This window comes from Phyllobates terribilis, unplaced genomic scaffold, assembly GCF_046119375.1.
Source record: "Phyllobates terribilis strain yellow unplaced genomic scaffold, ASM4611937v1 Scaffold_304__1_contigs__length_2301189, whole genome shotgun sequence".
NCBI lineage: Eukaryota > Metazoa > Chordata > Amphibia > Anura > Dendrobatidae > Phyllobates > Phyllobates terribilis.
In genome coordinates this window covers 1100372-1244550 of record NW_027363064.1, presented here as the reverse complement: position 1 = coordinate 1244550, position 144179 = coordinate 1100372, and the positions used below count along the sequence as shown (strand labels likewise).

Sequence of the window (144179 nt, the reverse complement as noted above, 5' to 3'; positions counted from 1 at the left end):
AGGAATTTTTACCGAAATAGCCGAAGATGGGGGGGCCTCCGGTCAGGTAGATCCGTTTGCCACAAAACTAAATCGGAAGACAAAGATCTTGTGTTCCCTAAATCCTCTAGCTGTGGACGCTTTCCTGATACGTTGGTATTTTAGCCTGGCGTATGACTCCTCCCCCCCTGGTTGGCTGTTCTTCTCATGGTAATAAGAAAGATCAGGGAGGAGAAGGCCAGGGTTCTGCTGATCGCACCCTTTTGGCCCAGGAGGCCATGGTTCTCATGCCTGAGGAACATGTCCATCTCTGATCCTTGGGTTCTTCCAGAGATTCCATATCTCCTTCTCCGGGGTCCGATATTCCATCCTCAAGCAACTGGCCTCCACTTGACGGTGTGGAACTTGAAAGGACACTGCCAAATCAGAAAGGTTTTTCCAAAGGTCTAGTAACCATCCTGCACAGCAGAAAACCTGTTACAACCCAGATTTATGCCACAAGTTGGAGAAAGTTTTTGTCTTTCTCTGGTTCTGGGGTTGATGGGGAAGGGGTGCCAATAGGACAAATCTTTGGAGTTTTTACAAAAAGGTCTTGAACTAGGGTTATCCACCAGCACCCTTAAAGTACAGATTTCTGCCTTGGGTGCCCTATATAGCTGTGATGTAGCTTGTAGCTACTGCGTTTCTCGGTTCATTAAGGCAGCTTTTAGATCTAGACTCATTATTAAAAGCAGCTTGGTTCCCTGGGATTTAAATTTGGTTCTAAATGCCTTGACTAGCTCGCCGTTTGAGCTAATAGTCAGCAACCCTTAAATCCCTCTCTCTTAAGACCGCTTTAATATCTTTAACCTCGGCCAGGAGCATTAGTGACATCCAGACCCTGTCTATGGCCTCGCCGTTTACTCAAATTCTGGATGATAGGCAGGATCTGGTCTAAAAATCACTCTCTCTCCCTAAGGTAGCTACTCGTTTCCACAGACTTCAGGAAGTCCTCCTACCCTCCTTTTGTCCACATCCTAGTAACCAGAAAGAGGTGGAGTTACATACGTTAGAAGTGAGGAGATGTGTGGTTAGGTACCATTCAGTTACCAAAAGCTTTAGGAAAGATAACTCGTTGTTTATATCCTACCAAGGGGCTAGGAACGGTCTAAGGTCACGAAGTCCACCATAGCTAGATGGAATTAGGAGGCCATTTCTCTATCATATACAGTATAGACCAAAAGTTTGGACACACCTTCGCATTTAAAGATTTTTCTGTATTTTCTTGACTATGGAAATTGTACATTCACACTGAAGGCATCAAAACTATGAATTAACACATGTGGAATTATATATTTAACAAAAAAGTGTGAAACAACTGGGTTCAGGTCTAGTGACTGTGAAGGCCAGGTTATCTGGCGTAGCACCCCATCACTCTCCTTCTTGGTCAAATAGCCCTTACACAGCCTGGAGGTGTGTTTGGGGTCATTGTCCTGTTGAAAAATAAATGATGGTCCAACTAAACGCAAACCAGATGGAATAGCATGCCGCTGCAAGATGCTGTGGTAGCCATGCTGGTTCAGTATGCCTTCAATTTTGAATAAATCCCCAACCGTGTCACCAGCAAAGCACCCCCACACCATCACACCTCCTCCTCCATGCTTCACGGTGGGAACCAGGCATGTAGAGTCCATCCGTTCACCTTTTCTGCGTCGCACAAAGACACGGTGGTTGGAACCAAAGGTCTCAAATTTGGACTCATCAGACCAAAGCACAGATTTCCACTGGTCTAATGTCCATTCATTGTGTTCTTTAGCCCAAACAAGTCTCTTCTGCTTGTTGCCCGTCCTTAGCAGTGGTTTCCTAGCAGCTATTTTACCATGAAGGCCTGCTGCACAAAGTCTCCTCTTAACAGTTGTTGAAGAGATGTGTCTGCTGCTAGAACTCTGTGTGGCATTGAACTGGTCTCTAATCTGAGCTGCTGTTAAACTGCGATTTCTGAAGCTGGTGACTCAGATAAACTTATCCTCAGAAGCAGAGGTGACTCTTGGTCTTCCTTTCCTGGGGCGGTCCTCATGTGAGCCAGTTTCTTTGTAGCGCTTGATGGTTTTTGCAACTGCACTTGGGGACACTTTCAAAGTTTTCCCAATTTTTCGGACTGACTGACCTTCATTTCTTAAAGTAATGATGGCCACTCGTTTTTCTTTACTTAGCTGCTTTTTTCTTGCCATAATACAAATTCTAACAGTCTGTTCAGTAGGACTATCAGCTGTGTATCCACCAGACTTCTGCACAACACAACTGATGGTCCCAACCCCATTTATAAGGCAAGAAATCCCACTTATTAAACCTGACAAGGCATACCTGTGAAGTGAAAACAATTTCCGGTGACTACCTCTTGAAGCTCATCAAGAGAATGCTAAGAGTGTGCAAAGCAGTCATCAAAGCAAAAGGTGGCTACTTTGAAGAACCTAGAATATAAGACATATTTTCAGTTGTTTCACACTTTTTTGTTAAGTATATAATTCCACATGTGTTAATTCATAGTTTTGATGCCTTCAGTGTGAATGTACAATTTTCATAGTCATGAAAATACAGAAGAATCTTTAAATGAGAAGATGTGTCCAAACTTTTGGTCTGTACATCTAGCGGCGAGGAAGTGCCAGAAGGGCTGAAGGCTCATCCCACCCCACCCCTCCTGGGCTGAGAAGACAGGTGTCTCGATAGAAGACATATGTAAGGCTGCTACCTGGTCCTGTCCCTCTACATTCCATAGACACGATAGGTTAGATATGGGTGTATCGGCCTACCTCACCTTTGGGAGAAGAGTGTTCCAGGCTGTGGTCCTTCAATAGATTACTTCATCTCTGTAATTCTCTCGTGGTGCTGTCATGGTCGACCGATAAAATCTTAAATTACATACCGGTAATGGAATTTTTCGGAGACCATGACAGCACCCTTATATTTCCTCCTTTCACGTTTGTGGGAACACTCCCCATTTATTAATTATAATATCACACTCAATAGGTGTCGTCTGGTATGGCAATTTTGTGATTGTTTGCTGTGTTTATTAACCTGGCAGTCCTCTCAATGCTCTGTAATCCCAACTGAGGCGGGAGAGAGGTGGCGCCCTTTTAAGCCTGTAGATTTCCTCTCCTTGGTGGGCGGATCCCCTCTCTCGTGGTGCTGTCTCTGAAAAATCCCGTTACCGGTAAGTAACTTACGACTATACATTTGATGGAGCAATCAAAAAGTTGTACCCCAAAATGGTATTAAAAACGGTCTTAGAAAATTGAAACACAAGCCAAACAATTTGTTTGCAAAGTTTAGAATTTTTTAAAAGCAGTAAAATGTTTTCGTTTTCTTCTGCACCATTTCACTTTATTTGGAATTCATTGCCCTTTTTTTTCTAGATGTTGCACAGTAAAGTGAATAGCGTCTTTCAAAAATGCTGTAATTTTGTCCCACAAAGTACACCTCAACCCTGCTGTATTGAATAGTGTCTGTGTTATTCACTATGTGATATGTGTTTTTTTATTGTATACTAATGTATAGTGACTAGTGATGATTGAGCGTGTTCTATGAACCCATTCAGCGAGCACACTGTCTAACAGCCGTGACACTTGCAGGCACGGCGACCTTAAAAGAAATGCTGAGCATGCCAAAATACTCGGCGAGCACCTGAGCGTGCTCGCCGAAGGGGTTGATAGAACACGCTCGATCATCACTAATAGTGACCAGATGCCTCTAAGGAATCTTTTTTGGCCTCTGTTTTACTGGTGCTTGAAGTGCAAATTTTTGTAGCTCTAATGATTAAGTAATATGCAACTATGTGAACTGCAATTGCCAATTAACAATTTAAGGGTATCCATCAGATATACCCCTCCCTCCAATTCCCATTCATGACCATGCAGGATTTGGAAAGCTAAATCCATAGACACCTCTATATCTTTTATCTGTTGCTGCATTTCTGAGTGCTCTGGGTGTAACGGAGCACTAACCAAGCCTCAGCCTTCCAAGGTTGCTTCCCTGCCCAGCACCAGCCTCTTTATCTTGATTGAAAGCTCACTGTCAGTTTTTTGGGACGTCAGGCACCAAGCAAGGAAAATCAGTGAGCTAGACACTAGCACTGGGAACTTTCCCTCCGTACATAAACAAAACATAAACCAAAAAAAAAGCAATTTGGCACGTTACTTAATTTATGTAGATTTATAGAATGAAATGTTGGATTTTGTACGAGCTCGATCCATGTTTTTCACAGAGCTCATATCTATTATAGTCTAGGGCTGTTCACATATTTCTGTGGACCGCGTATTTTTCACCGAAACACGTTGACCTGTCGGACTTTGATCCAAATCAAAGTTTAGAGCTTCTCGGATGCAAAACAAAGCTGATGAAAGTCTGAATGAGGCCTTACTCTATTATTTATTTTTTAAGCAGCGTTCATTCCAGGCTGCTGTACACATGAAGAGGGTTTACACACCTAAAATACATATATAAAACACAGAAACAAGCTACCATTGACAGACTAGTATGGAGGGAGACACTGCCACTACGATCTAACAGTGTGGATTCTGGTGTCTCGCTCCTTCCCTCAGGTTGTATGCCAAAAGCCTCCTCCAATAAGCAAGTTCTGGACAAGCTGCAGGTGGAGAGGGAGCGCGGGATTACGGTGAAGGCCCTGACTGCGTCTCTGTTTTACACTTACGAGGGAAAGAAGTATCTCCTGAACCTGATCAACACTCCGGTGAGTGTGACGTTTCTTCTTGATTTGTTTCTCTGTGGTCTTGTTGCGGATGTTCAACTGGTCACGGCGGTCGCGTGACCTGTCACATAACTAAATGATGTCATGGAAGGTCCTTTCACACCACCGCGAGCCGTACAAGAGACCGGACGCAGTGGAGAAAAGACCGGGGGCCATCAGAAGGTAAGTATAATGTTATTTTCTCCAATCCCCTCCATGACAGCACACCTGGAGGTAGCCTCCCCATCCTAATTAGGGACAGGAAAACAAGAGGTTAAATAGCCCCTTCCCGCTACAATCCCCAGTGTTTTCCTGTCCCTATGGGATGAAGAGGTTACCTGGGGTGCCTGCAGCCGGCAAGCAGGGCCCTATTAAATTTACCTGCCGGGCTGCAGGGAGCGATCGCCTCCGACCTTCCTTCCTTTGCAGCTCCCGTGCCTCCTTGAGAGCGGGACCCCCCACACACACACTCGCCTGCGTGTAAAGCCGAGTAGGGTTTTGGGGGCTGGGGGCCTCCTGTAGCTCCCCGGTCGGAGTCTCCTCTGTCCTCCATGGCGGCGTGCCGGAAGTCAGGCTTTTGGCCAGCGGGACGTCACTTCTGGTGCGTTCCACCGTGGAACGCATGGGGCCGCGGCGGGAAATTCAAAAGGAGAAGCCGCGGTTTGCCCTGAAAATGAGGATCCTTCACCAGATAGGTGAAAATTTGGCACTGGATCTCGGTCTCCCCTATAAAAGACCCAGATGAGAAGACTCCATTAAGGTAGGACAGAATATTCTGCTACTATGGAGGGTGCTGTTCCAAAGCCTGCGTCTGCAGAGCCCAGCGCTAACCCGGCCCCAGTAAGTACTAGGTCCTAGGTTATTCCCCACTCTCTTTTGAGCAGGATCCTAAATATATTTTAAATCTCCCCTTTTTTTATTTTTAATTTAGGGAGACAAGGATCCGGCACCGACAGTGGGAGAAAGCACTACAGTTCGCAAATGTGCCATCTGTATAAAAAAGCTGGCTTCAGGGCATAAGAAACCCCTATGCTGGAAATGCACTGACAACATTGTGAAGCCTTCCCTTATGGAAGAAGTCAGGGGAATGGTTCGGCAGGAAATACAATCTTCCCTAGCCTCCTTCTCACAAGCCAGAGCTGAAGGTCCATCTCCCCCCAAAAGGAGAAAATATACGGTTAGGGAGACCTCTGATTCAGAATTAGGGTCTATGGAGGAACCGGAAGAAGGGGTCCTAAGTGAAGATCATGAGGAAGATAGGAAATATTACTTTTCGTCTGAGAATATGGAGGAATTGTTGTCGCAGGTGAGAGACACGATGCAGGTGGAAGAGGAGAAGGAAACCCGTACAGTTCAGGATGAAATGTTTGGCGGTCTGAAATCCAAGAAGAAGGTAGTGTTCCCTGTGCATGACAACATTTGGAGTCTTATTTTGGATGAATGGGAGTCACCTGAGAAAAGGCTTAGTATGGCAGGAGAAATGAAGGATAGATTCCCTCTAGATGAAAAGGCGGCTAAGCTATGGATGGAAGTCCCGAAGGTTGATGTACAGGTGGCAAGGGTTGCGAAGAAAACAACTCTTCCCTTTGAAGACTCGTCACAGCTCAAAAATCCTATGGATAGGAAGATGGACAGCCTTCTAAGGAAGGCATGGGAAACATCGGCGGCTTCAGTGAAGACTAATATCGCTTCAACTTGTGTAGCTCGTTCCATGTTCCTCTGGCTCCAACAACTAGAGGAACATCTCTGGAAAGGTACCACTCAAGAGGACCTCCTAGCATCTCTTCCTTTTCTGCAGAAGGCCACTGGATTCCTAGCGGATGCCTTGGCGGAGTCGGTCAAGATTGCGGCAAGATCGGCAGCATTATCAAATTCTATGAGAAGAGCTCTGTGGTTGAAGATGTGGAGTGGGGACAATGCATCAAAATCTAAGCTTTGTTCCATTCCATTTAAAGGAGAGTATATGTTTGGGGCGGTGCTAGACGAGTTGTTGGAGAAAGCATCCGACAAGAAGAAGTCTCTGCCAGAGCCAAAGAATCCAAAAAGTTTCAGAAAGAGACCATTTCTTCTCCCTCAACAACAGCAGCAAGCATTTCAGTACAGAGGCAAGGGTAAAACTGGTCGCTGGAGTTACACAAAAGGGGGAAGAGGTAGGAATATCTTTCAAGGTTCTAGGCAGGACAGACAATGACGCCAAGAAGGTAGGAGGCAGAATTGCGAGCTTCCTTCCTCAATGGCAGCTTATTGATTGGAAAAGGATTTGTCGTGGCAACAGTAGACCAGCCAGAGGCTTACTACCACGTGCCAATTCATCCGGATTACAGAAAATTTCTCAGATTTGCTGTAACTCAGAACCGAGAGGTACTTCATTTTCAATTCAATGTACTCCCCTTCGGCATTTCGTCAGCACCCCGCCTGTTTACAAAGATCATGGCAGAGGTAGTAGGTTTATCTAAGGAAACTGAATATCTGCATCGTCCCATATTTAGACAATTTTTTGGTGATGGTTCCCTCGGTTTCAAGTTTGGAAAGAGACCTCCAGATGACCCTCCAGATCCTGGAATACTTGGGATGGTTGATAAACTACCAAAAGTCAGATCTGATTCCCTCCACCAGGAAGACCTCCTTGGGAATTCTCCTGGATTCTCAGCAACAAGCCTCTTTTCTGCCAAAAGAGAAGCAGATTCAGTTGAGGTCGAAAGTTTATGCACTAAAGAACCAGAGAGGAGTGTCATTAAGATTCGCCATGTCCGTCCTCGGGTCCATGACCTCATTTATTTAGGCGGTACCTTGGGCTCAAGCGCATTCAAGGGTCCTTCAAAACTACATCCTTTCCTGTTGGGACAGATCTCCAAGTTCCCTCTCCAACATAATTCATCTGCCAGAGAAGGTGAAAGCATCTTTAAATTGGTGGCTCTGTCCAGGAAATCTGGAGAAAAGTTCAGCATGGATTCAACTTCCCTTGTTATCCGTCAAAACAGACGCAAGCAAAAGAGGATGGGGAGCATTAGTCTCCCACGTGGCCTTCCAAGGGGTCTGGTCGCAAGAAATAGCAGAGCAGTACTCAAACTTAAGAGAAATGAAAGTGGTGGAAGAAACCCTATGGGCAGCCACTACTGTGCTTCAGGGGTCGAATGTCAGAGTCTACTCGGACAATATGACAACTATAGCCCACTTGAGACATCAGGGAAGTACAAGAAACAGGAGGTTACAGATGATCTCCGAAAGGATCTTCCACTGGGCGGAGCATAATCTACTATCCTTATCGGCTCTGCATCTGAGGGGCTCCGACAACTATCATGCAGATCTTCTGAGCAGAAAATACATTCATCCAGGGGAGTGGAGCATGAACTCAAAGATATTTCAGATGATTGTTCAAAAGTGGGAATACCCAGATGTGGACCTGTTTGCGAACCAGGAAAACGCAAAAGTAAGAGCCTTTTTCTCTTTGAAACCCGAGGATTCAGCAACAGGGATAGATGCATTCGCTCACCCTTGGAAAGTTGGGCTCGCTAATGCTTTTCCCCTGATTCTGTTAATACCAAGGACTTTACAAAAAATCAGGTCGGAAGGGCTCAAGACTATCCTAATAGCTCCAATGTGGCCAAAAAGAGCATGGTTCGGAACATTGAGCAGTCTAAGAATGGATGATCCATTGATGCTTCCTCGAATCCACGATCTGCTGCATTAGGGCCAGATTTTCCATCCGGCCCCTCAGAATTTGGCTCTAGCAGCTTGGCTTCTGAGACCGCCCTCTGAAAAGCCAGAGGCTTCTCAGTACAGGTGATCCAAATGTGGCGCCCTGCTGTGCATTGGTGCCACAGAACCCAGAAGGGTGCATGGATGGATTTCTCCACAAGAGGCCCTCACTAGATACAAACACCTCTACCTTCCAACTCATACCAGCAGAGGGAGTCCAGATAGGGATATATATAGGGAAGGTGGAGCCAGGCAGCTCAGTTGATTAGTGAGTGCTCAGAGTCAGAGCAGAGCAGGCAGGCTGAGAGAGAGCCTGAGAGCGTGCCGACACTCAGCGGTGAAGACGCAGCACGTCAGCTGCCTAGTAGTGAGGGCCCCGAGTGTGGCTGACGGCAAGGAGAAAAAGGGGAGTGAAACCAAGGGGGCAGAGGAGCACAATAAGCTCACCCCATTATATCTACCGGACACCGGATCCGCGCCTACAGGGACCCTTTACACCCAGTGGGGATAACCGGAATCCCAGGAGGACTACAAGTCCCTGACAAACCTGAAGGCTAGACACACACAGGATCAGGAACCACGAAGGCCCCGACGTCCAGGGAAAGTGGTTACCAACCAGAGGTCCTATTTCTGAGCATCTGGTGAAGTAAAAGCAGGACACATAAGCTAGGCCCAGTTGCAGGCTGGCCAGGAGCATACATAGGGACAGACACGGATCAGGAGGCCCTATACCTGCTCCCTGGGGAGAAGTCCAAAAGTGCGCCCTTCATCTGGAGTACCCTGGACCGTACCTAACAGCTGTACCAGTAAAGGAAATGAAGCAAATCCCCTGTCTCTGTCCGTTACTCCTGCTGTGCCATCGCTTTCCCTGCACCACAATGCTCAGCGCAACCTGCATCATTTATACTGCCCTGAGGCCTGCTCCACCTGTGGGGAGCCGTTCCATCTCAAGCTGTCCTGACATCTGCCTCAGAGGACTGTTGCAGCGCTGGTGATCCTCACCAGACACCACAGGTGGCGTCACAACAAATTCCCTACAAATAATTCCTTTTGGCAATGACCGCCCTGGGCCAGCCACCGCGATAATCCCCGCAGGCAGTCTTAGGCCCGGCTGCCGGGTGCCCCGCGACACCCCTGGGGGCGAGTCACATATACTGCAGAAAAGCAGAAAACCAGTCACAATTTCCATCTATGGAAAAATCTAGAAAGCTTTCAAGCTATGGTATGAGCCTCGTCCATTAGATCCCTTTCGGCCTGACGTGGCCAGAATCTTGGATTTCCTACAGAACGGTCTGTCTAAAGGATTAAGACCAAGCACGCTGAAGGTCCAAGTCTCGCCTTTAAGTTCCTATTTTGATGCTGATTTGGCCCAAAACAGATGGATTAAGAGGTTCATGATAGCTGCTTCTTGGATTAATCCAACAAGAGCTAAAATAGTTCCACCTTGGGATCTCAACGTAGTTCTTAGAGGCCTAACTATGCATCCTTTCGAGCCAATAGCCGAGGCACACATAGACAAATTGTCTTGGAAAGCGGCATTGCTTATAGCTCTGACTACAGCCAGAAGAGTGAGTGAAATCCAAGCCCTGTCTATCAGAGAGACTTATTGTCGTATTTTGGAGGACAGGATCATCCTCCAGTTGGATCCTTCTTTTCTACCTAAAGTGTCGTCTAATTTTCATATGTCTCAGCCAATAATTCTTCCGTCATTCTGTCAAAATCCATCAAATAGCAAGGAAGAAGAATTCCACGCGTTGGATGTAAGAAGGACTATAATCCGCTATTTGAGGCAGACTGAAACCTGGAGGAAGGATCAGAACCTATTTGTCCAATATGGAAGCCCCAATAAAGGAAAGAAAATTGCAAAAATATGCTAGCAAATTGGATTAAGAAAGCAATTTGTGAAACATACATAGTTCAAGATTTGCCTCCTCTGAAATCCTTGAAAGCTCTTTCTACTAGAGCTATGTGGGTCTCCTGGGCGGAAAAAGCTAGTGCATCCATTGAGCAGATTTGCAGGGCAGCTACATGGTCGTCTGTCCATACCTTTGCTAAACATTATAGACTAGATGTAATATCTAATAGAGACTTAGCATTTGGAAGGAAAGTCCTTCAGGCTGTTGTCGCTCCCTAAAATTCATTCTTTGGTATTACTCCAGGTGTGCTGTCATGGAGGGGATTGGAGAAAATAGAATTAGACTTACCAGTAATTCGGTTTCTAAGACCCTCCACAACAGCATGGGTAGTTCCCTCCATTTCTTTGATTGGAAAAATCCTTAGTGTTAATAAATATTTAGAGCTTTCATACTGTGTGGTCCTTTGAAAACACTGGGGATTGTAGCAGGGAGGGGCTATTTAACATCTTGTTTTCCTGTCCCTAATTAGGATGGGGAGGCTACCTCCAGGTGTGCTGTCGTGGAGGGTCTTAGAAACAGAATTACCGGTAAGTCTAATTCTATTTTTTTTTTTTTACCATTTTTATTCTTTTTTTCAACTATTAACTTGTTCACACTATATAAATACATGCCGGTTGCAAGGATTTATATAGTGTGACCAAGTTGTCAAGCACTTTCCAAGTGATGCTAAAATCGCTTGGAAAGCGGTTGACAACCCGCATGCGGACATGCATGTGAAAAATGCTTCACTTACGTTTGTCCCTGGCAGGAAAAACGCATGTAAAATCTGCATGCGTTTTTTCTGCCAGGGAGATGCAGAAACACTCAGGAAAAATCCGGAGCATTTCTGCATCGTGGGCATGTGGCGCCCCTGAGGGTTCAGTCGCCACAGAGGTACTGCACCTCACCCAGAGGTGTGGTGTCTCCCTTCACTCAGGTAAGATGGGAGTGCTGCAGAGAACCCCCCAAAACACCTGCATCCAACATTACACTGCTTCAGACCGGCTGGAAGGGCAACATGCAGAGCGCAGCTGCTGAGCCCTTTCCCTGGCTGGAGTGGGGGAAACCCAAAGGTAGGGGGAACCAGTAGTGGGTGTGGGTGTAGGAAGCAGTTAGAAGGAGCACACAGTAGGTATATAATGAGAAGCAATCTTAGGGTGGCAGTTCAGAACAGAATGGTCAGTCAGTACAGTACAGACGGTCAGTGAGGACTGTCTGGGAGCAGAGGCTCAGCAGGAGCTCTGCTCCACAAGAAGGGCCCGGGATAGAGGCCCCGGAGGGGAGAAGGGAGTAGGCTCCATTCTATGAAGGGATCCCAGGGGTACGGCGCGTGCAGGACAGCACCCATACGCCCCGCATCTCTCAGAAGACAGAGGGATCGGTTGCCCCATTCTAATCTCCAGGGGGTCAGGTTGGTCCCGGATCCGACGTACAGGAAGGACTTCAGCATACCCGAGAGGGATTGAGAGTGGGCAGCGCAGGGCAGCAGGGAGAAGGACCTAGTGTGAAGACAGTCAAAGTAGGAACATGAGAAAGTGGGGTTCTGCCAAGCATTCCTAAACTTCCTGAGGAAGGATTGAACCCCTGCCAGGGTGAACACGGCGCAACGTGGGAGGCCTTCACCTGTAACTTGCACTTTTGTGTTTCCTGAAGAACTGTGAATTAAAATCTTGGATGACTGCACTGAGTTGCCTCCGTCTATTCCTTCACTGGTGCCATTTCCCTCCCTGCATTACAACGCCCAGCGCACCCTCCATCTATTTACACTGCCCTGAGGCCCGCTCCACCTGTGGGGAGCCGTTCCATCTCTAGCTGCCCTAACATCTGCCTCAGAGGACTGTTGCAGCGCTGGTGATCCTCACCAGACACCACAGGTGGCTTCACGACAAATCCTATAAATAATCCCTTTTGCACTGACCGCCCCGGGCCAGCCACCGTGATATTCCCCAAAGCAGCCATACGGCCCGGCTGCCGTGTGCCCCGCGGCCCAGGGGGCAGTGAGTCACCACTTGGCGTCACGAACAGGATACGTGACCAGCCTGCCATCTGCGGGTAATGTGCGCCTAAAGAAGTGTTTTCTGCCTTGAATGTGGCGCCCGCCCCAGAAGAACGGGCGCCATTATGTGAACAACAGAATGGAACCTCCCGTCGTGGGCCGGGTCCCAGAATGGCTCCAAAAGCAGGCCCTGCCCCTTGCAACAGTGACTGTCCGCATAGATGTGTCCGTCAAAGCGGGGAGGCCGACACAGGGAGTGACCGACAGCAAAGTGCCATGGGACCGCCCCCGAAAGAGGAGAGGCGGTGGAGAGAAGCTGCGTAAAGACCGGGAGGTGTCAGGCTGAGCTGACGCAGTCGCAGGAGCAGGTCGGAGTGATGTCCCTGTCCCAAATGCGGCTGGCGCTGCTCCATCCCTGGTCCCCCTGCAGCCTGAGGCTGATGACCAGGCTGGGTCAGCCTGCAGAAACCAGGGGTTCCCCTGGAGGGGGCCCCACTGTTAAACTGTTTTAGTTAACTGGACTGTACATAAGTTGCCCGGAAGGGTGCAGTTGACTTCATGTTTGCTACCCAGTTACCCGTCAGGGTACAGAGACTGACAGGCTGAGGACTGTGAGAAGCCGGACGTTGACATTGTACATAGTTTAGCACTTCTTAAAGTGCATCCTATTGGTTTTATAATTACAAATATACCTCAGAACAAAAACCCGTTTGGCGTGGCGGAAGACGAGGTCCAGGATTGGATCGTCTATGCCCTGCAGCCATGCCCAGGGCCTACGTTGAGGGTTTGTGGACGGGTCCCTCATGCTGCTACTGTTGCACCCTGGTGCTGGAACTGTCTTGAAAATTGTTTTATATGACAATACTCTTATGATGTTTTATAATGTAACCAGTAACGTTAAAAGAAATGTGCCTCCCATAAAGGGAAGAAATGTTGTTTTATGGTCAAATATGCTGATGCATCTTAAAAATTTTGCATGTCAGTTATGCCTGGTTTTGCTCTGTTCCAGCCCGCGGACGTGCTGTGTTTTACCGGGGGGGGGGAATGTGGCGCCCCTGAGTGTTCAGTCGCCACAGTGGTACTGCACCTCACCCAGAGGTGTGGTGTCTCCCTTCACTCAGGTAAGATTGGAGTGCTGCACAGAACCCCCCAAAACACCTGCATCCAACATGCAGAGTGCAGCTGCTGAGCCCTGTCCCTGGCTGGAGTGGGGGGAACCCAAAGGTAGGGGGAACCAGTAGTGGGTGTGGGTGGAGGAAGCCGTTAGAGGGAGCACTTATACAGTAGGTATATAATGGGAAGCCATCTTAGGGTGGCAGTTCAGAACAGAATGGTCAGTCAGTCTACCATTGGGCCCTATAAGACGTTCTTCATCTCCCGTTGCAGTGGGGTTTTTATTTGTCAAAAAAAAAGACTGGGGGTTGCGCCCCCGCCTTGATTTTCGCGAGTTTAATCGGATCACGGTCTGGGATGCATATCCTCTCCCTCTCATCCCCGACCTCTTTAGAAAAAAATTTGGCTCCTACGATTTGATTAAACTAGACCTCAGGGGGGCTTATAATCTCATTCACATTGAGGAGATGAGTGGAAGATGGCCTTCAATACTCCTGAGGGGCACTATGAAAAGCTTGTGATGGCATTTGGGTTGACTAATGCTCCCGCTTTCTTTCAACACTGTTAGTGACATTTTTAGTCATCTGGCAGGTAGATCACAACAAACCAATCTTGATGACATATTAATTTACTTACCTCCAGTCACATCAGGTACATATCGGGCAGGTCTTACAGATACTCAAAGATAATAAATTATTTGTCAAACCAGAGAAATGTATGTTCTCCATTCAGGGTTAGTTCTTATCATTCACCGTTTTTGCATGGATCTGGCCAAAGTCCGGACGGTACTGGATTGGTATTATATTCAAGACTTAAAGGCATTACAAAGTTTTTTGGGTTTCGCCAGCTACTACTGTAAGTTCATCAAAAACTTTTCGGTAGTGGCCAAACCTCTGATGGACGATTTTGCCAAATAGAAGAAAAAAAATTAAGATTTTATTATTTTACTTTCCATTCTTGTAGCTAAACACAATCCAGCTAAGTTTAAAATTGAAATGAAGCCCCTGTACCCCCCTCTCTAGGTGCTTCTGTACCAAGTCTTCCCTGGTCCAGGATGGTCTCTATATCACAGGCTCCAGCAATAACCTATTGACACATGATTGTGGCAGCCCTCACGTGCTGATATATCACAGTGCCAATAGAAGTGGGAAGCGGCACAGAAATCACAAAATAAAGGCAGTGTTTGTGGTAATGCAAGAATCCAGCAAGCAGAGTAATCCACACGTCATACAACAGCCCAACATGGATGATGAAAAGCTGCGTCTTCAGGCGTCTGTGTAAGAACATCACATTTTTGTTTTCCTTCCAGAATAAGCACCAAATGGAATAGCTGAATGCCAGGATACAGAGACCGGCGGGGGGCAGGGAAGCGCTGTCCGCTGGATTTTGTCCTGGTTTCACAAGCGGTCACCCTGCAGTTTTCTCCGGATAATGCTGTGGAGACTTTTCACAACACATCTAATAATTGTGAACCTTCCACTCACATGTTTATTATCTTGTCCACTGGTCAGACTGGGGGGGATGAAAGCTGGACAAGGGATGAAGAATGATCCTTATTACATATAATGGGTGCACTGAGCGATTGTGAAAAGTCGCAGAGGACTGAGAGCAGAAGGGCAGAGGGTTTCCTCTTCCTCACAAGGACCAGCACAGAAGCCGGAGCAGAAGGGGAGACAAGGGCTGAGCCACTTACACAGACAGAAAGCTGAGGAGAGGAGGGCATGTTATTACTCCAGGATCCGCTCCATTCATTCCCTATGTGGCATTCAAGCGCTGAGCTCGGCTTTTCCGGAGCCCCATAGAGAATGAATGGAGCTGCAGTTGATCCCTGACTTTCCACTCCTTCCCGATCAGACGATGGCTCGCAGCGGTCAGACCCCACGATCAGTAAGTGATCACCGAGCCTGTGGATAAGTGATAACTTGTTTTCTACAGACATCCCCTTTAAGTAATGGAGCATGCCAGCAGAGAAGGTGGGAGGAGGCGCTGGTTACAGGGGAAACTTTACCTCTGGAGGCCGCATTTAGGGCATGTGAGGGGCGGACACTTCCCATATTCATCATTACTGAACCCCCGCTCTGTGCGGCTCTTATCTGAGCTGCAGGAGACGCAGTAGTTACTAATCAGCCGCTCTCTGTTCACTTGCAGCCGTCCAAGCTCTGCTGTGCCTGTTAGGGGTGAAGTTCGGGTCCTTCGAGGCATCTACTATGCAGCCTGCACAGCAGATCATAGCCCGAGCACAGCGTCTCCGGGTAAATCTCCACCTTGTGAGTTACTTCTTGTGCAGCAGCCCCATGCAAGTTGCTCTGCTCTCCTCGGCCAGCTCCTGCTGAATACTGAGCTCCTCTGCCCAATCTAGGAGCTCAATAGCCCTGATCACGTAAGTGGTAGCCCAGCGCTGCTGGATCAGATTTACAAATGGCAAACTAATCAGCCCTAGGTATTTCTAATATGTGCAGAGCAGGCGACATAAGTCTGACCGGTGTCCTCATAGACCTTTCCTCAGCCGGGGTCTAATAGGAGCAGTAAAATGGCCGTCATGGGGTCCATTGTTAGATCTCAGCTGCCATAGAAACTCATTGGCACCATGATCATGCCTCCCTCTCCTGTCTAAAGTGCCTAAATGCTGTGGAAGCCCCCTACTGTGTCATACAATGGATTAAGCTGCCAGGATCAAGGTTGGCTCCACTGTGGGCAGCTGAGGCAGGAGCAGGACTGTGTTACACAGCCACACTTCTGCCGCAGATCTTGTAAGGACCTGCCTGATGATAATGTGTCCTATAGAGCAGGTCTTGGTACCGGACTGCCCTGTACATATTTACCACTAGCTGGGAACCAGTTACTTACAAGGTCTAGTTTCGAATGTGTTTCCAGGATCTGTAGTTATCAGCATTTTATCCTTAAGGCCGAGTTATAATATCACTGTAACACTCTCGCCCTGTACCTGTATACCTGCCCTGTGTGCTGCACAAAAGTATATAACAAAATGTGTGTACACAGATATCTCCTGAATGGTATTACTGCTAGATCTCCTGTACATAGAAATATGAGGTTCTTAGCGCACATTTTGAGCAAATTGTGCGAGCCCATCTGCCAACGTCAAGGCGACCTCTTCAGATGGGTCCCTACACTAACATTACACTAACTTACTAACTGGGACTATTTTTTTGTATTATTATTATTACCACCATTTTTACTATTTATTATTATTGCATTAATGCAATTAATTGTAACTGTTATAAAACGAATTAAAAAAATGTAATTCTAATTTTTTTTTATTAATCTTGTGATTCTAATAATGGTATTACTAAAATCCCTATGCCTAAAGCTGTTGATCCAGAAGAAGGCAAAAACCCCAGGACACCTTCAGCCAATTTGTGTCACAGGGGAAAAATTCCTTCTTGACCCCGGGAAAAGGCGATCAGTCCTAGGACCCTGGATCAAACCTAATAATGTTATTACAAGTTATATAATATTACACTAGTTATTGTACTACTGGAGTTATTTTAATTTGTTTTTATAAATCTATTTGATATGGTTATTATTACATTGTGCTATCTTATTACAGTATTATTCTTCTTTCCTATCACTACTAATACTGCCCTATACCTACAGTGTTGATCCAGAAGAAGGCTAAAACCCCAGGACACCTTCAGCCAATTTGTGTCACAGGGGAAAAATTCCTTCTTGACCCCGGGAAAAGGCGATCAGTCCTAGGACCCTGGATCAAACCTATTAATGTTATTACAAGTTATATAATATTACACTAATTATTGTACTACTGGAGTTATTTTAATTTGTTTTTATAAATCTATTTGATATGGTTATTATTACATTGTGCTATCTTATTACAGTATTATTCTTCTTTCCTATCACTACTAATACTGCCCTATACCTACAGTGTTGATCCAGAAGAAGGCAAAAACCCCAGGACACCTTCAGCCAATTTGTGTCACAGGGGAAAAATTCCTTCTTGACCCCGAGAAAAGGCGATCAGTCCTAGGACCCTGGATCACACTGCTATTCTACCTACTACTATTACTACTGTTATTTTATTACTTCTTACTATTATCACTAGTATTATTACTCATATTACACTAATACGGATATACTACCACTATATTACTACCATCCCTTTCCCCCTAGGGATCTTAAGGTGCAGTTCTGTCCTCCTCCTCCTATTCTGTCCTCCTCCTCTTCCATCCTCCTCCACTTTCGTCCTCCTCCTCTTCCGTCCTCTTCCTCTTCCGTCCTCCTCCTCTTCTGTCCTCCTCCTCTTCCGTCCTCCTCCTCTTCCGTCCTCCTTCTCTTCCGTCCTCCTCCTCTTCTGTCCTCCGCCTCTTCCGTCCTCCTCCTCTTCTGTCCTCCGCCTCTTCCGTCCTCCGCCTCTTCTGTCCTCCGCCTCTTCCGTCCTCCGCCTTTTCTGTCCTCCGCCTCTTTCGTCCTCTTCCTCTTCCGTCCTCTTCCTCTTACGTCCTCCTCCTCTTCGGTCCTCCTCATCTTCCGTCCTCCTCCTCTTCCGTCCTCCTTCTCTTCCATCCTCCGCCTCTTCCGTCCTCCGCCTCTTCTGTCCTCTGCCTCTTCCATCCTCCGCCTCTTCAGTCCTACGCCTCTTCCGTCCTCCTTCTCTTCCATCCTCCTCCTCTTCCGTCCTCCTCCTTTTCCATCCTCCTCCTCTTCTGTCCTCCTCCTCTTCCGTCCTCCGCCTCTTCCGTCCTCCATCTCTTCCGTCCTCCGCCTCTTCCGTCCTCTTCCTCTTCCGTCCTCCTCCTGAGACGTAATAAATAGCATTAAAGCTGCAGTAATTATTTATATTATATATACACACTGCTCAAAAAAATAAAGGGAACACTCAAATAACACATCCTAGATCTGAATGAATGAAATATTCTCATTGAATACTTTGTTCTGTACAAAGTTGAATGTGTTGACAACAAAATCACACAAAAATCATCAATGGAAATCAAATTTATTAACCAATGGAGGCCTGGATTCGGAGTCACCCCCAAAATTAAAGTGGAAAAACACACTACAGGCTGATCCAACTTTGATGTAATGTCCTTAAAACAAGTTAAAATGAGGCTCAGTATTGTGTGTGGCCTCCACGTGCCTGTATAACCTCCCTACAACGCCTGGACATGCTCCTGATGAGGTTGCGGATGGTCTCCTGTGGGATCTCCTCCCAGACCTGGACTAAAGCATCCACCAACTCCTGGACAGTCTGTGGTGCTACGTGACGTTGGTGGATGGAGTGAGACATGATGTCCCAGATGTGCTCAATGGGATTCAGGTCTGGGGAACGGGCGGGCTAGTCCATAGCTTCAATGCCTTCATCTTGCAGGAACTGCTGACACACTCCAGCCACATGAGGTCTGGCATTGGGCACAACCCCCATCTGTGGACGTCTGGCCCTCATCCCACTCTCATGGAGTCGGTTTCTAACCGTTTATGCAGACACATGCACATTTGTGGCCTGCTGGAGGTCATTTTGCATGGCTCTGGAAGTGCTCCTCCTGTTCCTCCTTGCACAAAGGCAGAGGTAGGGGTCCTGCTGCTGGGTTGTTGCCCTGCTATGGCCCCCTCCACGTCTCCTGGTGTACTGGAATGTCTCCTGGTAGCGCCTCCAGCCTCTGGACACTACGCTGACAGACGCAGCAAACCTTCTTGCCACAGCTCGCAATGATGTGCCATCCTGGATGAGCTGCACTACCTGAGCAACTTCTGTGGGTTGTAGAGTCCGTCTCATGCTACCACGAGTGTGAAAGCACAACCAACATTCAAAAGTGACCAAAACATCAGCCAGAAAGAATTGGTACTGAGATGTGGTCTGTGGTCTCCACCTGCAGAACCACTCCTTTATTGAGTGTGTCTTGATAATTGCCAATAATTTCCATCTATTGTCTTCCATTTGCACAACAGCATGTGAAATTGATTGTCAATCAGTGTTGCTTCCTAAGTGGACAGTTTGATTTCACAGAAGTTTGATTTACTTGGAGTTATATTCTGTTGTTTAAGTGTTCCCTTTATTTTTTTGAGCAGTGTATATTTTCTCATGTCATGTATTTACTACTAAAAGTAATTTTTTACATTTAGGTTTCATTAAGTGTTTTACACCGACTATTACAGACTTATTGTTTCCCTGCACATTCAAGTTTTGTGTTTTCTTTGGGCATAGATCAGCTAATAGGCACTCAGGAAAAAAAAACAGATTAAAGATCTACAAACTCTCCCTTAAGACTAAGGAGCTCACTGATAGATTCTCAGTTAGCTAATTTTGCAGCCAGCAATAGACAGTGCAGCACAGATGCTACAGAAGGCAACATTTTTAATGAAACTCAATTACAGAAATCGATTTTAGCCCCAAATACTTGCATTAAAGTAAAAAAAATGGCCCCAAAGCTGGACAACCGCTTTAACTCCTTACCAACATCTGCCGTACATGTATGGTATAAGTCAGTAGCGGGTGTATGGAGCAGGGTCAGCTCGCCCCGTACATGGCAGATAATGGCTGTAACAAACAACTAGGACCTGCCTCTAACAGCTGCGAGTGGAGCGAAGATCTGCCCACCACTGTTAACCTGTTCAGTGCTGCTGTCAATCTCTAACAGCAGCATTAACAGTGCGCCAGCATTGGGACGCGTCGTTCCATACGCCCACCGGCGCTCCTGTGACGCGATCATAGGGCGCCGATGGACTGCTATGACATCCGGGGGTCTGCTGAAGCCTCCGTGCCTGTCATCATAACGCTTCATTTGGGCTGTAAAGAAGACCGTGGTTTTGCTATATGGAGCATTACTGTGGTATCGCTGTATATAGCACAAGCAATCAGATGATGTATACAAATACAGTGAAAAAAAGTATATATATATTTATTAAAACCCCACACGTTCAACTCACCTCCCACTAAAAATAAAGATAATAAAAATATACACATTTTGTGGTATGGTCTCCTTCAGAGAAATACAATCTATCAAAATATAAAAAAAAAAAACGATCAGTGAACACAGAAAAAAATTCAAAAAGACAAAATTGCATTTTTTCGTTCGCCTCAATACTGCAGAAAATCCTGTAAGAAGCGATGACCATGACATATGTGTCCCAAAATGTTATCAATAAAGTCCTCTTGCCCTTCAAAAAATAAGTCCCCACACAGCTCCATCAACCCGGAAACTGAAAATGTTTCGGGTCTCAGAAAAAATGGTGACAGCATCAAAAAAAAGTTTTTTTCTTTTGCCAAAACTATTGGAGAAGTTTGGTCTTGCTGTAATCACACTGAGGAGTAGGATCCTATTACCAGGTCATTTTTACCACACAATGTGCGCCGTTAAAACCGTTCCCAGAAAAACAATGTCAGGCTTTTTTTTTCGCACTTTTACTGCACTTGAAATGTTTTTCCCGTTTTCTAGCACTATGTGGTAAATGAATGGTGTCATTTATAAGGACAGCTCATCCTACAAAATAACAAGACCTCACACTATGTGGACAGATATCAAAAAGTTAGAAAAGTTGGAAAAAGCGGAGGAAAAAACAGAAAAAAAACATAAATTGGTTATGTCGGGAAGGGGTAAAGCTGAAGAAACGCATGTAAGAGCAGAATATGGAGGAAGGTCAGATATCACAGACTGGTGGATACTACCTGCTCCATCGCTGGCAGAATACTCCACCCCCATGGTGTCCGCTGATATCTTCTCTTGTAGCAACGTCTCCAAACTCTATAAAACATGGGGAACAGTCAGCAGAGGGTTTGATGATTGGCTCATATTGGCGATATACTCAGGGGCATTACTGGGGCCAGGGAAGATTGGGAATGAATAGCGTATTGACTGTTAGAGATGTGATCTCTTCCATTAAAGGGGATGTCTAGTTGGAACAAGTTATCACTGATCTCTGGATAGGTGATGACCTGTCCCAGTGGGAGCACCCCTTTATTATGTGGTATATATGGAGGATGTGATATCATGCAGAGTTCTAGCAGTATTACACTTCGGTCCGTTCTGCGTGCATCTGGGCCATTCCCTATGGAGGAGCGGAGCTGGGGGTAAATATCAGGATCTCGTCGCTGGATCCATCCAGATGGGAGATGTAACGAGTGCGGCGCCCCCCACTGGTGTCTCAGCGTATTATGTGTTGGGGAATAATAACTTATTGTCTGGTAAATGTGCTGATTCCTGTGAGTTGTGGTCGCTGAGTGCGTGTGATGGGATGTGGCTCCGTCCGTTATATTATATCAGGTCTTATACCTATAATCTCTCGCTGATCGCAGGTGTCTGTCTTCACACTCAGATGAGAAGGAACAAACTGACGATATAGGACTTTTTTTTTTTTTTCCAAATTCAAACCGAGCAATCCTATTGGCCGAGTATGAATGCAGTTACCATGGTGACAGAAGTAGCAGCAGATTTAAAGGGACAAAACACTAATATTGTACTAAAGTGTATTTTATTATATATTTCACATAACTGACTGGGTACACCTTGGTGTGGGTGGGATGGCTTTTTTTAAATCAAAAACCATGTTTACTAAGTACCCTATATTATATATATTCACTATTGCTTTTTACTTACTTATAGCAGGGTATATGCTCATATTGTTTCTATCCTAAGTTTATCTATTTTCTAATAGAGACATGACCAGTCCTCTTTAGAATTTTATAGTGACCCCATTGAGGTCATGGACTGATATTGGGGATTGCAGAGTTGGGGCAAGGTGACAGGTGACAGTAAGTGACATCAAATGAAGGCTATGGTGCATACACAGTAAATCAGTCGTGTTATTCCACAGAAATGCTGTTCTATAAGGCTGTGTGCCCACGTAGCATTTTTCAAGCGTTTATGCTGCGGAATTTCCACAGCGGAAACGCTTGTAAAACGCTAGGTAATCCGCACCCCATGGTCCCCAAGGGGATTCCGCATGTTCTATGCACATGCTGCGGATTTTTCCGCAGCGTTTATGCTGCATACAAAAATCCGCAGCATGTCATTTAATTTTGCGGAAGCGCAGCGGAACTCCCGCCATTGACTTGCATTGAGACGCACAGAAACCGCGACTGTACATTTTTACAAGCGGCTTCTATGCGTCTCTATGTGCGGATGGTACCCAGTTCTGGAGGAGAGGAGACTCTGATCCAGACCTGGGTACCATTGTACCTGTAAAAAAAAGAATAAAATAACAAATAAAGTTTATATTCACCTGTCCGGCGTCTTCTCTCTGAATGCCAGCAGCGCTGAAGGACCTTCGGTGACGTCACAGTCATGTGACTGCAGGCCCTTCACCGCTCTGTCTCGCGATATGCCGGCAGCCGGGAACCAGCCAGGAAGCAGCGCTGCAGCCACGCCGGGGCCTCGGGGGTGAGTATAGCTTTATTTGTTTTAATTTTTACGGTTCACACTGTATAAATCCATGCTGTTTCCATGGATTTATACAGTGTGACCTAGTTGTCAAGCACTTTCCAAGTGATGCTAAAATCGCCTGGAAAGTGCTTGTCAATCTGCATGCGGAAATGCATGTGAATCCGCATGTGGATCCGCATGTATTCTGCAGGAAAAACGCATGCACAATCTGCATGTACAATCTGCATGCGTTTTTTTCTGCCAGGGAGATGCAGAAATGCTGCAGAAATTTTCTGCTTCATTTCTGCATCGTGGGCACATAGCCTAAAACACAAAATATCTTCATATGGTGAGGAGTTGTGTTGTGTTTTCATCATTTACATTCTAGCGTGGTGATCACATAAAATGTAAAATTCCTATTAAATAATTACTGAATGACAGTAGCCTGTATCCCTGGAGGACAAGTCATTTACCGCTTCACCAGGTTTGATGTTCTAATGCATTTAGATGTTTCAGTATTTGTATATATGTATATATTTTTTTTTCCCCCCTTAAGGGTATTCAAGCGCAGACGGTGACCAACTTCTTCCTCGCCTTTGAAGCACAGCTTTCAATTATTCCTGTCGTAAACAAGGTAAAAAGCTTAGAGCCGAACACTATCAGAGTCCTTCAGTCCCGCAGCAGGTAAATCTGTGAACATCGCCGACACTCCTGCTGTTCCTAGTACCGATCCCTCTATGAGCGGCTGTGCAGTAATGAAGGCAGCATTCACCCCAAACTTGCTCGTCGTTTTTTTCGATTTCCAGTTCTGGTAATTAGTTATACACATGTATATATCCAGTGGTCAACTCACAACCTGTGTATGGAAAATGAATTGTTTGCTGTATGCATCGCATTTGTAGGATGCACACTGTTCATTTCATTATGGAGCGGAATAGGAGGAGACTTTCATTACTGTTCCCTTTACTTCCTCCCTGCTGATAGGAAATGCCATGCTGTTTGCTTGTGTCCTGTGATTACAGCAGCCTGCAACAGTTTTCAAGCATGCACTTCCCGGCTCAGGCATCAAGCAGTAAATGATAAAATTAAAACGCTGCTATCCCTTTGTTAGTCACTTTTTTATCTTCTTCCCCCTTCTACGAATGCTGTAGTCCGTTATTCTAGAACTGCTCTGAAAATGGTTCTCTCTGGAGTGTTGGGATTTGGGTTTAGGGTGGGTTAGGGAATTGAAGTTCAGATACTTTGTTCATATTTTATACTATGGAATTACTATGTCATGTATGTTATTTGAAAGATGGAAAATTTGTATTTGGAGTTTTTCAATAAAAATTATTTGATTAAAAAAAAATCATGAAATTAAAATTCCTCCCGTTCTTGAGAAAGAATAGGATTTTTACTAAGAGGTAAATTGCACGTTCCTTGTTTTACAGGCACTTTACATTTTTGCTAGTTTTGTGCGATTACACAATTCCTTTTAAAGGCCAGTGCCAGTTGTACATCTCTCCCTAAACGCTTGCTCAGCACTATATTTTATGCCAGTTTTATTATATGGTTTCTAGATTTTGTCCAGCTTTGATAAATAATTAGTATTTATACTTTTGCTTTTAGGCTGCGTGCCCACGTTGCGGATTACAAGCGTTTTTGATGCGGAATTTCCGCAGCGGAAATACTTGTAAAACGCATGGTAATCCGCACCCCATGGTCCCCAAGGGGATTCCGCAAGTTCTATGCACATGCTGCGGATTTTTCCGCAGCTTTTATGCTGCGTTCAAAAATCCGCAGCATGTCAATTAATTTTGCGTTTCCGCAAGCGGAATTGCCTTGTGCAATGCATTAAAAACGCAAGGCAATTCCGCATGTGGAATACGCGAGATAAACGCACGAAAAACACGCGATAAATGCGTGCGGAATTCCGCATGCGTTTTTCCGGGAGAGGACTTGCAGAAATGAAGCAGAAATTTTCTGCTTCATTTCTGCAACGTGAGCACATAGCCTGAGGCTGAGTTCACACGATGCGTTTTTCATGCGTTTCCGCGGCATTTTTGCAGTTGCGTAAACGCATGAAAAACGCATGGTAGAAGGGCAGCAATGTTCCCCAATTGAAATCCGCATGTGCAGGTTTGCCTTGGTTAAAACTGCACAATCCTTTACTGGACTGGTCTACTAATGAGATTAAGTCTTGGAGTCCTAAGTGCTATGATAAATGTTGCAATGGTCGCATTGCGGCTGTGGAAAAAGGGGAATTACCTGTACCTATTCAGGATTTTTGGAAGGTTTTTTCAGAGGAGGAGTCGCAAGTTTTACCTCCTCATAGGGACTATGATTGCACCATTGAGTTTGTTTCTGGAGCTACTCTTCCCAAGAGTCGCTTATTAAATCTGACTATCCCTGAAAGAAAGGCCTTGGAGGAATACATACAGACGAGCTTGGCTGCTGGTCACATTAGACCTTCTAAGTCGCCTGTGGCCGTTGGATTTTTCTTTGTTAAAAAAAAAGACGGTGGTTTACGTCCATGTCTGGACTTTCGTGAAATTAATAAGATTACCGTACGCAATTCCTACCCATTGCCGTTAATTCCAGACTTGTTTAACCAGTTAGTGGGGACCAAGTGGTTCTATAAAATTGATCTCCGGGGGGCATACAATTTGTTACGAATGAAGGAGGGTGATGAATGGAAAACTGCTTTTAACACTCCGGTAGGTCATTTTGTGAATCTGGTGATGCCCTTCGGTCTTACCAATGCACCCGCGTTTTTTCAGAACCTTATTAATGACATCCTGAGACCTTTGATTGGCAAGAATGTGGTTGTGTATTTGGATGACATTCTGATTTATTCACCAGATCTGGATTCCCATTGGCAGAGCGTACGTGAGGTGTTGCAGTTATTGAGTGATAATTCACTTTTTGCTAAGCTGGAGAAATGTGAGTTCGCTGTGCAGAGAATTAGTTTTTTGGGCTACATTATCTCCAGCGAGGGCTTTGAGATGGACCCGGTGAAAGTTCAGGCTGTGCAGGAATGGCCTAGGCCTATTGGTTTGAAATCGATACAGAGATTTTTGGGTTTCGCCAATTATTACAGGAAATTCATTAAGAATTTTTCTATAATTGTTAAGCCACTGACTGATCTCACCAGGAAAGGTGCGAATACGGTCCAGTGGACTACTGAGGCCATTGAAGCTTTTGTGTATCTCAAGGAGAGGTTCAGTTCTGCCCCTATCCTTATGCAGCCTGATGAGACCAAGCCTTTTTTGGTCGAGGTTGATGCTTCTTCGGTGGGGGTCGGTGCAGTTTTGTCTCAGGAGAACAAGGATGGAGTACATCCCTGTGATTTTTTTTCAAAAAAATTTTCAGAAACCGAACTTAATTACGATGTTGGTAATCGGGAATTGTTGGCTATTAAACTTGCGTTTGAACATTGGCATCATTTCTTGGAAAGTGCTAAATTTCCTGTTCAGGTTTTCACAGATCATAAGAATTTGATCTATCTGGATGCTGCCAAACGCTTGAATGCCCGTCAAGCTAGGTGGGCACTTTTTTTTTCTCGGTTTAATTTTTCTGTTACCTATATCCCTGGTACTAGGAATGTTAAAGCCGATGCTTTATCTCGCAGCTTTTCCCCCATGGTTGGTACCGAGGAGGAGGAGAGCATTTTACAGGAAGGAGTTGTGGTAGCAGCATTAGACTCTGTTTTGGAAGAAGGGATTCTGAAAGCCCAAGAGGATGCCCCATCTAACACTCCTCATGGGAGATTGTTTGTGCCTAGAACCTCTAGGAGAGATTTGTTTGTGGGGTATCATGAGTCTCGGTTGGCAGGTCATCCAGGAATTTCTGGGACTAAGAGACTTATCAGTCGCAGTTTTTGGTGGCCCGGGTGGCAGAAGGAAGTCATCAAGTGGGTGCGTCAGTGTACGGTGTGTGCTAGGTCAAAGGCTTCCCATACCCCTGCTGCGGGGTTGCTTTGACCTCTGGAGGTTCCTAGTGCGCCTTGGACGCATTTGGCAATGGATTTTATTACTGACCTTCCTGTGTCCGAGGGTTTCACTGACATCTGGGTGGTCATGGACCGTTTTAGCAAGATGTGTCATTTGGTTCCATTCATTAAGCTACCCTGCGCTAAGACACTCGCTAAGGCGTTTGTTAAGGAAATTGTCAGGCACCATGGCGTTCCCACCGACATTGTTTCTGATAGGAGACCTCAGTTTGTGGCTCGCTTTTGGCGTGTTTTTTATGACAGGTTGGGAGTCCATTTGTCATTTTCGTCTGGTTATCATCCTGAGTCTAATGGACAGACTGAAAGAAAGAACCAGGATGTGGAACAGTTTTTGCGTTGATTTGTGGCAGACAATCAAGAGAGGTGGTCTGAGTTTCTGCCACTCGCAGAATTTGCTCTTAACAACCATACATCCTCCTCTGCTGGGTGTTCTATTTTTGTTGTACTGGGAGACATCCGTCTTTTGGTTCTTTCTCCAAATTGCGGTCGGCGGTGCCGGAGGAGGAGAATTTTTCCGGTGATTTGGAGAGAGTTTGGACTAATGTACGTTGTAACCTTCAAGAGGCTAACAAAAAGTCCAAGAAGTATTTTAACAGGAAATGTAAAGAGGTTTTGTTTACTGTGGGTGACATGGTTTGGTTGTCCTCAAAGAATCTGCGATTGAGGATTTCCTCTAAAAAATTGGGTCCGAAGTTTGTGGGGCCTTTTAAGGTGCTTCAGGTGGTTAACCAGTCTGCTGTTAGGTTGGAGGTTCCCTCCTCCTGGAAGATTAATCCTGTGTTTCATGTTTCCTTGTTGAAAAAGGCTGATGTATCGGATAGGGAGGCCACTGTCACAGTTCCTCCGGTGGTGGAAGACGGCGAATATGAAATTTCTCGTATCCTGAATTCCAGAGAGCATAGAGGGAGATTGCAGTATCTCGTCGCTTGGAAAGGTTTCGGTCCCGAGGAATAACTCCTGGGTTAAGGCGGATGATGTCTCTGCCCCTAGACTTGTCAGAGCTTTCCACAGGAGATTTCCAGATAGGCCTGGGCCTGGAGGATCCGGAGGATCCTCATAAAAGAGGGGGTACTGTTAGAACCCTCCTGTTTGTTTTTGTTTCTATCTTGTGTTTTGCGGTCACGTGACCATCTTCCTATTTATTCCAGCTCCGCCCTTCTGGCCTTGCTAGACTTCAGTGTTGTTTAGGCTATCTTTCTAGCCAGGTGCTTTTGTGCCTATCTATCTCTAGTTTGCTTGGTCCTCTGGACCTCTAGTACTTTTGTCAGTTTTTCTTTTGCTCTGCAACAACTTCTGTTAGGAGGTGTCCCATTTTTGTCCCAGTCCTTAGTTCTTTTAGGGACCCCTTCCTTTCTCTATAGGTCTCCGTTCAGACTAGCCGAGGACGAAGGCGGGTCTGTTCACAAGGAACAGGTTGCCTGCTACAACGTAGGGACTCAGCTTAGTCTTACTGTGGGGACAGCTCTCCCCTTCTTTCCCTAGTTTATGTTGCAGATCATAATAATCTTGGATCTACTCATACTTAACAGACAGAACCTTCAGTGTTTCTCACTCACACACCACCTCCTCATCTCGCATCCTATCTGTCAGTGTTCCCCAAGGTTAAGTCATAGGACCCCTGCTCTTCTCCATCTACACCTTCGGCCTGGGACAGCTCATAGAGTCCCACGGCTTTCAGTATCATCTCTATGCTAACGACACACAGATTTACCTCTCTGGACCTGATATCACCTCCTTACTAACCAGAACCCCAAAATGTCTGTTCGCTATCTCATCCTTCTTCTCTGCTAGATTTCTAAAACTTAACATGGATAAAACAGAATTCATCATCTTTCCCCCATTTCACTCAGCCTCCCCATCTGACCTATCCATCAAAATCAATGGCTGTCCACTTTCCCCAGTCCCACAAGCTCGCTGCATCAGAGTAACCCTGGACTCTAACCTCTCCTTCAAGCCACATATCAAAGCCCTTTCCTCCTCCTGCCGACTCCAACTCAAAAACATGGATCCGCATATTCCTCAACCATGAATCTGCAAAAACACTAGTGCACGCCCTCATCATCTCCCGCCTCGACTACTACAACCTCCTGCTCTGTGGCCTCCCCGCTAACACTCCCGTACCCCTCCAATCTATACTAAACTCTGCTGCCCGACTAATCCAACTGCCTTCCGCCTACTCCCCGGCCTCTCCTCTCTGTCAAATGGTTCACTGACTCCCCATTGCCCAGAGACTCCAGTTCAAAACCCTAACCGTGGCATACCAAGCCATCCACTACCTGTCTCCTCCATACATCTGTGACCTAGTCTCCCGGTACACACCTACACGCAACCTACGATCCTCACAAGATCTCCTTCTCTACTCCCCTCTTATCGTTTCTTCTCACAATTGCATACAAGATTTCTCCCGTGCATCCCCCCTACTCTAGAACTCTCTACCCCAAAACATCAGACTCTCGCCTACCGTGGAAACCTTCTAAAGGAACCTGAAAACCCACCTCTTCCGAAAAGCCTACAACCTGCAGTAATCATTGCTCCACCACACCGCTGCATGACCAGCTCTACCCTCACCTACTGTATCCTCACCCATCCCTTGAAGATTGTGAGACATCGCAGGTAGGGTTCTCTCTCCTCCAGTACCAGTTTGCCATTGCGTTTTTGTTCAAGATTTTTGAAATTGTGTTTGCTATGTATACCCCCTTTTTCACATGTAAAGCACCATGGAATAAATGGAGCTAGAATAATAAATAATAATAATAATAATAATAATAAAGTGCCACACACAGTGTCCTGGTATCTCATCCATGCTCTTTCTATTTTATCTTTCATTTGCAGAGATATTAGCAATGAAAGTATTTGGCGCCTAATGAGTTAAAAAAAATTAAGTCCAAGTAGATGTTATCAGAGTTTTCACTGGGGGTGCGAAATTCTTCTCCCTGCATGATGCTGACCAATTATAAGCAGACGACAACACTGAAAAGAAAGATGATCACATCCCCACCATAGCTTAGAGCAGATTTCTCAGTGTCTAAGATGTAAGGATACAGACCTGGTCTCCTGGGCTAACCTCCTGCATGATTAGAGCACACAACTGACTAATACCTTTCAGTTAAGGTCTCTGTGGGTGAAGGGGCAGCACAAGAGAGTTTAGTTGTGCAACATTACAAACCTTTCTAACAGCTTTCCTCCTCTTATGGCACTCTCACCTCTGCTGTTCTGCGCCTATCCCAAACTGCCTGTCCAGAAATGAGAGCACAGTGTCAGTATCACACTTAGATCTGTTGTGCTCAACTTGTACTCATTCTGAAGTGAGATTAGAGCAGACTGTCATTGCATTTCACCATAGAAGTAACCCAGAACACACTGCTCCTGTGTGAGGTGTAATAACAGCCTAATATCACTGCAGAAAGAATACAAGTTGCTTGAGCACAGAAGACATAAGTGTGATACTGGCACACTCCATAATCAGGAGAGTCAATAAAAGGGTTTGTAATGTGACACAGAGAAACTCAGCTGTGCGGCTCCTTCCTTGTCTAAGAGCTGTTACCTCTGCTTTCTAATCATGCAGAAGGTTAGACCAGGAGATCAGGACTCTCCATCATTACACATCTTAGGCTAGGTTCCCACGATGAGCTTTTGGTGAGTTTTTGATGTTGCAGAATTTCTGCACCCATTAAGATAGGTTACTTGCATTATTTCTAAAATATGCAGCGTAAAAACTCACTAAAAACTCATAGTGAGAACGTAGCTTTATACCCTAAGAAACCCGCTTTGAGCTATGGTGGGGGCGTGTTGTTCTTTTCTTTGAGTGTTGCTGCTTGCTTATGATTGGTCAGCATCATACAGGAGAAATCTGCAGCATATTTAAGGATTTCTCACAAGCCTCATTCGGGTAAGGCTGAGTGCCCACGTAGCGTTTTTCAAGCGTTTATGCTGCGGAATTTCCGCAGCATAAACGCTTGTGAAACGCTAGGTAATCCGCACCCCATGGTCCCCAAGGGGATTCCGCATGTTCTATGCACATGCTGCGGATTTTTCCGCAGCGTTTATGCTGCGTACAAAAATCTGCAGCATGTCATTTAATTTTGCAGAAGCGCAGCGGAAGCCCCGCCATTGACTTGCATTGAGACGCATAGAAACCGCGACTGTACATTTTTACAAGCGGCTTCTATGCGTCTCTATGTGCGGATGGTACCCAGTTCTGGAGGAGAGGAGACTCTCATCCAGACCTGGGTACCATTGTACCTGTAAAAAAAGAATAAAAAAACAAATAAAGTTTATATTCACCTGTCCGGCGGCTTCTCTCTGAATGCCGGCATCGCTTGAGGACCTGCGGTGACGTCACAGTCATGTGACCGCAGGCCCTTCACCGCTCTGTCTCGCGATATGCCGGCATCCAGGAACCAGACAGGAAGCAGCGCTGCAGCCACGTCGGGCATCAGGGGTGAGTATAGCTTTATTTGTTTTCATTTTTACGGTTCACACTATATAAATCCATGCTGTTTCCATGAATTTATACAGTGTGACCTAGTTGTCAAGCACTTTCCAAGTGATGCTAAAATCGCCTGGAAAGCGCTTGTCAATCTGCATGCGTTTTTTCTGCCAGGGAGATGCAGAAATGCTGCAGAAATTTTCTGCTTCATTTCTGCATCGTGGGCACATAGCCTAAATGCAAAAAGGTAAATAAAATGACCAAAATTTCCACAACAAAAGTGTAGCTCTACCTACAGCGTATTCACACCCAGACTATAAGATTATGGCCGGTCTCTGGGTGGTGTTTTTTTACACAGTAGTCAGAACCTACAACATTGTGGTGCCGTGCATTACATGGGCTATACTAAGGGAGCGCCTGTCAGCATAGAGCGAATACGTCCATATACCGACCAGCAGAAAGTGTAAGAGAAGAACTATAGAAGGATGGACCATAGTGGAGCATTCCGGACTGGTGCAACATAAGGAGCCAGAAGGCTTCCCCCGGTATTCCATGCTATGTGCTCCTTATAAAGTGACATCTCTCCATAGACCCCTCTGTGAAGACCACCCCCTTATCCAGATGATACATTCTCACTTCCACCATATATAATGCAGACTGGCCATTTTTTATTTTTTTTTCAGAAAATCACCAATTTTGGGTCGTCAGCTGTAAAAGAAGAAATGCTTTACACCAGTGCTGGGAACCTATGGCAGCGTGCAGAGGGGGCAGCAGAGCCCTCCTGGGGGGCACCATGGCCGCAGCACTAGCGCTACTGGATCGGGCCGGCGGGGGAGAACTCTGAGCCGCCGAGTGCCGGCACCAGCTCCGCTACTGCAGCTAGATGTGCGATCTCTCTCGGACGGAAACACATCGAGCTGAAGTGTATTGCAGCGCACGAACTAGCCAGGCCCGTGCGCTGCAATACACGCTGCCGGCCAATCAGAGGCCAGAGGCTGCCAGCCAATCAAAGGCCAGCATGACGTCAACCGGTCAATCAGAGGCCAGCGTCTGCCGGCCAATCAGAGGCCAGCATGACGTCGACCGGCCAATCAGAGGCCAGCGGCTTCCTTCCAATCAGAGGCCAGCATGAATTCGGCCGGCCAATCAGAGGCCTGCGGCTTCTGGCCAATCAGAGACCAGCATGACGTTGGCCAGCCAATCAGAGGCTAGTGGCTTACGGACAATCAGAAGCGGCTGCCGGCAAATCAGAGGCCAGCATGACGTCGGCTGGCCAATCAGAGGCCAGCGGCCGCTGGCCTCTGATTGGCCGGCAGCGTGTACTGCAGCGCGACCTGGCTAGTACGTGCGCGGCAATACACTTCAGCTAGATGTGCCGACTACAGGAGAGGACGCTGCGCGGGAGTAGAAGAAAGGTGAGGAGGAGGGTTTATTATGTGTTGTTTTTTTTTTTTAATATGGGATGCACAATGGCTGGGGGGGAGAGGGAGCATGTATGCATGGACTGAGGGGGGGGGGTGCATATATACCAGGATTGAAGGGAGGGCCAGCATATATACCAGGATTGAGGGGAGGGCCAGCATATATACCAGGATTGAGGGGAGGGCCAGCATATATACCAGGATTGAGGGGAGGGCCAGCATATATACCAGGATTGAGGAGAGGGCCAGCATATATACCAGGATTGAGGAGAGGGCCAGCATATATACCAGGATTGAAGAGAGGGCCAGCATATATGCCAGGATTGAAGGGAGGGCCAGCATATATGCCAGGATTGAGGGGGGCCAGCATATATACCAGGATTGAGGGGAGGGCCAGCATATATACCAGGATTGAGGGGAGGGCCAGCATATATACCAGGATTGAGGGGAGGCCCACCATATATACCAGGATTGAGGGGAGGGCCAGCATATATACTAGGATTGAGGGGAGGGCCAGCATATATACCAGGATTGAGGGGAGGGGCAGCATATATACCAGGATTGAGGGGAGGGGCAGCATATATACCAGGATTGAGGGGAGGGCCAGCATATATACCAGGATTGAGGGGAGAGGAGCATATATACCAGGATTGAAGGGAGGGCCAGCATATATACCAGGATTGAGGGGAGGGCCAGCATATATACCAGGATTGAGGGGAGGGCCAGCATATATACCAGGATTGAAGAGAGGGCCAGCATATATACCAGGATTGAAGAGAGGGCCAGCATATATACCAGGATTGAAAAGAGGGCCAGCATATATACCAGGATTGAAGAGAGGGCCAGCATATATAACAGGATTGAAGGGAGGGCCAGCATATATGCCAGGATTGAGGGGGGCCAGCATATATACCAGGATTGAGGGGAGGGCCAGCATATATACCAGGATTGAGGGGAGGGCCAGCATATATACCAGGATTGAGGGGAGGGCCAGCATATATACCAGGATTGAGGGGAGGCCCAGCATATATACCAGGATTGAGGGGAGGCCCACCATATATACCAGGATTGAGGGGAGGGCCAGCATATATACCAGGATTGAGGGGGGGCAGCATATATACCAGGATTGAGGGGAGGGGCAGCATATATACCAGGATTGAGGGGAGGGCCAGCATATATACCAGGATTGAGGGGGGGAACATATATACCAGGATTGAGGAGAGGGCCAGCATATATACCAGGATTGAGGGGAGGGCCAGCATATATACCAGGATTGAGGGGAGGGCCAGCATATATACCAGGATTGAGGGGGGGGAGCATATATACCAGGATTGAGGGGAGGGCCAGCATATATACCAGGATTGAGGGGAGGGCCAGCATATATACCAGGATTGAGGGGAGGGCCAGCATATATACCAGGATTGAGGGGAGGGCCAGCATATATACCAGGATGTGGGTGAGCACATTCTTTATTTCTGCAGTCTCTTGCCCCTGCTCCTGTCTGTGGCTGCTCTATGCTGCCCTCGTCTGCTCTTTGTATCAGTTGTTTGTATCAGTAAAACCTCAATATTTAGGATAAATTGCCGTGTTGGCACTTGGCGATAAATAAGTGGGTTTTGGATTGCAGTTTGGGCACTCGGTCTCTAAAAGATTCGCCATCACTGCTTTAAACCAATCAATGTGCAAATATCAACATTTTTGAGAAAATACAATACATTTGATCAGATGTCAAAAAATATTCCAGAAAAAAAAAATTGTGATCAGAAATCATAAAGAAAAATTAACTCTTTAATACCATTTTTACCAAAAATACATTGTAAAAAAAAAGAAGTGTAATTTTCTACAGTACAATATTTATTTCTATTTTTCTCAAAAGAATTGTCATTTTAGGCCCCCAAAAATTGAAAATCAATGTAAAAAGTGTATTTTAATACAATAAAAAAATCAGGGTAATTGTTCAGTTGTATTGCCAGTTTTACAGCACGACCCGTAGCGATTTACGATCCCACAGGCCGATGAGCTACAATCTTCCTGAGAAAGGATTCATCAATGTATCAGATGCTTTCTTGCATGTTTCTACATGGAGCAATACACATATGTTCCATGTCCCTTCCTCTAAGAAACCTTCAATGAACCCTGATAGGATCTACAGAGAATAGACAAGACGTCCTTTACAGTGTTACTCACTTACTCGATACTCCGTCTAATTTCATCATTCATTTTACTTTCTGCTTATAAATGCATTCATTAAAATAATGAATATCTGCATTGAGGACAGTAGAAGAACTAGTTTGTGTTTGTTCATCAAGATGCATTATCTTGGTCTCGTCTTGGCACTGTTAACTGTTGGTAGGTAGGCAGAGTACTGGAGAGGTTGCTCCCGTCATTCAGAGAGTTGCTCCGGTGCGGTGTTCTGTTGGTAGACTGACCGCTTTGTTGGTTTGCTATCAGGTGGTGAATCATATCGGTTATGAGATTGAGTTTATGATCCATTTGAGTTACCTACAAATGTATAAAAAAAAATTCAAACAAAGAGAATAGCATAGATACAGACCACACTCCATACACATTTCACACTACCCGTGAGCGCTGCCTGATATTGTAGCTTATCCCTAACCAAATCAATGGGGCACTGAGTTGCAATACCAGACACACCCCATGGACAAGAGAGGCACAGTTTTGGGCAGAAATAAAGTAGATAGATCCTTTAATGCAATATTGGTTAGCCATTTAGACATTGTTGTTTTAATTGAAAACTATAGTTGGTGCGATTCGTTTCGCAGCACTCGGTCCATCGGCCACGTCAGTAATCTTTGGATGCTGGACAGGAGCCTCAAGACCTGCCTTCTACCTTCCAAGATTCTCTGCTTCTCTTCTGATTAGCTGCATCTTTATGGTTACAGCATGATGCATATGTGACATTGCATCAGGCCGGCTAATCAGTAGAACAGCTGTGGATGCCGGGATGTAGGAGGTGGTTCTCAGGGCTCCGATGCAGCCGTCACAGATTATGGATGTGGCTGATGGACTGGGTCCTGCGAATTGACTCGCACCAACTCTATTGGAAACCTTTGTCAGATTGAACTACTTAATGAACTCAGAAAGAGCTTTCTGTCCACATCCATGAAAGTAGTAGCCAACACTTAAAGGGGTTTTCTACTACTCGGACATCTCCTTCTCCATATATATATTTTTGCCCTCAGTAAAATAATAACACCTATACTCCCTTCCAGTGTTCCAGCCATGTCGGCATTGGCTCTCCTTGGGATCACGTGACATTGTTATGTCAAGTGATCCCTGCTGCCAATCAGCGCTGGCTTCACTCTTCCTGCCTCCAGTTATAGCACATACCTGTACATCCGGAGGAAGTAAGAGCAGCAACATCTCTCACTTCCTCTGGATGTATGCAAGTTGGCCAAAGGCGGGGAGAGTAAAGTCAGCACTGATTGCCCCTAGGAATCATGAGACATAATGTCATGCTGTCACGCAAGGTGTGGGAAAGACTAAGTGCAACACAAAGGTAAAACGGAAAGGGAACCCAGACTAGGGAAAGTGGGGAGTGGAGAACTCCTAGGCTGATCTAGTGTCACCCTGTCTCCACTAATGTCCCTTTATTGGTTCTTCACCAATCGCCGCACGCATACCTCAGCCTGTCTATCCCTGACATTAGGCTCAGGCTAGGGAACAGAAAGGATGAGCACTAGTTGATCCCCACTGAACACTAAAGACAACAAGGGGGGACAAACAAGGGAAAATCGCTTAGCTTTACTCGACTCCAGACAAATGCGCACACGTTCTCTAGCACCAGAGAGATAGAAGTACTGCTCTTGCTCAAGCCTTCACAAGGGGCAATGAATATCGCTGGCACCTCCCTCTGGCTCACAACAGGTATTTATACATCCAGGCCAGGGTGTTAATTAGCCCGAGGAAGCTAGCCCCTGGGTCCTAGAGATACATATTCTAAGAAGTTGTCTGTAAGGCCAAATGAAGAGATCTCCTGCAACCAACTGCAGGATGACTGTCTGTCACTTCTGACACACCCATGACACACGCAATCCCCAGGAGAGCCAGTGCAGACACCGCTGGAATAGTGCTGGCACTGGAGGTGAGTATAGGTGTTATTATTTTACTGGGGGACACACATATGGATTGAGAAGGAGTTGTCTGAGTAATGGAAAACCCCTTTAAGCCCCCATACACAATAGACTAAGCTAATAGTCTAAGGGGACATCCAGACTCTTCCCTGACAGATGAGGTCAGAGGAGGTAAAATTCAAACTGCCTGACCCTTAATGCCCGACCCTTTAGTTATTCAGGTGATAAGCTGCTGCCAGAGCCGTTTGGCAGTGATTTTCACAGTTCTCCACTTTGAAAACACATGAACATTTAACCAAGCCAAACCTTCTCGTGTATGAGAGTTGGGAGAGGTAGTGGACGGCCGAACCAGCAATCAACTTTAGTTATTGTGTGTGGCCTCCTTAACTTGTGTGTGCAAGTCACAGATGACCACAGGTATTTAGACTCTTTGCAGTGTATGAGCAGCGCTGTAGAATTGGTGTCTGGATGCACCATTATGTATTTTACACTTTTTCAGAGAGTGAGGAATATTCTGTATGTAGTATGTGGTAATTGTCTGTATATCCTGTACTCCATGTGTGTATGTGTAAGTAGTAGCTGTGCATAATATAAATATATATGGTTTTATCTTATTTTCTTGCCTTGTCCTCGACACGGTTCAATCTTGACCCAATTGTATTAATGCCTCGATCTTTCACTTTATCTGGAAATGAATAAAAGTAAAAAAAGGTCATTTTTAAATTTACTAATAGAAATTAGCATTTTTTTGGGTCCACTGGCATTCAACCAAATTTGTGCAACTGTTTATGATTTACAGTTCAGAGAATATAACATGAGAAACGATTTACCTATTCTTCCACAAAGCGATGAAATATGGCATCCTTATTCTGGACAACCTCTTAAAAAAAGGCTTTCCCATTGTTACAAATGACGGCGTATTGCTTGGATTTGCCATCATATGGTGTCAGATTATTACCATTACTATTGTTAATTTCTCTAAAACATAGTATTTATTCCATTTCATAGTGGTAGGAAGTGGAATCTATCCTGAAAGAAACAGTGAGGGCTTCCCCAATGACTGGTCCAGTCTGTAAGAAAGGAAAAAAACACTGGTGTAATCAAAAAGTATTTTTATTGAAGAGAAATTCTACCCAAAACTTGAAAACTGCCTCTTCCAGTGCCACCTATTAGAAGTAGCAATCCTGAAAGTCAATATCAACCTTTTAACAAGCCTTGCCACATGATTTAGGATAAATGGCAAACTAGAATCTCAATTTGCAGCCATGGTGTTTCGGGGTGTTGCCCCTCAGCAGTGCAAAGCATGAGATCTGATTTAGCTGTGTGAGAGACTTCAGAAGGAAAAACTTTACCCCTTAGATCCCAATGAGGAGAGTGAAATGCCAGAGTAAGGAGGCTTATAAACCATGCAATGGCTCCCCGGGGAGCTTACAAGCCTCCTTACACTGGCATTTTTTAGACAAATCATCTTACTTTTCCTCTAAGGATTCAATTTTCTTCCTTTTTTTCTATTATTTTATCACTGTTGATGACTCCCACTGATTTGCTATAGCAATGAGATGTGCACATATATACATATATACAGTTGAAACCAGAAGTTTACTTACACTATATAAAAAGACACATATGCATGTTTTTCTCAATATGTGACATGAAATAAGAATAAACCTTTCCCTTTTTAGGTCAATTAGGATTACCATCATTTTTAATATTTGCCAAATGCCAGAATAATGAGAGAGAGATTATTTTAAGGCATTTTTATTACTTACTGCAAAGTCAAAAGTTTACATACACTAAGATTACTATGTATTTAAACAATTCTCGACTGCCCATATGATGATGCCATGTGTTTGGAAGCTTCTAATAGTTTTTTGGGCAACATCTGAGTTAATTAGAGACACACCTGTGGATGTATTTTAATGCACACCTGAAACACACTGCTTCTTTGTATAGCATCATGGGAAAGTGTAAATAAATCAGCCAAGATATCAGGAAGAGAATTGTAGACTTGCACAAGTCTGGCTCATCCTTGGGTACAATTTCAAGATATCTGAAGGTGCCTCGTTCATCTGTACAAACAATTATATGCAAGTACAAACAAGATTGGAATGTCCAGCCATCATACCACTCAGGAAGGAGACGGGTTCTGTGTCCCAGAGATGAACGTGCTTTGGTCCGACATGTGCATATCAACCCCAGGACAAAAGCAAAAGACCTTGTGAAGAGGATGGCAGAAGCTAGTAAGATTGGCAGAGTGACAATTCACAGTGAAACGAGTACTGTATCAACATGGGCTGAAAGACCACTCTGCCAGGAAGAAGCCATTACTCCAAAAGAAACATAAAAAAGCCAGATTCATGTTTGCAAATGCACACAGGAACAAAGACCATAATTTTTGGAGACATGTCCTGTGGTCTGATGAAACTAGAATTGAACTTTTTGTGCATAATGACCATCGTTAAGTTTGGAGGAAAGAAGGGTGAAGCTTAGAAGCCTAAGAACACCATCCCAACTGTGAAACACGGGGTGGCAGCATCATGTTGTGGAGTTGTTTTGCTGCAAGAGGGACTTGGTGCACATCACAAAATAGATGGCTTCATGAGAAAAGAAGATTATGTGGCAATACTGAAGCAACATCTCAAGATATCAGCCAGGAAGTTAAAGCTTGAGCAGAAATAGGTCCTCCAAATGGACAATGACCCGAAGCATACTGCCAAAATGGTAACAAAGTGGCTTAACCCCTTTGTGACCAAACCAATTTTTTTAAATCTGACCAGTGTCACTTTATGTAGTAATAACTCTGGAACAACATATCCCATAGCTTTTGAGACTGTTTTTTGTGATACATGATACTTTATAATAATGGTAAATTTAGGCTGATATGGTTTCCGTTTATTTATAAAAATATCAGAAACTTGACAAAAATGTTTTAAAAATTGCACTTTTCAAACTTTGATTGATTATGCCTTTAATCCCAATAGTCATACCACACAAAAACAGAAATAAATAACATTTCCCTCATGTCTGCTTTACATCAGCACCATTTGTAAAATGTTGTTTTATTTTGTTAGCATTTTAGAAGATTTAAAAATGCAGCTGTTATTTTTCATTTTTTTCAAGGAAATTTACAAAACTTATTTTTATAGGGACCTGTTCAGTTTTGAAGTGACTTTGAGGCTGCGTGCCCACTGTGCGTTTTTCAAACGTTTTTGCTGCGGAATTTTCAAAGCGAAAACGCTTAAACGCTTGGTAATGCGTGCCCCATGGTCCTCAATGATAACCCGCATGTGCTGTGTGTTGGTATATGCAACAGTTGTGGACTTCTTTGTTTCTGTGAAGGAGGACTTAATGCTGATCTGACAGTAGATGGCGATGTTGTGTAAAGTTTCCTTGTTTACTGTATTGTGAAAGAAAAAAAGTCTCTCTTGTATTTTCTATTTTGTTCTTACTTTCTGGTGCAGTACTGTGTGACTGTGCGTTTTTTCCTTTACCTCTTGTTCTGAGAAGTAAAAGCTTGTTATCCCATGTAATCTGCTCTGTGAAGTTTTACAGTTAGGTCCATATATATTTGAACAGAGACAACATTTTTCTAATTTTGGTTCTAGACATTACCACAATGAATTTTAAACAAAACAATTCAGATGCAGTTGAAGTTAAGACTTTCAGCTTTCATTTGAGGGTATCCACATTAAAATTGGATGAAGGGTTTAGGAGTTTCAGCTCCTTAACATGTGCCACCCTGTTTTTAAAGGGACCAAAAGTAATTGGACAAATTAAATAATTATAAATAAAATGATCATTTCTAGTACTTGGTTGAAAACCCTTTGTTGGCAATGACTGCCTGAAGTCTTGAACTCATGGACATTACCAGACGCTGTGTTTCCTCCTTTTTGATGCTCTGCCAGGCCTTCACTGCGGTGGTTTTCAGTTGCTGTTTGTTTGTGGGCCTTTCTGTCTGAAGTTTAGTCTTTAACAAGTGAAATGCATGTTCAATTGGGTTGAGATCAGGTGACTGACTTGGCCATTCAAGAATATTCCACTTCTTTGCTTTAATAAACTACTTGGTTGCTTTGGCTTTATGTTTTGGGTCATTGTCCATCTGTAGTATGAAACGACGACCCCTCAGTTTGGCTGCATTTGGCTGGATCTGAGCACACAGTACGGATCTGAATACATCAGAATTCATTCGGCTGCTTCTGTCCTGTGTCACATCATCAATAAACACTAGTGACCCAGTGCCACTGGCAGCCATGCATGTCCAAGCCATCACACTGCCTCCGCCGTATTTTACAGATGATATGGTATGCTTTGGATCATGAGCTGTACCATGCCTTCGCCATACTTCTCTCTTTCCATCATTCTAGTAGAAGTTGATCTTGGTTTCATCTGTCCAAAGAATGTTCTTCCAGAACTGAGCTGGCTTTTTTAGATGGTTTTTTTTAGCAAAGTCAAGTCTAGCCTTTTTATTCTTGATACTTATGAGTGGCTTGCACCGTGCAGTGAACACTCTGTATTTACTTTCATGCAGTCTTCTCTTTATGGTAGATATGGATATTGATACGCCTACCTCCTGGAGAGTGTTGTTCACTTGGTTGGCTGTTGTGAAGGGGTTTCTCTTCACCATGAAGATTATTCTGCGATCATCCACCACTGTTGTCTTCGGTGGCCACCCAGGTCTTTTTGCATTGATGAGTTCACCAGTGCTTTCTTTCTTTCTCAGGATGTACCAAACTGTAGGTTTTGCCACTCCTAATATTGTAGCAATTTCTCGGATGGGTTTTTTCTGCTTTTGCAGCTTAAGGATGCCTTGTTTCACCTGCGTGGAGAGCTCCTTTGACCGCATGTTTACTTCACAGCAAAACCTTCCAAATGCAAGCACCACACCTCAAATCAACTCCAGGCCTTTTATCTGCTTAATTGAGAATGACATAACGAAGGGATTGCCCACACCTGTCCCATGAAATAGCCTTGGAGTCAATTGTCCAATTACTTTTGGTCCCTTTAAAAACAGGGTGGCACATGTTAAGGAGCTGAAACTCCTAAACCCTTCATCCAATTTTAATGTGGATGCCCTCAAATGAAAGCTGAAAGTCTGAACTTCAACTGCATCTGAAATGTTTTGTTTAAAATTCATTGTGGTAATGTCTAGAACCAAAATTAGAAAAATGTTGTCTCTGTCCAAATATATATGGACCTAACTGTATACTGCAACTGTGGGTATCCAGAAGCTGTGCAACACTGTGCACATGCTGTGGAAATTTACGCTGCGGATTATCATTGCGGAAAAATCTGAAGCATATCCATTAATTTTGGATAAGTTTTGGACTGAAGGCATCAAAACTATGAATTAACACATGTGGAATTATATACTTAACAAAAAAGTGTGAAACAACTGAAAATATGTCTTATATTCTAGGTTCATCAAAGCAGCCACCTTTTGCTTTGATGACTGCTTTGCACACTCTTGGCATTCTCTTGATGAGCTTTAAGAGGTAGTCACCGGAAATGGTTTTCACTTCACAGGTGTGCCCTGTCAGGTTTAATAAGTGGGATTTCTTGCCTTATAAATGGGGTTGGGACCATCAGTTGTGCAGAAGTCAGGTGGATACACAGCTGATATTGCTGCTGAATAGACTGTTAGAATTTGTATTATGGCAAGAAAAAAGCAACTAATTAAAGAAAAACGAGTGGCCATTATTACTTTAAGAAATAAAGGTCAGTCAGTCTGAAAAATTGGGCAAACTTTGAAAGTGCCCCCAAGTGAACTTGCAAAAACCATCAAGCGCTACAAAGAAACTGGCTCACATGAGGACTGTCCCAGGAAAGGAAGACCAAGAGTCACCTCTGCTTCTGAGAATAAGTTTATCCGAGTCACGAGCCTCAGAAATTGCAGGTTAACAGCAGCTCAGATTAGAGACCAGGTCAATGCCATACAGAGTTCTAGCAGCAGACACATCTCTACAACAACTGTTAAGAGGAGACTTTGTGCAGCAGGCCTTCATGGTAAAATAGCGGCTAGGAAACCACTGCTAAGGACAGGCAACAATCAGAAGAGACTTGTTTGGGCTAAAGAACACAAGGAATGGACATTAGATCAGTGGAAATCTGTGCTTTGGTCTGATGAGTCCAAATTTGAGATCTTTGGTTCCAACCACAGTGTCTTTGTGCGATGCAGAAAAGGTGAACGGATGGACTCTACATGCCTGGTTCCCACCATGAAGCATGGAGGAGGAGGGGTGATGGTGTGGGGGTGCTTTGCTGGTGACACTGTTGGGGATTTATTCAAAATTGAAGGCATACTGAACCAGCATGGCTACCACAGCATCTTGCAGCGGCATGCTATTCCATCCGGTTTGCGTTCAGTTTGACCATCATTTATTTTTCAACAGGACAATGACCCCAAACACACCTCCAGGCAGTGTAAGGGCTATTTGACCAAGAAGGAGAGTGATGGGGTGCTACGCCAGATGACCTGGCCTCCACAGTCACCAGACCTGAACCCAATCGAGATGGTTTGGGGTGAGCTGGACCGCAGAGTGAAGGCAAAAGGGCCAACAAGTGCTAAGCATCTCTGGGAACTCCTTCAAGATTGTTGGAAGACCATTTCCGGTGACTACCTCTTGAAGCTCATCAAGAGAATGCCAAGAGTGTGCAAAGCAGTTGTCAAAGAAAAAGGTGGCTACTTTGAAGAACCTAGAATATAAGACATATTTTCAGTTGTTTCACACTTTTTTAAGTATATAATTCCACATGTGTTAATTCATAGTTTTGATGCCTTCAGTGTGAATGTACAATTTTCATAGTCATGAAAATACAGAAAAATCTTTAAATGAGAAGGTGTGTCCAAACTTTTGGTCTGTACTGTATTTAGAATCATTTATTTTTATTTCAGACATGTAGTTCATACACATTCTAAAATATGTAGATCTATATTCTTTCTATTTGAACAAAGGAAATGTTTGATGCCTAAAAGGAGTTTTCATAAGTGATCTCTTGAGCAGCTCAGAGCTGTGCAGTCTCCTTACTTCCCGATTTCTGGCAGGATGGGCTCTTCTCCCTGAGTGATAGCTCTGATGAGCAGCAGAGCTGTAGTATTATTAGGACTATAAAGCTCAGCACAAGTTCTGCTGTAACACATTCAGTCATCAGTGGTTGGTTCTGGAATGTACTCTATCACTATCACTATTTTTACACATAGAGACAACAGGGTATTTGAGCAAGCACACAGCCACAGACAATGAGAGCCTAGATACTGGGTGCAGGAATTGTGATTCTACAGGATGGATAAGAGCATCTCGTCAAGAGCCAAAAGGGAGAAGGCAGGGAGCAGCTAATTGGTGTATAGAAATGAATGGGCTGGACAGAGATAACGGTATGTTAGGAGTTAACTTTTCTCCTGGAATGTGACTACTGCACACTCTCTACCAAGGTCTACTAGTTGCTGAACTCCATGGAAATGAGCTTTACACTATGTAAGATAAAAGCTCTCATTGCAGGAGAATGACAGCAGATAGAAAAAGCAAGTCAGTGGCAAACTTGCGTATTTTCATGCTGTTTAACGAATTAAAGCAACTTAGTAATTTGAGAATACCTGTTTATTGACAAAGGTGTTATGAGACTTAATGAGGTTGTCTGGTTTAGAAACACTTGCACATACTTGGGGCACTATACAGGTTAATAGTGGGGATTCTCTGTTGTAAACCTGAACCCATTTTATGCAGACTAGAGAGCAGTTACATGGAGTCATTCCCACTTTGAAGGTCCCAGTACTTCATTCATTACATAGTCAGCTTATTGATGTCACTGGATACTGTGCAGTACCTCCTCTTTCCTTTGGTGGCAGTGCAAGAGAATTAAATGCTTGTTGCCAGATTTTTCAACAAATGGCTTATCGCTGAGATTGCCAGCAACAGATCATCCTTTAGTCAGCATATTGGGGCCCTTCTAACAAAAAGACATTAACTAATGCAGACATTCCCTTTAAGTACAAAGCATATGCCAGTATACTATCTGCAAAGTAAAAAATAAATACATTCTTAAGTGCTTAAAAGGAACGTGTCCTCTGTTGTTTAACCCCTATCTGCCCTACATGTATAGTGCATGTTGGGTGCGAGTGTGTGGAGTGGACTCTGCAACTCCACCCGCAATATACCTGCAGATTCCAGCTGTGTTATACTGCCGGTATTTGTCTGTAAAAGCCGCTATTAGAGCAGCTCTGGTTGCTGCTGTTAACCCCTTAGATGCTGCAGTAAATCCCTGACCATGGTAGTTAAGGTGCGATGTCCCAGAGGTTCACCATTTTGGATGCCCATGGGATGTTGCCTTCCACCCCCCTTCACTAAGTGAAAGTGCTGCTTATGGATTTCAGTGGCAACCATGAGCCTGCTGACCGTCCCCATGGCTGCCATGTTGGTACATGAAAAAGTGGGATTGAAACATCGTATATAACCCAAAAAATGTTATTAATGAAAACCTCAGCAATTAACAAGCCCTCATAAAGCTATGTCACACGAAAGGGGAGAAAGAAGGAGAGGAACAAAGAAAAAGCACAAAAACTAAAACTGTCCATGGTGAGAAGGGATTACATTAAATTTACTTTAAATGTCATTTTTTTTAGATTTTCACTCTTTAACATCACAATCAAAAAAGCCAATCCTGAAGTCTTACAATTTTCACACTGGCCACTCGTCCTAAGAATAGACTCATTGTGAAGGAAGGGTGAGGAGGTGAGCTGTGACTATCATTTATTGTGAATGGTGGCTACTTTATCTGCTTTATATAGAGGTGTCATCTTTCATTGTCATTTTCACTGATGATAATAAAACTGCTGAAAAATCTTCTGCATACAACAGGAAATATGAAACTAATTTTGGCCAGGGTGATAATTGCAGGATCTGTGGGTGTGTTTTTTTAGTTTAGATGGTTACTATAGTGAAAAAAAAGTAAAAAAAAAATAATAAATTTCATGTAAAAAGGTAATTTAAACAATTGGTTATTGTTTGATAACACATTCTCTTTAACTGCTCTTCTCTAATAAGATGGCAATATTGCACCGCTGCAAAAATAGGAAGAAGTAGTTTGTCAATTTTAAAGCAGCTTCTTGGAAACTAATGACTTAGTCATTGATATAACATCCTGACAAAATGACTGTTCACTGTCTGTTTCTGAGAAATTAATTCAAAGGTCACAACCGATATGGCTGCACTTCCTATTATCACTTTTGGAAAGACAGACAGTGGATAATGATTATTTCTATTATATATGATCTACGGTATATTCTGATTTGCTAAAAGTGAGATAAGTGACAAGTCTATTGGAAGTAGCAATCCTAAAAGTCAATATCGACCCTTTAACGAGCCTTGTCACATGACTTGGGATAAAAGCCAAACCAGAATCTCAATTTGCAGCCACGGTGTTTCAGGGTATTGCTCCTCGTCAGTACAAAGCATGAGATCCGATTTGACTGTATGAGAGGCTTCTCACTGGGATCTAAAGGGTCATTTTTCTCCTTGTGGAGATTGACATGCCTGGCATGCCAGTGTATATATAGATACTCGGCACTCAAATATTCATAATGATAATGCAATTCTTTATTTCATAAAGAAATCCCAAAATTCAATGTAACGTTTCAGCCTTATGCAAAAGGCCTTTTTCAAACACTGAGACATAAATGAAACAGATAAAGAAATCAATATTACAAAATTAACACCACAATAGAATTTTTTATTTTAATTTTTTTATTATAAGAAAATAACATCCTGTTGTATTGTTGAAATCACTTGAGATTTATTTAAATATAAAGACATTATTATATAATGTCAAATTAATGTGGGAATTCACTTACTTCATTCAAAATAAATTACAATATGACCAATTAAATTTCAATATCTCATATACAGTTGAAACCAGAAGTTTCCATACACTATATAAAAAGACATACAGTATCTGCATGTTTCTCTCAATATCTGACATGAAATCAGAATAAACCTTTCCTGTTTTAGGTCAATTAGGATTACCATCATTTGTAATATTTGCCAAATGCCAGAATAATGAGAGAGCGAGAATGCAGTAAGTAATAAAAATGCTTAAAATAAAGTCAAAACTTTCCATCCATTTCATTAGTATTTGGTACCATTGTCCTTAAAGTGAATGACTTGGGTCAAACATTTGGGATTTCCTCCCACAAGCTTCTCACAATATAAGGCTATGTGCCCACGTTGCGGAAATGAAGCAGAAAATTTCTGCTTCATTTCCGCATGTCCTCTCCCGGAAAAACGCATGCGGAATTCCACGCTCGTTTATCCTGCGTTTATCGCGCGTTTTCCACATGCGGAATTCCACGCGCGTTTATCCTGCGTTTATCGCGCGTTTTCCACATGCGGAATTGCCTTGCATTTTTTATTGCAATGCAAAGGCAATTCCGCTTGCGGAAACGCAAAATTAATTGACATGCTGTGGATTATTGCGCGCATCAAAAACGCTGCGGAAAAATCCACAGCATGGGCATAGAACTTGCGGATTCCCCTTGGGGACCATGGGGGGCAGATTACCTAGCGTTTCACAAGCGTTTACCCTGAGGAAAGTCCGCAGCATATACGCTTGTAAAACGCTACGTGGGCACATACTCTTAGGTCGGAATTTGGGCCCATTTCTCCTGACACAACTGCTGTAACTGATCCAGGTTTGTAGGTCGTCTTGCTCGCAGCCTTTTCAGCTTTGCCCATACATTTTCAATAGGACTAAGATCAGGGCTTTGTGATGGCCGCTCCAAAACATTGACTTTGTTATCCTTAACCCCTTATTGACCAATAGACGTCTTTTTACTGATCTGCAATATAAGAGACTAGCGTTCCCCGACAGGTGACTATCCTGTAGCTGTCACCTGTACATTATAGCTGACAACTTGCTGCATCAGCCATGATCAGTGTTGGCACAGACCATGGACGTTTAACCCCTTTGATTCTGTTGTCAATAGTGATTATAGAATCTAAATACTTAACACAGTGTGGGGGCTTCCTTTTAACTTTATCGGCACCTTGATATCTTGATTGTGTGGTCCTGATGTTTGCCTTGGCAGTTCATGGCCAAATAACTACCTTTAAAGTATGCCGGCTATAATTGCCTGTTCAGAAGTTATCAAAATCTAGATGGTAACAATAAACTTTTTCATTCTTGTCATTCCACTTTCCATTACTTCCTGAAAAGAACCAGAAGGGTTAATGAACTATATGAAAGCAATTTTAAATACGTTGAGGGGTGCAGTGTTTAAAATGGTAACACTCTTGGGTGGTTTCCAACATATAAGACTCGCAGGCTAAGTGCCCACGAAGCAAAAATGCTCCGGATTTTTTCTGTATCTCCCTGGCAGGAAAAATGCATGCGGATTTTACATGCGTTTTTCCTGCCAGGTAGAAGCGTTTGTCAAGTGTTTTTGCATGCATTTTTGCATGCGGGTTGTCAAGCGCTTTTCCAAGCGATTTTAGCATCACTTGGAAAAGTGCTTGACAACTTGGTCACACTATATAAATCCATGCAACCGGCATGGATTTATATAGTGTGACCAAGTTAATAGTTAAAAAAAGAATAAAAATGGTAAAAAAAAAAAACATTCTACTCGCCGTCCGATGGCCCCCGGTCTCCTTCTCCGGTGCGTCCGGTGTCTTGGGTGGCTCGCGATGGTGTAAAAGGACTTTCCATGACGTCATTTAGTCTTGTGACAGGTCAAGCGACCGCCGACATCAGCGGTCACGTGACCTGTCACATGACTAAACAACGTCATGGAAGGTCCTTTTACACCACCACGAGCCACCGAAGACACCGGACGCACCATACAGGAGACCGGGGGCCATGAGAAGGTAAGTATAATGTTATTTTTTATTTTATTCTTTTTTAACTACAGGTACTATGGTACCCGGGTCTGGAGGAGAGTCTCCTCTTCTCCAGACCCGGGTACCATCCACACATTGAATCACTTAATATCCACATGTGTCCATGTAGTCATTAAGATATTATGCAATTCAATGGAAGTCAATGGCGGCAATTACGCCGCGTTTCCGCAAAATTAATGGATATGTTTCAGATTTTTCTGCAATGATAATCCGCAGCGTAAATTTCCGCAGCATGTGCGCAGTGTTGCACAGCTTCTGGATACCCACAGTTGCAGTATAAAACTTCACAGAGCAGATTACAGGGGATAACAAGCTTTTACTTCTCAGAACATGAGGTAAAAGGAAAAAACGCACAGTCACACAGTACTGCACCAGGAAGTAAGAACAAAATAGAAAATACAAGAGAGACTTTTTTTCATTTACAATACAGTAAACAAGGAAACTTTACACAACATCGCCATCTACTGTCAGATCAGCATAAAGTCCTCCTTCACACAAACAAAGAAGTCCACAACTGTTGCATATACCAACACACAGCACATGCGGGTTATCATTGAGGACCATGGGGCACGCATTACCAAGCGTTTAAGCGTTTTCGCTCCTAAAATTCCGCAGCAAAAACGCTTGAAAAACGCACAGTGGGCACGCAGCCTCAAAGTCACTTCAAAACTGAACAGGTCCCTATAAAAATAAGTTTTGTAAATTTCCTTGAAAAAAATGAAAAATAACTGCTACATTTTTAAATCTTCTAAAATGCTAATAAAATAAAACAACATTTTACAAATGGTGCTGATGTAAAGCAGACATGAGGGAAATGTTATTTATTACTGTTTTTGTGTGGTTTGACTATTGGGATTAAAGGCATAATCAATCATAGTTTGAAAAGTGCAATTTTTAAGACATTTTTGCCAAGTTTCTGATATTTTTATAAATAAACGCAAACCATATCAGCCTAAATTTACCATTATTATAAAGTATCATGTGTCACAAAAAACAGTCTCAAAAGCTATGGGATATGTTATTCCAGAGTTATTACTACATAAAGTGACACTGGTCAGATTTAAAAAAAAATTGGTTTGGTCACGAAGGGGTTAAGCCACTTTGTTACCATTTTGGCAGTATGCTTCGGGTCATTGTCCATTTGGAGGACCTATTTCTGCTCAAGCTTTAACTTCCTGGCTGATGTCTTGAGATGTTGCTTCAGTATTGCCACATAATCTTCTTTTCTCATGAAGCCATCTACGTATTTTGTGATGTGCACCAAGTCCCTCTTGCAGCAAAGCAACCCCACAACATGATGATGCCACCCCCGTGTTTCCCAGTTGGGATGGTGTTCTTAGGCTTCTAAGCTTCTCCCTTTTTCCTCCAAACTTAACGATGGTCATTATGCACAAAAAGTTCAATTCTAGTTTCATCAGACCACAGGACATGTCTCCAAAAATTAAGGTCTTTGTTCCTGTGTGCATTTGCAAACATTAATCTGGATTTTTTATGTTTCTTTTGGAGTAATGGCTTCTTCCTGGCAGAGTGGTCTTTCATCCCATGTTGATACAGTACTCGTTTCACTGTGAATTGTCACGCTGACAATCTTACTAGCTTCTGCCATCCTCTTCACAAGGTCCTTTGCTTTTGTCCTGGGGTTGATATGCACATGTCGGACCAAAGCACGTTCATCTCTGGGACAAAGAACCCGTCTCCTTCCTGAGCGGTATGATGGCTGGATATTCCAATCTTGTTTGTACTTGCATATAATTGTTTGTACAGATGAACGAGGCACCTTCAGATATCTTGAAATTGTACCCAAGGATGAGCCAGACTTGTGCAAGTCCACAATTCTCTTCCTGATATCTTGGCTGATTTATTTACACTTTCCCATGATGCTACACAAAGAAGCAGTGTGTTTCAGGTGTGCATTAAAATACATCCACAGGTGTGTCTCTAATTAACTCAGATGTTGCCAAAAAACCTATTAGAAGCTTCCAAACACATGACATCATCATATGGGCAGTCGAGAATTGTTTAACCACTTCGCGCCAGAGCCTGTTTTTGCCTTCATGACCGGGCCAATTTTTTCAATTCTGACCACTGTCACTTTATGAAGTAATTACTCTGGAACGCTTCAACGGATTCCCCCGATTCTGAGAATGTCTTTTCGTGACATATTGTACTTCATGATAGTGGTAAAATTTCTTCGATATCACTTGCGTTTATTTGTGAAAAAATCGGAAATTTGGCGAAAATTTTGCAATTTTCAAACTTTGAATTTTCATGCTCTTAAATCAGAGAGATATGTCACACAAAATAGTTAATAAATAACATTTCCCACATGTCTACTTTACATCAGCACAATTTTGGAACCAAAATTTTTTTTTGTTAGGGAGCTATAAGGGTTAAAAGTTGACCAGCGATTTCTCATTTTTCCAACAAAATTTACAAAAACATTTTTTTAGGGACCACATCATATTTGAGGGCTCTTTATGACAGAAAATACCCAAAAGTGACACCATTCTAAAAACTGCACCCCTCAAGGTGCTCAAAACCACATTCAAGAACTTTATTAACCCTTCAGGTGCTTCACAGGAATTTTTGGAATGTGGAAGAAAAAAATTAACATTTAACTTTTTTCACAAAAATATTACTTTAGACCCAATTTTTTTTATTTTTGCAGGGGTAACAGGAAAAAATGAACCCCAAAATTTTTTGTGCAATTTCTCTTGAGCGCGCTGATACCCCATATGTGAGGGAAAACCACTGTTTGGGTGCACTGCAGGGTTCGGAAGGGAAGGAGCGCCATTAGACTTTTTGAATGTAAAATTTGCTTGAATAATTAGCGGACGCCATGTTGCATTTGGGGAGCCCCTGATGTGCCTAAACAGTGGAAACCCCCCACAAGTGACACCATTTTGGAAACTAGACCCCTTAGGGAACTTATCTAGATGCATAGTGAGCACATTGGGAGACATAATAAACAAATCAGTAGCAGGTGAAGAATTGGTTTTATTTATTTTTTACGCAGATCCTCGTGCGGTATAAGTGATGAGATTACTTTATTCTTCGGGTCGGTGCGATTACAGAGATACCAGATTTATATCGGGTTTTTATGACTGACAGCTGTAACACACTAAAAGACTCTTTTTTTTCTAAAATCTAGTTTTTGCGTCGCCATATTTTGAGAGCTATAATTTTCCATATTTCGGCCGACAAAGTCATGTGTCATGCTCCGTTTTTTATTTATTTTTATTACGGTGTGCACAGAAGGAGTTAATTAGTGTGACAGTTTAATAGCTCGGGTTGTTTCGGATGCGGCGATACCAAATGTGTACTTTTTTTGTTTTTGCATAAATATACGGATTTATCGGTTTAATATTTTATTTATTTATTTTGTGATTTTTTTTTAGTAGTTTGAAAACATTTTTTTTACATTTTTACTTAGTACCTGTATGGGACATTAATTTTTATTTTTCTGATCACTGATCTCATGTAATGTAATAGACATATATTACATTACATGAGATCTTTGCTGACTGTTTCACAGTCAGAGTCTCCTGCCAGGCTTCAGCTGCAGGCTGAGCCTGGCAGGACACCATATATGGCAGATCTGGAGGCGGTCATGTGACCTCCAGCTGCCATAGCAACGTCAGGTCCTGGAAGGTATCAGGGGTCGTCGGAGAGGTAAGTAGAAGACCCCCTCTCCTCCTGCTGTCTTCTATATGCCGCGATCACTATAGATCGCGGCATATAGAAGACAGCAAAGGGTTAACATCACTGGGACCTGATCCAATCAGGTCCTGATGATGTTCCCTGTCAGAGCTATCGCTCTGCACCGCACCCGTAGCGCTTGCAGGACCACCCACTGTTTTTAAGCGTCCGCGCTGCACAGAGCCCAGGCAGCGCCGACGTTTATGTACAGTGGGCGGTCGGGAAGCGGTTAAATAAAAAAAAAAAAGTTTTCACAAAGTAAAATAGAGAGTTACCTTTTTATTATCATCTAGGACTGTGTTCATACTTTCTATCCCTAGCGTATCAATAGGTCCATCAAAGATCACCCATTTTCTTTCCGGGGTCTCAGATAATGCAAACTCCTGGAAAGTATTAGCGACTATCCCATCGGTCCACTGCAAATGAAGAGAGGCATCAATAAAATTGCTCTTCCCATAAAATCCAATACAATCCCACAATTGAAAGGATTATTAAAGGGAATACCTGGGATTATGATATTGATGATACACATGTATTGACTACACGTGGCCCCTATTGAAGTGAACGTGCCGGCACCGGGAGAGACTGCAAGTAAGTGATTTGCATATATGCGGTCACATGCCAACTAGAAGTGCGTGACCTCACTCAAAGCAAGTGTATTGAGTGAGGCCAGACACAGTCTAGTCAGAGTGTGTCTGGAAGTATGCAAATTTATGCTAATTTCTGGCATAAATAATACAATTTGTTGCTTCCATGTCTGATGAGGAAAATAAAATTTTTGTGCAAACAGGGAGTAAGTCATAATAAAATGATTGCCCGGCAATGTATGGCTGGGGTCTATGTCTCTGAAGGAACCCCTTCTACCATGTCCATAAGCCATAAAAGGGGAGATTTTCCCATTTTCAGCAAAGATATTAGTATTATAAACAATAATTCCAATCATAGACGAACCTCATGTGACACTGGATCAAACTGCCCGAACAGCTGCCCCATGGTGATGGCTTTAGGGTTCACTGTCCGGTAAATCACTTTTTCTTCTTCGCACCCTCGCTCACTCATAAGAGACAGCGTATCAGCGAGGACGTGGAGGACCTTCGTTTTTCCAGAGAACGGCTCTCCAACCAACATAAAACTGTACGGGATAAACAAAATGCAGCATGGTCCATTGTATAAAATGGAAACAGCGAAGAATAAATCCCCCGTCCCATGGACTTCTGTAGTTCCAGCTTACCCGTGTCTGACAATCATCATCTCATACGTCTGGATCATGTTCTCCAGGAAGACCTTCTCGGGCTGGATGTTGTGTCCAGCACAGCTCTCCTGTGCGCATTCCAGTAAATCCTGAGCAAAAGGAAGGTAAAATATTTCATCAGTCTGTTTACAGTGGATCCAATTAGAGGTGGGAGAATACATTTTCAGGACCCAGATCAGTATTCTGTGGCCGCTGGACGGGACCCCTGATAGCCGCCTCCTAGCTGCCGGCATCCCCGGCTCCTCTTCTGATTATATGGCCTGGTGTACATCATACTGCAACCATAACGTCATGCCAGGCCGGCTAATCTGAAGAAGAGCCAGGGGGCAGAAAGAAATAAGGTGGCTCTCAGGGGTCTCATTCAGTGCCCACCACTGACCTGATGTCCCGCACAGTGTAGGAAAGACAAAGTGCGACACAAAGGGATGAGGGGAAGGGAGCCCAGACACTAGGGAAAGGGGGAAATGGAGACCTCCTAGGCTGATCTGCAATCACCCTGTCTCCCCTACCGACTCTATATTGGTTCCTCACCAATTGCCGCACAGGAACCTATCCCTGTATTTCCTTAGCACTTGGCCCTGGATAGGGAAGGGGGGGTGAGCACTAGTCGATCCCCACTGACAACTAAAGACAGCAAGGGGAGACAGACACAGGGGAAGTAGCTTAGCTTGAGTCGACTTCAGAGAGATGGCACACACATCCTCTTAGCACCAGAGAGGAAGTAAGAACTGCACTTGCTCCAAGCCTTCACAAGGGGTCATGTGAATATCACTGGCACCTCTGTGTAGCAACCAGGAAGTATTTAAACACCCAGGCCTGATTGTCAGTTAGAACAGGAGGGAGGTAGCCGCTGGGTCCTACAGTGAGACCGCTAAGAAGATGTCTGTAATGCCAAACGAAGGGATCTCCTGCAACCAACTGCAGGGCGACTGTCTGTCACATCTGACACACCCATGACACCTGGCCATTGGATTAGTCTCCTGCGAATCGATTCATTCATCTAAAAAAAAATTCTCCATAACCTACAACTAAACTAGCGATAAATCACTCACAGATGTTTTAACCATTTTTTTTTCTACATCAGATCATCCTGCATTGGAGGTATAAGTGAGCCCCCTTACCTCTGGTGCCCCTGTGCAGCTGCCCAGGTTGCACTAATGGGACCGGACGATGAGTGACAAGGTCATGTAACCCAATTCCAAAGCAGTGGATCAGGATCGGGTGAATTCAATGGGATTGGTCTACCATCTACTGTGTATGGGGGCCTCATGACAGATTATGTTGGGGGACATAAAAATCGGGCGGTTGGAATTTAATCACCCGATCCTTACTTTCTGACCCTGAAATTAGCAGCTGCCATAAGATTCTGGCAGCGACTCGGTCATAGAGAAAACAGGAGCGAGCATTCCTGAATATGGGGGAGCCGGGAAAGATAACGGTCATCGAAATGATAGCTGGCCAGCTATATAGGACCTATCACTTGCCATTATTATGCAATTTTATTACCTGGTGTAAATGCCGCTGTTCTCCTGAATCCGGTGTTGTTTTCTTTTGCTCCTGCACCTCTCCATTCCTGAGATATAGCCTCTTTATAGAAATCTAGTTCATAATTTTTAATAGCCAAGTGGGTGTGGTCATCAAGTCCTCTCTGTGGGAGTCTTCAGGAAGGCCTTGCCCAGTTGGCTTAAAGGGCTAGAGGAGAGCAACAGATGTCAGGAACGGAGAGGAGCAGGAGGAAAAGAAAAACAATGCCGGAGTCAGGAGAACAGCGGCATTTACATATTTATGGCGAGGGACAAGTCCTCTTTAAGTCTTGGAAAACCCCTTTAAGACACTATTATATTTTAATACCTTATAGTCGGCTTTCGGAAGTTGAATGCCAGGGAACAGGTCGCTGGTAATCCCATTGAACAGAGGAATATCAGGAGACAAAGATTTGGGTTCGTTTACATCCTTAATTGACCGCAAGAGCTAAATAGAATGAAAAAGGATTAAATGATAAAATAATTCATATACAATATGACATGAAACAATATTAAAAGTGAAGAACCCCATTACAAAGGAGCCGTCAGTTCTTGTGGTATGTCTGTATTAGTAAAGAATAGTATTCTCCAAAAAATAAGGATGAAACCTCTTTTCCTAAAACTCTACATTGTATCGTCCCTCTGTTATACCTCCTGGAAATGTATGTGTAAATGATATATAATGTATATATAATCTATATAGGGGACAACCCTATACAATCTGACTGTGCCCAAACAGTGGTGACATTGTCAGACTGTGTAGGGGACTCGTTATTGACAGATTTCAATTAATTCCTACATTTCCAGGAATGATAAAAGAGGAATGGAACGCTGCTGAGTTGCACTAAAATATGCTGCAGAATTGTTTTTCCATAGGGAATACATGTGACCTCTGTGTTGCACTGTTAATTGCCGGCTGCAGAATGAGTTAAGTGAGATACTGTCAGTGAACTCGTTTTTGCTGGCTGACGGGGAGTTTGTAAATGTTTTATCTGTCTTTTTCTGAGCTCATCTCAGTTTATTTATGACCACAGACCTTATCAAAATTGAATGTGCAGGGAATCAAAAAGCCGGTGAAAGCCAAGCGATGCAACGTTTTTAATAAAACCCAATTGTTAAAATGATTTTTAGCCTAAAATACATGCGATTAAGTTAAAAATCAAAACTGTCCCATAAGATGAACAAGCTACGTGTTTAACAACTATAGTTTTGACATTTTTGCACAGATGAGATCTAACAAGCCAGGAACAGTAATGTGCAGAAATTATTTGCAAGTCTCTGTCTGCTACTATAAAATCATACATCTTTAATTTTTGTGATCCAAATGCTTCTCGGTAAGATGGTAATGCTATCCTATACGAGATGTAAAGCGACCAACAGTTCAGAACTTACAAGAATCTCTTCATTTTCATGAGGGAATTTCAGCTTCAGATTGCCAGCAGCGGTCAGCACAGCCTTTACTGCACGCATCCCATAATCATAATGGAACTGGGACGAGAGCAGCTCCGAGCACAGCCGGTAAGTCATTACCATCTTCACCGAGAGAGGTTTAGCGTGCAGAAAACCGTAAGAATAAAGGCAGATCTCCGCAATCAGAGCATAGTTGGGGACCATCATTGCTACAGTCCGGAAAAGAACCTGAAATGCGCAAACCAGATGGGTCAGTCAACAAATGAAACTAAATTACTGTAAACTAGGCATAGAGCCGGGGAACCCATTATATCCATTTACACTATCCTCCACCCCAGACCTAAAAGTGATGTGTCTATTCCACATCAGAAGAAATCAGTCAAAGTGTAGTTAAAGGGGTATTCCCATGTCCAAGATCCTGTCCCAATATGTAATAGGTATAATAATAATAATGTTTGCAAATATCTCCAATTAGAAATGTAGTATAGTTATTCTGATTAGCTATGTTTCTTACCCCATGTCCAGGACATTGCAGTAGCTTAGGTATCCATGGTTACGACCACTCATAGTAACAGTTAGTTACTTGCTAGTGGTTGTAACCATGGATACCTAAACTACTGCTATGCCCTGCACATGGGTTAAGCGACATAGCTAATCAGAAGAACTATACTATATTTCCAATTGGAGGTATTTGCTATTAATATTATTATTACACCTATTACATATTGGGATAGAATCTTGGAGATGGGAATACTCCTTTAACACTTTCCAAATCTCTCTCCACACCTCTACTGTGTCCATTTTGGAAAATAGGAGAATGGGACATCAATATTAAGGAGCTTGCAGAAATGAGGGCATCAGGTGTTGTGATTATACATAGGAAATGTACAATCTCATATAGATTTCGGGGAGAATAATCCCTTTTATGAAATCTTATGTTTCTTCTGTAAACCTAGTATTTACTTGAAAGTTTGTGAACCCCTCAAAAATTTCTATATTACTGCATAAATTTGACTTCAAGCTACATCAGTCTGTGAGGTCACAAAGGAACTCAAGGTAACCTCTAAGCAACTAAAGGCCTCTCCTCAGATTAGCTAATGTAATTGTTCATGAGTCCACCATCAGAAGGACAATGAACAACAATGGCGAGCATGGCAGGATTGCAAGGAGAAAGGCAATGCGATTTAAAATGCCACTGCTAAAACTCACCTGGGCACATCAATAGGTAACTGGAATAATGCTTTGTGGAAGGATGAGGCCAAGATAGAGATTTTAAGTGAGAAGCTATATGTTTGCAGAAAGAAAATACTGCATTACAGCATAAGAACCTCCTATCATCTATGAAACACAAAGATGGTAATCGTAACATGCTTTGGGCCTGTTTTGCTGCACTTGGCCAAGGACGGCTGCCATCATTGATGGAACAATGAATTCTAAAATCTATCAGCAAATGCTAAAGGAAAATATCAGGATATCAGTTCATGTACTGAATCTCAAGAAAACGTGGGTCATGCAGCAAGACAATGGCCCAAAGACACAAGTCGTTCTACAAAAGAATGGTTGAATAAACAAAGTTTTGGAATGGCCGAGTCATAGTCCTGAGCTGAATCCTATAGAAATGTTGTGGAAGGGCCCGATGCAAGGCACTGGGACTCTTTACCAGCTCAGAACGTCCCACGTAGCCAGGATTCATGGTAATGGCTACGAAGCAATTTGGGTTAAGCTTCAGTTCTGTTCCTTCGAAGATGAACATGTCCATCTTCATCTGGATGGCTCTCTGGATGCGGAGAATCTGTTGGGCCACCACGGACAACACCTCCAGCTCAATACGGTTAAACTCATCAAAACACGCCCATGCTCCCGATGAGGCCAGCCCTTGGAAAAACAAAAAAAAAGTATATACAGTACAGACCAAAAGTTTGGACACACCTCATTTAAAGATTTTCTGTATTTTCATGACTATGAAAATTGTACATTCACACTGAAGCCATCAAACTATGAATTAACACATGTGGAATTATATACTTAACAAAAAAGTGTGAAGCAACTGAAAATATGTCTTATATTCTAGGTTCTTCAAAGTAGCCACCTTTTGCTTTGATGACTGCTTTGCACACTCTTGGCATTCTCTTGATGAGCTTCAAGAGGTAGTCACCGGAAATGGTCTTCCAACAATCTTGAAGGAGTTCCCAGAGATGCTTAGCACTTGTTGGCCCTTTTGCCTTCACTCTGCGGTCCAGCTCACCCCAAACTATCTCGATTTGGTTCAGGTCTGTTGACTGTGGAGGCCAGGTCATCTGGCGTAGCACCCCATCACACTCCCTCTTGGTCAAATAGCCCTTACACAGCACGGAGGTGTGTTTGGGGTCATTGTCCTTTTGAAAAATAAATGATGGTCCAACTAAACGCAAACCGGATGGAATAGCATGCCGCTGCAAGATGCTGTGGTAGCCATGCTGGTTCAGTATGCCTTCAATTTTGAATAAATCCCCAACAGTGTCACCAGCAAAGCACCCCCACACCATCACACCTCCTCCTCCATGCTTCACGGTGGGAACCAGGCATGTAGAGTCCATCCGATCACCTTTTCTGCGTCGCACAAAGACACGGTGGTTGGAACCAAAGATCTCAAATTTGGACTCATCAGACCAAAGCACAGATTTCCACTGGTCTAATGTCCATTCCTTGTGTTCTTTAGCCCAAACAAGTCTCTTCTGCTTGTTGCCTGTCCTTAGCAGTGGTTTCCTAGCAGCTATTTTACCATGAAGGCCTGCTGCACAAAGGCTCCTCTTAACAGTTGTTGTAGAGATGTGTCTGCTGCTAGAACTCTGTGTGGCATTGACCTGGTCTCTAATCTGAGCTGCTGTTAACCTGCGACTTTTAAGAACCAAGAATATAAGACATATTTTCTGTTGTTTCACACTTTTTTGTTAAGTATATAATTCCACATGTGTTAATTCATAGTTTTGATGCCTTCAGTGCGAATGTACAATTTTCATAGTCATGAAAATACAGAAAAAAATTTAAATGAGAAGGTGTGTCCAAACTTTTGGTCTGTACTGTATAATCAAAAGATGTCAGCAGAATATCGGTTGGAGTCAGTTTATTATCTGCAATGGAGCAGCTTAACATTGTATGTACCTTTGACATTGCTATGTAGTCCAAACCATCAGAGCAGTTAAAGACCACACACTGCACGGCCAGCGCCTTGGCCAAATCTTTGGTGGTCTCAGTTTTTCCTGTGCCGGCCGGACCTTCTGGAGCTCCACCAAGATTTAGATAAAAAGCACCGATCTACCAATGAAACATGGAAGAACTGGTATGAAATATCAATAAACTTTCTAATAAGTTTCATGCATCATGCAAAAGTCAAAAAGATTTCTGAGCATAACCCATCACATCATAGCAGAGTCCGCTAGCATCTGTCAGTGAGCGGAGTGATGACCAGGCGTGGGGAGTTTCCCAGGTACTCATAGGCGGACTTCACATTGCAGTTGATGATTCGCACTCTCGCATTCTCATTCTCCCAGTAATAGCGGAGTTGGGCAAGCCACTGGAAGTCTGTTTCATGAGAAACTCCTGAGCAATGTAGGAAAAGATAGTCAACCTCTAAGACACTGCAGAATCACGAGGGAGAGTTTCTAAAGGGAAGGCAAATGCACATACATTATAGGACAAAACTCCTAGTCACCGAATTCTGCTTTTTTCATTTAGTTCCATTGCCCACGGTGTATAACATCCGGACTCTCAGCCCCCAGTTTATAAAATCCGGCCTCTCGCCTCCCCCGGTGTATAACATCCGCCCCTCGCCCCCCCGCCAGTGTATAAAATACATCCCCTCAACCCCACTGTATAACATCCAGCCCTCGGACATGTATAACATCTAGCCCCTCGTACCCCTAGGGTATAACATCTGGCCCCTCGGCCTTGTATAACATTAAGACTCTCGCCCCCACCAGTGTATAACATCAATTCCCACGCCCCCCGGTGTATAACATCCGCCCTCCCATGCTGTGTGCTGTTACTAACATATGACAGAACGGCTGGTGGTGCAGAGCTCTCTGATACCAGCGCGGTCCTGTAATAGGAGCCACCAGGGTAACAAGTCTGGATATTAAATTTCTTCCCTCCTAAATCTTCCCCCATCACATGTGAGTGATATTATTAAGGAGTAGAAGGAACTGCAGCAACTCAGGAGACCCCGGAACATTACAGAGCAGGGTCACTGAGTGCTGAGGAGCAGAGGGCAGAACGCTTTCCTGACTCCATTGGTAACAACATCACCACAAACACTGCGCCCCCGCCAGGAGCTTTATGGCCGAGCAGCTGCATGCAGCCTTACATCACCAAGCACGATGCCGAGCGTCGGATGGAGTGGTGTGAAGCCGCCACCACAGGACTCTGGAGGAGACCTTTTCTGTGCAGTGACGGATCACACTTCTCTATCTGGCATCTGATGGACGAGTCTGGATTTGGTGAATGCCAGGAGAACGTTACCCTATTAACTGCATTGTGCCCGCTGTACAGTTTGCTAGTGGGGGTATGGCCTTGTTTTTAGGGGTTGGTCTAGGCCCCTTAGCTCCAGTGAAAAGATATCTTAATGCTTCAGCACAAGACATTTTAAACAATTGTAGCTTCCAACCCTAAGGGAATAGAAGAGCAGAACTGTTTCACACACGTTCTCAACCTCAACCCCACTAAACACCTTTAGGATGATTAATTAGAACAAATACTGCACAATGGCAGCATAAATATGTCACCGCAACATAGGGAAGAACAATGTCAGTCACACATCAATTACATTGCCATATGTCTGCTCAGGCTTAGAATGGCTGACCATTCAGAGAATTACATAATACCTACAAAGAAACCGAACAAAAGGTCATTAAAGGAATTGACATAAAACCCCTTTATTAGTACATCCATGGTTATGGAAGGACACCGCACAGAGGAGGGCACACACACCATTGATAGAAAATATTACACACCGCACCTAGGCCATCCAAACCACTGACTATAAAGAATATCAATTGTGGCAATGAGTCATATACAGGGGATGCCGACACCTACAGATGCCAAAACATTCCTATATAGTGACCACCATCTCAATATGCAGAAATGACTACTGCCCCATAGACGTCATTGTAAGTACACCCCAAGATTGCTTTACTGTGACAAGATCAATTGTGTCCTATGAAAACTCAAAGAAAAGAGGGGGGGAATATAACATAGATATGGAAAGAAGATAGGAATGGGGTGAAATGTATGAAGGTGCTCTGCATATTGAGCTGTGATATCTGTAGAGGGACGGACTCCATATTAACATCCTGTATATGGATTTAGAATAGGAGGCCATAAAAGCCCCTGTAGGTGTAATGTGGAGGGGGCACAATGCCTTTCTCCATGTAGTGTATGATAAATAGAACATGGTATTGGAAAGTTTGGTGCCAGCCATGATGTTTGCACAAACCTGTTTGGATCATTTCCATGCCCACGTCACGAGCGTGCCCCTCTATGGTGACGAGAGCCCCCAATGTGCTGCGAGTCTGCTGGGACAATTTGCCTCCTCGCACAAGCTCCACAATATCATTTAGCTGGAGCTGCAGATTATCATAGGAGTTTTTCAGGCCCTACAAGAAGGATGTAACGGTGAAATCATCTGCAGAAACATTCATAGAACATACATATTGCAAGGGGGCTGAAATCTATACAGATTATAAGCTGCAGACTAGATGGAGAACTCCACAATATGCAGGCACTTTATAATGTACACAACAATTTTACAACATATCTTTATAGAAGTTGGAGAACTGGATTGAACCCAGAGCTCCAAATACCCAGATGTACCTCTATAAAACCCTGCCACAAACAGCATGGAAAACTCAATGCAGATGGATTCATTTTATGCTGGTATTATGGGAAATCCCATACAATGTCTTCCCTTATTGGTAGATATGACGCGAGTAGAGATGAGCGAATGGATTTGCAGGACTCTGGTCCAACAGTCGGGTCAGTATTCCACGGCCGCAGGACCGGAGCTCCATGAAACAGCATCTCCGGCTCCTCTTTTGATGTCGATGTCATAGTTGTGGTGTGAGGCACAAATGACATCACGCCTGGCCGGCTAATCAAAAGAGGAGCCAGGGATGCCGGCATGTAAGAGGCGGTTAGCAAGGCTCCCATCCAACAGCCGCAGACTACTAACCTGCTCTCTTAGACCAAGGTCCTGCAAATTTAGTTGCTCATCTCTAGACAAGATGCATGAATCAATGCAAAATCCCAACTATCAAATACTATGGAGCCTTTTGGGTACCTTCAAGATATTGAGCCGCTGAACAACTGCAACCCCCAGGAGAAGACCCCTGGGCAAGAACAGTACATGGGCTCTTTGCAGTCTAATAACATACTGTGAAAGAAGCTACTTGCATCTTTTGATGTGAATGTGGGTCCCCTTACCTCTGTTGCACCAATGGTATATCCGCCCCTGGAAACTCCTATAAGCTGCGTCCCTGGGTATGACAGTCTATTAGCAGGAGAACACATGAAGTCTGTCTATGAATGTATATATATGTATTTCTCCCAGAAAATTATTACAATTACACATGTTTTGTTGTTCACATGTTCATTTAATTTGTGTGTATTGGAACACAAAAAGAAGATATTGGTCAACAATTTTGGTTCTCAAGTCCTCAGACAGTTCTCTTTTCCTCTTTCTGTTCTCCCTACTTAGTGTGGCACGTAACAACGCAAAGATTGAGTCAACTTTTCCCCTTTGTATCGGGTTTCAGGTGTGATTTTCATATTGCCCACACCTTTTACTTGCCACAGGTGAGTTTGAACGAGCATCACATGCTTGAAACAAAATTGTTTACCCACAATTTTGGAAAGATGCCAACAATTTTGTCTGGCCCATTTTTGGGGTTTTGTGTGAAATTATATCCAATTTGCCTTTTTTCTCTGTTTTTTTGTGTTGTTCCAATACACACAAAGGAAATAAACATGTGTATAACAAAAAATACACATGCAATTGCAATAATTTTATGGAAAAATACTTCAAGGGTGCCAACACTTCCAGCCATGACTTTATAGTGAAGCCACCTTGATCAGTAAAGGAGCTTATGCCGTACCTCTGGGCCACTGCCGATAGCTTCATGCACTTCACTTGTCCAGAACATCTGAGACACACAGAGCACGGCCTGTCCCGGCCATTCCCTCACCCAGTCTTTTCTTGCAGTCTCGGGGTATGCCTTTTAAAAAACAAAGTTAAATTACGTTGACAGAAGCATTTAAGAGAGGGACAACCTTACTAGTATTATCCAGCAAATTCATTTCTACCGATTGCAGGTAGAAGATCTGCTACCTGGCTCTATAGCAAGAGATACATCATCCACAAATCATTCACTGCTGCCAAATAATCTTATACAAATATAAAAGTACTAGATTAGTTCCAATTAATGCTTTTGGTCTGTAGGTAGATCCGTACCATTCGTGACCGAGCAATAACATCATGCACGCTCCTTAACATGACATCTTCCCCTTGGATGAGCCACTTCTCCACGGCCCCCCGAGCCTCGGAGGTGGAGATGGTCTGGATGAGCTCTACGCGTTCCCCCTCGGTGCTGTACATGGCTTTGATGTCCAGGTTAGGAAGGAACTCCAGCTTTGCGATGCCTTCAAAGCCCTTCTTTAGATGTGGTTGGACCCGCAGAGGATCTTTAGTCTCAGAGAGAATTTCTAGCATTTCATCGTTGGACAGGAAGAAAAAGCTAAAGCGAAAATGCACAATATGATAAAAATGTCATTAAAGTATTGGGTCAGGCGCCATTTGTATTAGTGTCTATGTGAGAAAATAGAAAAGCAAAGCTTTAAAGTAAAGATTCAGTCCCCATACACATTGGATTAAAATAGTTTAAACCTGACGATTGCAGCAGGACCGGCCTACCCACTGATGTGTATGGGGGTCTCCTGACTCTCCCCCGATAGAGGATGTCAGGGCCAGAAGGATCGGGCAGATGGGATTTCAATACCCGGTCTTTTGGTTCTCAGGGGAGATAACCCGCTGCCGGAGGTGTCCAGTACCGACTTTCTCCTCTCTCCCCATTAAAAACAAACACATGACTGTTCAGCAGAATATGTGGGAGTCAGGAGAAATAGCCAAATAACCATTCAGACCACGGGTATCTCATATCTCATGCGTATGGCTAGCTTAAAGGGGCTATCCAGCTTTGGGAACTTTTTTTTCTTAACTGAAATGGGTATTCCCATCTCCAGGATTCTACCCCAATATGTAATAGGCATAATAATAATAATATTAGCAAATAGCTCCAATTAGAAGTGTAGTACAGTTCTTCTGATTTGCTTTGTCGCTTACCCCATGTGCAGTGCATTGCAGTAGCTTAGGTTACGACCACTAGCAAATAACTGTCACTATATGAGTGGTCGTAACCATGGATACCGAAGCTACTGCAATGCCCTGCACATGGGGAAAGCGACATAGCGAATCAGAAGAACTATACTACATTTCTAACTGGAGGTATTTGCTAATATTATTATTATTACTACGCCTACTACATATTGGGATAGGATCTTGGAGATGGGAATACCCATTTATTTGCGAGTATTTGCGACAATTCAGTTTCATTAAAAATGTTGCACCGTTAGGCTTTTTGTTTCCTGCACATTCAGCTTTGATGTGATCTGTGGTCATAAATCGGCTAAGAGGAGCTGAAAAAAGACAGATTACAAATAAGTCCAATAGCCAGCGCAACACAGAGCCAATAGAAGGCAAACAGTGCAAAATTATTAATGAAATCCAATTACAAAAATGATTTCAATGCGTTTAAATAAGAAAAAAAAATTTCTTTAAGTAGTATATAGAATCATTGCAACAAGTGAAAGGACTATACCGTGGGAAAAAAGCCTCTTCTTCTCCAGATAGGCATTCAGCCCTTTCATGATTTTATCCAGAAGCACATTGCTGTCCTGAAGTTTTTCCAGAAGTCCGGTCAGAGAAGTGGCGCTTAAAACCTAAAACAAAGTAGATAGCCCATAAGTAAGATTCCATTATATAGTTATAGAGACTGAAAAAAGGTCACATTCATTGACTATTGTGCCAATAGTTCATATTGAAAAAAAAATAGAACCTATTTGGATAGAAAATAGAAGATGCGGGAGGCTGGAGTCCAGGCAGTGCGGAGCCCCATAACCCGGAATCCTTGTGATGGAAGCATCAGGACACGGACTCTTGGAAAACATCAATCCTGGATGCAAGATGACCATGCTTTCTTGTATCAGTCCACCATGAAGCATCCATTTACCTTCGGGTCTTTAACGCAATGTTTCATGATCTCTCTCCAGTTTCTGTCCACAGTCTGGAATAAGCGTCCTTCTTCAGGCTTTGCTGCATGATGTCCTCAGAAGAGAATATGGGGTCTAGATAAAGCCACTGGGCCTGCACCTTCAGCCATTCATCAATGGTTTCCTGGATCCTTATCAGTCGTTCCTCCCATTGCTTAAAGGAGGAGAGCAAAAAGTTAATTACACATAAAATGAAATTGATAGAAAAAAAATGCTATCATTTTAGAAGATAAATTTTCAATGGATATGAATTCTGAATTGTTGGACATTTGTAGGGAAAGTTTGGTGAGACTCCTTGATACCATCCCCTTTACATGTAAGCTGGAGCCGCATGTAACTTTAGCCTCGGAGATCCTAATGAAACCTTAGCTTCTGCTAATAAGCAAGTGAATATTTTATACCTTGATTTCTTTCTCATAGGGCTTGATGAAAGGCGATCCCCTCATTGTCTGAGTCTTCACAATTTGGTCATCCAGAGTGGTTTGGATTTCATCCACTGCTGATAGAATAGAAACGCCAGATTCTCGATAGGGACTGGTATTATAGGATATGGAGTCCCACATTTCTTCCATGGTATGCATCGCCTTCTACAGGGAAAACTCCTAATAAGAAAACACAGAAACTTTTCACTAGTAGCAGATTCCTCTTTGTTCCGACATTTGCCAACAGGGGATAGCGAGACGGCCTTCATTCACATTAGATTGTTGGCTGATCAAGTTGACTTTTAGGTTGAGCTTTAGGTTGGTCATTAAGGATACCCAACAGCTATCTATTCCACCCCATCTCTCAAAATATACATGCATGCCTATCTGACCTCAGCGTGCATATGTCCTGTACATGAAGAGGAGAGTAAGCAGATGTCAGTCTCAGCTAACTGGACTATTTGCCAAACAGACAGTTGAAATTCAAGTTATCACCTCCACATTTGTGATCGTCATTCCCCCATCTCAACCCCATGCACATTGGATGGTTAGTTCTGTCAAAAATGTAGGTTCGGCCAATATATCTAAAGTAAGTGGGTAAGTGACCAGTTTCATACTGTAAAAAAAGTTGATCTGGTCGCACTATTGAGATAGCAACTGGTGAAACTGCTACACTCTTGAGAAATCCACTGGTGAAACTGTCATACTCTTGAGAAATCCACTGGTGAAACTGTTATACCCTTGAGATAGCCACTGGTGAAACTTTTATACCCTTGAGATAGCCACAGGTGAAACTGTTATACCCTTGAGAGAGCCACTGGCGAAACTGTCACACTCGAGATGGCCACTGGCAAAACTGTTACACTCTTAAGATAGCTACTGGCGAAACTGTCACACTCTTAAGATAGCCACTGGCGAAACTGTCACACTCTTGAGATAGCCACTGGCAAAAAATCCACTGGTGAAACTGTTATACCCTTGAGATAGCCACTGGTGAAACTGTCACACTCTTGAGATAGCCACTGGCAAAACTGTCACACTCTTGAGATAGCCGGTGGCAAAACTGCCACATTCTTGAGATAGCCACTGGCGAAACTGCCACACTCTTCAGATAGCCACTGGCGAAACTGCCACACTCTTGAGATAGCCACTGTTTAAACCATCACACTCTTGAGATAGGCACTGGCAAAACCGTCACACTCTTGAGATAGCCACTGGCAAAACCGTCACACTCTTGAGAATGCCACTGGTGAAACTGTCATACTCTTGAGAAAATCCACTGGTGAAACTGTTATACCCTTGAGATAGCCACTGGTGAAACTGTCACACTCTTGAGTCAGCCACTGGCAAAAAATCCACTGGTGAAACTGTTACACTCTTGAGATAGCCACTGGCAATACCGTCACACTCTTGAGATAGCCACTGGAGAAACTGTCACACTGTTCAGATAGCCACTGGCGAAACTGTAACACTCTTGAGATAGCCACTGGCGAAACTATCACACTCTTGAGATAGCCACTGTCGAAACCATCACACTCTTGAGATAGCCACTGGCAAAACTGTCACACTCTTGAGATAGCCACTGGCAAAACTGTCACACTTTTGAGATAGCCACTGGCAAAACTGTCACACTCTGGAGATAGCCACTGTCGAAACCATCACACTCTGGAGATAGCCACTGGCAAAACTGTCACACTCTTAAGATAGCCGCTGGAGAAACTGTCACACTCTTGAGATAGCCACTGGCGAATCTGTCACACTCTTGAGAAATCCACTGGTGAAACTGTCACACTCTTGAGATAGCCACTGTCGAAACCATCACACTCTTGAGATAGCCACTGGCAAAACTGTGACACTCTTGAGATAGCCACTGGCGAAACTGCCACACTCTTGAGATAGCCACTGGCGAATCTGTCACACTCTTGAGAAATCCACTGGAGAAACTGTCACACTCTTAAGATAGCCACTGGAGAAACTGTGACACTCTTGAGATAGCCATTGGAGAAATTGTGACACTCTTGAGATAGCCACTGGAGAAACTGTGACACTCTTAAGATAGCCACTGGAGAAACTGTGACACTCTTGAGATAGCCACTGGCGAATCTGTCACACTCTTGAGAAATCCACTGGAGAAACTGTCACACTCTTAAAATAGCCACTGGAGAAACTGTCACACTCTTAAGATAGCCACTGGAGAAACTGTGACACTCTTGAGATAGCCACTGGAGAAATTGTGACACTCTTGAGATAGCCACTGGAGAAACTGTGACACTCTTAAGATAGTCACTGGAGAAACTGTGACACTCTTGAGATAGCCACTGGCGAATCTGTCACACTCTTGAGAAATCCACTGGAGAAACTGTCACACTCTTAAGATAGCCACTGGAGAAACTGTGACACTCTTGAGATAGCCACTGGCGAAACTGTAACACTCTTGAGATAGCCACAGGCGAAACTGTCACACTCTTGAGATAGCCACTGGCGAAACTGTAACACTCTTGAGATAGCCACAGGCGAAACTGTCACACTCTTGAGATAGCCACTGTCGAAATCATCACACTCTTAAGATAGCCACTGTCAAAACTGTCACACTCTTAAGATAGCCACTGGAGAAACTGTCACACTCTTGAGATAGCCACTGGCGAATCTGTCACACTCTTGAGAAATCCACTGGTGAAACTGTCACACTCTTGAGATAGCCACTGTCGAAACCATCACACTCTTGAGATAACCACTGGCAAAACTGTGACACTCTTGAGATAGCCACTGGCGAAACTGCCACACTCTTGAGATAGCCACTGGCGAATCTGTCACACTCTTGAGAAATCCACTGGAGAAACTTGCACACTCTTAAGATAGCCACTGGAGAAACTGTGACACTCTTGAGATAGCCACTGGCGAAACTGTAACACTCTTGAGATAGCCACAGGCGAAACTGTCACACTCTTGAAATAGCCACTGTCGAAACCATCACACTCTTAAGATAGCCACTGGAAAAACTGTCACACTCTTGAGATAGCGACTGTCGAAACCATCACACTCTTGAGGTAGCCACTGGCAAAACTGTGACACTCTTGAGATAGCCACTGTCGAAACCATCACACTTTTAAGATAGCCACTGGTGAAACTGTCACACTCTTGAGATAGCCACTGGCGAAACTGTCACACTCTTGAGATAGCCACTGGCGAATCTGCCCATTTGGTAGACAGCTATTTCTCCCAATACACATTCACACCCTGCTCGGCTGAGCATGCATGCTTAATTAAACAGCGAGATGGGAAAAAGTCCCTGACAAACAGTTTGCAGCAATTTATTCCTTGTGGGAACTAAATGTTCTGCTTTCTAAAATGTAAAAAGCTCCAGCACTTTCCCCTGACAGCTATCGGCTTTCTTTTAACTCAATTCTCCTTTAGTTTTTTTTCGGTTTTCCATTGTTTGTTATTCATTTCAATAACAGGATAGTATTCTCGACCACCGATACACATTTATTAGCCAGAGATGCTTACCTTACTAGCTGCCACACTAATCTGTTCACACTGGTGTAAGTGCGGATCCAAGCTCAGCTCCAGAACCTTCCTCAGGCTGGTGCCAGAATTCGGAGTGAGCTCAGAGCCAACTATCTCAGACATCTGGAGCCAATGTTGGGTTCTGATTCCTGGGTTGCAAAGGATGTTCACCAGAGGGATATATTCCTGAAAAGGAGTCAATCATAATCAGTGTCCCGGGATTACGGCTACAAAAATGAATTAAAGGGTTATTCCCATCTTCATAGATATTGTAAAAACCTGCACTTTTGCAATTTACGGCTTCTTGACATTTGCAGCCGTTCTTGAGATATTAACACTTTTCTTTTGTTTAGAGATCGTTGCCTAGGAGACCGACCACCGCTGCTGTCTCGATAGTAACCACTGTGCTGAAGTTGGCTGGGATTGGGAGGTAACAGCGCGCTCCAGCAAACCGGGCCCAGATTACTGATATATCCATTATTTGATGCATCTACCTTAAAAGCCTTGATTTGCTCGGTGATGGCAGAACACATGAGAACTATGCGGCTTTCCTTCTTTTCCTCGTCCACCGAATCCTTATCTTCAGACAGTGTCCGGTGTTGAGCCGCCTTTTTCTTCTCCTCTTCTAACGTCTTCTGCTTCTGCTGAAATAGTTTCATCATCTTGTAGACCTCTTGGAAGAATTCGTCCACCTCGGCTTCCATGCTTTCTACGTTCAGGTCAAGGAAAGCGCCGTCGATCCACCTGGAAGCGTGAGATTTTTCAAGACATATTTTGATAAATTTCATGTTTTTAGCTCATCTATTACTGTTTATTCTGCTTTTTTTCTCTTCTACATCTATGGCTATGGTTGTCCCATAAATAATGTTTAATCACCTATCCACAAGGTTGTTGATAAATATCTGATCACTGGGAGTCCGACTGCTGCAGCCCCCAGCAGTTTTGAAAGCGGTGGTCCTAGATACAGCTTTGTGAATGAAGCATGTGTGCATCTATGGGAGTGATGGTTACGCATGCGCATGACTGCTCCCATGAATGGAGCACTGGCTACGCATGCGCACTATCACTCCATTCACACAGTGGACTTAGGAACCTCTGTCCTCAGGATTACTGGAGGACCCTGTGGTTAGAGCACCCCTACCGATCATACATTTATCTCCTATTTTGCAGAAGGGATTGTCCGGCCTTGGGTTACAAGTCTACAGTCTATGTAACTGCGGACTTGTAAATTCTCACATTGCACCTGTAGCACCCTGAGGATTCGGCTGCTACAGGGGTATTGCACCTCAACCCAGAGGTGTGATATTCCACTCCCGGGTAAGGATGGAGTGTGGAACTGAGCTCAGATAGACTGCATGCACTACATACATCCCATTTCAGAGGAGCAGGCCGACGGTACTCCCACTTAGAAATGTGCAGGTACAACCGAGCCTGTTCCTGGCTGGAGTGGGAGGGGGGTGGTACATCCCATGTAGTGTAGGGGCAGATAGGGGGAGCAGTCTGGGTAGTGTTAGGAGCTCATTGGGTGCTGGTCACCTGAGCTCACACATAGAGGGATATATAAGGAGGGCACCAACTTAGATCAGGGTCAGACGCTGAGAACAAGTCAGTTGGAGAGGAGAGAGAAGGAAACAGCAGCCCTGGAGAGAGAGAGAGTGGAGCAGAGAAAGACCCAGAGGGGGAAGACTGAAGGGACCCAAGAACCCAAATTAGAGCACCGGGTGAGGAGTCAGCAAGAGGGTACCGGAACCCAAGCTGGTGGGGGCAAAGACATTCCCCAGCCAGAGACCGGAGACCGTGGGCAGTGTCTGTCACGGTCACCCACCACATTCACCCCGAAGGCACACCACATGAAGGGTCAGGGAACCCAGGGCCAAGGGTGTCCCAAAAGAAGGCCCGAGGGAGCTGGACCTAGGTGAATCACTGGTGGGGACGGCTGAAGAAAGGACAGAGGGAGAGCTCAGGGCCACGCTCTGGACTTGTTTGGGGGTTGGCCGGATCCAGGACCTGGTGGACGCAGCACGGCTCGGGTGGTCACTAGCAGCTGGAGTGACCAGTACAACATCAGCAGTAAGTAAACACCCTTAACTGCACAACCCGAGTCTGTCTTCATTGCCGGCTGCATCGCACCACCACAACCCCCATCCTCTGCGCCTGTCCCCTCTGAGGCTATACCCCTCCCGTTGGGGGTTATCTCACCAAGCTGCGCACCCACCATCAGCCTCAGCGGACCCTGCAGCAGCGGCGGCCACAGTGACCGCATCACAACGGGTGGCGTAGTCGACACAAAAGAACTTTAGTAACATCTGTAAAGCTGCCACATAACACTTAGCTTGACGCCCTGGGCACGGGACCGGGTCACAGCCGCTCGGAGACTACAACCCCCCATCTGATCCGGTGCCGGGTATTCCCCTCAAAAAGGAATATGTCCCAGGGGGCGCGTCAACTTTGGCGTAGTCGGCAGGATTACGTGCCCGCAACACCCGGGTACTGCGTGCCTGAAGAAAAGTGCAAGTTTACCTCAGAAAGAAGACTCCTGCCAGTTCCGGAGGGTCCACGCCATCGGACTCCATCACCAGTCGTTTCCCGCCGATTGTCCGCCATTTCCAGCTTGTTCCCGCCATCTGCCGAGTTTCCCGCCACTGGGAAGCGATTCCCGCCAAAACCGCAGATTTCCCGCCTTGGAAGAGCAGCGGACGCCATTATGGGCGTGCCAAAGGAGGGCAAGAGGCCACCTCCCATCGTGGGCCAGGACAGAAAATGGCACCAAAAGTGGAAACCGCCCCCACCAACAGAGACTGTGATGCTGGAGGTGTCTGTCAGCGTGAAAGAACTCCCCCTGGAGCTGACAGTCACCGAGTTGCCCCGGGACCGCCCTCGAAGTGGGAGGAGACGAAAGAGAAGAGAAAAGATGGGTGTCGCTTGGAGCAGTCTGGAGCGAGCGCACCCGGAGGCAAGAGGTCTAACAAGGAGTAGCGGAGAAGCTCACCCGGAGATGGAAAGAAAGCAGAACAGCACCGGCCCGCTGGCCAGGAGTCTGCTAGAGACCGAGGAAGGAGGGCAGAGCAGCACCGGCCCGCTGGCCAGGAGCCTGCCGGAAGCAGAGCAGAGCAGCACCGACCCGATGGTCAGGAGCCTGCTAGAGTCCACAACCCCGCTAGGTCTAGCGGAGATCCTAGCGCAGCTCCCCCGAGACCGGGAGTGTGCACAAACTGCCCTGGAGGGCCTCGCAAGGAGGATGGCCCGGGTACAGCGCGAGATACTGGCGGAGTGGAGCCGGGAGATGACCCAGCAAGCAGAGACCAGTCAACGGAGCACGCTACCCTGGAAGAGGAAGCAGACCGCCTCTGAGGATGGCGCAGGAGGACCCAAGGCCGGAGACGGCGCCGAGGAGGGAGCCGAACGCATGGAGGCAGGTAAAGGGGACGCCTATACCCCAAGCCGTGACACCGCTTACCTGCCCCAGCTCCCCGTCGCAGAGCCCGAAAGTCCCCCTGCTGTGCCCGTAGCCGCCATGTCACCGCCATGGACTAGGCCCCGACCGGAAGCCGCCGCAGCGACCCCTGTGACGTCACGCGCCTCGACCCGGAGCGTGACAAAGCAGGAATTACCACCAGCCTGGTCGCAAGGCCTAGTACCCCCGGGCGCCGCACCACCAACAGCGCCCCCTACCTCCGCGGAGCCTCCGGCCTGGCCGCAAGGCCAGGTAGCCCAGGGCGCCGCCGTCCTAACGGTGCCCTTCACCTTCCAGGTGCCCCAGGCCTGGCCGCAAGGCCTGGGCAACCCGGGCGCCACCACCACCGCGCCCATAAGACCAAGAGTGCCGCATCTGGGAGGAGCCAGAGGACCCGGACGGGTCTGAAGAAACATCATATCAAGAAAGAGCAGGAGGAAGACGCCGTTGAGTGCGGCAGAGCAAGTGCTGTAAATAGTTACCCAATCGGGGTATATAGAAACTGAAACTGTTGCTGCTAAAATAGTCCCCGTTGGGACCAGTGAACTGTTTACCCGTTAACCCCTTCATCCTACAGGCTGAGGACTGTGAGCAGCCATTCCCTTCCCTCTACCTGGCCGAGGACTGAGAGCGGCCAACTTCCAACTTCTCCCTGTATATAGTTGCGCGTCCTAAAGCGCCCCCTACCGGTTTTATAGAAAACCAGATTTTCTAAGAGACTGTCGCACTTTTCCCGGACACACGTTGCACAGTGTCCGGAGGAGGAACCAGAGACAAGAGAAGTCTACGAGAATGTTTATATAAAAAGTTTTATATATATATAATGTTTATATGTTTTATATGTTCATATAAAAATTTTGTATGTTTTGGTGTTTTATGTCTTACAGCCCGAGGACGTGCTGTGATTTACCAGGGGGGAATGTAGCACCCTGAGGATTCGGCTGCTACAGGGGTATTGCACCTCAACCCAGAGGTGTGATATTCCACTCCCGGGTAAGGATGGAGTGTGGAACTGAGCTCAGATAGACTGCATGCACTACATACATCCCATTTCAGAGGAGCAGGCCGACGGTACTCCCACTTAGAAATGTGCAGGTACAACCGAGCCTGTTCCTGGCTGGAGTGGGAGGGGGGTGGTACATCCCATGTAGTGTAGGGGCAGATAGGGGGAGCAGTCTGGGTAGTGTTAGGAGCTCATTGGGTGCTGGTCACCTGAGCTCACACATAGAGGGATATATAAGGAGGGCACCAACTTAGATCAGGGTCAGACGCTGAGAACAAGTCAGTTGGAGAGGAGAGAGAAGGAAACAGCAGCCCTGGAGAGAGAGAGAGTGGAGCAGAGAAAGACCCAGAGGGGGAAGACTGAAGGGACCCAAGAACCCAAATTAGAGCACCGGGTGAGGAGTCAGCAAGAGGGTACCGGAACCCAAGCTGGTGGGGGCAAAGACATTCCCCAGCCAGAGACCGGAGACCGTGGGCAGTGTCTGTCACGGTCACCCACCACATTCACCCCGAAGGCACACCACATGAAGGGTCAGGGAACCCAGGGCCAAGGGTGTCCCAAAAGAAGGCCCGAGGGAGCTGGACCTAGGTGAATCACTGGTGGGGACGGCTGAAGAAAGGACAGAGGGAGAGCTCAGGGCCACGCTCTGGACTTGTTTGGGGGTTGGCCGGATCCAGGACCTGGTGGACGCAGCACGGCTCGGGTGGTCACTAGCAGCTGGAGTGACCAGTACAACATCAGCAGTAAGTAAACACCCTTAACTGCACAACCCGAGTCTGTCTTCATTGCCGGCTGCATCGCACCACCACAACCCCCATCCTCTGCGCCTGTCCCCTCTGAGGCTATACCCCTCCCGTTGGGGGTTATCTCACCAAGCTGCGCACCCACCATCAGCCTCAGCGGACCCTGCAGCAGCGGCGGCCACAGTGACCGCATCACAACGGGTGGCGTAGTCGACACAAAAGAACTTTAGTAACATCTGTAAAGCTGCCACATAACACTTAGCTTGACGCCCTGGGCACGGGACCGGGTCACAGCCGCTCGGAGACTACAACCCCCCATCTGATCCGGTGCCGGGTATTCCCCTCAAAAAGGAATATGTCCCAGGGGGCGCGTCACACCCACTGCGAGGATTTTCCGGTGCCGGGAACGGGCTGTTATGTGACCACAAGTATGTGATTTGCATACTTCTGACCACATTCCGACTGGACGTGTCTGGCTCCACTCAATATGCTTGCATTGAGCAAGGCCGGATATGTCTAGTTGGGATGTGACCGTATGTATGCAAATCACATACTTGCTGTCACACGCCTGTGCTCCCGATGCAGTGGAATCCTTATAACGCGCACAGTACACATGCTGTGAGGATTCACATGTCTGCAGTCACATGGAGTGACTGCAGACTTGTGCCCCAAGGCCGGACAGCCCTTTAATAACACATAATCCCCTTGTAATATATGCAAGACTTTTGGCGCTTGGTTATTTCCAGGACCGAAGAACAGTGATGGGGACAGAACGATTGGTTATTAGATATACTTTGACCCTATAACGTTACAAGGGACAAAGTGCTGTAGATAAAGATGATTTTTGCTGCCATAAATGATTCGTTCCCGACGAATTAGTGTTTTGCTTGTTTATCGGGTGATTACTGGCACATTTACACAGGCTGATAATTGGTAATGATCATCAGCTTGTTTAAATGCGCCATTTACTCTCCACTACAGATCACGTATGGTGTTAATAAATAACGGTATGCCAAGAGTTAACTCAGAATTCCCCAATGGGGTGCACATACTTTTTTTCAGTTTTTTGCCATTTGTAAATCAGTGCAAAAAGTTTCTGGTAAGGTTCGATGTTGACTTTGAAGAATCCAGCTGAGGGTATGTTGTAAGGTCCCATTTATACAGTGCTTCTTCTTTGTTAATATAAGCCAACGCCTCCTCTGCATCTGCTATTCGCTTCTGTACAGTCCTCACATCTGTCACTTACTGAAACCAGGCACAATAAACACAGATAAGTAAAGGGTTAACCGGACTGCCTCCATTAAAGAAAATGAGTTAGACGCAACGCATTTCAGGCCTATTGGAACAACGCGTTTCAGGCCTATTGGACGCAATGCATTTCAGGCCTATTGGACGCAACGCGTTTCAGGCCTATTGGACTCAAATCGTTTCAGGCCTATTGGACGCAACACGTTTCAGGCCTATTGGACGCAATGCGTTTCAGGCCTATTGGACGCAATGCGTTTCAGGCCTATTGGACGCAACGCGTTTCAGGCCTAGTGGACGCTTTCATACGTCAGTGCTCAGGTGTGACGACTGCCTCTGACCTGCCTTTGCTTGACTGCACTTCAGGTTAAGCACTAGGGACTGCCTCTATAAAGACTGTTCTGGCTGATAATGGTGGTCAGTCGGGTTTATGTTTTTTTCATAGGTTTTTTTTGTATAGCAAAAATAATGCTGCAGTCAAGGGCGTAACTACAGTGCGTGCAGGGGGTTGCAATTGCATCTGGAGCTAAGGGGGGCCCAAAAGGTCTCTTTGACTCATATGAGAAGATCACTACTATTAAAGACCTGCAATAGTTGGGGGCCCTAATGGAGATTTTGTATTGAAGCTTCAGGTTACACTATTGGCTGTAGTCTCAATATTCTTGATTCTTGCCTTTAAAAAGGGATAGAACCCCCCCCCCCAAAAAAAAAACCAACAACATAAAAAAGGCCTAATGCAACTCCAAACCAGAGTTAGGGAGCATTTTATAACTACTTCCCAGGAACGCTCGTTTAAGGATAATTGTGCAGTATAAATAGGCTGCCAATCACCGACGAATGGCCAAACGCTTGTTCGTCGGGTGAAATGATCTTTTGTGTTGCACAAAAAAATTATCATTCACGACAACAATGATGCGTTTTGGGGTAAAAAGGATCTGTACAAATATGAAAAGAGTCTTAAAGTAATGAAAATAAGAAGAGGGAAAACTATAACACAGCCTGTGAGTATCATACCTGCTGCATCATATCCAGCTCAGAGCACTCTGCAAATTCTTCCATCCGACGCAAAAGTTTCTCCAGTTCCAGCACAAGCTTCTCTCTTTTCCCCAGAAGCTCGCCCTCTCCTTTACGCTTGGCGTTTTCAATCAGCTTTTAGAAAGGAACAGTTATCAAAAAATGCTCCCTGAGCGTCCCCTGTTTAATTACCTGGACACTGCAGGGGGCTGCTGCTTCATTGGAGCTGGCACCCGAGACCCCATTTTCAGAAATGAGCCCACATACCTGGTCGTTTTCATCAAACACTGGGTTGATATTTTTTGGCCACAATAACACTGTTGAGTTCAGGATGATATCTTCAGGTACAAATAAATGAACATCTAGAAGATAATTCATCCTCCGCTGACACTCCTAAAATTAAAAAAATGAAACTCACTATGTATTAATGTATCTAGCATCTACAATCACAGGGGTTGCACCAATTATATTTTTTCCAAAAACTTAGGTTATAAAATTATACTGATGCTCCACAACTACAGTTTCCTCCATCGGTTTGTGTTCTTCCTGCTCTATGTGGACATGTGATTTCTGTAGCCAATCACTGGCTGTAGCAGGTTACCACCGTAGTCACTGATAGGCTGCAGCAATCACATGATCATGTTGGGGATCTCATCACTGAAACCTGGAGGGGGACTGGTAAGTATAGCTAGTATGACATGACCTATAGATGGAAAAATACATATTAACCAGGACACAAGAAATATCGGAATAATCCTATATATTATGTTTTTCACTAATTATACCCAGGGACGTACGTACAGCATTGGTGCAGTAATTGATGCAAAAGGAGCCCGACCAAGTATTGAGGCATTTACTGATCAGACATTTTGGATTTTAAAAATATTTTTCAAGCTGTTGTTATAAAGTATTCTAATTTACTGAGATAATGACTTTTGTGTTTTCATTGGCTGTAAGCCATAATCATCAACATTAACAGAAATAAACAAGTGAAATAGATCACTCTGTAATGACTATATAATATAGGAGTTTCAATTTTTGTATTGAAGAACTGAAATAAATTAACTTTTTGATGATATTCTAATTTAGTGAGATGCACCTGTATATTATATACTGGAATGTGATGATATTTTATGGTATCATAAGTAAAGTAATGTGAGATTCTGAACTTTTACTGTAGCATCAGCATCTATAACTCACTGTATGAAATCAGAGCAGAAGTAGCACTTGACCTCGACCCCAAGGGCCCCTGAATGGCACATGGCAGGTAGAGGCCCATTACAGATTATTTTTTTCTATTGTGAAACCTCCTTGAATCCAGGATTTTACTCACTCTTCATTCTCCAATCTGTGATTTGTCACCAGTCTATCTAGTAATATATTTGCAAAACTTTTTGCTTTGTCAGCCAGGCCTTGCTTTAAGTCATCGCAGTCGAGGTGTACCATGGTGAAGTAAGTGCGGGTCCCATGATATCTCTGGCCAGGGTGTGAAATTGTTCTATAAACTGGAATACAAATATACATCAGTCTCGTTTACAAGTGAGATTTCTGATTTGACCCTCAATTATTATCGGACACATTGCACCCCTCGCTCTGTAGGACTTAGGACAGTATTGATTCTAATGGGAATGGTAAGAAAATGATTCCTGAAACTTAGTCCTTGTTGCTGCGTCCACCCGACTCCAGCTGTGATCAGCTTATTGTCAAGGGACCCTTCAAACGAACCAAAGGGGGTCCCCGTAAAGTGAACCTGTCAGGTCCTTCAGGCATGCCAAATTCCTGCATTGACATCCACGGTATATATCTGGCAAAAATGTTTCTACCTTAAAAAACTAAACTTTTTATGTGCCGGCCGTCAAATGCAAATTGGGCATGTGAAATTAAGTATTATACACCTGTCTTGGGTATCCGAGCTCTGCTTCCTTCACTTCGGTCTGCTGTCCCGTGTTGTGCTCCACGTCAGGTTTTACAGGTTGTCCTGTGTAGCTCAGTGACATAATCTCCTAAATCCTATTTATGGACCGTTAGGACACACACCTGGGTCTTAGGATTGAGTTTTTAGACTTTTGTTTGGTGTGCTCCACCTTCTGCGTTAACTTTCTTCCATTCCTACTGGGTTACGCTACATCCATCCTGCAGCTCCCAAGATTCCTGAGTGCCAATTCCTGCTGCTCATGTGCCTTCCTGCTTACCACACCAACGCCTGGGGTCCGTGTGCCCACCCGGACCTGAGGCTTAGAAGATCCACCTCGCCAGGTGAGACTAAGATGCCATGATTTGGGTGTGATCTCAGCATCTGAGGTCGGATTTGTTTGTGGGAAGTGACGTCCCGCTGGACTAGTCCTAGATAACTTGCATATGATGAACGGCGCATACGCAGTCGATTTTTACTAGAAACATCAAAGCCAGTGTTGCTGTGCAGGGATGAGTTAATTTAATGACGGTTCGAGATAATATGCAAGAAGGTCCAATATGTAAAAAAAAAACACATTATGATCACACATACGTACCTCTGTGTATTCATCAAACTGTGCTCCTCGGATAAGAAAGTTTCTACTTTCTCCGCGGCTGAACCATCCACCAGCCAGCTGAAGCTTTCAACTATCAAATAATATAACACAGAATTTATAGTTGTATCTAGACTCATCTTAATGTCGGACGGAGAAAACTTTCAAAGAGGATTATACAGCTGATCGGACATGGATTTATGAAAGCAAGTTCTCTGGCTTCATCAGGTCTAAGAGATCAATTTGATAATCTACATTTATATGGTGAAATCTAGAGACAGATCCTCTTTGAAGTGCTTATTAGACCAATGATATATAGTATTTCTGCATGATAATGTCTGATAGATGAGGATCACACCTCTGGGAACCCCTAACACTGGGTTCAATGGCTTTTGGAAAGGTATCAGGATCAAAGCGTCCACAGGAAGATCACGCTGCAAGCGCCGGCAGGAGATTTCTGATTGTGATTGTTCCATCCCTTTCATAGATTCACGTCCAGCTTCCCATATGTTCCATCGCTTTAATACTTACGATTCACGTCCAGCTTACTGTATGCACCATCCCTTTAATGATTCACGTCCAGCTTACTGTATGCACCATCCTTTTAATTATTCGCGGCCAGCTTACCATATGTACCATCCCTTTAATGACTCACTTCCAGCTTACCATATGTACCATACCTTTAATGACTCACGTCTAGCTTACCGTATGTACCATCCCTTTAATGACTCACATCCTGCTTACCGTATGTACCATCCCTTTAATGACTCACATCCTGCTTACCTTATGTACCATCCCTGCAATGACTCATGTCCAGCTTGCCGTATGCACCATCCCTTTAATGATTCATGTCCAGCTTACAGTATGTACCATCCTTTTAATGATTCATGTCCAGTTTACCGTATGTACCATCCCTTTAATGACTCACATCCTGCTTAACGTATGTACCATCCCTGTAATGACTCATGTCCAGCTTATCATATGTACCATCCCTTTAATGACTCACATCCTGCTTACCGTATGTACCATCCCTTTAATGACTCACATCCTGCTTACCCTATGTGCCATTCCTGTAATGACTCATGTCCAGCTTACCGTATGTACCATGCCTTTAATGATTCGCGGCCAGCTTACCGTATGTACCATCCCTTTAAAGACTCACGTTCTACTTACTGTATGTACCATCCCTATAATGATTCACGTCCAGCTTACAGTATGTACCATCCCTTTAATGACTCACGTCGAGCTTACCGTATGTACCATCCCTTTAATGATTCACGTGCAGCTTACCATATGTACCATCCCTTTAATGACTCACGTCCAGCTTACAGTATGTACCATCCCTTTAATGATTCACGTCCAGCTTACAGTATGTACCATCCCTTTAATGACTCACGTCGAGCTTACCGTATGTACCATCCCTTTAATGATTCACGTCCAGCTTACCATATGTACCATCCCTTTAATGACTCATGTCCAGCTTACCATATGTACCATCCCTTTAATGATTCGCGGCCAGCTTACCATATGTACCATCCCTTTAATGACTCACTTCCAGCTTACCATATGTACCATCCCTTTAATGACTCACGTCGAGCTTACCGTATGTACCATCCCTTTAATGATTCACGTCCAGCTTACCATATGTACCATCCCTTTAATGACTCATGTCCAGCTTTCCGTATGTACCATCCCTTTAATGATTCACGTCCCGCTTACCATATGTACCATCCCTTTAATGATTCACGTCCAGCTTACCATATGTACCATCCCTTTAATGACTCACGTCCAGCTTACCATATGTACCATCCCTTTAATGATTCACGTCCAGCTTACCATATGTACCATCCCTTTAATGACTCATGTCCAGCTTTCCGTATGTACCATCCCTTTAATGATTCACGTCCCGCTTACCGTAGGTTTGGAAATGCCTGAATGGCTGGTGCAGATTGTGGCTGACGGCCTCCTTCAGCTTCAGCGCGGCAGAATCAAAGATGTAATCAGGGAGTTTGGCCTCGATGATCTGAACCGTGTTACTACCAGAAAGCCACGGCTGCACCGTCTGAATGTTCTGGACAAAGAAGAACGTTCTATAAAGTGACATGAATACTGCAGAAGTCTCTAATATAAACCCCCTGAACATCCACCTATTATGATATAAATAAATCAAAAACTCCATACAAAGCTCCATATCCTCAGCATAGACATGGAATAAAAGCTGCCATGCTGTGTATCCTCAGTGGCCACTAAAGGGAGCTTAAAGGCCATCTGTCACCCCAAAAATTCAGAGTTAACCACTTATACATTTAAAGCGCACCTGTCAGCAGGATTGAGCTCAGTAAAATACATACATTGCCAGGTGGGTGCCACTACACTGATTAAAATGATACCTTAGTTGATTAAATCCGTCCTGTGGTTCTTGTGTAACCTTTACTTTCAGTTTGGAGATAATGATATGCTCGTGCTCTGGGGCGGCCTGTGGGGGGCACTCTATCTGGTGCTCTGCTTACATATTCATCTGTATGCTCCTATGACACCTTACTGTTTCTTCACTGACCTGCTTCCTATTTTACATAATGCATCTAGTAGTGTGGGGCTAGGTAAAATAGGAGGCAGGTCAGTGGACGATCAGTGAGCTGTCATAAGAGCATACACATGAATATGTAAGCAGAGCACCAGATAGAGCGCCCCCACACGCCGCGCCGGAGCATAAGCATATCATTATTTCCAAACTGAAAGCAAAGATTACACAAGAACCACAGGACGAATTTCATCAACTAAGGTATCATTTTACTCTGTGTAATGTCGCCCTCCTGACAGTGTATGTGGTTTACTCAGCACACTCCTGCTGACAGGTGCACTTTAATGGGGGACTGGAGTGGAGAGCCATCCCTTCATGGGGGCCCACCGGAGGATTCTCCAGTTCTCCTGTTGGCCAGTTCGAGCCTGTAAAAGTGTTCATGCTATCCAACTCTTCTACTTATAATTCTCATATATTTTTGCAATGTGTATTACAAAGTCAATATACTCGTTGTCCTACCCCTGCATGGGGGCCCACCGGAGGATACTGCTGCGGACGCTCATATACTAGGTGACAGCCAATAGCAATTGTAAATCAGCCAGTACTATATATTTTTTTTTGCTGTGATATTCCAAAATGGTGGCAGCAAATTTCCATTTTTTTTACTGCAGTTTTTCCCTGTGAGTCACACATGTACCTACTATAAAAAGTAAGTTGTCAGCATTGAAAAAAATCCTGATTCCTGAAGGGGCTTGGAGATCCGAGTTAATATAAATAGTACAACTTCTTCTACGTCCTGGAAGCTTGGATAGAAATCCATTTTCTCGTCATCAAATGTAAGTTGCATTTTGAAGATTGGTAAAAATTGCAGGTCTATCAGGTCAAATAAACGGACATAAGTTTCTACAGTTTTCTGCAGAAGGTCTCTCACCTGTGGGGGGAGAAATCAGCAAGTATATATTAGTGTTTATAAGGAGAAAAAATACATGACTACGAGAGTGGTGCAGAAAACAGGGAGATGGACTGGGCCATAAGAGAAGAAAGCTACGTGACAACATTTACTGTGGGTGGGAACTCCTTCATCCCTTCAGGACCGGGTAATTTTTTGTTTTGCATTTTTTCCTTCTCTTCTTCAAAAAGCCATACATTTTTTAATTTTTCCATTGATATAGCTGCAAGAGGCTATGTAATGTGCTGTAGCTTAAACCCTTCCCAACATATGACATACTGTTATGTCATATGTCATGTTCCTGTAGATGTGCAAAATTTGGACCTGGGCCCCCACCAGCATGTTGGTCAGATGTATGGGCCCTTGTAGCATTCTAGATCCGATAATGATGCGCGTGTTCGCCTCTGCCTTGGATGTTTCCTGTAATAATTTCCCCCATCATAGCCCCATCCTATAATAATGTCTCTCATTCTAGGCCCCTTCCTGTTATAATATCCCCTATCCAGTGCCTCTTCCTGTTATAATATCCACCTTCTGTGTATAATAGCCCCCACCCTGAGCCCCTTTCAGCAATAACGTCCCAATCCTGGGCTCTTTCCTGTTATAATGTCCTTGGTCCTGGGCCTCTTACTGTAATAATGTCCCCCATCCTGGCCCCTTCCTATAACAATGTCACCCATCCTGGTACAATGCCCCCCATCCTATAACAATGTCTTCCATCCTGGTATCCTGTCCCCCATCCTAGGCCCCATTCTGGTATAATGACCTCCATCCTTGTGCCCTTCCTGGTTTAATGTCCTTCATCTTGGCCCATGTCATGGTATAATGACCCCCATTCTGGTATAATGCTCCCTATCCTGGGCCGCTTCCTTGTACAATGCCCCCCATCCTGAACACCTGCCTTGTATAATGCTCCCCATCCTTGGCCCCTTCCTTGTGACATGCTCCCCATCATGCGCCCCTTCCTTGTATAATGCTCCCCATCATGCGCCCCTTCCTTGTATAGTGCTCCCCATCCTGCGCCCCTTCCTTGTATAGTGCTCCCCATCTTGCGCCCCTTCCTTGCATAGTGCTCCCCATCCTGCGCCCCTTCCTTGTGTAATGCTCCCTATCTTGCGCCCCTTCCTTGTATAATGCTCCCCATCCTGCGCTCCTTCCTTGTGTAATGCACCTCATCCTAGGCTACTTCCTTGTATAATGCTCCCCATCTTGCACCCCTTCCTTGTGTAATGCTCCCCATCCTGCACCCCTTCCTTGTATAATGCTCCCCATCATGCGCCCCTTCCTTGTATAATGCTCCCCATCCTGCACCACTTCCTTGTGTAATGCTCCCCATCCTGCACCCCTTCCTTGTATAATGCTCTCCATCTTGCGCCCCTTCCTTCTGTAATGCTCCCCATCCTGCGCCCCTTCCTTGTGTAATGCTCCTCATCCTAGGCTACTTCCTTGTATAATGCTCCCCATCTTGGGACCCTTCCATGTCTAATTCTCCCCATCCTGGGACCCTTCCTTGTATAATGCCTCTCATCCTAGGCTACTTACTTGTATAATGCTCCCCATCCTGGTACCCTTCCTTGTCTAATTCCCACCATCCTGGGCCCTTTCCTTGTATAATACTCCCCATCCTGGGCCCCTTCCTTATATAATGCGCCCCTTCCTTGTCTAATGCTCCCCACCCTGAGCCCCTTCCTTGTATAATGCTCCCCATCCTGGGACCCTTCCTTGTCTAATTCCCCCCATCCTGGGCACCTTCCTTATATAATGCTCCCCATCCTGGGCCCCTTCCTTGTCTAATTCCCCCCATCCTGGGCCCTTTCCTTGTATAATGCTCCCCATCCTGGGCCCCTTCCTTGTATAATGCTCTCCATCCTGGGCCCCTTCCTTGTCTAATTCTCCCCACCCTGAGCCCCTTCCTTGTATAATGCTCCCCATCCTTGACCCTTTCCTGGTATAATGTTCTGTCGTTCTTTTCCAATGCATTAAATAAACAAAAATAAATGATTCTTCTTACCTTCCTCCGCTCCCACGACATGCGGCGTCTTCTTCTGTAGCTGATCTCAGTGTGCCGGCACGGGCAGCGCATGACGTCACTTCCATGCGTCGCTCGTGACTGGCACGCCGACATCAGCTACCGGCCTTTGATTGTCTGGCGGCATGCATTGCAGCTCAGGGACCCGGCATGTCCCTGCGCAGCAATATACTTCAGCCGGATGTGCGTCCTCAGACTGTGGATGTGCCATAAATATATGAGATGGGAATACCACTCTGAGTCTATGTGTGATCCAGAGATACAATAATGAACATGAATCCTTATATATCACGGATCTTGCAGCCGCCTTTACCTGGTTGGACATAAGTGTCGAGACGCAGTTATAAAAGGAATCCAATTTATCCACTTTAATCAACTGCAGGGCATCTTGATTGGCAAATAGATTGATCACTTTGGGGTACCAAGTGTTCAGCAACTTTTCTTCTGTCTTGGCACAAGCCAAGGATACGCTGCTCCTCAGGGATTCACATTCTACAGGACCCCTGGACCTGACAAAGAATAAAGCACTTTATCATATTAAACCTGACAGGGCACACCTGTGAAGTGAAGACCATTTCCGGTGACTACCTCTAAACTCATAAAGAGAATGACAAGAGTGTGCAAAGCAGTCATCAAAGCAAAAGGTGGCTACTTTGAAGAACCTAGAATATAAGACATATTTTCAGTTGTTTCACACTTTTTTGTTAAGTATATAATTCCACATGTGTTAATTCATAGTTTTGATGCCTTCAGTGTGAATGTACAATTTTCATAGTCATGAAAATACAGAAAAATCTTTAAATGAGAAGGTGTGTCCAAACTTTTGGTCTGTACTGTATATACAATATACATATATTTATATACACATATCCAGTATAGATATATATATATACACACACATATATACAGTATACATATATATACACATATATACAGTATACATATATACACACACATATACAGTATACATATATACACACACATATACAGTATACATATATACACACACATATAAAGTATACATATATATACACATATATACAGTATACATATATATAAACATATATACAGTATACATATATATACACCCATGTACAGTATACATATATATACACACATACAGTATACATATATACACACACATATACAGTATACATATATACACACACATATACAGTATACATATATACACACATACAGTATACATATATATACACCCATATAAAGTATACATATATATACACATATATACAGTATACATATATATACACCCATGTACAGTATACATATATATACACCCATGTACAGTATACATACACAGTATACATATATATACACCCATATACAGTATACATATATATACACCCATATACAGTATACATATATACACACATATACAGTATACATATATACACACACATATACAGTATACATATATACACACATACAGTATACATATATATACACCCATATAAAGTATACATATATATACACATATATACAGTATACATATATATACACCCATGTACAGTATACATATATATACACCCATGTACAGTATACATATACATACACAGTATACATATATATACACCCATATACAGTATACATATATATACACCCATATACAGTATACATATATACACACATATACAGTATACATATATACACACATATACAGTATACATATATATACAGTATACATATATACACACATATACAGTATACATATATACACACATATACACTATACATATATATACAGTATACATATATATACACATATACAGTATACATATATACACACACATATACAGTATACATATATACACACACATATACAGTATACATATATACACACACACACATATTGTCACGCTGTCTCTGTATACTGGAGGTAGGGGGCCTAAGCTGACCCTAAGCTGGGGCCCTGACTAATCCCTCAACCTGGAGGTACTGTTAAAGGTACAGAGGTCCAGGCCGCCAGCGTAACCCCTACCTCCTGAGGATCCCTGCACCTAAGTAATCTAGTCCTGAGAAGGACCCCGATCACAACAAAAGGGGACAAGTAATAATATGCCCACACACAGTACTTAGACGAACGAGACAGTACAAGGGAAAAACCAAAACCACCTTGCATACAAAAACTACACAACTACAACAGAGGGAACACCAACGGGAAAGGAGATAAATGATAAAGCGAGGAAGGGAAAAAACACTCCAAATGCACTTATCTCTGAAACTCCAAATACCACGATCCGCTCTGTTAGTCTGCATGAAATGCTTTCACCGACACTTCCCTAACAGACCAGCAGGCATTTGAAGGAGTCTCACTACAGCAGCATTGATTGCAGCTGGGCGAGGCTGGACCTCGTCTAGCACAGAGAGAGAGAGAATTAACTCCCTCACTGCCGAAAAACACAAAGCACCAAAAAGTCAGCTGCGAGAAGTCAGGCTGTGTAATCGTGATGATCTTCGTGGCGACACACCCGTGACAGTACCCCCCCTTCTACGAGGGGCCTCCGGACCCTCAGGGCCAGGTTTATCCGGGTGAGTCGTGTGGAAGGCCCGAACTAATCGGTCTGCGTTAATATCCGACGCAGGAACCCACATCCTCTCCTCAGGACCATACCCTTTCCAATGAACCAGGTACTGAAGGGACCGGCGATTAAAGCCTGAATCGATGATCCTCGATACCTGGAACTCCAAGTTACCCTTGACCACCACTGGAGGGGGAGGTAAAGGTGACGGTACCACCGGCGCCACATACCTCTTAAGCAACGATCTGTGGAACACGTTGTGAATTTTAAACGTAGGGGGGAGGTCAAGACAGAATGCCACCGGATTAATAATAGAACTGATTCTGTACGGCCCGATGAACCTGGGACCCAGTTTCCAGGAGGGAACCTTAAGTTTTATATTCCTGGTAGACAACCATACCAGATCGTTCACACTTAGGTCCGGACCAGACACTCTCCTCCTATCAGCCATACGTTTGTATCGGTTCCCCATAGTATTCAGATTCTTCAGCACCCCTCTCCATACTGAAGCGAGTGATGAGGAAAATCGTTCCTCCTCAGGAACCCCCGAAGAGCCCCCCCTACTGAAAGTACAAAACTGGGGGTGAAAACCATATGCCCCAAAAAACGAGGACTTACCAGTGGACTCGCTCCGCCTATTATTAAGAGCAAACTCTGCCAGAGGTAAGAAAGAAGCCCAGTCCTCCTGGTTCTCTGACACAAAACACCGGAGATATGTCTCCAAGCTCTGGTTCATACGTTCCGTCTGACCATTGGTCTGAGGATGAAAAGCCGATGAGAACGACAAATGCATCCCCCGCCGTGCACAAAACGCCTTCCAGAACTTGGACACAAACTGAGACCCCCGATCAGACACCACCTCGGAGGGTACCCCGTGAAGCCTCACAATCTCCCCAATGAACACCTGCGCAAGAGTTTTAGCATTAGGGAGAGCCGGAAGAGCGATAAAATGTGCCATCTTGCTGAACCTGTCCACTACAACGAGTATGACCGTTTTACCCGAAGACGGAGGGAGGTCCGTAATAAAGTCCATAGACAGATGAGTCCAAGGACGCTCCGGGATCTTCAAAGGTAAGAGGGCCCCAGACGGACGGGTATGTGAGGTCTTAGAGCGCGCACAAACCCCACAGGACGCGACAAAAGTTACCACCTCCTTATGTAAGTTAGGCCACCAAAACCGACGCGAGAGGAGATCCACAGTTGCTCTACTCCCCGGGTGTCCTGCAAAAACTGAGTTATGGTGTGTCTCGATCACCTTTTGTCGCAACTGATCTGGAACAAACAGTCTCCCCGGAGGTCCAACAGGGGCGTCCCCCTGAGCCTCCAATACCTCCTCCTCCAGCTCAGAGCATACTGCCGAAACCACCACCCCCTCCTGAAGGATAGGAATCGGGTCGTCCGTATTCCCGGCCCCAGGGAAACTACGAGATAAGGCATCCGCCTTTACATTTTTTGTCCCAGGACGATATGTAACGACAAAATTAAACCTGGTAAAAAACAATGACCACCTAGCTTGTCTGGGATTCAGACGTTTCGCGGACTCCAGATATAGCAGGTTCTTGTGATCGGTGATGACGGTGACCGGATGGACTGCCCCCTCCAAAAAATGGCGCCACTCCTCAAAAGCTAACTTAATGGCCAAGAGTTCCCTATTGCCGACATCGTAATTCCTCTCAGCGGACGACAATTTTTTAGAGAAAAAGGCGCACGGATGCCACTTACCAGGGGACGAACCTTGTGACAATACTGCTCCCACCCCTACCTCGGAAGCGTCTACCTCTACAATGAATGGCTGTGACGCATCAGGTTGAATGAGTATGGGTGCCGAGGCAAAACATTTTTTCAAGGAGGAGAATGCTTGACAAGCCTTGTCAGACCACCTAGAAAAATCCGTCCCCTTTTTAGTCATGTCTGTGAGAGGCTTAACCATGGACGAGAAATTACGAATGAACTTCCGGTAATAATTAGCAAACCCCAGGAAACGTTGTAGTGCCTTAAGATTCTCTGGCCGATCCCACTCAAGAACTGCCCGCACTTTCCCAGGGTCCACACGAAAACCGGACGCTGAAACCAGGAAGCCTAAAAACTGGAGTTCCTGTACGGCGAACACACACTTTTCCCATTTGGCATACAGTTTATTATCCCGCAAGATCTGTAACACCTGCCTAACGTGCTCCTGATGAGACACCAGATCCGGCGAGTAAATTAAGATATCATCCAGATATATGACAACAAACTGTCCCACCAGGCGGCGAAAAATGTCATTAACAAAGTGTTGGAACACCGCCGGGGCATTAGTCAGACCGAATGGCATGACAAGGTTCTCATAATGCCCCTCCGGAGTGTTAAACGCCGTCTTCCACTCATCCCCCTCCTTCATCCTAATCAGATTGTACGCCCCCCTGAGATCCAACTTAGAGAACCATTTGGCGCCCACGATCTGATTTAAGAGATCGGGAATAAGTGGGAGCGGATACAGATCTCGGACCGTAATCCGATTAAGTTCACGGAAATCCAGGCAAGGGCGTAGGCCTCCATCTTTCTTCTTAACAAAGAAGAACCCCGCAGCCACCGGTGAAGATGAAGGTCTAATATGCCCCTTAGCCAGACTTTCTGAAATATAATCCTTCATGGCCTGCCTCTCAGGACCAGAAAGGTTATACAACCTAGCTTTAGGTAACTTGGCCTCAGGGAGCAGTTTTACAGAACAGTCATACTCGCGATGAGGAGGTAGTTCCTGACACCCTTTCTCCGAGAATACATCCTCAAAGTCCGCCAGAAATGGAGGTAAGACCCAAGGAGTAACCGCACCGATGACCGTGTTCATGCAGTTTTTATTACAGAATTTACTCCATTGGCTTATCTCTCTGGTTTGCCAATTAATAACCGGGTTATGCTTAGTTAACCAAGGAAGGCCCAACACTATAGGAGTGGGAAGACCCTCCAACACGTAGCAAGACAACAGTTCTTTATGTATCGCCCCCACTTGAAGTTTTACGTCATGCACAGCTTGCAAAAAACTTCCCTGACCGAGAGGCCTGGCATCGATCGAGAATATGGGGATGGGTTTAGCCAACTCACTCAATCGCATACCTTGAACCCGGGCAAACCGAGCATCAACCAGATTAGCCCCGGCCCCACTATCCAGAAGAACAGATATCCTCTCAGTTCTCGTACCCACCACCACCTCCGCCGGTACGAGAAACTGAGACGAACCTAGGGACGAAATACCTACTCCCAGATTGCCGTCCACCACACAACCTGGGATCAACAGTTTTCCGACGACTCTTCACTCTGCAAGGGACGGGATGGACACCCCCCAATAAAATGTCCCTTTCTCCCGCAGAAGAAACACCTTCCTGTCTTATGGCGCACCACCGGTCCCCTCCCCCGAAATGATGTCCCTCCTAATTGCATAGGCTCCTCTGGACTGACCAGGGGAACCACCATATGAGGGGACCTTGTAGGAGGTGGAGTCATCACAGGGGGTAGAGTTATCCCGCACCTCTCCCGAAGCCGTCTGTCAACGCGAATAGCAAGGGCCATAGCGGCTTCCAGTGACGCGGGAGAGTCATACTGTGCCAACACATCCTGTAATTTGTCGGATAAACCTTGACAAAACTGGCTCCTAAGAGCCGGGTCATTCCACTGGGTGTCCGTGGCCCACCTACGGAACTCCGAACAGAATTCCTCCGCCGGACGATCTCCCTGCTGAATCCTACGTAACTTAGACTCAGCAAGGGAGATCCGATCTGGGTCATCATATACGAGTCCCAGAGCAGCGAAAAACCTATCCACTGACTGGAGAGCCGGGGAGCCCGAGGGAAGAGAGAACGCCCAAGATTGTGGGTCCCCTTGTAGGAGCGAGATGACAATTCCCACCCTTTGTTCTTCACTCCCCGATGACCGAGGCCGCAGCCGAAAGTACAACTTGCATGCCTCCCGGAAAACAAAAAACTTGTCCCGCCCCCCAGTGAACCTGTCAGGGAGAGCTACTTTAGGTTCTGGTCCGGCTTGCTCGCGAGGATACAAAACCTTGGACCTAACGTCCGCCAGCTTCATGGACAAACTCTGCAACTGCCGAGCTAGACCGGCTACTGGATCCATGGTAGCTGGAGAAAAACTAAGTGGTCGGTGAAAATGTCACGCTGTCTCTGTATACTGGAGGTAGGGGGCCTAAGCTGACCCTAAGCTGGGGCCCTGACTAATCCCTCAACCTGGAGGTACTGTTAAAGGTACAGAGGTCCAGGCCGCCAGCGTAACCCCTACCTCCTGAGGATCCCTGCACCTAAGTAATCTAGTCCTGAGAAGGACCCCGATCACAACAAAAGGGGACAAGTAATAATATGCCCACACACAGTACTTAGACGAACGAGACAGTACAAGGGAAAAACCAAAACCACCTTGCATACAAAAACTACACAACTACAACAGAGGGAACACCAACGGGAAAGGAGATAAATGATAAAGCGAGGAAGGGAAAAAACACTTCAAATGCACTTATCTCTGAAACTCCAAATACCACGATCCGCTCTGTTAGTCTGCATGAAATGCTTTCACCGACACTTCCCTAACAGACCAGCAGGCATTTGAAGGAGTCTCACTACAGCAGCATTGATTGCAGCTGGGCGAGGCTGGACCTCGTCTAGCACAGAGAGAGAGAGAATTAACTCCCTCACTGCCGAAAAACACAAAGCACCAAAAAGTCAGCTGCGAGAAGTCAGGCTGTGTAATCGTGATGATCTTCGTGGCGACACACCCGTGACACATATCTATAATATAACCGGGGATGCGTGTTTCTGTCCGAAGCCTCTATAGACTGCGCATGCGTGACGCGCAGTCTGGCTCCAGAGAGAAGCACGCATCCAGTCGTTACAGGTAACAGGAGGTGTATGGCGCCGGAGATCGCGGTATGCGTAGACACTGAACGCATACTGCGATCTCCGGCGCCATACTTACATACTTACCTGACCAGGAGGAGCGTTGCCTCGGTGCCTCTCTTCGCTGGAGACCGGGGGGGGGAGTGAAGGTGTCGGACCGGCGCGTGCGCATTGCGCTATTGGCGCCATTTTACTGAAGACACATTTGCAAATCGCACCGCACAGCGCGGTGGCGTACAGAGAAGAAAAGTGAGTATAACTGTTTATTTTTTTCGTATGTGTGTACAGTGTGAAAGGGATGAGGGGGCCGCACATAACAGGATTGTGGGGTCAGGAGACCATGCATATATTAGGATTGGGGGGGTGAGGGGTACCACACATACCAGGATTGGGGGTGAGGGGTACCACACATACCAGGATTGGGGGTGAGGGGTACCACGCATACCAGGATTGGGGGGTGAGGGGTACCACGCATACCATGATTGGGGGGTGAGGGGTATCACGCATACCAGGATTGGGCGGTGAGGGGTGCCACACATACCAGGATTGGGGGGTGAGGGGTGCCACACATACCAGGATTGGGGGGTGAGGGGTGCCACACATACCAGGATTGGGGGGTGAGGGGTGCCACACATACCAGGAATGGGGGGTGAGGGGTATCACGCATACCAGGAATGGGGGGTGAGGGGTAACACGCATACCAGGATTGGGGGGTGAGGGGACGATGCATACGAGGATTGGGGGGTGAGGGGACCATGCATACCAGGATTGAGGGTGAGGGGTGCCACGCATACCGGGATTGGGGATGAGGGGTGCCACGCATACCGGGATTGGGGATGAGGGGTGCCACGCATACCGTGATTGGGGATGAGGGGTGCCACGCATACTGGGATTGGGGATGAGGGGTGCCACGCATACTGGGATTGGGGATGAGGGGTGCCACACATACAAGGATTGGGGATGAGGGGTGCCACACATTCCGGGATTGGGGATGAGGGGTACCACGCATACTGGGATTGGGGATGAGAGGTGCCACACATACAAGGATTGGGGATGAGGGGTGCCACGCATACCAGGATTGGGGGTGAGGGGTACCATGTATACCAGAATTGGGGGGTGAGGGGACCATGCATACCAGGACTGGGGGTGAGGGGTGCCATGTATACCAGAATTGGGGGGTGAGGGGACCATGCATACCAGGATTGGGGAATGAGGGGTGCCATGTATACCAGTATTGGGGAATGAGAGGTGCCATGAATACCAGGATTGGGGGGTGAGGGGTGCCATGCATACCAGTATTGGTGGGTGAGGGGTGCCATGCATACCAGGATTGGGGGGTGAGGGGTGCCACGCATACCAGGATTGGGGGGTGGAGGGACCATACATACCAGGATTAGGGGGTGAGGGGTGCCATGCATACCACAATAGGATGGGGGCAGCACAAATACCAGGATGGGAGACCACATACCAATAAAAATGCTCGCCCCCCGGGAATTGAACGGGTTCAATAGCTAGTATATATATACACGCATATATACAGTAATACAGCATATACATACACTTATATATACTGTATATACACACACACATATATACAGTAATACAGCATATACATACACACATATATACTGTATATACACACACACATATATACACTGTATATATACACACACACATATATACAGTAATACAGCATATACACACACATATATATACTGTATATATACACACACACATATATACTGTATATATACACACACACATATATACTGTATACATACACACACATATATATACTGTATATATACACACACACATATATATACTGTATATATACACACACACACATATATACTGTATATATACACACACATATATACAGTAATACAGCATATACATACACATATATATACTGTATATATACACACACACATATATACACTGTATATATACACACACACACATATATACAGTAATAAAGCATATACACACATACATATATATATACTGTATATACACACACACACATATATACTGTATATACACACACACACATATATACTGTATATACACACACATATATATACTGTATACATACACACACACATATATATACTGTATATACACACACATACACACATATATACAGTAATACAGCATATACACACACACATATATACTGTATATATATGACGCGCCCCCTGGGCCATGTTGCGCTGCGTTGCGCACGCGGGGGATACCCGGAGCCGGATCTCGATGGGGGTAGTAGTCCTTGTGGCGGTGACCCGGTCCGTGCCCAGGGTGTCAAACTAAGTGGCAGTCTATGGCAGTAGATGTTAACTTGGATGTCGACTACGCCACCCGTTGAGTGCGGCTTTGCAGCCGCCGCTGCAGAACAGTCCGCTGAGGCCGGTGGTATGGGTGCAGCGATGATGGTATAACCCCCAACGGGAGGGGTATGGCCTCAGGGCAGCAGGTGAAGATGATGGGGGTTGTGACGGTCAGTAAGAAGAGTCAGAGTCAGGAGATGCAGTTTCAGGGGTTTTACTCACAAGTGTTCTCTCAGTCACTCTGGCCTTGAGTGACCACCCGAGCCGTGCTGCGTCCACCAGGTCCTGGACTCGGCTAACCCCCAGGCAGTTCTGAAGCGTGGTCCTGAGCTCCCTTCTCTCTCTCTGTCTCTGGCCGTTCCCACCAGGGATCCACCTTTGGCTGGCTCCCTCGGGTCTCTTAGTGGTCAAACCTCCTCTGGGTTCCCTGACCCCATGCTTGGTGTGCCTTTCTGGTGGATTTGGTGAGGGTCGTGGCAAATCTTGACCACGACCTCCGGTTCCTGGCTGAGGATAAGTGGCCTCCACCAGTTCGGGTTCCGGTACCCGTGTCCGCCAACCCTTCACCCTTTCTGGTCTGTTTCTGGGTTCTTGGGGTTCCCTCTGTCTTTCTCTCTGGGTCCTTCTTTCTCCTCTCTCCTCTGCAGGCTTGGCTCTGGAGCTGGGCCCAGCCGGAGCCACAGCTCCCTGTCAGCCCTCCTGGCTGAACTCTTCTGCTCTGCTCCTCAGGCTAAAAAAACCCTGTCCTAAGATGGTGCCCACCTTATATACTCCCTCTATGTGTGAGCCCAGGTGACTAGCACCCAATGAGCTCCTAGCTTTACCCAGACTACTCCCCCTATCTGCCCCTACACTACTGGGATGTTCCACCCCCCTCCCACTCCAGCCAGGGACAGACGCTGTCGTACCTGCACATATACTTGGTGGGAGTACCGTAGTTCTGTCCCCCGGAAATGGGATGTATGTAGTCCATGCAGCCTACTGAGCTCAGTCCCACACTTCATCCTTACCCGGGAGTGGAATACCACACCTCTGGAGTGAGGTGCAATACCCCTGTAGCAGCCGAATCCTCAGGGTGCTACATATACACACACACATATATTTACTGTATATACACACACACACATATATACTGTATATACACACACACACATATATACTGTATATACACACACACATATATATACTGTATATACACACACACACACACACATATATATACTGTATATACACACACACACACATATATAGCTACAGGCCCCGCAGCGTCCTCTGTGTCTCTGTACAGATATAAGTGTAACACGTACTGGATCCAGCACAGGTGACAGTCTGCCATAGAGCTGACGTGCAGTACATACACTGTGTTATGGGGGCGCTCACCTGTGCGGACCCCGCGCTCCGGCCGCTACTTCTCTGCTCATATAAGGTCTCTCTTTCTGCCATTAAATAATTCGGTTGTCATGGCAGCGGAGGCGGGGCGTTGGTAGGGGGCGTGTCTGGTATAGGGCAGATTGGGGCGGGGCTGTCATGCAGTGCTTGTCTCATCGCTGTAATTTCCTGCTGATGCCACCTGGTGGACAGCATTGGTCAGTACACGCTGAGAATGCTCACATGGTGGGGGAGGGGCAGCTTATATATGTATATATACAGTCACAATGCAGCTAGGGGTGTGTTCACTCAGTGTTTTTTTAAACATTTTTTTCCACATTATAAAACTCAGAGTTGTCAGGAAAAGCATTGCATGTATTTTTGATGTATGCCTCATACTAAATACATTTTTGAAGATTTTTTTTAATCTTCCATCCTATACTCGGGCTCTGGCTGTATATTGTTGTGGCCCCGGGACTTGCTTAGATCCGCTGGGTGGCATTGCCAGCTATATTGCAGTAAATGGGTGACCTGAAATCCCACATTTATCCTGTGACCAGTTAGGGACTGTATTTTCTTAAAGAAGGGGCTCGTGTTATTAATCCCAGACAATCCATTAATGGAGTTTCCAGTAGTATAATAATGATGATTTATCCTGGGGATGGGTTATCAATATCAGATCGGTGGGCTCCGACACGCGGCACCGGCTCTACCCATCAGCTGATTGCAGCGCTCAAGTGTAAATAGTGTGAAGATTGAACATCACCGCTCCATTCACTGTACTGCGGGTCCTGCAGATCAGCTAATATTCATGTAATAGGAGCTGATCTGCAGCACCAGGGAGCAGCCACTACACAGTGACCAGAGCTGTGATGTTCAGCTCCTCAACAATGTTTACATCTGACCTCTGCCAGAGTTTCAAACAACTGAGTAGTGGAGGTGCCACGTGCCGGACCCCCACAAATCTGATATTAATGAGCTAACCAGGGGATAGGCCATCAATATGTTTGCCCTGGAAATTCCCTTTAAGGCCCACCTGCACATACTATGTATATAATATATATATATGGCAAAGAGTGGGAAGGGGTTAATCACAGGCTCATAAAACGGACAAACAATACAAATATTGGTTCTATCTTTTACACATTTGGGGTAGCCCTTAAGAGGGCCGTTGGGTCAAAGAGAGAGAGAGAGAGAGAGGGGAGGGAGAGATACCGGGAGATACCAAGAGAGAGAAAAAAAGAGACCCAACCAGTGCAAGGCTAAGCCGGGCAGGCGGCAGCGGCTATTTATACCCACTGCTGATCTCTGATTGGTGGAAAATCTGGGTGTGGCTGCTCTGTGATTGGTCAGCATTATGACCTCACAGTGGCGATGACTCATACCTCCTGGGTGGTTCTTCTGGGCGGTTCTGTTTTCTGACTGGTGGAAATTCTAATCAGCATTATGACCTCACAGTGGCCGTGACTCATGTTTCATGGACTGTTCTATCTGGGTGACCTGAAACATGCTGCTCTTTGATTGGTGGAAATTCAAGTCATCTTCATGACATCACAATCAGCATGTTATTACTGCTGAGATGTTCAGTTTCTTCCTAAATTTCCTACGTTTTGTCCTAATTTATTAGCACATATATACCACTCATTCCTACAATCAAAGGATCAGGAAACCACTCTGAAATCAATATCCTACAATTTACCCCAACAGCAGAAAAAACAACTATACACAAAATACCAAAATATATATCAGATTATTAATAAGCAAATAAAAGACACAATCACATAAAAATAATTTTTAGAAAGGTGTAGAAAAAATGCTGTAAAGTAAGAGCGCTTCAAAAATAGAAATGTTAATGATTTATTTAATCAATTATCAAAATACAAGTGAATGAACAAACGAAAAATCTAGATCCAATCAATATTTGGTGTGACCAACTTTTCACTTTAAAGCAGCATCAATTCTTCTAGGTACACCTGCGCAAAGTCAGGGATTTTGTAATAATACAGTCAGGTGTCTGGTCATACACCATGGCAAGACTGAGCAAGAATACACAAGGAAGTTATACTACATCAGCAAGGTCTCTAAGGCACAAATTTCAAAGCAGATTGAGGGTTCAAGATGTGTCATTCAAGCACTTATGAAGAAGCACAAGAAAATGTGCAACGTTGAGGTCAGTGGATGCAGTGGTCGGCCAAGGAAACTTAGTGCAGCAGATGTATGACACATTATGGTTACTTTCCTTCAAAAGCGGAAGATGTCCAGCAGTGCCATCAGCTCAGAACTGGCAGCAACCAGTGGGACTCAGCTTCACTCATCTACTGTTCAGAGAAGACTGGCCAGAAGTGGTCTTCATAGCAGAATTGTGGCGCAAAAGCCATATCTTCCACATCAAAACAAGGCCAAGGGACTCAACTATGCATTAAAACAGAGGAACCAGGGTGTAGAAAATTGGCAGGATGTGCTCTTGACAGTAGAGTCAAAATATGAAAAATGTTTTTATTACAGAAGAGATTTTGTTCACTGAAGGACTGGAGAGCAGTACAATAATGAGTGTCTGTGGGCAATAGTGATGCATAAGCACGGTGGAGGGTCCTGTAAGTTTGGGGCTGCATTTCAGCAAATGGAGGTGGAAATTGGGTCAGAATTATTGGTTCCCTCAATGCTGAGATATAGAGGCAGATACTTATCCATCATGCAATATCATCATGGAGGTGTCTGATTGGATCCAAATGTTTTCTTCAGCAGAACAACAACCCCAAACGTACAGCCAATATCATTAAGAATTATCTTCAATGTAAAGAACAAGGAGTCCTGGAAATGATCTGGTCCCACCCAGTGGAGTAACTAGAGTCTGATAGGCCCCCACCTGCATGTTGGTCAGATGTATGGGCCCTTGTAGCGTTCTGGATCCTATAAAGATACAGTATATGTGTTCTCTCCCTATGTAGTAATGTCCCCCATCCTGGCTCCTCATTGAAATAATCTCCCACATGCTGGGCCTTATGCTATAACATTTTCCCCCACCTGTGCCCCTGTCTGGTAATGTCCCCATTCTGGCATCATTTCCTTCATTCTGGTTTAATGTCCCCATCCTGGTATAGTGTCCCCATTTTGATATAATGTCCCCATTTTGGCATAATGTCTCTAACCTGGTATAATATCCCCCATGCTGGTGTAATGCTCCCAATTCTGCTAAAATGTCCCCAAAGCTGGTATAATGCCCCAGATCCTGGTATAGTATCTCCAGTTCTGGCATAATGTCCCCCATGCTGCTATAATATCCCCCATACTGGTATAATATCATCATTGTGATATAATGTCCCCCATCCTGGTATAACATCATCATTGTGATATAATGTCCCCATTCTGATATAGTGTCACCCATCCGGGTATGGTGTACCCCATTCTGGTATAGTGTCCCTTATTCTGGTATAATGTCCCCAATTCTGGTATAATTTCCCCTTTCTGATATAATGTCCCCATTCTGATTTAATGTCCCCCTTCCTGGTATATTGTCCCCATTCTGATATATTGTCCCCATTTTGATATACAGTTAGGCCATATATATTTAGACAGAGACAACATTTTTCTAATTTTGGTTCTAGACATTACCACAATGAATTTTAAGCAAAACAATTCAGATGCAGTTGAAGTTCAGACTTTCAGCTTTCATTTGAGGGGATCCACATTAAAATTGGATGAAGGGTTTAGGAGTCTCAGCTACTTTACATGTGCCACCCTGTTTTTAAAGGGACCAAAAGTAATTGGACCGATTAAATAATTGTAAATAAAATGTTCATTTCTAGTACTTGGTTGAAAACCCTTTGTTAGCAATGACTGCCTGAAGTCTTGAACTCATGGACATCACCAGACGCTGTGTTTCCTCCTTTTTGGTGCTCTGCCAGGCCTTCACTGCGGTGGTTTTCAGTTGCTGTTTATTTGTGGGCCTTTCTGTCTGAAGTTTAGTCTTTAACAAGTGAAATGCATGCTCAATTGGGTTGAGATCAGGTGACTGACTTGGCCATTCAAGAATATTCCACTTCTTTGCTTTAATAAACTCCTGGGTTGCTTTGGCTTTATGTTTTGGGTCATTGTCCATCTCTAGTAAGAAACGACGACCCCTCAGTTTGGCTGCATTTGGCTGGATCTGAGCACACAGTATGGCTCTGAATACTTCAGAATTCATTCAGCTGCTTCTGTCCTGTGTCACATCATCAATAAACACTAGTGACCCAGTGCCACTGGCAGCCATGCATGCCCAAGCCATCACACTGCCTCCGCCGTGTTTTACAGATGATGTGGTATGCTTTGGATCATGAGCTGTACCACGCCTTCGCCATACTTTTCTCTTTCCATCATTCTGGTAGAGGTTGATCTTGGTTTCATCTGTCCAAAGAATGTTCTTCCAGAACTGTGCTGGCGTTTTTAGATGTTTTTTAGCAAAGTCCAGTCTAGCCTTTTTATTCTTGATGCTTATGAGTGGCTTGCACCGTGCAGTGAACCCTCTGTATTTACTTTCATGCAGTCTTCTCTTTATGGTAAATTTGGATATTGATACGCCTACCTCCTGGAGAGTGTTGTTCACTTGGTTGGCTGTTGTGAAGGGGCTTCTCTTCACCATGGAGATTATTCTGCGATCATCCACCACTGTTGTCTTCCGTGGGCGCCCTGGTCTTTTTGCATTGATGAGTTCACCAGTGCTTTCTTTCTTTCTCAGGATGTACCAAACTGTAGATTTTGTCACTCCTAATATTGTAGCAATTTCCAGGATGTTTTTTTTCTGTTTTTGCAGCTTAAGGATGGCTTGTTTCACCTGCATGGAGAGCTCCTTTGACCGCATGTTTAATTCACAGCAAAACCTTCCAAATGCAAGCACCACACCTCAAATCAACTCCAGGCCTTTTATCTGCTTAATTGAGAATGACATAAAGAAGGGATTGCCCACACCTGTCCCATGAAATAGCCTTGAAGTCAATTGTCCAATTACTTTTGGTCCCTTTAAAAACAGGGTGGCACATGTTAAGGAGCTGAAACTCCTAAACCCTTCATCCAATTTTAATGTGGATACCCTCATATGAAAGCTGAAAGTCTGAACTTCAACTGCATCTGAATTGTTTTGTTTAAAATTCATTGTGGTAATGTCAAGAACCAAAATTAGAAAAATGTTGTCTCTGTCCAAATATATATGGACCTAACTGTAGCGTCCTTCATCTTGGTAAAATGTCCCCATACTAGTATAGTGACCCCATTCTGGTATAATGTCCCCATCCTGGTATGGTATCTACTGAGCTGCCATCCTGGGGATGTGTTATCAATATCAGATCGGTGGGCCCCGACACGCGGTACTGGCTCTACCCATCAGTTGTTTGCAACACTCAGATGTAAACAGTTTGAAGATCTTAACATCACTGCTCCATTCACTGTACTGTGGGTCCTGCAAGTCAGCTAATATTCATGGAATAGGAGCTGATCTGCAGCACCAGGTAGCAGCCACTACACAGTGACCAGAGCTGTGATGTTCAGCTCCTCAACAATGTTTACATCTGACCTCTGCCAGAGTTTCAAACAACTGAGTAGTGGAGGTGCCACGTGCCGGACCTCCACAAATCTGATATTAATGAGCTAGCCAGGGGATAGGCCATCAATATGTTTGTCCTGGAAATTCCCTTTAAGGCCCACCTGCACATACTATGTATATAATATATATATATGGCAAAGAGTGGGAAGGGGTTAATCACAGGCTCATATAACGGACAAACAACACAAATATTGGTTCTATCTTTTACACATTTGGGGTAGCCCCTAAGAGGGCCGTTGGGTCAAAGAGAGAGAGAGAGAGAGGGGAGGGAGAGATACCGGGAGATACCAAGAGAGAGAAAAAAAGAGAGACCCAACCAGTGCAAGGCTAAGCCGGGCAGGCGGCAGCGGCTATTTATACCCACTGCTGATCTCTGATTGGTGGAAAATCTGGGTGTGGCTGCTCTCAGATTGGTGAAAAATCTGGGTGTGGCTGCTCTGTGATTGGTCAGCATTATGATCTCACAGTGGCGATGACTCATACCTCCTGGGTGGTTCTTCTGGGCGGTTCTGTTTTCTGACTGGTGGAAATTCTAATCAGCATTATTACCTCACAGTGGCCGTGACTCATGTTTCATGGACTGTTCTATCTGGGTTACCTGAAACATGCTGATCTGATTGGTGGAAATTCAAGTCATCTTCATGACATCACAATCAGCATGTTATTACTGCTGAGATGTTCAGTTTTTTCCTAAATTTCCTACCTTTTGTCCTAATTTATTAGCACATATATACCACTCATTCCTACAATCAAAGGATCAGGAAACCACTCTGAAATCAATATCCTACAATTTACCCCAACAGTAAAAAAAACAACTATACACAAAATACCAAAAGATATATCAGATTATTAACCCCTTAAGCCCCGCGGGTGGTTTGCACGTTAATGACCGGGCCAATTTTTACAATTCTGACCACTGTCACTTTATGAAGTAATTACTCTGGAACGCTTCAACGGATCCCCCTGATTCTGAGATTGTTTTTTCGTGACATATTGTACTTCATGATTGTGGAAAAATTTCTTCGATATCACTTGCGTTTATTTGTGAAAAAAACGGAAATTTGGTGAAAATTTTGCAATTTTCAAAATGTGAATTTTTAAGCCCTGAAATCAGAGCGATATGTCACACAAAAGAGTTAATAAATAACATTTCCCACATGTCTACTTTACATCAGCACAATTTTGGAACCAAAATTTTTTTTTGTTAGGGAGCTATAAGGGTTAAAAGTTGACCAGCGATTTCTCATTTTTCCGACAAAATTTACAAAACCATTTTTTTAGGGACCACATCACATTTGAAGTCACTTTGAGAGGTCTTTATGACAGAAAATACCCAAAAGTGACACCATTCTAAAAACTGCACCCCTCAAGGTGCTCAAAACCACATTCAAGAACTTTATTAACCCTTCAGGTGCTTCACAGGAATTTTTTGAATGTGGAAGAAAAAAATGAACATTTAACTTTTTTCACAAAAATGTTACTTTAGACACAATTCTTTTTATTTTCACAGGGGTAACAAGAAAAAATGGACCGCAAAATTTGTTGTGCAATTTCCCCTGGGCACGCAGATACCCAATATTTGGGGAAAAAACACTGTTTGGGCGCACTGTAGGGCTCGGAAGGGAAGGAGCGCCATTTGACTTTTTGATTGTAAAATTTGCTTGAATAATTAGCGGACACCATGTTGCGTTTAGAGAGCCCCTGTGTGCCCAAACATTGGAGCTCCCCCACAAGTGACCCCGTTTTGGAAACTAGACCCCCCAAGGCACCTATCTAGATGCATAGTGAGCACTTGCAACCCCCAGGTGCTTCACAAATTGATTCGTAACAATGAAAAAGTGAAAAAAAAAACACTTTTTCATTGTTACGAATCAATTTGTGAAGCACCTAGGGGTTCCAAGTGCTCACTATGCATCTAGATAGGTGCCTTGGGGGGTCTAGTTTCCAAAATGGGGTCACTTGTTGGGGAGTTCCAATGTTTGGGCACACAGGGACTCTCTAAATGCAACATGGTATCCGCTAACAAATTGAATGGAAAATCGGCTCAAATTGTTAGCGGACACCACATTGCGTTTGGAGACCCCCTCTGTGCCCAAACTTTGGAGCTCCCCCACAAGTGACCCCATTTTGGAAACTAGACCTGCCAAGGCACCTTTCTAGATGCATAGTGAGCACTTGGAACCCCCAGGTGCTTCACAAATTGATTCGTAATAATGAAAAAGTGAAAAAAAAACACTTTTTCATTTTTACGAATCAATTTGTGAAGCACCTAGGGGTTCCAAGTGCTCACTATTCATCTAGATAGGTGCCTTGGGGGGTCTAGTTTCCAAAATGGGGTCACTTGTGGGGGAGCTCCAATGTTTGGGCACACAGGGACTCTCCAAATGCAACATGATATCCGCTAACAATTTGAGCCGACAATTTGTTAGCGGATATCATGTTGCATTTGGAGAGTCCCTGTGTGCCCAAACATTGGAGCTCCCCCACAAGTGACCCCATTTTGGAAACTAGACCCCCCAAGGCACCTATCTAGATTCATAGTGAGCACTTGGAACCCCAGGTGCTTCACAAATTGATTCATAAAAATGAAAAAGTGTTTTTTTTTTCACTTTTTCATTATTACGAATCAATTTGTGAAGCACCTGGGGGTTCCAAGTGCTCACTATGCATCTAGAAAGGTGCCTTGGGGGGTCTAGTTTCCAAAATGGGGTCACTTGTGGGGGAGCTCCAAAGTTTGGGCACAGAGGGGGTCTCCAAACGCAATGTGGTGTCCGCTAACAATTTGAGCCGATTTTCCATTCAATTTGTTAGCGGATAGCATTTTGCATTTAGAGAGTCCCTGCGTGCCCAAACATTGGAGCTCCCCCACAAGTGACCCCATTTTGGAAACTAGACCCCCCAAGGCACCTATCTAGATTCATAGTGAGCACTTGGAACCCCAGGTGCTTCACAAATTGATTCATAAAAATGAAAAAGTGTTTTTTTTTTCACTTTTTCATTTTTACGAATCAATTTGTGAAGCACCTGGGGATTCCAAGTGCTCACTATGCATCTAGATAGGTGCCTTGGGGGGTCTAGTTTCCAAAATGGGGTCACTTGTGGGGGAGCTCCAATGTTTGGGCACACAGGGGCTCTCCAAAAGCAACATGGCGTCCGCTAACAATTTGAGCCGATTTTCTATTCAATTTGTTAGCGGACACCATGTCGCGTTTGGAGAGCCCGTGATGTGCCTAAACAGTGGAGCTCCCCCACAAGTGTCCCCATTTTGGAAACTATACCCCTCAAGGATTTTATTAAGGTGTATAGTGAACATTTTGAACCCAGAGGTACGGCACAGAATTTGTTTACATTAGGTCATCATATTGAATAAGTTGTCATTATTCTTGAGCGCAAGTGCTCGCTACTTGAGTTTGCATCGGGTACTCAGGTATGCACCATGTACAGCGTGTGCTCGAGTGACATGCTCGAGTCACTGCTCCGCATGTTTCACGGTTATTAGACACCCAAAAAAAAACATGCGGGGATCGCTCGTGCATGGCAGGCAATCCCCGTAAAGTTTTTTGGCTGCGAAGCATATGGGGCAGAGACTCGAGCATGTCACTCAAATACCCACGATACTCAATCCATACCAGAGCACCCGATGCAAACTCAAGTAGCGAGCACTTGCTCTCAACACTAGTCGCCATATCGTCATCTTTTTTTCTTACTTTTGAAAAAAATCCCAACCCCAGCCCTAACCCTAGCACAACCCTAGCCCCAGCACAACCCTAGCCCCAGCACAACCCTAGCCCCAAACCCAGCCCTAACCCTAGCCCAATCCTAACCCAAGAGTTTATTTTTGACGCCGTTCCTTGTGCGGTATAAGTGATTAGACGACTTTATTCTTCGGGTCGGTGTGATTACAGCAATGCCAGAATCATATGGGGTTTTTATGACTGACAGCTGTCACACACTAAAAGACGCATTTTTTGTAAAATCTAGTTTTTGCATCGCCATATTTTGAGAGCTATAATTTTCCAGATTTTGGCAGACAGTCATGTGACGGCTCGTTTTTTGCGGGATGACTTGACGTTGTAATTGGTGCCATTTTCAGGCACGTGACATTTTTTGATCGCTTTCTATTCCGATTTTTGGGAGGCAGAATAAACAAAAACCAACAATTCAGGAATTGTTTTTTTTTTTTTTTTTATTCTGTTCCGCGTGTGGTAAAATTGATGAGGTAGCTTTATTCTTCGGGTCAGTACGTTTACAGCGGTACCACATTTGTATCATTTTTCTATGTTTTGGCGCTTATACACAATAAAATCTATTTTATAGAAAAAAATATTTTTTTGTATCGCTTTATTCTGAGAGCTATAACTTTTTTATTTTTCGGCTGATGGAGCTGTATGACGGCTTTTTTTTTGCGGGACGAGATGACATTTTTAGCGGTATCATTTTTATTTATATGCGTCTTTTTGATCGCGTGTTATTCCACTTTTTGTTTGGCGGTATGGTGATAAAGCATTGTTTTTTGCTTCGTTTTTTTTTTTTTTTTTTACCGTGTTCACTGAAGGGGTTAACTAGTGGGACAGTTTTATAGGTCAGGTTGTTCCGGACGCGGCGATACCAAATATATGCACTTTTATTGTTTTTTTTTTATTTTTTTTATAATAATATTTATTGATGGGTACATTATATTTTTATTTTTGGTGTATTATTTTTTTTATTTTTTTATAATATTTTTGCACATTTTTTTTTTTTTTTCCACTTTCACACAGTTTATACACTTTATTACTTTGTCCCACTCTGGGACTTTCACTTTTTTTTTTCTGATCGCCTGCATGGCACAGGAATGGAGCACGATCCCTATGCCATGAAGGCTGTCAGAAGTGCACAGTGTGAAGATTGCTTGGAGATGCACTGCGCATGTCCAAGCAATCTTCCTGCTCTCTGGTGACCCGGATGTTGTCATGACGACATCGGGTCGTCATGGCAACACCCGGGAAGCCTTTGCAGACTGCGCTGGAAGCCGGAAGAGGAGGTGAGTATCGCCGATCACCTCCCCTTGCCCCCGCAATGCCGCGATCGACTTCGATCGCAGCATCGCGGGGGTTAATGTGCTGGGAACGGTGCAGGACCGCTCCCTGCACATAGTACCGGGTGTCAGCTGTGACAATCAGCTGACACCCGGCGGCGATCGCGCCCGCACAGCCTGTGTGCGCGCGCGATCGCGATGACGTACTAATACGGGTCTGGCTCTTAAGTCCCAGGGCACAGACGCGTATTAGTACGTCAGATGTTATTAAGGGGTTAATGAGCAAATAAAAGACACAATCACATAAAAATAATTTTTAGAAAGGTGTAGAAAAAATGCTGCAAAGTAAGAACGCTTCAAAAATAGAAATGTTAATGATTTATTTAATCAATTAACAAAATACAAGTGAATGAACAAACGAAAAATCTAGATCCAATCAATATTTGGTGTGACCAACTTTTCACTTTAAAACAGCATCAATTCTTCTAGGTACACCAGCGCAAAGTCAGGGATTTTGTAATAATACAGTCAGGTGTCTGGTCATACACCATGGCAAGACTGAGCAAGAATACACAAGGAAGTTATACTACATCAGCAAGGTCTCTAAGGCACATATTTCATATTTCAAAGCAGATTGAGGGTTCAAGATGTGTCATTCAAGCACTTATGAAGAAGCACAAGAAAATGTGCAACGTTGAGGTCAGTAGATGCAGTGGTCGGCCAAGGAAACTTAGTGCAGCAGATGTATGACACATTATGGTTACTTTCCTTCAAAAGCGGAAGATGTCCAGCAGTGCCATCAGCTCACATCTGGCAGCAACCAGTGGGACTCAGCTTCACTCATCTACTGTTCAGAGAAGACTGGCCAGAAGTGGTCTACATAGCAGAATTGTGGCGAAAAAGTCATATCTTCCACATCAAAACAAGACCAAGTGACTCAACTATGCATTAAAACAGAGGAACCAGGGTGCAGAAAATTGGCAGGATGTGCTCTGGACGGTTGAGTCAAAATATGAAAAATGTTGTTATTACAGAAGAGATTTTGTTCACTGAAGGGCTGGAGAGCAGTACAATAATGAGTGTCTGTGGGCAATAGTGATGCATAAGTGACTCGCCCCCTGGGCCGTGGGGTACCCGGAACCGGGCCTTCTAGTGTACGGTGCTGATGGGGGTAGTAGTGGCAACCCGGTCCCGTGGCTCAGGGTGGTCAGACCAAATGCTGTGGCAATCTATTTGTAGATTTGTGAATGTCCGACTACGCCACACGTGGATTGCGGTCAGAGATAACCGCCGCTGCGAGGCAGACCGCTGAGGCTGTTGTTAGTGTGCAGCACAGGGGTAGGATAACTCCCCACGGGAAGAGTGTAGCCTCAGGGCATTGTAAGTGGATGCTGGGGGAGTCCAATGATGCAGTCCAGGGTCTTTTACTCACAGTTGTTATCCAAGTCACTTCTGTCAGCAAGGACTGCCCGAGCCGTGCTGCGTCCACCAGGTGAGAAGCTCGGTCAACCCCCAGGCAATTCAGGATTATGGCACAGGACCCCCTTCTGTCCTTTCTATGGCCTCTCGTGCCCCACCAGTGTCCTGACTTCTGTCCGGCTACCGCGGACCGTGTCGGGTAAGCGTTGGCCTTCACTTCCCGCTATCCTATATGGTACCCTCCTAGCAGGTTTAGCGGGGGGTCACACCAATAAATGGTCACAACCTCCGGTTCTTGGCTGAGGGTAGATTCGCCTCCACCAACTTAGGGATCCGGTACCTTTCCACTGCCTGACCCTTCCACCCGGTATAATGGGGTATGCAACGGTTGTTGACCGTTCTGCACTCTTAGGGTCCCTTCTGCCTTTTTGTTTCTGGACCCCTTCCACTCCTCTGTCTCTTCTCCTTCCTTCTTTCTCCTTCTTCTCTTCTCCTCTCTGGCCCCGGCCTTCTCTCTAGGCCTGCCTTGTGGAGCTGAGCTCAGGCTGAGCCGCTGCTCCCTGTCAGCTCTCTCTCCCTTCTGCTCTGACTCAACCACTTCTCTCAACTCTCTAAGATGGCTCCCACCTTTTATCTACTTCTCTGAGCCTGAGCTCAGGTGACCTGCACCCCATGAGCTCCTTCCTATGCTCCAGAAACCGCCCCCTTTCTTCTCCTAAACCACTGGGTTCTCTTCCCCCATCCCCACTCCAGCCAGGGACATGGTCAGTTGTGCCCACAGCTGGGAGCACCGTCGAGCTGTCCCCCGGAATGGGGTGTGTGTGTGCAGCTAACTGAGCCCTGGTCCACACTCCATCCTTACCTGGGAGTGGAATATCACACCTCTGGATGAGGTGCAATACCCCTGTAGCAACCGAACCCTGGGGACGCTACATTCCCCAGTGGTAAACCACAGCACGTCCTCGGGCTGGATCAGAGCTAAAGACAGTTCAAAAACATGCAAGGTTTTAGAATGCATCCATATATAAAATTATAAACCATTATTACTCATCCCTTTATGGGAGGCAATTTTTCTCTTTTAACGTTATTGGCACATTTTCTCTTTCAGCAATATTATAAGACTTTTCTTCTCATATATAAAACATTCTAAAACTCTTTTCACTTTTATAACCACATCTGTCACATATAAAACATTTTTCTTATAAACATTCTTCATGTAAAACTTTTGTTAACTGGTCACAGTGCGCTTTGCAACCAGGTGTCCATCTTTCTATAAAATACAAACTTGTAAACTCAAACATGAGGGACCCGTTCGTAAACCCTCAACGAAGGCCCTGGGGTGGCTGCACGGCGTAGCTGATCCAGCTGCTGGACCTCGTCTTCGGCCACCTCTAACGGGTTTTTGTTCTGATGTCAGTTGTTATTGTAGTCTCTTATAAAACCAGTAGGGGGCACTTTAGGAAGTGAAACTATTTACAGAATTGACCGCTCCCAGTCCTCGGCCGGATAGTTCATAAAAAGTGGCTGCTCCCTGTCCTCAGCCGGCTTTAACTGACCCGATAACGGGTAACTCTAGGTAACAGTCTCTTTACCCCGACGGGTAACTATATACATTGTACGCTGCTGCTCCTTAGTAGCGGTGTCCTCCTTGCGCACCTTCTTCCTCCTCAAAGTGTTCTTCAGACCTGTCTGGGTCCTCTGAGCAGTAGTGCTCACGGTAGTACTCTTCCTCCACCCTCTGGACATTGAGGGCATACCACCCCCTTGCGCCGCGGTGGATATAGCAGCGCTGCTGCAGGAATCCATCCTCAGCTCACTGCCCGGCGCTGGCTGTGTGACGCAGGTGGGATGATGATATTATTGCTGCGCCGCCTGCGTCCTTCAACATGAGCTCAAGTGAAAAAATGGAAAGCAGCAATTGGAAGCCGCATTAAAGAGTCAGGAGGAGATTGGTATTTTTATTTTATTGCTTTGCTATGCACAGTGGTTCATGAATTAATATTCACAGTGACCCTCCATCCTGCGGTTAAAAGGGTCCATACATTTGACACCCCCGTCTGACTCCCCAGTCTCCTCCGCACAAATCGATATTAAGATGGCCGCCGCAATGGCATGGGGAGTGCAGCGGTGAGTCCAGAGCGCAGCTCCTCACTCTGAAATGCCCATCAGAAAGAAGAGGTCAGACATTTATTTTCTATGAGCGCTGTAATATCCTATTTATCAAACATCAGCACTACAAGAATCCGTCCTGAGCTGTGCTGGGATCTTTGAACGTGGGCCCCCGGGAGGATCGGGCCCCTCATGGTGGAGCGGATCGCACTCATTATAATCCATAACTGATAGAAGATACATAAACAACAACACAGGATGATTGTAAAACAGTGAGGTAATATTTTATTAAACCACCAAACACACAATAAACATATCGAACAGTCCCAGCAAATACCTATTATGGTGCAAATTACAGAGTCTCACCCTTCCGCTGACTCGCCGGGGTTAAAGCAGCTGCCAATCCGAGGGGCTTCTGGGGCTGACTACCCCCACCAAAGGCACCCCACTTTTGGTGAGCACCCACAAAGAGGAGGTAACAACAAGCTTAGAAAGCTGACAGTCCATTGAGGTACGTGGCCAGGAGACCAGAGGGTTCCAACCTGGCTTCTCCCAACATATCCATGGAACTAGGTGACCGGAAGGTCCCGACTTGGCTTTTTCTGAGCATATTCACGAGTTCCAGGTGGCCGGAGTGTCCCAACCTGGCTACTCCAAATTTCTCCATGGGACTAGGTGACCAGAAGGTCCCAACCTGGTTTCTCCAAACATCTCCATGGGACCAGGTGACTGGTGGGTCCCAACCTGGTTTTCCCAGATGTATCCATGGGTTCTGTGGTAGTCAATGGAGCAGATCTGTATTCCTCCAGCCAGGGCTGTGGTCCCTTAAGCTGGCATCCTGTAGAAACCAAATCTGTATCCTTCTTAATGGATTCATGGTGTTCTGTAGTGCTGTCCCATAGAGTGTTCCTGGCAGTGGTTTTGTAAAAAGACTCCTTTATGTAGTTCACAACTGTTCTTCTTCAAGACTTCATCCAAAGGTCAAGAGAAAGGGGTGGTGTTACTAATTCTCATTACTGGAGCATCCACAGTTCATCCCCCAATGTTGACTTGCAAACATTGCAAACATTGAAGGATAAACTATTGTCATGATCTGCTACAAGCACTAAGGAAAGACAGGAGATCTGTCCCTACAATAGAACTAAGCTAGATCCCTACGATGTAACGGGGAACCTGATCCTCCGATCAGACCCGCTAAAGTCCTTGGCTAGTCTGAACGAAGACCTATAGATGTGAGGGAGGGATCCCTACAAGAACTAGGGACTGGGAGAAAGATGGACACCTCCTAGCAGAAATTGTAGCAGTAAAAAGACAAACAAACAACATAGAACATAGAGGTCCAAAGACCTAGCTAAGCTGACTGAGAACGGTAACAAAGCACCTGGCTAGCTTAAGAGTAGAAATTACAATGAAGTCCAGCATGGCCAGAAGGGCGGAGCAGGATTAAATAGGCAAAAAAGGTCATGTGACCAGCAAAATCGAAAAAACCTAACAGGAGAGTTCTAACAGTACCCCCTCTTCTATGAGGATCCTCCGGATCCCCCAGGCCCAGGCTTATCAGGAAACCTCTTGTGAAACGCTCTGACAAGTCTGGAAGCAGAAACATCATCCGCCCTCACCCATGAGTTATCCTCGGGACCGAAACCCTTCCAAGCGACGAGATACTGCAAACTCCCTCTATACCGTCTAGAATTAAGAATGCGGGAAATTTCATATTCCCCGTCCTCCACCACCGGAGGAACAGTGGCAGTGGCGTCTCTATTAGATACATCACCTTTTTTCAATAGAGAAACATGAAACATCGGATTAATCTTCCAGGAGGTGGGAACCTCCAACCTAACAGCAGATTGGTTAACTACCTGAAGCACCTTAAAGGGCCCTACAAACTTGGGACCCAATTTTTTAGAAGGAATCCTCAACCGCAGATTCTTAGAGGACAACCAAACCATGTCCCCAATAGCAAACAAAACCTCTTGCCGTTTCCTATCAAAGTACCTCTTAGATTTTTTGTTAGCCTCCTGAAGATTACCACGCACATCCGTCCAAACTCTCTCCAAATCACCGGAAAAACTCTCCTCCTCCGGCACAGCCGATACCAATTTGAAAGAATGACCCAAAAGACGGATGTCTCCCAGAACAACAAAAAAAAGGCTAACACCCAGAAGAAGAGGATGTAGGGTTGTTAAGAGCAAATTCAGCAAGCGGCAGAAACTCAGACCACCCCTCTTGATTGTCTGCCACAAAACAACGCAAGAACTGCTCAACATCCTGGTTCTTCCTTTCTGTCTGGCCATTAGACTCAGGATGATATCCAGATGAAAATGACAAATGAACTCCCAACCTGTCACAAAAGGCACGCCAAAAACGAGCCACGAACTGAGGTCCCCTATCAGAAACAATGTCAGTAGGAACACCATGCAGTCTGACAATTTCCTTGACAAAGGCCTTAGCGAGTGTCTTAGCGCAGGGCAGTTTGATGAAGGGAACCAAGTGACACATCTTGCTAAAACGGTCCACGACCACCCAGATGACCGTGAAACCCTCAGAGGGGGGAAGGTCAGTAATAAAGTCCATAGCCAGATGTGTCCAAGGAACACTAGGAACCTCCAGAGGGCAAAGCAACCCCGCAGCAGGAGTATGTGAAGACTTAGATCTAGCACACACAGTACATTGACGCACCCACTTAATGACTTCCTTCTGCCATTCAGGCCACCAAAAACTGCGACCCACAAGTCTCTTGGTCTCAGAAATTCCTGGATGACCTGCCAGCCGAGACTCATGACACTCAACAAACAAATCTCTCCTAAAGATCCTAGGCACAAACAACCTCCCATGGGGAGTGTTAGATGGGGCATTCTCCTGTGCTTTAAGAATCTCATTTTCCAAAACGGAGTCCAATGCAGCAATCACAACACCTGCTTGTAAAATGCTCTCCTCCTCCTCAGCACCGACCATGGGAGAAAAGCTGCGAGACAAAGCATCAGCTTTAACATTCTTGGTACCCGGGATGTAAGTAACGGAAAAATTAAACCGCGAGAAAAAAAGTGCCCACCTAGCCTGACGGGCATTCAAGCGCTTGGCAGCATCAAGATAGGTCAGATTTTTATGATCAGTGAAAACCTGAATGGAAAATTCAGCACCTTCCAAGAGATGACGCCAGTGTTCAAATGCGAGTTTAATAGCCAGCAATTCCCGATTACCAATATCGTAATTAAGTTCAGTCTCAGAAAATTTTTTTGAAAAAAAGGCACAAGGATGTACTCCATCCTTGTTTTCCTGAGACAACACCACACCGACCCCCACAGAAGAAGCATCAACTTCAAAAACGGCTTAGTCACATCAGGCTGCATAAGGATGGGGGCAGAGCTGAACCTCTCCTTTAGAAACACAAAAGCTTCAATGGCCTCAGTAGTCCACTGAACCGTATTAGCACCTTTCCTGGTGAGATCGGTCAGTGGTTTAACAATAATAGAAAAATTTTTAATGAATTTTCAGTAATAATTGGCAAAACCCAAAAACCTCTGTATCGATTTCAAACCAATAGGCCTAGGCCATTCCTGCTCAGCTTGACCTTTCACCGTGTCCATCTCAAAGCCCTCGCTGGAGATAATGTAGCCCAAAAAACTAATTCTCTGTACAGCGAACTCACATTTCTCTAGTTTAGCAAAAAGCGAATTGTCAATCAATAACTGTAATACCTCACGTACGCTCCGCCAATGAGACTCCAGATCCGGCGAATAAATCAAAATGTCATCCAAATACACAACCACATTTTTGCCAATCAAAGGTCTAAGGATGTCATTAATAAGATTCTGAAAAAATGCTGGTGCATTGGTAAGACCAAAAGGCATAACCAGATTCTCAAAATGACCCACAGGAGTGTTAAAAGCAGTCTTCCATTCATCACCCTCCTTCATGCGCAACAAATTATCGGCAACAGTTCAACGGCAAAGTCTCTTTAATAGGCCACAGTCCTTGCCGCGGCCAGGTGTCCATGTCACCCAATAAGGTGTAATTTTACTAAGTGTAAACTTTCAAACACCTTCGGGTATCTGTTGAGGTAGGTGTTTATAAAACCAATAGAGGGCACTTTAAGAAGTGCAACTATTTACAAATGTTGGCTGCTCCCAGTCCTCAGCCGGATAGAAAGGGTTGGCTGCTTCCAGTCCTCAGCCAGATAAAAAGGATTGGCTGCTCCCAGTCCTCAGCCGGATAATTCACAGACCCTTTTCGGGTAACTTTAACAAACTTTTTATAGTCTGCAAACGGGCGTGACTTGAAACTCTTTCACCCTGACTGGTAACTATGTACAGTTCCTGCTGCTGTTCTTCAATAGCGGTCTCCCTCTGGTGGACGTTCCTGCTCCTCGTACTCTTCAGACCCATCCAGGTCCTCCACGTAGTAGGATTCAGGGTAGCGCTGCTCTTCCACCCGCTGAACGTTGAGGGCGTACCACCCCCTCAGGCCTCGGTGTCGGGTGTATGACACCTGATCTCCCGGGAACAGATCCCGTTTCGGGTGACCCGCGGGCAGGCGACTCTCCACATCCCTCCGGTTAACAAAGAGGTCTGTGTTGGTTGTCGGGTTCCGAATGAACCCCCATCCTTTCTCCTGGTGGAACCTGACCACGATCCCGATGACTTTGGGACTGCGTGCAGCCTGGGGGTCTCGGCGGGTCCGGGTCTTCTCCTCAGCGCTCCGGGCTTGCAGCTGTTCCTGCCTCTGGCGCCGCGCCTGCTTCTCCTTCTCCAGCTGTGCTATCTCCCGGCAGCAGAATTCCCGTCTGCGAGCAGCGTCCGCCCGCGTCTCCTGCGAGAACCCCGGCAAGTTGACTGTATAAGTCGGTCCCCAGGGATGGTAGTGTTGGGACCGGGGGCGCTCGTTCTTGTAAGGCATCGGGGGAGTCAGACCTTGCGACAGGGCCTGGAGCGGGCCGCTTCCGGCCGCACCTGGAATCAAGGGGCACGATGTGGGACGTGGCCCGGCTTCTGCGCTCGGGGCTTGGGGCCTAGGTGCAGGTGGCGGGAGCGGAGGAGGTGCAGCGACTTCCGTGGCGATCGTCTCCGCGACGGGGTCCAGGGGCAGGCTAGTGGCGTCCGGGCTGGTATCAGGGGCGCCCCCCTTACCTGCTCCCTTCGCAGCGCCGCTCTCAGCCTCCTGCGGTCCTCCTCTGTCCTCAGGGGCAGGCACGCTGTCGGGTGCTTGCAGCGCCACTTGCTGCCGGGCCGCAACCCGCCGGTCCATCTCTTCTTTCCACCCCGCGATGGCCTCTCGCTGCGCCTGGACCATCCTCCGGTCCAAATTCTCCAGCTCAGCCCCGAGGAATTCAGGGTCCTCTCCGGGGAGCTGGGCCATCAGCTCCGCGAGGCTGCACGGAGACGCTTCGGCCTGCAGCAGGCCACTGGTCAGGATACTGGGACTGGCGCTCCCCGCCATCTCCGGGTGTGGTCTGCCAAGACTAATCCAAACCACGCCCTTCCCTTCGGTTTTCTTTCCTTTCCGCCCCTGCTGGGGGTGGTCCGCTGACAATCACTCTCAGGGGCAGCCCCCCCACGTTGATGGACATCTCTACAGCTGCACACATGGCTGTTGGGGGTGGGCTCCGTCTTTGGCGCCATTCTGGGACCTGGCCCACGATGGGAGGTGGCTTCTTGTTGTCTTTTGGCGTGCACATAATGGAGTCCGTTCTTCTTGGGCGGGCGCCACATTCAATACAGTGAAACAGTCTCTAGGCACACAATACCCGATGATAACAGGTTGGTTTCGATCCTGCCGACTACGCCAAAGTTGACGCGCCCCCTGGGCCGTGTGTGTGTGGGGGAATACCCGGAGCCGGGTCTCTGTGTAATGCCGGGGGTTGTAGCCTCCGTGGCGGCGACCCGGTCCCGTGGCGGATCTGTTTATTGGGTTTTGTAACGTTTAAATGTTCGACTACGCCACCCGTGGATTGCGGTCACTGAGAACCGCCGCTGCGGGGCAAACCGCTGAGGCTGATGTTGTGTGCGCAGCAGAGGGTAGTATAACTCCCCACGGGAGGAGTATAGCCTCGGGGCAGTGAGTGCAGATGGTGGGGGTGATGGTGCGCGGGAGCAACAGTAATGACTCAGAGTCCAGTAATGCAGTCTAGGGTCTTTACTCACAGTTTTACACTCCAAGCCACTTCTGCAGGTAATGGCTGCCCACGTCGTGCTGTGCTCACCAGGTGAGGGGCTCGGTCAACTCCCGGGTACCTCTGCAATGCTTTTCAGGACCCCCTTCATGTGTCCTTCCTCTGGCCTGTCGTACCCCACAATTGACCACGTTTCTGTCCAGCTGCCTCGGGCCTTGGCGGGCAAACGTATGTTCCATTTCCCTGCGTCCTATATGGTGCCTTCCTAACGGGTGTAGTGAGGGGCCGTAGCATGTGCAATCCCACGGCCTCCGGTTACTAGCTGAGGGTAGTTGCTCTCCTCCACTAGATGAGGGATCCGGTTCCCTTTCCTGGCCTGACCACCCTACTCTGGTAGCGTACGGTGGCGACTGGCCGGTCCGCACCCCTGGGGTCCCTTCATTCCACTCCTGGAGCCTCCTCTGTTCCTCTCCTCTCCTTTCTTCTCCTCCAGGCCCAGGCTTTGTGATTTAGCCTGCCTGCGGAGCAGAGCTCATGCAGAGCCTCTGCTCCCTGAATTCTCCTCTCTCTCCTCTCTCACCACTCTCTCCCTTCTACCAAGATGGTGCCCACCATATATACTCCTCTATACAGTGCACCCGTGATCTACTCTCCCCACCCACACATTACTGAGTTCCCCCTTTCTAGGTGTTCCCTCCCCCCACTCCAGCCAGGGGCAGGGGCTGTTGTGCTCACTCTTGGGAGCATCGTCGCCCTGTCCCCCGGAAATGTGGTGTAGTGCATGTGGGTGTTAGGGTCCTGAGCCACACTCCATCCTTACCTGGAAGTGAGATATCACACCTCTAGGTGAGATGCAATACCTCTGTAGCGACTAGAGATGAGCAGAGTTCAACTCGCCAATCTCAAATTCGAGCTGTTTTGGGCGGTGTTCGAGCCGTTCGGCGAACACGAACGATTTGAAAAAAATCCGGCTGTTCGAGGTTATGTTCGATAACTGTTCGTGCACCAAAATCATAACTGGATTTTTTCACAGTAATGCTGATAATGAAGATCTCCATTTTTTTTTCTCTTTCCCGCATTTACAGTGGGGAGGTGCTATCTGTCAGCCTATCAGTAGCGCACACACGGAGCGAAGTGCTTTTTTTCACACAAGCAAGGGCATGTGTCATTGGCTGTGTATGTCACATATCCTTGCCCTATAAGACCCAGCCATTTTCCCCGTCGCTACCATTTTCTCACTGCTGCAGCTGCGTGTTAGACGGCACCGCTGTTGCTGTGTGCGCTATACCTTGTTAATTTCAAGCCAATTTTCGCACAAATCTACAGATAGCTTGGGAGTAGGGAAGAGTTGTGATTGCAGTCCTTTTAAGGACAAAGTTCCAGCATTTCCTACGACTTTTAGCGGGCAGGTCTGTTCTCTTAAATAGATAGGTTGGGAGTAGGGACTAATTGTAATTGCAGTCCTTTTGAGGACTAGTTTACAGCATTTCCTAGGACTTTTTGCCAGGCAGGTCTGTGCCAGTGCTGTGCTAGTGTTTTTCACAGCATTTGGCTAAATCTAGCTAAGCAAATCCTTTGTGGCCTCTTGCAGTGTGTGTTAGTCAGTGGAGTAGTGTATCTGTGTTGCAAGCTACACCACCTGTGTATAGAATACAATTTTTTTTACTGCACCTAGCCAAGTAAAAGTTTTGGGCATAGCATCATTCTATAAGGCCATCTATACTAAGCTCCACCAGCTTGCAAATTACAAATAATTTTTATCAGCATCTTGCTCGGAAAATAATTTTGGGCTTGTAGCAGTGTGTGGGACTTATTCTTAGTCCATCTATACTAAGCTCCACCAGCTTGCAAATTACAAATAATTTTTAGCTGCATCTAGCTCGGAAAATAATTTTGGGCTTGTAGCAGTGTGTGGGACTTATTCTTAGTCCATCTATACTAAGCTCCACCAGCTTGCAAATTACAAATAATTTTTAGCTGCATCTAGCTCGGAAAATAATTTTGGGCTTGTAGCAGTGTGTGGGACTCATTCTATTAATCCATCTATACTAAGCTCCACCACCTGTGTATGTAATAAAATTGTTTTACTGCATCTAACCCAGCCAATCCTTTTGGGCTAATACCACAGTTTGGCCACTCAGCTCTGCTCGGTTCCCATCCATCGTTTTTTGTGCAAACAACTCCAGCGTTGTCAATTAGTTAACCACCAAAATGAGTGGAAAAAGGCCTGCTGCTGGTGGAAAGGGGAATAGGCGTGTTGGGAAGGGAAAAAAAGGTTGTGTCCGTGGGGTAGGTGTTAAAGCAACAGTAACATCTGCAGAAGAAAGACCATCTTCCAGCCAAACTAAGATGTCTACTTCTTTTAGCTTACAATGTGATACGATCCCTTTCTTACGGCCACGCCAATCGCTACAAATTCCAGATGAGGCACAAAAACAGCAGGTGCTTCAACGGATATCAAGTGCTCCTTTAAGTGGGCTCTCCTCCACCTCAACTTCAACATCACAAATACTCCAGTCCTCAGAGGTGTCACCCCAATCGCACTTGCTTCCTCACAGCTCCCAAGTCTCCAGCTGCCCGTCTGAGTATGGGGTAGAACAGATGGTTGAGTCTGCAGTGCTGTTTACTCATACTATAGCCTGGGAATCAGAGGTCGGCTCTAGAGCTTCTGTGAATCCAGGCGAGGAAATGATCTGCACTGATGCGCAGAATCTTTATGAGTCGGATCCAGGACCAGACGCAGTAGGTTCTGACCATAATGTAGACCCTCGTTCCCAAACTGTAACTCCTGTTGGTGGAGACAATGAGGAAGACGATGATGAGACTCAAATACCTGATTAGAGCGACAACTTGAGTTTTTTGTCAGGGCAGGAAGAGGTTGGCTCTGAGGACAACGGGTGTGAGAACACACAGGGTGATGATGACGAGGTTGCAGATCCCACTTACTGTCAACCCACAGTCAGCCAGTCGATGAGGTCAGCAGAGGAGGTGGAGGAGGATGCTATTGACGACGAGGTCAGGTGGCGCCTTCCTGGACAGAGACGTAGTACTGGAAGCACGTCAACAACTGCATCCTCAAACACAACTCTGCCTCTGACTGTTATGATCTGCTACAAACACTAAGGAAAGACAGGAGAACTGTCCCTACAATAGAACTAAACTAGATCCCTAAGATGTAACGGGGAACCTGATCCTGCGATCAGACCCGCTAAAGTCCTCGGCTAGTCTGTACGAAGACCTATAGATGTGAGGGAGGGATCCCTACAAGAACTAGGGACTGGGATAAGTTGGACACCTCCTAGCAGAAATAGTAGCAGTCAAAGACAAACACACAACAAAAAGCATAGAGGTCAGAAGACCAAGCAAAACTAACAGAGGACGGCAACTGAGCACCAAGCTAGCTCAAGAGTAGTAAATACAATGAAGTCCAGCAAGACCAGGAGGGCGGAGCCGGATTAAATAGGCAAAAATGGTCATGTGACCAGCAAACTAAAAAAAACCTAACAGGAGAGTTCTAACAGTACCCACTCTTCTAAGAGGATCCTCCGGATCCCCTAGGCCCAGGCTTACCAGGAAACCTCCAGTGAAACGCTCTGACAAGTCTGGAAGCAGAAACATCATCCGCCCTCACCCATGAGTTATCCTCAGGTCCGAAACCCTTCCAAGCGACGAGATACTGCAAACTCCCTCTATGCCGTCTAGAATTTAGGATGCGGGAAATTTCATATTCCCCGTCCTCCACCACCGGAGGAACAGTGGCAGAGGCGTCACCATCCGACACATCAGCTTTTTTCAACAGAGAAACATGAAACACCGGGTTAATCTTCCAGGACATAGGAACCTCCAACCTAACAGCATATTGGTTAACTATCTGAAGCACCTTAAAGGGCCCTACGAACTTGGGACCCAATTTTTTAGAAGGAATCCTCAATCGCAGATTCTTAGAGGACAACCAAACCATGTCACCAATAGCAAACAAAACCTCTTGCCATTTCCTATCAAAGTACCTCTTAGATTTTTTGTTAGCCTCCTGAAGATTACCACGCACATCCGTCCAAACTCTCTCCAAATCACCGGAAAAACTCTCCTCCTCAGGCACAGCCGAAACCAATTTGGAGAATGACCCAAAAGACGGATGTCTCCCAGAACAACAAAAAAAAAGGCGAACACCCAGCAGAAGAGGATGTATGGTTGTTAAGAGCAAATTCAGCAAGTGGCAGAAACTCAGACCACCCGTCTTGATTGTCTGCCACAAAACAACGCAAGAACTGCTCAACATCCTGGTTCTTCCTTTCTGTCTGGCCATTAGACTCAGGATGATATCCAGATGAAAACGACAAATGAACTCCCAACCTGTCACAAAAGGCACGCCAAAAACGAGCCACGAACTGAGGTCCCCTATCAGAAACAATGTCAGTAGGAACACCATGTAGTCTGACAATTTCCTTGACAAAGGACTTAGCGAGTGTCTTAGCGCAAGGCAGTTTGATGAAGGGAACCAAGTGACACATCTTGCTAAAACGGTCCACGACCACCCAGATGACCGTGAAACCTTCAGAGGGGGGAAGGTCAGTAATAAAGTCCATAGCCAGATGTGTCCAAGGTGCACTAGGAACCTCCAGAGGGCAAAGCAACCCCGCAGCAGGAGCATGCGAAGACTTGGATCTAGCACACACAGTACATTGGCGCACCCACTTAATGACTTCCTTCTGCCATCCAGGCCACCAAAAACTGCGACCCACAAGTCTCTTGGTCTCAGAAATTCCTGGATGACCTGCCAACCGAGACTCATGACACTCAACAAACAAATCTCTCCTAAAGGTCCTAGGCACAAACAACCTCCCATGGGGAGTGTTAGATGGGGCATTCTCCTGAGCTTTAAGAATCTCATCCTCCAAAAAGGAGTCCAAAGCAGTAATCACAACACCTTCTTGTAAAATGCTCTCCTCTTCCTCCTCAACACCGACCATGGGAGAAAAGCTGCGAGACAAAGCATCCGCTTTAACATTCTTGGTACCCGGGATGTAAGTAACGGAAAAATTAAACCGCGAGAAAAAAAGTGCCCACCTAGCCTGACGGGCATTCAAGCGCTTGGCAGCATCAAGATAGATCAGATTTTTATGATCAGTGAAAACCTGAATGGGAAATTCAGCACCTTCCAAGAGGTGACGCCTGTGTTCAAATGCGAGTTTAATCGCCAGCAATTCCCGATTACCAATATCGTAATTAAGTTCAGTCTCAGAAAATTTTTTTGAAAAAAAGGCACAGGGATGTACTCCATCCTTGTTTTCCTGAGACAACACCGCACCGACCCCCACCGAAGAAGCATCAACCTCAACCAAAAACGGCTTAGTCACATCAGGCTGCATAAGGATGGGAGCAGAGGTGAACCTCTCCTTTAGAAACACAAAAGCTTCAATGGCCTCAGAAGTCCACTGAACCGCATTAGCACCTTTCCTGGTGAGATCGGTCAGCGGTTTGACAATAATAGAAAAATTTTTTATGAATTTTCTGTAATAATTGGCGAAACCCAAAAACATCTGTATCGATTTCAAACCAATAGGCCTAGGCCATTCCTGCACAGCTTGAACTTTAACCGGGTCCATCTCAAAACCTTCACTGGAGATAATGTAGCCCAAAAAACTAATTCTCTGTACAGCGAACTCACAGTTTTCCAGCTTAGCAAAAAGCGAATTGTCCATTAATAACTGTAATACCTCACGTACGCTCCGCCAATGAGACTCCAGATCAGGCGAATAAATCAGAATGTCATCCAAATACACAACCACATTTTTGCCGATTAAAGGTCTAAGGATGTCATTAATAAGATTCTGAAAAAATGCTGGAGCATTGGTAAGACCAAAAGGCATAACCAGACTCTCAAAATGACCCACAGGAGTGTTAAAAGCAGTCTTCCATTCATCACCCTCCTTCATCCGCAACAAATTGTATGCCCCCCGGAGATCAATTTTAGAGAACCACTTGGCCCCCCACTAACTGCTTAAATAAATCAGGAATCAATGGCAGTGGGTAAGGATTGCGTACAGTAATTTTATTAATCTCACGAAAGTCCAGACAAGGACGTAAACCGCCATCTTTTTTCTTTACAAAAAAAAATCCAACAGCCACAGGAGACTTGGAAGGCCTAATGTGACCGGCGGCCAAGCTTGTCTGTATGTATTCCTCCAAAGCCTTTCTCTCAGGAATAGTAAGATTAAATAAACGACTTTTAGGAAGAGTCGCTCCAGGGACAGCTACTCACATGTTGTTGGAGCTCGGCCACCTCCAGAGAGAGTCCCTGCAAGCATTGAGCCAAATCTTGAACCGAGACCATGATGGAAAACTGGAGGTATTTCCTTAGAAAATTTTTTTTTTTTTCTTTTAGGGCTGGACTTACTGTTATGATCTGCTACAAACACTAAGGAAAGACAGGAGAACTGTCCCTACAATAGAACTAAACTAGATCCCTACGATGTAACGGGGAACCTGATCCTGCGATCAGACCCGCTAAAGTCCTCGGCTAGTCTGTACGAAGACCTATAGATGTGAGGGAGGGATCCCTACAAGAACTAGGGACTGGGATAAGTTGGACACCTCCTAGCAGAAATAGTAGCAGTCAAAGACAAACACACAACAAAAAGCATAGAGGTCAGAAGACCTAGCAAAACTAACAGGGGACGGCAACTGAGCACCAAGCTAGCTCAAGAGTAGTAAATACAATGAAGTCCAGCAAGACCAGGAGGGCGGAGCCGGATTAAATAGGCAAAAATGGTCATGTGACCAGCAAACTAAAAAAAACCTAACAGGAGAGTTCTAACACTGACCACAAGTTGTGGTTGCTCTTCAGGTCGCATGGGTGCTAAGTCTTGCATAGCCTGGGCATTTTTTCAGATCGATAAGGATGACCCAACTCATGTTATCTGTAACATTTGTCACCAAAAGCTAAGTAGAGGCCAAAAAATCCATAGTTTGAGTACTTCATGCATGAACCGTCACATGGATATGAAGCATAAGTTGCAGTGGGAAGCTCACTGTGCTACAATGCGGCCTAGCGGGCGGGGCCAACCACCGTCTGCAGGGCCGGCGTCAACACCCGGCGCACCCGGGCAAGTGCCGGGGCCCTGAGCAGGCAGGGGGGCCCACTGGCGGTCGCGCACCCCGCTGGGCTATGGGCGGAGGAGAGCGATGTCAGCGCCCGCCATTCTCCGACGCTTGCTCAGGGCCCCGGCAGCCGGATACTTACCTCTCCTCGTGCCTCCGCAGATCCGCTGTCTTCCTGCTCTGCGCTCCCTGTGACGTCTCAGGTCAGAGGGCGTGGTGACGTCTTTCCACCGCTCGCTCCCCTGAGCCGTCACAGGGAGCGCAGAGCGGGACGACGCCGGCAACGCTGGAGTCCGGACCCGAGCAGCGGCAGCAGGTGAGGAGGAGGGAGGTGAGTATTTGATTTTTTTTCTTTTTAATGTATGGAGGCATGGGGAATAATATGGGGGGATGACATCTTGCATGGGGCATTATAAAGAGAGGGAGGGGTGACATCCTGCATGGGGCATTATAAAGAGAGGGGGGTTACATCCTGCATGGGGCATTATAAAGAGAGGGAGGGGGTGACATCCTGCGTGAGGCATTATATAGAGAGGGGGGGGATGACATCCTGCATGGGGCATTATAAAGAGAGGGGGGTGACATCCTGCATGGGGCATTATAGAGAGAGGGGGTGACAGCCTGCATGGGGCATTATAAATAGAGGGGGTGACATCCTGCATGGGGCATTATAAATAGAGGGGGTGACATCCTGCATGGGGCATTATAGAGAGAGGGGGTGACAGCCTGCATGGGGCATTATAAATACAGGGGGTGACATCCTGCATGGGGCATTATAAAGAGAGGGGGTGACATCCTGCATGGGGCATTATAAAGAGAGGGGGTGACATCCTGCAAGGGGCATTATAAAGAGGGGGGGTGACATCCTGCATGGGGCATTATAAAGAGAGGGGGGTGACATCCTGCATGGGGCATTATAAAGAGAGGGGGTGACATCTTGCATGGGGCATTATAAAGAGGGGGTGTGACATCTTGCATGGGGCCTTATAAAGAGGGGGGGTACATCCTGCATGGGGCATTATAAAGAGGAGGGGTGACAGCCTGCATGGGGCATTATAAGGTGGGGAACAGCCTGCATGGGGCATTATAAGGGGGGGCAGCCTGCATAGTGCATTATGTGGGGGGAACAGCCTGCATGGAGCATTATAAGGGGGGGACAGCCTGTATGGGGCATTATGTGGGGTAACAGCCTGCATGGAGCATTATAAGGGGGGGACAGCCTGTATGGGGCATTATGTGGGGGGTAACAGCCTGCATGCAGCATTATATGGGGGCCAGTATCCTGTATGGAGCATTATATGGGGGCCAGTATTCTGTATGGAGCGTTATATGGGGGCCAGTATTCTGTATGGAGCCTTATATGGGGGCCAGTATTCCGTATGGAGCCTTATATGAAGGCCAGTATTCTGTATGGAGCCTTATATGGGGGCCAAGTATTCCGTATGGAGCCTTATATGGGGGCCAGTATTCTGTATGGGGCCTTATATGGGGGCCAGTATTCCGTATGGGGCCTTATATGGGGGCCACTATTCCGTATGGGGCCTTATATGGGGGCCAGTATGCTGTATGGGGACTTATATGGGGGCCAGTATTCCGTATGGGGCCTTATATGGGGGCCAGTATTCTGTGTGGAGCGATTCGCTGGTTTCTGAGGTATTGTGGAATTTACATAGATATCGCTCATGTAATGTAAGAAGTGAAATCTTTGCATTGTACTATATATATATATATATATATATATATATATATATATATATATTTCTCTGTGGTATCTGTGCATCATGAATCGTGGTATGTATTAAAGGGGCTCACTGAGACTCTTTCGCCCGGGGCCCAGAAAAACCTGGAGCCGGCCCTGACCGTCTGCCCCATCTTGTGCATCCACGGCCTCTTTATCCTCTGTGACTGGGGGGACAGCAGTCACACCTGTTTTGGGATGCAGACCTGCCACCTCTTTGCCCGCAACAGCCAGCGTGATTGGCAGGTCATCATTTTCTTTGGAGGTGGAAACACCAGCTGGTGTTGAGCGCTCTCCGACATCGAGAGCACCACCTTTGGATCAAGGCAACCTAACATGTCTGCCTGCATCTTCCTCACAGAACGGCAGTTTGCCGGGGACACCCTTCTCAACCCCGTCTAAGCACAACAGCCAGCCCTCGGTCCCTCAGATGTGGACAAGTAAAAGACCATTTCCTCCTAGCCATGAGAAAGCTAAGAGGTTGAATTTCACCATCTGCAAGCTCTTGGCTACAGAAATGCTGCCTTTCCGCCTGGTGAACACAGAGGATTTTCGAGACGTTATGTCCGTCTCAGTGCCCCAGTACCAGATGCCCAGTCGGCACAATTTCTCAAAGAAAGGTGTGCCTGCGCTCCACCAGCATGTCGCACACAACATCACCGCTTCTTTGAGAAACTCTGTGTGTGACAGGGTGCATTTCACCACAGACACTTGGATGAGTAGGCATGGACAGGGGCGTTATATGTCGCTGGCTGGGCACTGGATAACTATGGTGACAGCAGGACAAGGGGCTGCTGTCCAAGTCTTGCCGTCCCCACGAGTTGTGTGTCAATCCTCTTTATCTCGAAGTTCCTCCACTGCTTCTGCCTCCTCAACCTCCTCTCGGTCCTCCACCTGCTCCCAAAGCCTGTCTATTCATGCCACACGCTTTCTAACTGCGCAAAAGGGATCCTGCCCACCTCCTTACTATGCTGGCAGCAGGGCTCAACATCATCAGGCAGTTTTTACTTTGAAATGTCTGGGAAATGTGAGTCATACAGCTCAGGAGTTGTGGTCAGCTCTGGAGAACCAGTTTCATGAATGGTTGTCTCCACTGGACCTGAAACCAGGGAAGGCCATGTGCGACAATGCTGCAAACCTGGGTGCGGCCCTTCGCCGGGGCAATGTCACACACGTGCCTTGTATGGCTCACGTGTTGAACCTGGTTGTCCAGCAATTTTTAGGCCACTATCCCGGACTAGATGGCCTTCTGCAGAGGGCACGGTCGCTGTGTGCTCACTTCCGCCGTTCGCATCCCGCAACTCAGCGACTTACATCTCTACAGAAGTCGTTGGGCCTGCCACTTCACCAGCTAAAATGCGATGTGCCTACCCGGTGGAATTCAACTCTGCACATGTTGCAGCGACTGTGGCAGCACCGACAAGCCCTGGTGCAATACGTTCTGACGTATAGCCTGGGCCAACGGGATCCAGAGGTGGGGCAAATCACGCTGGAGGAGTGGTCTCAGATCAGGGACCTATGCACCCTTCTGCACAGTTTTGAAATGGCGACAAAGATGTTTAGTACTGACGATGCCATTATCAGCATGACTATTCCGGTGATTTACATGCTGGAGCACATGTTAAACAGAACTCGGAGTCAGGTGGTGCGACAAGAGGAGGTGGAGGAAGTAGAGGAGGAGGAGTTGTATGCGGAAGGGCTAACCTCTGCAAGACTCATCAGATGAGGGAGACCTTGATCACATTTCTGTTGTGCGAGGTTGGGGGGAGAGGGCAGAGGAAGGAAGCATGATTGTTACCTCACCACCAAAACAACAGGGACTTGGTGCTCCTGGATGCGCAAGACACATGAGTGCCTTCTTGCTGCACTATTCGAAATAATCCTGACTACTGGGTTGCCACACTCTTAGATCCCCGGTACAAAAGTAAATTTGCCGAAATAATTCTTGCCATAGAAAGGGATTCACGCATGCAGGAGTATCAGCAGAGACTGTTGCAGAATCTTACGTGTGCTTTTCCACAAAACACCAGTGGTGCACGTAGTGAATTTCACAGTTCTAACTTGCCAACCGTGGGACTGTCGAGTTTTCACCACTCAAACCGTAACAGAAACACAGTATCTGCTGATAACAGCAATTTTGCGGAATCATTTCACAGCTTTTTTAGCCCATCATTTGCAAGGCCACAGGAGACAAGAAGTCTGACACATAGTCAACGCCTAGAGAGGATGGTACAGGAGTATCTCCAAGTAAACATCGAAGCCATGACTGTGTCACTGGACCCTTGCTCTTTTTGGGCTTCCAATCTGAAAAATTACGCCTTGGAGATCTTGTCATGCCCCGCAGCCAGCATTCTCTCTGAACGTGTGTTCAGCGCTGCTAGTGGTGTGCTGACAGATAAGCGCACGCGGCTGTCTACTGAGAATGTAGACAGACTCACGTTCATAAAGATGAACAAATCATGGATCCGCAAGGACTTTTCTACCCCTGTGTCATCCTGGGGAGAGTAAAAGCTTGAGGATTTTGTAAAATCACCTCACCAACCGTTTTAAGCTTTCAAATTACTAATAATTTTTAGCTGCATCTTGTCTGGAAAATAATTTTGGGCCTGTAGCAGTGTGCGGTACTCATTCTATTATGCCATCTATACTAAGCTCCACCAGCTTGCAAATTACTAATAATTTTTAGCTGCATCTTGACTGGAAAATAATTTTGGGCCTGTAGCAGTGTGCGGTACTCATTCTATTATGCCATCTATACTAAGCTCCACCAGCTTGCAAATTACTAATAATTTTTAGCTGCATCTTGTCTGGAAAATAATTTTGGGCATAGTAGCAGTATGTGGTATTCATTCTAACCAACCGTTTTAAGCAACTCTGGGGCAATTGATGCCACTTAAGTGGTGTCTGTGCCACAAATTTTTGGAAAAAATGGAGACTCTTTTTGGAGTCCCCTTGCTTTGTTTTACGTGACGTTGCCATCGTCAATTAGAGATGGGTTGGGTCCCCCCCCCTTTTAACCGTATGAAAATACATACACTATGGCTTGGGGTAACACAGATGGTTGAGTCTGAAGAGCTGTTTACTCAGAGGTCTTCTCCAAAGCTTCAGTGTCTGCTAGTCAGCGTAGTAACCCAGCTGCGAAGCAAGCTGCACCGCCTGTGTATATAATAATGATTTTTAAATGCATCTAACCTAGGCAGACTGTGGGGACCCCTAACCAAACCCAGATGCTCAACCCCCTAACGCCCCCCTTTCATTGACAATACAATCATGTAACTCTTACAACTGGATGGGTGAGGATCGGTCGCAGCTTTATTAACTGTTTATACTCATTCCATTAGAAATGCATTTTATTTCTAAAATAATTCAGCTTGTTGCAGCATGCCCTGTGTCTCTAATCTCCACAACGGCAAGTTGGCCAACAAGTGTAACTCTCCAACATGTCCTTTCTATTTCCAGGCCACGGAGGAGCCTGCTTACTCGTATGCAGGACTCTGACCCCCAACCATCACTCTTAACGCTTGCTCCACTCCGTCCTGGAGTCCTGACAAGAATATGTCCAGTCCAATATCCATTAAGTGAACACCGTCGGGCCGTATGAGACCTGCGTTATCTCCTTCCAGTTGTCGGTGTCGTATCACTACACAGCCTCTGTCTCTTATAAATTTTACCATCCAAATATTTATTACCTGCCTTGTCCATTCGATGGACGTGATGTCTCACGTACCATGCCATACCGTTCTCGGCACAATCTCTGACCATACTATAGTTAGTTTTGTGAAAAATTCTCTGAAGCGCTCAGTGTCTAGTTTCATTATTGCCATTAGTTATGCGCTCTTGTGATAAGCTATGTCGTTTCACCCGGCCCGTATAACTAAGATGACCGGACCTCTTGCCTCTCTCCCTACCTTGATTACCTCCATTAGTATCTGTGGCCATTGCAGGCCTCTAATACCTCTCCAGTTCAAATATGTGTTATGAAACTCCAATTTCCTCCCGCCTGGGCGGACTTTCACCCTACTTTCTGCACAATATATATACGAGTACTTAATCATTGCATAGCAAAAAAAACAGCAAGGAAGTGGTATTTATATGTCATGTCCTGCTATGCACCTGTTCAAGGCTGAGTTAATCAGAAATTTAAACACACATACCATGTTAAAATCGTATAGCATAGAAATAATGCATATAAATGTAAATAATCAAAAAGAAAAAGAAAAGAAGAAAAAAGGAACATATATATAATGATAATCTATAAATGATCACTCATAATGATACATCAAATCATGTCTGATGTTTAAACCCGCTGTTTAAAGTATAAATCCACCTACTTTCTCTATTAAGGAGCTTTCTCCTATAACCATCCACCAAATCTCCATCAATTGCCATGGCCCATGGAGGGGCCACCACAGTCAGTGAATCCTTCCTTATTTAGTATAGAGTCTACCAATACTTTGGGCGTATTAGCCCAGCTGCGAAGCAAGCTGCACCGCCTGTGTATCTAATGAGAATTTTTAACTGAATCTAGCCTAGGCTGACTGTGGGGACCCCCAACCAAACCCAGACGCTCTGCATCTAACCCAGCCAATCATTTGATAGTATTGCTAGTAGCAAAGTCGCATGGGCTCTAAACCTTGCATAGCCTGTGCATTTTTTCAGATCGCTAAGGATGACCCAACTCGTGTTATCTGTAACATTTGTCACCAAAAGCTAAGTAGAGGCCAAAAAATCCATAGTTTGAGTACTTCATGCATGAACCGTCACATGGATATGAAGCATAAGTTGCAGTGCGAAGCTCACTGTGCTACAATGCGGCCTAGCGGGCCGGGACAACCACCATCTGCCCCACCTGTGTCATCCTGGGGAGACTAAAAGCTACTCCGCAGTCTTTTCCAAAAATTTGAGGGAATCACCACGAGAATGGTTTGGAAGAGGTTTAAGAGTTTAGGTAGGACGTTCATTTTTAGTATACTTATTCTGCCGAACCAGAAAAAATCCTTCACCGTCCAAGAAGTAAGATCTTTATGGAGTTGTTCAATAAAGGGCCCAAAATTAAGATAAAATAGACGGGAGAGGTCTCTATGAATACGAATTCCTAAGTATTTGATACCCTGTGAAGGCCAGGCAAAAGGAAAGTTGGACTGGATGGAATCCTGTATGGATTTGGGGAGGTAGACATCAAGGGCCTCAGACTTCGCTGCATTGATTTTAAAATTTGACCATGTAACAAAGTCATCTATTTCAGCCATAACAGCAGGGATGGTGTAACGGGTCTGGGAGGTGGAACCTCTGAGCAACTATACAAGGGGGCAGTCCTTGTAAGGAAGCAGGTGGCTCCCAGGGAAGGCGGGCAGGTAGTCACGGCTAGTGACGGGGACAGTCTCTGGATAGAAGGGCAGGAGGTCACGGCAAGTGACGGGGACAGTCTCTAGACAGGCGGGTGGTCACGGCAAGTGATGGCAGAGCCTCCAGGTAGGCTAGCAGGCAGGTAGCAGGTGGAAGCTCCCAGGTGAGCGGGCAAGAGTCTCTGGACAGGCAGGTGGTCACAGCACGTGACGGCGGAGCCTCCAGGTAGGCTAGCAGGCAGGTAGCAGATGAGCGCTCCCAGATGAGCGGTCAAGAGTCTCTGGACAGGCAGGTGGTCACAGCACGTGACGGCGGAGCCTCCAGGTAGGCTAGCAGACAGGTAGTAGGTGAGCGCTCCCAGGTGAGAGGGCAGGCTGGTCCATAGACAGACTGACAGGTGTCGGAAGGCAGACCATCGGACCGCAGGCTTGCAAGCAGGTAAGCGGATATCAGGCAGGTATCAAGCAGGAATCTGGCAGGTGACTGGCAGGTAACAAGCAGGAATCTGGCAGGTGACTGGCAGGTAACAAGCAGGAATCTGGCAGGTGACTGGCAGGTAACTGGTAACGGGACCTGAGGGCTGAAGCAGAGTGAAGGCTTTGCAACAACATTGCTCGGGCACCTCCATTTTGGAGGAGGTGCCTTATATATGGGAGGTCCTCCGGCAATTGGTCGGGGACTCCTTAGGACGGCGCGCGCGGTACCTTTAAGAGAGGGGGAGCGCGCGCGCGCCCTAAGCACACTGCCGGGGAAGGAGCGCGTGCCGGAAGCAGCAGGGAGAGAAGCGCTGGAGGACGCCGCGCCTGGAGCGGGGAGGTGAGAGGGACGGCGTCTCTGCCTAGTACGGGGCAGAGACGCCGATGCTACAGATGGATATATGTGATTGAGTGATATATACTAGGACATCATCAGCAAATGCAGAGCACTTGTACTCGGTGCCTCCCACCTCAATCCACCTAATATTGGGGTTTTCACGAATTGATGAGAGCAGGTGATCCATCACTAGGATGTACAAGAGAGGGGACAGAGGACATCCCTGCCTTGTCCCATTGGTGATTATGAAAGGTGATGAAAATGTTCCTTTTATCTTCAGCCTAGCTGACGGATTGCGATACAGGGCCATGATTTTGGCTATAAAAGGGTCCCCTAGACCCCTACCCCAAGCTTTTTAAGAGAATAATATATGGCGTGCCAGGAGACTCTATGGAATGCTTTCTCAGCATCCAACGAGAGTATCTAATTACAAATTTTTAACTGCATCTAGCCCAGGCAATACTTTGGGGGTAGTAGCAGTGTCTGCTAGTCAGCAGAGTAGCCACCGCCTGTAGATCTAATTACAAATTTTTAACTGCATCTAGCACAGGAAATACTTTGGGCCTAGTAGCAGTGTCTGCTAGTCAGCGGATTATCCCAGCTGTTAAGCAAGCTACACCACCTGTAGTTTGGACACTTAATTTTTTCAAAGGAAATGCTTCGGGCCCCCGGGACACTCAGTGAAGAGCATCGGGGAGGCACCCCAAGGCACAGGGGCTGGGACTGGCGAAGCTCGATCCTTATTAAAGCTTTTTAACTGCAGCAGCTTTAGTGGAGGCTACTGGAGCTGGAATTCCCGCGGCTGCTGGCATCAGACTTGCCCTCCAATAGATCCTTGTAAAAGGATTTAAAGTGTACTCATTCAAATTACAGAGACAATTTAAATTAAAAAGCTTAGACCTGCCTCCACCACAGGGGGGCTCGCTCGACCCACCAGCGGACAGGCACCAGTATTGGGAGAGGGGGGCTGGCCGTCAGGGTCCACCGCAGCTCTGGCACAAACCCAGCGACACAGACGTCGCACGGGCAGGAACGGACTGGCCGTGTCAGCTTCGCACTTTTTTGGTTTTAGAAGGGCATGACATGCCTATATCTGTGTCTCCCCCTCCTTTTACTCCTCCACCTCTTTTCTTTTCGCATGACTATATGTACTTGTCACTTTTCCATGTGTTAGTTGTGTCTTCTGAGCAGTTTGTCAGGTTTTGGACTCCTTTGAAGGTGTTTTCTATGTGTTTCTATGTGTTTTTGTTTGCCTGCCATTGGTTTTAACGGTGTTCGACGACCAGTTCGACGACCAGTTCGACGAACAGTTCGGCGAACATACGGGTGTTCGACGAACCGAACTCGAACACTACGGGGGTGGCTCAACTCTAGTCCCGGCCTATCCACACACACACAGACAGGAAAGGACCCGGTCTGAAGTCTAGGAACACTCTGGTGCGGGGTCCTGATTTAACACTGGACTTACTCGGAGGTTGTTGGACCCCCTTCGTCTCTGGTGACCGCAAATCCCCCGCGAGGAGCAGGGAGTCGCCTTCCTACTGCCATCTCTTTCGTGAGTAAAGCCTTGGAAGTTCACCCCTATGGCCTCCGGACTCTTTATTCTGCGCTACACCGCATTACGGAGCACCAGGTCTCCTCTACTACTACCCCCGTCATCCTGTCCCTCTGCCTTGAGGCCTTGCTACGCCTGTGGGGAGTAGTAACAACGACGGCCGCCATAACACCATGCCTCAGCGGACTGCAGCGGCGCTGGTGACCTTCACCAGGTGCCACAGGTGGCGTAGTCGCAACCAGCCACTCAACCCGGATAAGCCCATACCATCCTTTTTAATGTGACGGCCCTGGGCACGGAGCAGGTCCGGGCCACGGCTGCACTCCATCTCTCCATCACAGGACCCGACTCCGAGTCCCCCATCTCCCAGGGTAAGGGGCTTACAGGAGGCTTTGAGGCGTCACACCTGCTCAAGAAGAATCCCCAGAAGAAGGATCCCTGGTTGGAGCAGAGCAAGAAGGCCCAGCCAATGGTATACTTGCCAGTCCTGTAGAGAGGACTAGGCAACCCTGCAGTTCCCCAACACTTAGAACTGACAGAATGGGAGGTAGTGCAAATACTATTGCCTCACGCATCCCAGTACCACGTAGGTCAACACGTAGCACACGAGGTCAGACCCCTGTCAGATACAGAGAGTAAGAAGGAAACTCTGACAGTGTAAATAGTTGCCCCTGGGGTATTATATTGTGTATTTTCATGTATATGTATTTATTAATTTGTGTTATGCTTGCAATGGACAATCTAAGTGAAATGGACACTTTCCCCTGATTGCCTCTAGTTAACCGTAAGGGTACATAAAGAACTCTGTGGCTGAGGACTATGTGCAGCCCCAAAACTGCTTCTTGTAAATAATTGCACTCCCTGGAGTGCCCCTTTAGGTGACATCAGAACAAAAACCTGTCTGGTGTGGCACAAGCGGAGGTCCAACTCAGGATCGCCATGCCCTGCAACCACCCCAGGGCCTACATGGAGGGTTTGCTTTGGACAGGTCCCTCAAGCTACCAAGTACTCTAACCTGTGAGATGGACATCCTGTCGGGGAACCTCACCGGAAGAGACTTGAATTCTGGGGTTGCTTATTGAAATGTAAATATCTATTTATTATTTATAATGTTTTATATGTAACATTTAAGCAAAGTGCCTCCCATAAAGTGAAGAGTTATTGTTATTGTTGTTAAAAAAGTACTTCAGTCCGGGAGTACTGAGCTTTGCTAGAGGGGAATGTGGCGCCCTGCTACGCATTGGTGCCACAGATCCCAGAGGGGTGCATGGACGGATTCCTCCACAAGAGGCCCTCATAGCATTCACACACCTCTACCTTCCACCTCAGACAACCAGAGGGAGCCTGTTAGAGATATAAATAGGGAAGGTGGAGCTAGGCAGTGCAGTCTAAGTCTGGAGTCCACAGATAGTGTTAGTCTGTGAGAAAGTCAGGCCAGCCCAGACTCAGTGAGCTCAGTTAGTGAGCCCAGAGCGTGCCGACGCTGTAAGAGTGGTGAAGAGTAGCGAGGCCTACTGCCAGTGTGAAGCCTTGTGAGGGCCCCGAGCGCGGCCGAAGGCAAGTGGAGTAAATGAGCTACATAGGGGGCAGAGGAGCTTAACCAGCTCACCCCACAAGCATTTACCGGACACCGGGTCCGCGTCTGCAGGGATCCCTAAGGACCAGCAGAAACTACCGGAACCCCTGGCGAACTATATGTCCCAGAAACACCAAAAGCTGACCGTTATACCAGGGTCAGGAGTGAGGGAGGCCCAAGAGACCGGGGAGTGTGATCTCCAACGGAAGGCCCTACCACCAGGTCAGCCGGTGCAAGACAGAGACCAAGTTAGGCATAGCTCCAGGCAGGTCATAAACTTACCAGGAAAAGGCAAGAAGCAGGAGGCTCCACACCCGCTCACTGGGGAGAGTCCCGATATGCACCCTTCACCCTACAGTGCCCTGGATCGTGCCTGAAACACCACCAGTAAAGGTACTGAAGTGAACTGTTGTGAGTGTGCCTATTCTTCCTCTGACCCGGCTGGGTCCCCTCTGTCCTGCATCCCTTCTACTACGCTGCCCTGAGACCCTGCTCCACCTGTGGGGAGCAGCACCAACTAAGCTGCCTGATCACCGGCCTCAGAGGACTGTAGCAGCGCTGGTGATCCTCACCAGACACCATGGGTGGTGTCACAAACAATTTCCCCTTTCCCATATAACTTTCCCCCATTTTTCCTTGCTTTTAAGAGTGACCCCAGGGTACGGGCCTGCTCGCATCAGAAGTATCCCGACCGGCGGCGCCGCTCCCCGGTCCCCGTTCCTCACTAATACGGTTCGCTGATTGGTCGCGGCCGCCGGCTTAGTTACTATATATATAAATTTGTCATTATCAAATTGGTATAACATTTATAAACATTGATAATAACCTATTCTTGCAACCTTTTTCTTGTAGGACTCCTGTAAGAAATAAACAACACATTTAAAACAATCAGCATCTCTACCGCTGGAGCTTTTCGTACGTCTTCAACCAGCTCTCTCTCTCACTAGGCCAAAACAAGTCTTTCCACCAGGTAACATTGCCCATACTGTCTCTCGGAGGTGAACACCACTCAAGTGGGCTTACCTGGTCTGCAGGGAGAGATACCTGTTTCCAGTCGACAGTCCTTGGCACTTGACTTGGTTCTCCAATTGTCTCATACGTCAGCATCACGGGCCTCCTTACTTCTCGAGTCGAAATCCTTCTGGTGGGTTGTTCCTCAGATACCACGGGTTCTTCGGTAACAGGAGTTTCTTCCACCGCACTCATTTCCCATGCTTCCTCAGATGCTCTTGGATCTGCCTCTGTAACTTTCTGTACTTCTCCTGAGTCGCCTGTTTCCACACGGTCTGGTAATTTCGCTCCTCCTGAATGTCGATCAATCTCTTCAGTGATCAGTATTCGATCATCAGATCTGAATTGGACTTCATCTTTACTCCTTGGTACAAACTTTGGAGCCTCAGGACTTAGTTCACTCTCTTGAGGATGGTACGTCCCTCTCCTTGCCAGTTCGAGAAATACAATGGTGTGCTCTTCCTCATCGGAACTTTCAAGGTCACTATCCACCTCTGGAGTTTCAGTCTGTGGTGGTCCCTTAGTTGATCTCGGTCGATATCGGTCTGCTTCTGGAAAGTTTTGTTGTGGTGGGAGATAATCACAGGGTTGTAATAAATTCCGATGGACTATTCTGGTTTTCTTGTCCCCTCTTTCCAATCAGATTTCATACACTGGAATGTCATCAGCTTTCCTCTTTACGACCACATACACCTTGTCCTCCAAGTACGAACAAAGTTTTCCTGGACCACCTTTCTCACCTACGTTTTTGACTAGCACCCGGCTTCCCGGTGCCATTTCTGCTCCATAACATTTTTGATCATAGTACTCCTTACTCTTGCTCTGTCCTTGCGTAACCACTTTAGATGCTATGTTGTATGCCTCTGCCATCCATTCCTTCCATTTCCGAACGTACTCCGGATATGTTCTGTAAGTCTCTTACACCGGAGTATCGAACTTGATGTCGATTGGCAGTCTTAGCGATTGTTTGAGTAACCCGTTGCATCGCTATTTGTACAGTTATAGGCATGTACCACTTTTGACAGAGAACTCTTGCAGTCTTTCTTCTCGTCAGCTGTTAAAGTGCGCAACATCGACAATAATGTCTGGTTAAAACTTTCCACTTGTCCATTACCCTCTGGGTGATAGGACGTTGTGTGGGATCTCTGAATTCTACAGTACTTTCCTAGCTTGGGAAAGAACTGGTTCTCAAATTCTCTTCCTTGGTCGTGGTGTAACCTCGTAGGGAACCCAAACCTCAAAGCAAAATCATTGAATATCTTCTCTGCCGCTGTTCAATCAGCTTTATTGGCGGTGGCATATGATTGGGCAAATCGAGTAAAATGGTCCATCACCACCAATATGTATTCTCCTATGTCTTAAGGTTAATTAAGTATTTGATCCTATGGCTCTCCTCAACAGTCCCCCCTAAATACTTTATTAACCTTTTGTCCCTACTGTGGTTCCCTCACCCATCAGTGCGTGATCATCCCCCTTGCTTGGGTGATTGCAATCTGTTGTCCTCCTACAAATGAGTATAGAATGGCACAACACACAAAATAGAGGATATGTAACATTTTGTAGAAGGTTCTGATGGAGGCACGAACTTCTTGCAGTGGGAGGCGTGTATCCACGTCGGTCTTCCTTCAAGTTTGACTGAAGTAGGAGTGGTCAGGAGCATTTGGTATGGACCCTCAAATCTCAACTCTAGGGATGTATTTCTGGTGAACTTCTTTACCAGCACGTAGTCACCAGGTTGGAAAGTGTGAGTACCTTTACTTAAATCTGGATCTGTTATGGATGACAAAACTCGTGCATGTGTTACTGACAATTCTTTAATAAGAGCAATGACATAATTTACGAGAGTATCACTTCCTAAGGCTAGCTATTGTGGAAAATATTGACCCAACCTTGGAGGCCCCCCAAAAAGAATCTCATATGGTGTGAGTTTAGCAGGACCCCTCGGAGTGTTTCTGACTGAATATAAGGCAATGGGCAAAATGTCTGTCCAAGGAAGTTTTGACCTCCTAACTGGCTTTCAGTATTTTGTTTTACAAGGTGCAATTTAGCCTTTCTACTTTACCACAGCTCTGGGGGTGATACGGAGTATGTAAACCCAAATCGGCCCCTACCAATGTCCATAGTTCCTTAGTCAGTGCTGCAATGAATGCGGGTCCTTGGTCACTCTCAATTACCTCTGGGATTCCATATCTGCACACTACCTCAGTCATCAGTCTCTTAACAGTCACTCTGGCAGTAATATTGGTTACTGGATAGGCTTCAGGCCATCCGAGAACATGTCAGTCACTACCAGTACATACTCGTACTTCCCTACTTTTGTCATTTGAATATGATCGATTTGAATTCTTTGAAAGGGATAGAGTGGTTTAGCCAAATGTTTCTGAGTTACTTTCTGAGGCGGTGCTGGATTGCATGTTTCACACACAAAGCAGGACTTGCAATATTTTTGGGTGACAGTAGAAATCCCATGTGCCATATAAGTCTTCCAAATCAAGTCATTCATCTGATTCTTGCCTCTATGGGTGATACCCGGTGCCCATTCTGTCACCGAGGGGTACAAATTACGAGGTAGACAGATCTTTTTGTTCTTCCTCCAGACTCCATCTTCATCCTTTAAGCTCCTGCTTCTTGCCACGACTTCTTTTCATCATCCGGTGTCTTGTCTTGATGTAAATGGATAAAACTTCATAAGAGAGCTTTGAGGCCCTTCTTCAGTGTCTTGAGACACGTCCACCGCTGCTTTCTCTTTTCTAAATGAATCCTGGTCATGTGTAACCACGGCATATCCCGGATGGAATCTTCCTGTTTCTTTTTTTTAAACATCATTTTTATTTGTTTTTTTCAGAAAAGCAAAAACATATAAAGACATATGAAACAAAGGCAGAATGCAGAATAATAAGGAGCCTGTCCATAGATCAGGCACACTGAATACCCGATAAGTTCAGGTTAGCTGGCTTACCAAATAATCAACTAAAGAAAGATACAAAGATTAAGTCTTGCAAAATACAGTCATCTTCAACCAAAAGAATTAAGTAAATATCGGTGATTTGTGTCAATTATCTCCCATGTTTTAGTTAACGCGTAAAAGTCCTAGGTTGTTGTGTAAATCCTCTAGTATATACCATTCTGTAGAAGTAAATGGTTTGACAATTTTATTCTTTTCAGTCAGAGAGCAACATGTTCTAATAAACTGCTTCCATTTTGATAGAAACTTGCCGGCTTGTTGTTCTTTGTTACTAAGGGCACCTAGCTGCTCTACTCCCATAAAATGTTTCATTTGGATTATTAGCTCTGCTATGGGGGGAATGATAGGGTCTAGCCCAGGGGTCTCAAACTCAGCTGGGCATAGTGGGAATTTCAACGTCATCAAGTTGTTGCTTCCATTATTTAAAGAAAATGTCAGGGTGTATCTTTAATAAATTGGATTTCATGGCCGAGTAAAGACTAGATATTGAGGGAGTGCCTGTTGGGATGATAAAATTACATCTAATTCGTTTTGAAAGGTCTCGAAGGTAACATCCCTTAAGTTTGACATAATGGATAGTCTAATTTGTTCAAATTGAAAGCCCTGCTGAAGAGGTAGATCATACCTATCCATACATTCTGGGTACGTCAACCATCTCTGATCGGTTGGGTGGATAACGTGAGATATGTTATTTATACCTGCTTGCTGCCATTTAAAAAATAATTTATTTTCACTGCCCTGTGGAAATTCCGGGTTCCGCCATAGCGGCAGGTGCTTAGAAATTCTGAAAGAAAGGCCATATTTCTTTCTAAACGCTTTCCAAGCGGAAATGGTGCCTCCATAAAAGACTTTTACTCCAGAGCCTCCAGGTGTATAAAAGGAGAAACTCATTAAATCAACGATTGTTATAACTCTGGTCTCCTTTGTCTCCTCGTTTTGTGGGTCTCTTAGGGGACAGTGAGCTAGAGGGAGTTATCGCCTGGTAGGTCTGTTCAGGGCTGGCCCCTGGGCCTAGGAGACTGCTGACAAAAGATTCTGCCTTATCAGGTGAGATAAATTCCCGGAAAGAGCCATCTGTGTCTTTCAGGCGTAGAGTAGCCGGGTAGCGGAGTTGAAAGCAAATTTTTTCTTTGTGCAGTCTGGTGCATATAGAGCTGAAGGATTTCCTTTTCCTGGTTACTTCAATGGAGTAAAAAGCAAGATTTTATGGCCTTGAATGATCAATGGGTGGTTGATGCTCGGATAATGTCAGCTTTATCATTGAAATTCAAAAATTTCATAATGACCTGTCTTGGCCTGGTTGTATTGTAAGCTCCAGAGACAGAGGGTGGAGGACCAATTCTGTGGACCCTTTCCACCTTTTTACCTTCAGATAGTTTTAGGGCTTTTGGGACTTCGTTCTCGCATAGGGGTTTCAGAGTGTTCTGAAGATACGATTCAGGTAGACCCCCCAAACGCAGGTTGCTTCTGCGAGAGCGGTTCTCAAGGTCATCTATACGGTTTCTCAGTATTGTGTTTTCACGAACAATAGCCATTATTTTGGAATGGTCCTCATTTGAATCATCTTCAATGTTCGATACTCGTGATTCTAACTCAGTGAGCTGTTCGGCTTGTTCTTCCTGTCTGGCCTGAAGATCCATCAGAGCAGTATTTAGTGTGGATTGAATTAAGGTTTTGATTTCAGGAAGTAGCCTAGCAGTGACCTCAGCCGCTAGTTCCGAAGGGTCCATTTGTGATTCCCCGTTCCTAGAAGTAGAATTGCGGGGCGTTTTAGGGGGTTGACGTAGATCCCCTCCGTCTTCAGATTGGGCGGGCTGTTCCTCTTGGTCTAGAGTAGGAGCCATATTATGAATATTGGAGAAGTCAGAGTGATTGGAAAAGGAAGATAGTTTTTGCCTGCTACGGAGAAGGTAGTGGTCCATATAGGCCAAAGATATTGTTCAAAGACGACCTTCAGCTGTGTGAAAATTTCAAAAAAATTCTGAGCTGCGGGGTCGAAAATCAGGAGCTTGGAGGCGATGTACGGGGGGGGAGAACATGAGCAGATAGATAATCAGAGATCACATGGTCAGCGCCTGAACCGGAAGACTCACAGAATCATGGTTTGTAGACAGTAGTTACTTCATGATAAGAAATGGAGGGATCGCCAGAGCAGGTTATCTATTGTCCAGTAATAAACTGAATATGTGAGGTCAAGTCTGGTTATTAGATGACCATGGAGAGTTGGGTTGTATCATAGGAGTAGTGAGTGGACAATAGTTGTAAAAAATTGAGACTGCAATATTCCTGTGGGCCTCAAGATGGCGTTTGAAGTAAATGATAAAAAAAAATGATTGTTATAATTCAAATGTCCACTGGATGGAGTTTTGATGTAATTAGCAATGGAGGACGGATATTTGGAGTTTAACAAACTCCCATATTACTCCACTGATGTAAAAAATGACCCTGTAGTGAACAGAGTATAAAGGAGAATTATCAAGGTATTGATGCTCTGTTTGGGCCAAATTCAAAGCGCAAGAGTAGCCTCAAAAGTCTCCGTTGCCCGGGACTAGCAGCCTCCCAGCCCCGCACTACACACCGTTGAAGGGAAAGTCCCGACGACCCGCTCTGCAGGACTCCACAGAGGACGTGGTGCACTACACGCAGGCAACCCTGATGTCTCCGGACCCCTAAGGAGGACGAGGGCGAGGTGAGTGTCTCTTTTACAGGTGATCAGGGGGTGCCGGTCCGAAGCACTTACCCCTGGCTAGTAGAGATTACTGTCAGGGGAGTGCAGCAAGAGCGGAGACAGGCTCCAGTGATGCGTCTCCTCGTGTCCAAGATGTTGGCGGTCCTCAGGCCAGGACTCCGCCTTCTGCTTGAGGCTCCAGTATCACGCACAGGGGGATTCCAAGAGCTGGTGCAGACTGTATGACCTGTTTAAGAGCGTAGAAGGCTTCCACGGATTTGGGACGTAGTGGAAAAGCTGACGTCTTGAGGTCATCGTACAACGGTTGCATCAGCTTTGAGGCATCTGGAATCCATTGGTGACAATATGTGATAAGTCCTAAGAAAGCTTGTAATTGCTTAGGTCCTTTTGGTAGAGGAACGGTCTCAATAGCAAGTTTCCTTTCACCCGTTAGATGTTTCAGGTTTGGAGAGAGACAGTGGCCTAAAAACACAACTTTGGGCTGACACCACTGGAGAAGAGCCTGAGAGGTGACTTGGTGAGTTCTGTGCTCCTTGTGGTAAGACTGTCCAGGTGTATTGTGATCCTCTGTAAGTGAAGGCAAACAGATACCAATCTTCTGGATGCAGTGGTACACTGAAGAAAGCATTGGCCAGATCGATGACACGTTTTGCATCTGATGGCATTTCTGACAATGTATGTGGATTGGGCACAATGGGACTTTCTAGTACGGTTGCCGCGTTAACAGCTCGGAGCTTAAGTTTTTGGCAGAACTGAACATCAGAGTCCCATGTGGTGTCACTGACAAGTGAGGCATCATTCAATGCAGTGTCCATAACAGGCCAATATGCATCACCTGCTTTAAGATTTGCCAGGGAAATGAGATCTTGCCATGTGGCGGAGTAATTCCTTTGGATTTGAAGCATGCTTCTATAGAAAGGCATCGGCTGTTTTTCTGGATCTGGGAGTTGGTTCAGCAGAGTAGCAGCTTGCTGGGGTGTACGCACACTTTTCCGGACTATTGGAATTTGGTCTCAAAATTCCGGATTATCGGAATTTAGCTAAAATATAAATTTTAAGCCTTCTGTGTATCCCACTTCTGACACCAAATGTTTTGCCAAGTATTTAAAGGGCTCGGATACGGCTTTAAAGAAGGTGATTAATTTTTATTATAATTAAATGATTACAGAAAATAGGAAATGGTGTGATATTGCGTACACTTTTGCATCACAATATAAATCACAAAGGTAAAGTAGTTACAGCGCACACTATACAGGAAAAACTTCACCAGGAGCAACATAAATCATCTGTCCAGAAAAATATCAGCTGTGAGAAGCAAAACAGCGAAGACAGAGAAAAGTCCTGGGATGAATCCACACTGCGACGTCAGGGCGTCCCCTTTTAGTCCACAGGTCAACAGGCTTCTGTCTTAGCTGAAAACTTCACTAGCTTATATCTTGTTCAAAAACAAATGCTTGCGTAACCAAATGTTGCACAAATTCTGACAGGTTCTATTTGTTCAATATAGTATCTTTCTTCTGAGTGGCCAGCTGTTCAGATGTCAATTAACACCAACAAATATATCAAATATATCACCGGAGATGAAATATGCCAAATGCTCCTGGTACCAGATGTCTTACCATTCTATAAACACAGCATATTCTCACCAAATATTGCCAACGAATATAAACATGCATCGTTCTCACTAAACATTGATAATGGAGCTATATGGTACTAGGTGATACTATAAACTAAACAATGATAATGGAGCTATGCAGTCCAGGTGTTTGAGAAAATTACAGAAAGTACAAGGCTATCAAGCTGAACTGTTACTGTGAAATATCTTAAAGGGTTCTTTAAAGACAGGATACCAATATGGATTCCTGATGACCATTAACATCTTAGCACTACAGCATTACATTGCATCCTTTGGTACCTTCACATTTCATGATGCCTTGCACACAGTCAGGGCACCCAGTGCCAGAGGCAGCAAAACAACCCCAAAACATCTTTGAACCTCCACCATATTTGACTGTGGGTACTGTGTTCTTTTCTTTGTAGGCCTTCCAAACAGTAGAATGATGAGCCCCCACACCTTCCATGCTGTCCTATGCAATGAACTCCGGGAAAATGGCCGCCAGAGGCGGCGCATGCTCAGATTGAGATCTTGGCACCAAGATCTCAGGAGACGAGATCTCAGCGCAAAAATCTCAATCCGGTGGCCATTTTCCCGGAGTCCATCGCATAGGACAGCATGGAAGGTGTGGGGGCTCCGCCAACATCCGGCTGCCACAAGATGTCGGCGGATCCCCCTCACCACCGAACACCTCCAGCGCAGAACTTGGCAGACAGCATGGGGCCGGCAGCCACCTCCGAACACCCTGTCCTGACCCTGCAGCATCTCCGGCACACTGTCCGCATCTCTGGCACCCCGCAGCATCTCCGGGACCTGCTCCACTGCAGCCGGTAAGGTGATTTTGCTTTCTAAGACGCACCCCTATTTTCCCCCCAAATATGGGGGGGGGGGGGAGTGCGTCTTATAAATCGAAAAATACGGTACTTGATTATCTGGAACAATTTCAAGGGTGCCAACACTTTCGGCCATGAATGTACATACACCATAGGTGACGCACATATATACACACACATATGTATTCACACATGGAGCACATAGATAGATAGATAGACATGAGAGATTGATATATAAATAGATGATAGATAGATTCTGTAGATATTGTAGATAGACACTGTATATATTTTAGATATTGTATATAGATGGATAGATAGACGCTGTAAATATTTTAGATATATATTCAGTAACATTACTGATGTCATCACTGCTCTCGCCGGGTCTCGCAGAGCGC

At 45.6% G+C, this 144179-nt stretch overlaps 1 pseudogene; it reads right to left on the bottom strand.

The window, feature by feature from the left end:
- Positions 1-52507: 52507 nt before the first annotated feature.
- LOC141220812 (dynein axonemal heavy chain 12-like) lies at positions 52508-115869 on the bottom strand (annotated as a pseudogene).
- Positions 115870-144179: the final 28310 nt, after the last annotated feature.